At 39.7% G+C, this 124,818-nt stretch overlaps 1 protein-coding gene and 1 long non-coding RNA gene across 4 annotated transcripts; both read left to right on the forward strand.

Moving 5' to 3' along the window:
- The first annotated feature begins 6,818 nt into the window (after nucleotides 1-6,818).
- LOC131226660 (transcription initiation factor TFIID subunit 2) lies at nucleotides 6,819-115,369 on the forward strand. Of its 3 annotated transcripts, none has more exons than XR_009161960.1 (25): nucleotides 6,819-7,054; nucleotides 19,849-20,221; nucleotides 23,521-23,666; nucleotides 23,790-23,856; nucleotides 35,529-35,728; nucleotides 35,879-36,032; nucleotides 57,663-57,747; nucleotides 57,860-57,951; nucleotides 65,783-65,908; nucleotides 65,988-66,041; nucleotides 68,725-68,793; nucleotides 70,002-70,099; nucleotides 70,233-70,580; nucleotides 70,672-70,759; nucleotides 80,385-80,510; nucleotides 80,603-80,659; nucleotides 100,196-100,275; nucleotides 100,418-100,460; nucleotides 100,872-100,958; nucleotides 106,910-106,999; nucleotides 111,279-111,337; nucleotides 111,438-111,528; nucleotides 111,605-111,773; nucleotides 111,855-112,033; nucleotides 113,685-113,825. XR_009161960.1 is itself a non-coding variant. In XM_058222273.1 (25 exons), the coding sequence occupies exons 1-25, from the start codon at nucleotides 6,939-6,941 to the stop codon at nucleotides 114,850-114,852; spliced, it is 4,170 nt and encodes a 1,389-aa protein (XP_058078256.1). In that variant the 5' UTR covers nucleotides 6,830-6,938; the 3' UTR covers nucleotides 114,853-115,369. The 3 variants fall into 3 exon arrangements, 2 of the variants coding, with proteins under 2 accessions (XP_058078257.1, XP_058078256.1); XM_058222273.1 differs by having other exon boundaries at nucleotides 6,830-7,054; nucleotides 111,850-112,033; nucleotides 113,685-115,369; XM_058222274.1 differs by lacking the exon at nucleotides 106,910-106,999 and having other exon boundaries at nucleotides 6,829-7,054; nucleotides 111,850-112,033; nucleotides 113,685-115,369.
- On the forward strand, nucleotides 7,264-13,837 carry LOC131226661 (uncharacterized). The gene is made up of 2 exons (XR_009161961.1): nucleotides 7,264-10,466; nucleotides 13,372-13,837. It is a non-coding gene; the product is annotated as an uncharacterized LOC131226661 (long non-coding RNA).
- Nucleotides 115,370-124,818: the final 9,449 nt, after the last annotated feature.

Below are 124,818 nucleotides of genomic sequence, written 5' to 3' on the forward strand. Positions count from 1 at the left end.
AAGTTGCGCCGGGACGCACAAGTTTCATCAGAGAAGGAGGATCTGATGATGCGAGGTGGGGCTCATGGCACAGGAGTTGAGGGCTTACACGTGCGGATGCCTATAAATACCCCTTTACCCCCTCATTTGAGGGATCAGATGTTCAGGAGGTCAGCCTCTTTGACAGGTATTGAAGACAGAGAGAAGGAAGGAAGGCTACGCTACTCGTAGCAAGTTGCGCGGGTCCACGCAACTCTTGTATGAGTTGCGCGGGTTATCTTTGAGGGCAGTCATTATGCTGAAATTTCTGACAGACGATCAGGCTATTTCTCCCAAGGGATCCTAGCATGGGAAACCCACACAACTCGTCTCCCCTGGAGATTTGATGAAAACGCGCCGGAATGCTGTCAAAATTTACATTTTGATTATATTTGACTTGTATATTTTTCTCTTTATTAAGAGATTCTATCTTGGAATCAAAGGATTAAAAGGATGATAATGAACTCAGAACAAATGAAATTGATGAATATTCTCTTTGTTCTATCTTTATCGATGTTAAATAAGAAATTCTCCAAAATCAAATGCATTTCGTTTCTGGTCGAAATAGGCATCAAAGGCTTGCTCAATGACATCGATCTAGAGTCAGAACTGTCCAACAACAAAATGACATTTGTTCTAATTTTCTCGATGGCATCGAGGACACCTTCAATGACATCGATCTAGAGTCAGAACTGTCCAACAACAAAATGACATTTGTTCTAATTTTCTCGATGGCATCGAGGACACCTTCAATGACATCAAAGGATAACTACGATGGGATAGAAGGACCCATCAATGAAATCAATTGAGAATTATAATTATCCAGTAAAAAATCAAATTTATTTCTGACTTTCTCGATGACATCGACGACACCTTCGATGACATCGAAAGGTAAGTTCGATGACATCGAAGGATCGTTCAATAACATCGAAAATTGTCCCAATATGTCCAACAATAAATCAATATAAATATCTAAATTCATTGGTGGCATCAAGGAAACCTTCAATAACATCGAAGCTATCTTCGATGACATCAAAGGACTTTCGATGACATCAAAAGGCCTTTGATGACATTGACAGGGCCATTTTCTGCCATTTTTTTCTTTTTTTTTTACTGTTGGAGCTTGAACTTTTTATAAAGGGCGATCAGATCTTGGGCATTTTGATGAGTGTTTGGTGCAATAGAAGCTTCGGATATTCTATATTCATATCCTCCATCCCAAGCCTCTATTCCATTGATTTCTAAGCAATCTTCCTTGATATGACAACTCTAATAAGGATTCCAACCTTAACATTGGAGATGTGCTTGAACTCTTTCATTTTTTAAAGATTGGACTTAAGTTATATTGGCATACCATTTTTCAAATCATCTAGAAGACTCATCTAAGTGAATCCCTTAGGAAAAACAACTTCCTACTAATTGTAGGAGATTCAACCAACCTCTCATCACCTTGGACACCTTGGAGGAGCATCATATGAAAGATAGTTGATCTTGGAGTTGAGGCCTTAACAAAGCAACGGCATCATGATCAGGGGAGCATCATTGAGCTGATTGAAGCACGTGAGAGTGACGATCAAGCTACCCAAGAAGGTGCTATAAAATGAGCTTAATCCAACAAGTAAGTTGTCATATTTAGGAGTCAATTGTTACTTTCTTTACTTGTATAAGATTGAGGGTAAGAGTTTGTAAACCCAAACTCGAACTAGGTTCTTGTGTAGGACATTGGCCTTTATATAGGGCTTAAAAATTATAGGTTCTTGTGTAGGACCTTGGCTTGGGAGTAGAGCCTAAATCACCGAGTTCTTGTGTATGACCTTAACTCAAATGTAGAGCCTAAATTTCCAGGTTCTTGTGTAGGACTTTGGCTCTTGCGTAGGGACTTAATCATCGGGTTCTTGTGAAGGACCTTGGCTTTGGAGTATAGCATAAATTTTAGAATCCTTATGTAGAGCTGTAAAGGTTTGAGGTGAACCTAATTTAAAACCTCCGATACACTCATCGGTTGAATGCGTCCATTAGGAGTGGAGTAGGCAAGTAGCCAAACTACTATATATGATTGTGTTTGGGATTGTCATTTGCGCACTTGTCTAATTATGCTTATGTGTTTGAATGCTTAATTATATATGCATGATTAGATGAATGCTTAGTGTTAATAGTTAGCACATCTCATACACGCACAAACACCATCTTGATATAGACTAGTTACTTATTTGCAAATCATTTATAGTATATGTGATTGGATCCTCTATTTGATTGGAAGCCTTATAGTTAAATTATCTTGCTAAGTTTAACTGAAAATTAATTTAAGTTAGGCAATTAAGTTTTTTAAAAGTATAATTTTTAAATAGTTCCTAACACCCCCATTTGGGACATAACCTTCATTCCTTAGCTCCACCAAGCTTTTACAAGCGCAGCCATGATAATTCCATTACATCACAAGCACAATTTCATCATCATTAGGGGTTAACCTTTAATGTAGACTCTCCATTAAATGGGCCCACCATCAATGTTATTGTCTATTATATGGGGCCCACCTTTAATATGCACATTCCATAATGTGGCCACCACTTTTGATGTGGGTCGTCATCACGCGAGGCCCACTTGATGTGGCCATTCATCATTAGGGGGCCTACCTTTGATATGGATCGTAAATTATGCGGGGTCCACCTTTAAGATCCGTCGTCCATCATGTGGCCCTGCCTTGGATGTGGCCCTTCCATCATCAGGGGTTGACCTTTGATGTGGACCATCCATTACGTGGGGTCCAACTTGATGTTCGTCATTCATCATGTGGGGGCCAACTTCAGTATCCATTGTCTATTGTGTGGGCCTCACCTTTAATGTTCATTGTCCATCATATGGAGCCCGCCTTTGATGTAAATTGCTCATCGTGTGGGTCCCACCTTCATTGTGGGTTGTCCATCATGTGCAACTCCCATTGGATGTGGACCATTCATCATTAGGGCCCGACCATTGATGTGGATTGCACATTATGTGAGACCAACCTTGACGTGGGTCATCCATCATGTGGGCCCATCATTAATGTTAATTGTCTATCTTGTGTGGCTCACCTTCAATGTCCACTATCCATTATGTGGAGCCCACCTTTAATGTGAAGTATCCATCCTGTAAGCCTTACATTCGAAGTAGGTTGTTCATTATCATCGGGGCTGACCTTTGATGCGGACCATGTTAATATGGGTAATACATCATGTGGGGCCCACCATTAATGTGGACTATCAAATGTGTGGGCCTCACCATTGATGTGGATTGTCTATCATGTGGGGCCTCTTTTAATATGAACCATCAACCCTTCCGAGGAATGAGAGAGAGAAGTAGAAAAATTAAAAGTTAAAAAACAAGCACTAATAACTCACGAGATATGTAACTTTCATCAGACAAGTTACTTATATAACGCCATTTATGAAACTAATTTGAGTTATAAGAGTAATTTATTAACTTACACAAGTGAGAAAAGTTACTTAAACAGGTGGAGTTCCATCCCAAACGAGCCCTAGGTGATATTTAAATAGACCCTCAGGGGTACTTATCTTGGTTTCTACTTATTTAATAGATAAGTACGTTTTTAAATAACATACTTATTAACGAAAAATTAAAAAAAACATATTTGGTAACCACCATCACATAAGTACTTGTCTCTCAAGTTTGTTCGGTCTACTCTTAATATCTAGTGTTCATCATGTGGGCCCAACCTTTGATGTGGACTGTTAATTATATTGGGCCCACCTTAGCCCTATCTTCAACATGAATTGTCCAACATGTGGGACCTACCTTCTATGTGGACCATCCACCTTATGAGGTCCACCTTCGACATGGGCTATCCATCATACAGGACCCACAATGGAAATGGGCCATTCATCATGTGAGCCCACCTTTATTGTGGACCATCCATCATGCAGTCCTAATTTTGAAGTGTGCCATCCATCAAGCGGGGCCCACCTTGGTTGGGTGTCATTCATCATTAAGAGCTGATCTTCAATATGAACTATCCTAATGTGGGCCCACCTCGATATGGATCATCTGTCATGTGGAGCTCATCTTTAAAATGGATAGTCTATCACATGGCCCCGCTCTCAATGTGGGTCATCCATCATGTGGGGCCCACTTTTGGATATGGGCCATTCATCATTAGGGCCTACCTTTAATGTGGAAAATCCATTACGTGGGCTCACATTTATATGGGTCACCATCGTGTGGGGCCTACCTTTTAACGTGGACCCTCCATGGTATGGGTCCCACCTATGGTGTGTATAGGGAGAGAGAAGTTTACAATTGAAAGACAAGATTTTTTTTAATGTAGATGAGTAACTTTTATTACGTAAATTATTTTTTTAATTGTGCTTATAAAATTAACTTAACTTGAAAAGGTAACTTATTTGCTGGTATCTAAACGGTCTAATGTCCAATAAAATTTCAAAGAAAACTAACTAAATTGTTCAAAAGGTCCTTTAGCTCCTGGTGTTATGTATTTTAAAGAGCGATTTATTTTAGTTTACAAAAAATGTAATAAAAATATATACTTTTTTAACCTGCCTGAACAACCAACCAACCAAATCCGCAAGCCGGGTTCAATACATCGTTTGCACTTTTGAAAGGTACATGGATGTGCATCTTAGCGGTGGTTTTGCGATTGTTGATTTTTCATCCACCGGTGTCCCACTTGCAGAGCAGAATCTTCGGTCAGCACCCAATGGATGGCCCTAATCTCCCGCACATGTACCAATCCTACACGTGCAGATAGCTGCTGCAGACGCGGTTCATTAGTACATCGCCATGCGATGTCTGCCAGAGGACTCTCATAGCATCCTTTAGGCGATGAGTCGTAAAAGTTGGGCCAGATACATCTGCACCATTGATCCAGTGGGCCCCACCAATCTCGTTTACACGAGTCTGGTGGGACAGCCGTGCACGTTTGTTGTGAATCCTCAGCCCATTATTTTGACATCTGCTTCTTTGCACAAGTGTCCCACATGACAAGCCGATCGTGCTTGGTCCATGGCAAAACAAACCCACTAGGCCACTCTAAGCAACGTTCCAGATCTCGCACACAAATCCCCCAAAGGCCCCTCTAGGCAACGTTCCAGATCTCGCACGCGAACTCTCCAAAGGCACGGATGTGCAGGCAACTTGCATAGACCACTCATTTTGGACCCAAATTCAGAATTCCTCCGGGGGCGAGCCGGTGCAGCTCATAATTTTAATGGAATGATAATAAGGCGATCCGCGCGTAAGACTGAAGAGGCATTTAGCGTCACAAATTAAAACATAGGACACATATATAAGATCTGATCCATTCATCACAAACGATGCAATTTGAATATCTAAAGTAATTCCCCATTTCACTTATTAGAAACATTAAAACACATTGCATATAATGGACGGTTAGAAGTAAACGAGTAACACTGTGTCCAAGGAATCAGAAGTGTGCCTTTTTTTTAAGAAGTTTTTCCAAGCTATTTACTAGTAAAAAGACATTGAAAGTGGGCCTCACATGATGAACGACACTGATCTCATACAGGCACCGCGGTTTGGCTAGGTTTCCAAGCAATATCTCTCATCATTCCATTCCTCACGTAGACGCGGATTTCCTGGGAAAGCCTTTCACAGGAAGTTCCTGCCCAAGGATGATAGTCGGGCCTATTGCAATGTACGTGAGAAATCCACTCGGTTCATCTGTTTTTTAAAGATCATTTTAGGAAGGGAGAATATAAATGAGATGTAAAAACCAAATGGGTAATACGAAATGACACGGAAAATTGGGGAAAGAAATTACTACTGTTGAAACATTCTTTGGCTCTACATTGATATTTATATGCTATCCAAAAGTTTATAAGGCCATTTATAAGCCATCCAAACCCTTTATAAAGGGAAGGCTGGTGTACCTCACACGGTTAATATATCTACAATAATGATGTCAGCAAGTTTTGTTAGTCTGATCATAAGGTATGTGTTATATATATTCAAACCGTTTATCCATTTGGTTAGCTCGTCTTAATGCTTGAGACGAAAAATAAGACAGATTTAACTATCAAGTAGACTACGGTGAGAGATTGAACGTCTACCATTGAAACTTTTTTTGGGGTCACGAAAATTTTAGATCAATAGGAAAAGTTTTTTAACTTAATTTAGATCTTTGTGATCTTATGAACATATTAGATGGAAAATAAATGTTATAGCCGGTCCTATGAAATTTTTAACGGTGAAAATTATTATCTCCGCTACTATTTGTGGTGTGGTCCGAATGATCTTCGGATATAATTCAATTTTTGGATAATGCTTTAAAATAATCTCTAAAAATAAATGAAATTTATAGATATAATAAATACATCAGTGTGGGCCATGTAACTTTTATCTCCTTTGAACCGTCCGTACAATCAGAGCTTCGGGGAGCGTCTCGCACGACACGGACATACAACAGTTATATAGCTGGTGTGGCACACCAGCCAATCGGCTTCCTTTATAAGGTCATTCCCAGTGTGATGAAGTGAAAACACAAAAAAGGATAGCCTGATACATAACTTTTGTGGTAATGAGAATGCTTCAACGGTTCTCAATAAATGCCTACTGTTTCCTCTTGTGTAGTCCACTTGAGTGTTGAATAAACCTCATTTATGGCAAACGTATTAAAATGAGATCTCAAAACGGATGTACGGGGTGGATATCTCAAAAACATGTCGGTGGGCCCCAACCAGCATCCTTGTGCAGGAACTTCCTGCGAAGGGTTTGGCAGGAAATCCCCGTGCCCCTCAATCGCCTCACCATTCCAATTCCAAGAGGACTATAAAAAGGGGTTCGCTCCCGCACGCCCTAGGCAAAGTGCAGAAAGCAGTAGATTTTTGGAAAATCAGACGACAGATAAGAGTAGAAAGGAAAACAAACAAGAAAAAGAAAATCCCAAAATGGCGAAGCCTCGGAAGCAGAAGGCCGAGGATCAGAGAGCTGAGAACTCGGGCGCTGTCGTCCGCCATCAGAAGCTCTGCATCTCCGTCGACATGTCTAACCGCCGCATTTACGGGTATTTGAAAAATGCCCTCTCATTCCTCCCTTCTGAATTCTCTGTCCCCTCTCTCTCTATATATATAGAAAAGAAAAAAATGTATTTATATTTATATTTTCTCTCATTGGATTTGTGATTTTCTTTTCTTGTGATTCGATTTTGTGGCGATTGGGCACCCAAACGCACCTTTAGGTTAGATTTCAGAGCATATGGTGTTTTTCTATGCATGCAGACAATGTGTACATGGCATACATGTTACTCAATCCAGACTATCAATACACGGGCCTGTCGCAGATGGGCTGTAGTCTGGGAATCATACTGACAAATGGTCATAACTGCTGATTGGTGGGATATGATGAACAGAATGATAAGTAGGCAACGGCTGAAATTCAGAGGTTTGATGACCCAAGCTAGATTGGGACAGAAAGTAGTTGCAGAAAACATGCTAGAATTTTCAGCAAAAATCACTGCAAAAATTTATTCTCGTGCATTATTCAAGCACACCATCAGCTTTCTCCCCACTGCTGCTACTGAACAATCGTGATGCAAACGTGAAAGGAAAAGCTAATAAATTAATAAGAAAAGAAAGAGATTGTGGGAAAAGACCCAACAATCCTCTAGCCGAATGTTAGAGATCACAAATGCAAGACTGTGAGCAAGCTCAACAGTCTTCTAGTCTAGAACTAGAGACCACTCTCCCTACCTTCAACAGCCACCATAGAGAAAATAAGAGAATTTCATAAAGAGAATATTAATCAGCTTGTCTTATTCCATAGGCCATAGTTCCTATTTATAATCAACCTCACAATCTGTAATAAAAGATATGGAATCTAAAAATCTATGAAAATGGGAAAGCACCTAAATAACAAAGCATTCTAATTAAGAAAATGCCTAAAATAAAAAGATACTTGGATCAGAAAATATGTAAAATTATTCCCTGCCTAAAATGGAGATATGAAAGAAAGAGTAGATTTCCTAATCCAGAGATTAGAAAGAAATGGGAAGTGATATTGGGCTAAAAAAAGGAAGGTGGTTCTTTTCTTGTACACACGTGTGAAGCATGAGATGCGGGCCTTTTCTTCAAATCTTGTTCAATCGGCACGTGTGGCCATTTAGTTGCATCAAATCACTCCCTTAAATCTATGACTGTATCACATTTTCCTATTCCAAAGCATCTACCGTATAAAAACGCAGCAAATTTCTGTTGGACTTTGAAATTTCATGATAGCATGGCATGCGTATATAGGTATGCTTATATATTTAAGGTGAGTTCTGTATTTCCCTTTTGGGATTCAAACACTATCTGAAAGTACTACTTTAATTTTGAATCCCCATTGGTCATAAAAATTTTGGAATCACTTCTCCCAGATGGTTAGAGAATCCCCTCCAAATCCTGCTTGGCTAGGGTTTCCCGCTGAATTATTGTTGAAGTTGAGCTTATACCAACTGATCGAAGGGGCTTCCCAAATGGCAGTGGCTTTCACTGGAAAAGACTTGCAATCAAGCACCTCCTCCCAATTCAACACAAAGAGAGAAGGGTGGATCCCAGAGTGCCTTTAAATTATTCAGTCCACTCCACCATTGCCGACAAAGATTTCTTGAAAACAACATTAGCAGTTTGCATCTTTGTTGGAAAGTCCTGTTTCTTTCTACCGTAAGTTTCAAAAAATCGCTTTAACCGCAAGCTTCCTAACTGCTTTTCTGACTAGCCCTAGGATTTTTAGTTCCGCCAAGCAACCAAATCCCCAATTGAAGCAGGTAATGACCAACTAATCTTGAATCTAGCAGAGACTTCTGACCAACTCTTCGTGAATGCCCAATGCAACAATAAATGTGGAACACTTTTGGCTGTTCCACAGCACATCACACACCTGCTTGGTGTCTAAACAACTCTTGCAGCTGCTTACTAGAAAAAACATGGAAATGTGGCCACATTTGGATATAACAGTTTGATAATAGTTGGATGAGAGGAGAGTCTGTGCACCATTGGTCCGTACTGAATCCTGCTGACACCCCCAACCCTAAACCTTGTGTTCAAGAAGAAATCCATATCTATCTTGGATATTAATCTCCAAATGGCTGAGGCCTTCCTTCCCGTAGTTGCTTTGATGTCCCACTTATTTGCAGCAATCCTGTAATTGTCTTCGATGTTCTTCTCATATTTGAGATGGTTCAACCTCCACCACCATGTAAGCCAATAGAGTGACAATTAGCATCCTGGGCTGCCCTAATGCCCATGCCATCTTATCTCATCGGTTTCCAAACGTTTGTCTGAGTAACTAGGTGGGATTTATGGTAGTCCTCCCTAATATTCTTAAAAAAACTATTTTTTTTGAAGGTTTCGAGTTTGGTTGCCGCTTTTGTGGGGGACAGTAGAACAGGGACAAGGGATATAGTAAGGACTGCTTTGAGAAAGGTGATCCTGCCTCCCGAGGACCACTTAGATTTCCAAATTAGTAACTTACCAGTGCACTACTCGATGATGATGCCCCAAGCTTACAATGGAGGTTTTCTAGGACCCAAGGGAATCCTAAAATTCTTATAGGAAGGATCGTTACCCCGCAACATATTGATGAGTCTATTACTTTGACAATTGCTACCTCTAACTCTCGAGATTATGCTCTTAGAAATATTTATCCTCAGCCCCAAACCCACCTCGAAACATCGTACAATTTCCTTGTAGTCCTGAGCTTCCTTTGGAAACTCGTTGAAAATCAGTGTCATCATCATACCTTATATGTGTCAATGGCTGAGATAACACCATAAATGGGTAACCCCTTAATTGAACCCATGTTGACAACCTGCTCCAACATTATGTTGTTATTGCACAACGATTGTGAAAAGGGATGGAGAGAGAGCGTCCCCTTCATGGAGACGCCTATGACTCGAAGAAACCAATTGGAATGCATTAATCAAAATAAAAAAATAAGTTGAAGAGGCACATGCTCTGAGCTACCTCTCCATTTGGATGTGAAACCCATCCTGCTTAGCAAATGCTTTGGAAAGTGCTTGTTCACGCAGTCATAGGCTTTCTCTTGTTCAATCTTTAGAAGAAATCCTGTATTGCTCTTCTTAAAGATATCTTTTTTTCTTTTTTTTGAAGGCTAATTGAATTTTATTAAAAAATTGCCCAACAATTACTAAGAACAACAAAGAATAAAAAGAAAGAAACAAAAAATGAGAGCAACAGTTAGCCCTGAGAGGGAAAAGACTTTACACCATTGGTCTTGCTGACAATTCTAATACATCCCTTTTGATTTTTGCATCTACAATTTGCGGATGATACTCTTTTATTCTGTGATGCCTCACCGGTCATGGTGGAGAATTTGTGCATCATTGTAAAATGCTTTGAAGTTGTTTCAGGGCTCAAAATCAATCTTGCAAACAACAAGATGTTCGGGGTGCGGATGGAGTCTCAAGAAGTGGAGAGGTTGGTTGAGATTTTTGCTTATGCGGCCAGTGTGCTTCTGGCTACCTTTGTGGGGCTTCCGTTTTGTGTGCGCAAACCTCCAAAGCATTTGTGGGACAAAGTGGTGGAAAGAGTTGAGAGGATGGTGGCAAAATGGAGAAGTAGATCTCTCCCTTGCTGGTCGCATTACCTTGATTAAAGTGGCCTTATCCAATCTTCTTGTGTACTTTATGTCTCTATTCAAATGCCCAATGTCGGTGATTTCAAGAATTGAGAAGCTTAGGCGAGACTTTCTATGGCAAGGTGTGGAGGATAAGCAGAAGTTTCACCTTCTTAAGTGGGAGGAGGTTTGCAAACTGTATAAGGCATGAGGGGTTGGCATCAAGGATCTTAGTTCCATGAACAAGGCATTGCTTAGAAATAGCTTTGGAGATTTGAGGAGGAGGATGGATCCCTTTGGAAAGAGGTTCTCACATGCAAATACGGCCTTTCGAGAGAGGGATGGTGGACTAGAGAATTGTTGCTCTATAGGAACACCTTGTGGAAAGATGTGTCGTCAATCGAAGAGGTCTTCTTGGAAGGAGTTGGGTTCTCTCTAGGCAATGGTGAAAAAATCAGATTTTGGGAGGATGAGTGGGGTGGGTTCGTACGTATTAAAGAACAAATTCCCTTTCATCTTTAATTTGGTGTCGGATCCTTCTATTCATGTGGTAAATTGCTTCTCCGGCATTGGTGGGACAGTGGTTTGGGAACCCCCTTTTAGACACTTTCTCTGTGATGAGGAAGTGGAAGATTACGTTGCCTTCCCAGAACGCATTCACTTATGGCCTATGGTTAGGGTCCCACCCACATCGCTAGTTCCACGGTTGAAGCCAAGTCGTGCTCCAATATGCCAAAACTCAGGTGGACCTTGGACGCATGGGCTCTACGGGCACGACTTCAGTGGATCTAGCTGTGCGACCCCTGATTGTGGGGCCCACTGTGATGTATGTCGCTACCAATCGTGCCTCCCTCTATAAAAAAAGGCCTCTTCAACAAGATCTCCATCACAACTTCCCTCACTCTCCATCACAGCTTCCCTCACTCTCCATCGTAGCCTCCCTCTCTCTCCATCATAGCCTCCTTCACTTTCTGAACCTCCAATTCAACTCCATCAACCATTAATGGCTCCCTTCTATTACTTTCTCAAACTCTCCTTCAACCCCATCAACCATTCCCTCCCTTCTGGTAATTTCTCAAACTCCCCTTTAACTCCATCAACCTTCAACTCCATTCGCGTATTGTCACATATGTGGCATATGCGACCGCACATGCACCTCAATCGTATATGCCATGTACGATCCGCATATGAGTATGCGTGTATGCGTATACACGTCACATTTAACAACATTGCTGTCCATATGTTGTCTCTCTCCCCCTCATCTCTATTTCTATTTTTCGTCTCTCCCTTTTTTCTGTTCTACAAGACTACAACAAGTCTACAAGTACTAGTGGAAGTATGTAACTCTCCCTCTCTCCCTCTCCCCCTCTCCCATCTGTCTCATTTATTCTCTAATCTTTAGTCTTTACTTTTTACTTTTTAGTTTTTATAGGTTATAACAAGAAGAATCAATACACCATGCTTTCTTCCCAATTTTTTCTTTGAAACCCAAATCGAATGACTGAGTTGAAAGTATGGGCACTATTGTAGTACTATGGAAAAGACACACATAGTGTGTGACTTATGCAGATTTGTAAGTGCCAGTGACAATGCTCGGCACAAGCAATACCTTACACATACACCGTGATCAAAAGTAAGAGTATATCCCAACATTACTCCAGAAATCCAAAGGGAAATCACGAGTATATTGATAAATAATCGAGAAAAAATGCGATAGTGTCCTACGTCAAGAGGAATTTATGGAACAAGAAGCACGATGATATAAATATAGTTGATGTAGATGAAGCTAGCTAGACCACCGGCCTCAAAAAAAGCTCGTGGGCATGGGCCAATGGGATAGATGGTGTAGAGCACACCTTGAGGATGTGGTCGACTAAAAGGGTCGAGGTAAATGGCTCGCACAAACAACAATAGAAAACTGATAATAAACAAAATATAGGAAAACCATTATTCAATATATTGCCAAATGGTTTTACCAAGCCGACATTGCTTTCAACACAATTAAAATGAAAAACTTTAAAGTTATGGTTGATGTAATAGGTCAATTTGGAACTGGGCTTAAACCTCCTTCATATCATGAAATGAGGGAGCCGTGCCTTAAAGTCGAGGTTGATTATGTACGATCCTTCATAGCCGAACATAAGGAAGCATGAAAAATATATGGTTATTCACTCATGGCTGACAGATGGATCGATAAATCCGATCCAACTATTATAAATTTTCTGGTTAATTGTCTAGATGGAACATTCTTCTTGAAGTCCATGTATGCATCGGGCTATTATCATACTGGAAATTACTTATTTAATTACTAAATGGTGTAGTTGAGGAAGTAGGAGACGAATATGTTGTCCAGGTAATTACAAATCACGTAGCGTTGTATATAGTTGCTGGTCGTCTTCTTTTGGAGAAGAGACGCTATTTAGAGATGACGAGAAATAAAATCACGAACCATTTTAACTATAGAGAGCGTGATTGCAGGCCCATTTTAGATATTATAGATAGAAGATGGGGTAGCCAAATGTCATCTCCATTATATTCGGCTGCCTACATCCTTAAACTAGCCTGTTTATTAGCTTCCCCCGATCCGGTAGATGCATAGACTACGCATATGGTTGAATTTATTGACAGGTTGGAAAGAATGGTTCCAGATGGAGTACAACAAGATAGGATCTCAGCTCTACTGGACTTTTATATGAGAATGATTCCAGGGTAGGCGAGAAAAGCCTGGTTTTTATGACTCTATTTGCTTTAATGGGCTGGATGCAGGTAATGAGTGGCTTGTAGAGATGGAGGACCCGATCTTCGTTGGCAAGGAACCGACATGGACCCAAGTTGAAGATGTTGCATATGGATCGATACCTAATGAATGTACTTCCACTCGAAGGCGGATGAGGGGTGGTGAGAAGTAGCAGTCAACCGGTGGAAGAGATTGATGAGATAGAAGAAGGATGAGATGATGATCAAGCTGAAGATCAACCAATGAATGTTGATGAAGTATTAGCATGTTCGGATGATGAAGAAGCAAAAAAAGATGAAGTATATGTAAAAGAAGGAGATGACTTTGTTGACGACGACGATGACAACGATGGTGGTGATCAAATGCTACAATGGCAAATGGATCAATGTATATAGCATTTAGTATTATTTTGTCAGTGTATAACTTGTAAATTATTATATTTTCATTTTCTAATTTCTATGATAATAAAAAGATAGCTTGTTGATTGTATTGTTACTTCTTTCTTTTTAACTATATTGTTGAAAGTTGATGACTTGGTGTTTAATTCATTGTTTAATTGTTTTTGTTTCTCTCAAATGTATTTTAAATATGTAAAATTGTAATCTATTAACTTAGGGCTTATTTGGATTCATGGAAAGCAGGGAAAGGAACTAGTGTTTCCCATGAAACTCACTGTCCATTGTTTGTTTAGCCTTTCTTTGTGGGAAACTCTGGGAAACACTATTTCCTACTTCCTATTTTTGTTAGAAAATAATTAAATTATTTTTCCACCTCCACCCCTAAGAAATGCATTTTCCTGTAGCGGAAGGAAAATGTGCTTCCCAAAGGTTAAAGCCCAAATACTCCACCATCCATGTTCAATCGCCTCACAAGTGCCACATTGTGCCAAATGAGACATTGTCTATCTCCGATCAAGCCCCACATGTGCCACCATCCATCTTATCTTGTGCTCCACATGTGTAAAAAGCCCCCAATGTGTTAATGTACCACATGTGTCACCATCTATCTTCTCTTGCGCCCCACGTGCTATTGTGCTACATTTACCACAATTCATGTTACTTGTGCCCCACATGTGCAAAGCACCCCACATTGCAGCAATGTGCCACACGTGCCATTATCCATCTTCAATCCTCCAAATATGCAACGTGCCAATGGTGCTAATGTGCACAAGAGCTGTCATCTAACTTAATGCCCACATGTCAAATGTGCCAATGCGCGTCTTGTGCCATGTGCCACCGTACAACTTTAAGCACCTTACATGTACCATGCGTGTCACAATTCAGCTTCAAGTGCCCACATATACCGTATATGCCACATGTACCGCTGTTCATCTCTAAGCATCCTACGTGTTAGATGTGCTAATCTAGCACATGCTAGTGACCACCTGAGTTTTTTTTTTTTTTTTTCCAAATTTTATTTTATTTTGTCAAACAATAAACTTGAAATTAGATCATAAATTTCTACGAAAATTTTGTTGAAAAACGAGGAAAACAATATTTTCCCACAATTTCCTGGAAATAAAGTTTCTCAAGAAATTCTATTTTCTTTCTCGTTCCTTTCATGAATCCAAACAGTCCCTCTGGAAGGTTCCCCCTAATTTCTTCTTCTTCTTCTTCTTCTTCTTCTTATTATTATTATTATTTACATTTTTAATTTTCTCCATTTTTTAAAATTTGTTGAAAAAAATAAAAAAAATAGGAGAAAAAAAAGGTCACATATCCGATTTAACAACATTGATGGACAATGCATGAACAAATGGTCTACTGTTTCTGTGTCAGCCTTACAGAGAGAGCATATGTTGGGGAGGACCATATCACACCTTTGAAGATTATCCTGCCTTCGTCCGAATCCTGATGTATAATGGCTTAATGGAGAAGATGCTTGAGGGGGTAGCAGCCGAAATCAAGGAGTCTGAAAGATCCGGGGAGGGATAAAAAGGTTTTATCTGATCCAAAAGCCTTGAATTTAGTTGTCTCTTCGTCAGATAGGGCCCTTCTGCTAGGTGGACACCATAACCCCGCACCGCCATCAAAAGAAAAACATGATGCCACTAGGACATTTGTAGAGGGAGTAAGGTGAGCCGGTGATGGAAAATCTGCCTCTAGTGGATTCTCTCTAGTCTATCTATCTTCTCAAAATCAGATTCTAGTGCCATTACCAAGTGGGAATCTCAAACCTGATTTCACCTTAGCAGCGACAAAGGAGATTGCTTTCTCAATGCTGGAAGCTCTATACACCGATGACTTCTTGACCTCCCTCCCCCCTCTTTTAGTCTATACTTAGAGGCTATCATTTCCCTCCATAGCTTCCCCTCTTCAATTCCAAACCTCTATAGCCATTTCCCTAGAAGAGCTATGTTCATGGCTTCTAATTCCCTAATCTCTGCACCTCCATCGGCTAGAGGTTTGCATGCTTCTTCCCATTTAAGTAAGTGGAATTTGAATTTCTCTTCAGCTCCTTGCCATAAAAAGTTCCTTCATAAATTTTCAAGCTTGTACAATATCAATTTCGGACATTTGTATAAGGATATGGAAATGACTTGGCTAGAGATATCATCAACGATTGAGCCAGAAAAGGGCCATCAACAAACCTTCAGCCTCTGTTGAAAGCGCATTAGGAGATGGAAATGACTTGGCTAACCACACAACGAATTCTTGAAGATAACACTTAAACTAGAATTTTGTACAGGCTTCTAATTATGCTGACTGGCCTAAAGTCCTTAATATCCTTTGTATCTCCATTCTTTAGAAAGAGACATGAATGATGATTCAAACCTTTGGAAAGATTTTTGCTGCTGAATAAATCCACGTAAACTTCCACTATATCATCTTTGAGAAATGCCCAACACTAATGATAGGCTAGGGAAAACCATCTGCATGGCTTGCCAAAACGGTTATGCAAGGGCTGTTATGTAATGATAATGGTTGTAATTTTATGTGTTACAGGGACAAAACGACCGTAATGACTGTTATAGAAAAATGAACTGTAACAGCCCCGAAACATTTTGTTTAAAAGCTGCAATGACTGTTACAAGGGTCGTAATGGCCATTACGGCCCGTATCGTAATGGTAATGGCAGTGGCCGTTATGGCCATAATTGTTACTGTTATGGAACGCTTTGATCATCTGGCCTTGGGGCTCTGGCTCCTTTCAAACTCATGATCACCGAGTCGACCTCTTATTGGGAAAAGTCCTTGAGTTGATCTGCCAACTCATGAGAAATTATTTGGCGTAGAAATGCTGATAACAATCAACAATGAGCTACCTTTTAAAGGAAAAAAGTACGAAAGATTAAAACCTTCTATGGTTACTGGCTACTTTGTGGCAGTGTACCTTAGAGTTTCCGTCCCATTCAAAAGATACACTTGGATTTGGACTTCTGTCTTAGTGAACCTCTTCAAGGCCAAAACTTCTAGTTCTGCCCACAACTCTTCTGGTTTGACTTTCCCTTCCCAAGACAGAAGTTGATCTTCCTGAATTCAGATAAGATTGTAAACTAATAGCAAGAGTTCCCTTTGGTCTCTCGAATTTCGCCGAAATTCACCTTGTTCGACGACCTTGGTCTATGACTTAGCATCTTCAGCTTAGAATTGAACTTCTCCCTAATCTTTCGTGAGATATGGAAGGATTGCCACCGAGATTTAACCAACTGGAAGAAAGTAGGAAGCTCCGATCACATATTTTTGAAATGTAACTGCCTTATGTGTCGCAATTCCACCATTAATGAGAGACAAATTGGTCTATGGTTAGGGATGGGCTTTCACCAAGGCCTTGAGATTCGCTTCTAAAAACATCTCATCCCATCTTGCATCTATCAAGAATTTATCAATCTTGCTCGCATGACGCCTGCTTGATCAAGTTTACTTGGCCTCGTGAAGGGCCATATCAATCAGCTCCCATGACCCATCTGTCGGTAAAATCTGCAAAACCCCTCATGCTAGTGGAGATTCGAGAGCTGTTCTTCTGTAAATGCATGCATTTTGTTTTATTTCTACACTATGGATCACTAGATGACTGGATTAAATCTTTTAAAGTTGGCACAAGTACCAAAAAGGTCCATTGCACGTGAATTCAACAAAGGTGTGCTCATGGTATTTTTGAGACACATTTTGCTATAGGCTCCATTGCATGTTTGGATATGATTTCCATGTACGTTATCTGATCCTTTCACCATGTATGCCCCAATAAATATGCCTTGGCACCAAAATCATGATGATCCATTCATCAAGCGGGCCACATGGATGGAAGAGAGATAGACAGTTTGTAAAGCATAACTTATGATTGATATTCAACATCCATGTGTGGCCCCCTTAATGAAGGATTGTCTGGACTTTGGGTCAAAGAATGTTGCTGTTGGCGATCTCCGACATGTGCGTGGAGCTTGAATGTGGTCCATCCATAGGTTGTATGACCCATCCATTTCTTATATAAAAAAGAATTAGTGTGCTTAGAAATAAGGAATCCAAGGTGTGGATATGGAAATTGTAATGATTATTTCTATCTTTATTGAAGAAAGTTTGATTCCAAATTTAGCGGTTTTGTTTGAATATCCAGTAGAAATCCCAAATTCCGTTCGTTAGACAAACTCTTGCTTCTTGTGGGAGCATTTGGTGCAACAGGGATTTGCTTTTTCTCTTGGTAATGGTCAGCATATTAGCTTTTGAGTGGATATCTGGTGTGGTGATAGTGTGCTCCAAGATCTTTTTCCCCAGATTGGCTCGCCTTGCCCCTGATTGTCTCATATTTGTTGTAGATTGTTTCTCTGTGTGTGGTGGTTCCATCATTCGGAATCCTCCTTGTCGGAGGAATATGGTGGACGAGGACATTGCGGAGTTCGTTCAATTACTTGAGTACGTTAAAAATTCAGTCCTTTCAAGTCAAGAATCGAATTCTTAGATTTGGATAGCGCATCAATTAGGCAAGTTTTCTATGCGTTCACTAATCCCCGCTTCCTCTTCGTCAAGCCCCCATCATCCCTTTCACCACTGGTTCTATGGTGCCCCTCCCTAGATGGTGGTGCTTGTTTGGTTAGCGGGAAGGAAGAGAATCCTCACTATAGACAATCCCCGAAGAAGATCCTTGATTTTGTCAAATATTTGCCTGATGTGCATGCAAGATTCGGAATCGATCGATCATCTTTTATCTATTGCCCTTTCGTCAAAAAGATCTAGGATAATTATTTGGGCCTTCTTCATACTCATTGGGTTATGTTGGAATCTGTAGAGGGCCTTCTATGGGTGTGGCATGGTGGAGGAATAGGTAAATCTGGTAAAGCTCGTTTGCGAACTTGTAGCAAGTGATGTTGTTGCTGTCTCTTGTCAATGTTTCTCCTGTTTAATCATTTCCTTTAGGTCTGTTGTTTCTGCAGTCCTCTGATTATCTATAGGAGTGCGCCAACCATTATTAACTATAGGAGTGTGCCAACCATTATTAACTCGTGGTGTGGAAGTCCTGTTTCAGGGTCGGCCTGGGCTGGATATTCCCTGGTTTGGGTGCTGTCACATCTGGCTGAGACCTTTCTATCCTTAGGCTCTTAGAGAGATCTTGAAAGACTCATCTCTGCTGTGATGTCTAATTGCTGCCATCTCCCTTGAATTTCTCTGCAACCCATTGCACTTATAGGCTACTGATTGTCTTGCATCATTCCCCATTACTTTACATCACACTGTTTGATCATAGAACTTCTCAATATGCTCCTCTATGGTGAGACTTCCCTGTCACAATTAGTGGAGATAGTGACCTTCTTGTAGTTTAGAGGCAGGAATCTCTGTTCCTTTCCTGTCTCTGTCTCCTCCCAAATAGTTGTAGGAGGAATTCACCGCCTCATCTTTGCATCCCGCAGCAATATGGAAGGATAAGACATAAACCCTTGTACGTGTGGGTGTATACAAGTGACATAAAATCCTTATACCCCTCAAAAAAAAAAAAGAAAAAAAGAAAAAAAGAAAAAGAAACAAAGAATTTAGCGTCTTTCTTTAAAATTTGATGTTTGGATCTTAAGGTTATTGAGTTGGGTACCTCGTATTCATGGCTAACACTCTTATGTATCCATGCCTAATTAACAAACGTCAAGTTCCAAGTCTTAGATATTTTTCAATGATTGTACAGCTATGATAAATTAACACAATGGTGCTTGTAATTAAAACTAGTCTGTCATTTCTAAGATTGTGATTGGACTAGGATGGCACTTGGCAGTGGGTCGCTTTTTTCGATTGAAAAGGCAAAAGTTCTGCTAGATGAATTGGGCTGATCTATTCACTGCCTAATTGACATCATCATATATTTAGTCGGAGGAGAAGGCTTGTTCTATGAATTTAATCTGCTCGCGTTGCTCCATGATGTTAGTGATATTTGCTTGACTTTGTGTGATTTTGTAGCCTTGTTCACATGTGCATATTCTTTTGGCAGCAACAATTTTAAATGAATAGCATTTATAGTTGCAAGTTGTATTTTGATTTTTGGTTTCCATTTGTCTGACTGACTCTTTTCCTCTCGTGTTTGTTCAAGGTATACTGAACTGAAGGTTGTTGTACCAGAGAGTGGGCGTGTTGGATTGCATGCTGATAATATGACCATCGATTGTATATCTGTAGATGGAGAACCGGCTGACTTTGAATTCTTACCACACTATCAACTCGTTGAGGATGAACAGAAATGGCGTTCCGTATCATGCACTAATTCTGCTGCTGATGCTGCATGCTCGTCATATATCTCTTTTCTAGATAAAGAAGTGGCTCCCAATCTATTCATTTCGTGTTGTGAGTCAGTGAAATCAGCAAGTGACCCACAGCGGCAAGCAAATGGGGAGGACAGTTCACGATACTCATGTGGTGATAGCAAGCAAGCTCATACTGGCAACAATGGACATGCAATGCATGAGGTGATAGTGCTAAGTTGGACCATTTATTTTCTTTCAAGTCCTATAAAAAAAATCTATAGCAAGCTCGCGTAAAGGCAGATTAAAGAGGAAACTCATGATTTACATGAAAACATGGTACACATGCACATCATCCATCCATTCATCAGATGGGGCCTATCCTAAATATCATAATCATCATCTAAGCCTTATTCCAACTAATTGGGGTTGGCTACATGAATCCTTTTCTACCATTCTACTCTATCAAGGGCCATAACTTCAGTTAGACCTTATGTCATCGAGTCTTTTCTTACTATCTCCACTAACGTCCTTTTGAGCCTTCTCCTTGCCCTTTTAAAGCCATCAACCTGTACAAACTCACTTCTTATAACCGGCGCAGTTCTTGTTCCCCATTGCACATGACCAAACCATGTAAGCCTAGTTTCCCTCTTCTTGTTACCTATCAGTGCTACTCCTAAATTCCATTAAATACATTTGTTTCTAGTTTTATGCTTCCTTGTCTTACCACTCATCAATCTCGACATCCTCATTTCAGCTACACTCATCCTATGGACATGTTGGTCCTAAGCCATCCTACAAAAAATTTCCTTCAATTTGGGTGGTACACGACAATCACATAAAACTTCAAAGGTACGTGTCAATTTCTTCCACCCTACCACTCATAAATTATCGACCCAAGATATCGAAGGTGGTAATTTTGGGAAACTTCTTGGTCAACAATCTTTGCCAATTCCTCGTTCCCTCTCCTATTGTTACTAAAAGTCCACATACTCTATTTTAGTTTGACTAATTTTAAATCCTTTGGATTCTAAAGCTCCTTGATATAAATCTAGCTTTGTGTTTACTCCCTCCCATGTCTTGTCAATCAAAACTATGTCATCTGCAGACAACATACACCATGGGATTGCTTCCTGCAAATGCCTCGTTAACTCATCCATACCCAATGTGAAAAGGGTGTAGGCTTAATGTTGACCCTTGGTGCAAGCCTATGGTAATTGGGAACTCACTTGTCCCCCCACTAGTGGCCCTCACATTGTTATTGCGCCCTCATACATATCCTTAATCATGTCAATATCGAAACTCCTTTCTCTCCCAACACCCACAAGATTAACTCCTTAGGGATCGTATCGTAAGCTTTCTCTATGTCAATAAAGACCATATAGAGATCCTCATCTCCCTACATTTCTCCATTAATTGTCTAAGTAGGAAAATAGCTTTTGTGTAGATCACTAGCATGAAACCAAACTGATTTTTTGATACATTAGTCTCATGTCTTCATCTTTGCTCAATCATTCTTTCCCAAAGTTCCATAGTATGGCTCACAAGTTTAATCCCATGATAGTTAGTGCAGCTCTGCACGTCTCCTTTATTCTTATAAATAGGTACCGCGATACTTTTCCTCCATTCATTTGACATTTTTCGTTGATCTTAAAATCTTGTTGAACAACTTTGTCAACCAAAATACCCTAGTATCTCTCGTACACTTCCAAACATCTATTGGTATACCGTTTGGTCCAAGGCCTTGTTTTCATAATTCTCAAAGCTTCTTTCACCTTAGATATCCTAATCCTATGAAAGTATCTTTAGACTCCAACATTTTTTGAGTTTATAATTCCTTCCATCTCTATGTTCTTAGAGTGATTGTTATTTAACAAGTTAAGAAAATGGCTTCTCTACCTTTCATTTATCTCATTGTCTTTGAGCAGTACCCTTTGGTTATTGCTCTTAATGTATATAACATGATCTAGGTCCCGCCTCGTCCTCTCTCTCATTTCTGCAAGTTTTTAGATATCTTTCTCACCTTCTCTTGTCCCCAATCTATTGTAAAGATCATCATAAGCTTTAAGTTTAACCTCACATACTATTTTCTTAGCAATCTTTTTGGTATTTATATATTGTTCAAGACTTTCATTGTTTTTAATTTGATGCAGGACAATTAACCACTTGCTCTAAAAGCTCGAACTGTTAGAGTATGGCGAATTAATCCCTTTATCTCATAGCCCAAGCCCCACATCCCATGGGTTTTAAGACCTCAGCCGAACCCCCTTCGTGGGCCCCAAATCACATGGGCCGCCCACCCCGAGCGTGTCCCCGCATCCCACGGGCTACCCCACTCGAGCCCAGTGTGAAATGCGCATTAATCACCCCTGGTGAGGAGTCTTGAACACGAGACTTCCTCCGTAGGCCGCACCCACCCCGAGTGTGCCCCTGCATCCCACAAGCGACCCCACTCGAGCCCAGTGTGAAAATGTCCTTGCATTAATCACCCCCGGTGAGGAGTCTCGAACCTGAGACCTCCCGCTCTGATACCAATTTGATGCAGGACAATTAACCACTTGCTCTAAAAGCTCGAACTGTTAGAGTATGACGAATTAATCCCTTTATCTCATAGCCCAGGCTCCACATCCCATGGGTTTTAAGATCTCAGCCGAACCCCCTTCGTGGGCCCCAAATCACATGGGCCGCCCACCCCGAGTGTGTCCCCGCATCTTACGGGCTACCCCACTCGAGCCCGGTGTGAAATGCGCACTAATCACCCCTGGTGAGGAGTCTCGAACACGAGACCTCCTCCGTAGGCCGCACCCACCCCGAGTGTGCCCATGCATCCCACAAGCGACCCCACTCGAGCCCAGTGTGAAAATGCCCCTGCATTATAATCCCTTACTAGGCTTTGAAAATGCACGTTTCTTGTTAATAGCTTTTTGTACACCGTTATTCTACCACCAAGTTCCCTATATAATTGGCTTTTCCCTCTAGATACTTCTAAAACATCTTTTCTCACTTTCCTAATGCACTCAACCAACTCATTTCACATAATGTTTACTTCTTCCTTGATGTTCCATTTTCCTTCTTCCATCAATTTATTTCTGAATAACGTTATTTTCTCTCCTTTGAAATAATACCACCTAGTTTTTGGACACCTATTAAAGGCCTAACCTAAATATCTAACCAAAAATTAGGTCAGTCCACTCATTGGGTGGCCATGTCTATAAGAAGAACAGTGGTTAGAAGAAATGATTGCTAGTTTTTATTACGTACGCATTCAACCTACCTGATGAGTGGACCCACATGGGTTTTGGGCTGCTGCATGTTACACTGGGCCCCACCTGATAAATGGCCAAGATCTTGCATCCATGCCACGTTCGCGTATGTGCCAAGAATCTCTTCTTCTATTTACCCGTGGGAGAATCTGTCCAGCATTTCTCAATTTTATACTCAATTCTTCATTTTTTTACGTAATAAGTCGCTGTGAAGGGGTTCACACTTTTGTGGTTTCTCATGTAGGTTGATATTGGGTGCAGAATGTGAAATCGGTTCGCATTGACTATTGGGTAGATAAAGCAGAAACGGGCATTCATTTCAAGGACAACGTGCTACACACTGATAACCAGATAAGGCGTGCACACTGCTGGTTCCCTTGTATTGATAGTAGTTTGCAACGTTGCTGGTAAGATTGATATGGTTACTGTATTTTTATTTACTCATACTCTTTTAGGAGTTCCAATAGTTTTGACTGTTTGAATTGTAAGTTATCTTGAGATTCATGCTTGTAATCACTCTCCTTCTCCAGCTACGATCTGGAATTTACAGTTGATGCTAATCTTGTGGCTGTCAGCAATGGAACCTTACTTTATCAGGTGAGACTTTTCATGGATTGACTTCATTTCTCATGATTTTTTAAAGTGTTCAGCTTCTTGTCCTGTTGTTAACATTTTCTTTACGTAGGATTTAAACCTTTAAAAGCTCTTGGTTAGTAACTGGGATCTGATTGTTGAGAGGGTTCAGAGGATGATTGAAAGCTTGGAGAGTGAATTATATGTTTTCTTGCTAGAGTTACTTTTAACTAAGGAAACCATTGCCAACATTCCTGTGTGCATGACACGCCTCTTTCTGCTATCCTATTGATGCTGAGCTGGTGCTTGGCAGCATAAAATTGGAGGATGTCTTGTGGCTTGTGAAAATAGGTACTTGCCTTAATGCACAGGAGGCTGGGATTTTTCTTTTGTTAAGACTTTGTAATCACTTTGTTTTGGAGTGTAATGGAGAGCAGATTGTGATGGCTTGGTCCTGTGCTCCAAAGACCTGAGATGGTTCTGGTAAGTGGATTGGGGGAATTACAAAATTCCCCATATTGCACCATATATTGACGATATCGTGCGATATGTCGAGATATAGTTGATATATCACAGAATCTCGTCAAAGTCCCATTCTGAAGCTCTGTTGAACCCTTGATACATGCAAGGGCAGCCTGTCTCCATTTTGTATAAATGAACATTTAAAAAGGAGAAGAAAAAACAACTTGTGAAAGCCCATCTCCTTCTTCCTTTCTTGTTCTTTGCTACATCTTCATTTCCCTCTCTCTCTCTCTGCCCTCCACCTTGTCTTTTCAAAATAAAAGAGCTTGCAAGGCTTTGCAACATGTCCATCATATTTAAAGATCCTTTGAGTGTGACAAGATGATACATGGGAACTTAGAAATTGCGCACATGAAATACAATTAGTCAAGTTAAACCATCCAAATTATGGTACCCATTGTAGATGTATCATGAACCAAAACTTAAGCTTATTTGATTATCTGCCTATCAGATCGGTGGACATTTATTGGATGGTTAAAAATGAAAACTATCCAACACTCCTATATCCACAAACAAGTGTCCACCGATCAGAGCTTTGATGTTGTGATTGTGGTGGGATGCACAATCTAGTTAGTTCATTTGAGTTAATATATGCCATGTGTACAATTTCTGAGTGCCTGCATATCAAGCATCATACACAGCCTGAGAATCATATAAGTCATATTTAAAATGGTAGTTGTATTGTATGATAGTCAGGCAACATATGACATGATACACATAAATTTGCACGTGGTGTAGGATACCACGGTTGTGCGCGGAAGCTTGGGGGGGTGATGAGGACTAAATAAAATTTATGCCTATTTAAACACAATTGCTTAATTTAAACTAATGTACAAATTAAACTAAGTAAAACAATTTAACACCAAGGCTTCCAAGCCATTTGTGGTCCAATCACATGGACTACAAGAGATATGACAATTAAGCAAGTAGTCTATAAACATGATAGTGTACGTGTGTGTGTGTAGGATATGCTACCAATCAGATCCTAACATTCATCTAATCACGCAGACATTGTAACGCCTTGAAAATCGGGGGTCGAGTAGGAGCCCAACTCCCGAGTTCCAACACATCACTTATGCAACATAAATAATGATGATTAAATGTTATCCGTATTAGTGCATTAAACATGAGTGAGATTATATCAAATCAACATATCATACTCCAGAGACAGTTAAATTACGCAAGCGGAAGACTGTGATAAGTACATATAAGCATGTAAGTGGTAAGTCCCCAGAGTATCAACATGTCGCTAGGTTAAGTAAATTATATGTATAATTCCCAAAATTACAAAATGATAAAGTGTAATGTCTGCTAATCCATAACCCTGTAGTCTCGGTGACGCAACTCCAGGTCTACATAGACCCATCAGAGAGTTGCAGGTAGGAGAACTCCTCGTCGTCGTAGAAGGCCGGCTCCAGATCGTAAGCTGTATCATCATCTGCAACTACAACAGAGTCTGGTTGGTGTTTTAAAACACTGTCCCAGAGTGGGAGTGAGTGATCAACTCAGTGGAGCTTTAAGGCAAAGGTTAACATGTTATCAATTCAGTCAAGAAGTAATGATGAAGCAATACAACAAGCATTCCTAGGTACTCTGGTTAATGCAAGGATGATATGTGTTAATGATGCATGCCCTCGCCTACACTCCCTTTGCGATATCATCTCACGATCGCGGCATGCACCCCTTCCTTTGTGCTCAACTACAACGCAAAAGGCACATGCAATGCGGTGCATGTACTTGATTAGCCAAGTTCTTACTTAGTCTTATTCATACAGCAGGTTGGGAAGCTAAGGCACCTCCCTTTATATCACTTACCCAAACAATAATCCATCTAGGGCCGTCAATTCTAGTTAATCTCATACAAAAGCAGTTTTAGGTCGCTATGGAGAGGCTCGTCACCTCAGTGCATGCTTAGTTTATACTTGAAGTTACTACGGAAAGGCTCGTCACCTTAACGTAGTCCTAGTGTATACTCAAGGTCACTACGAGAGGCTCGTTACCTAATCGTAGGCCGACAGCTCGAATACAGTGTCCCATACCACCATATTCGGCTCACGAGTTTGATTTGCTCACTGATCACTACGGGGAGGCTCGTCACCCCAGTATAGGTTGACAGCTCGACCACGGTGTCCCATACCACCATGCTCGGCTTATGAGTCTTAGTGGATCATGGTACCAAGGTTAAACGAGTTTTTCACTGGTAAGTTGGTACCTTAGATTTAAGCAGTAGCGTCCATACATGGTGAACATACATTAGGTCAATCGGGTTACTTGACAAGCTCGACTGGTACGAGCGCACGTTGGATTAATCGACATGGAGCATGTAAGCATTCTGCGTGGCCTAACCACTGGTGACAAACAGCGTACGATTCGGATTCATTGAACGTGTCTTGTGTGGCGGAACGACCTCGGCCACTGATTCGGGAATCATTACCGATTGCCTGGACTACATCGTAGCCCCAATCACACTCCAAAACAATTTGCATTCACATGGATAGTCAAAGACAGCATGTGACAACCAATCTAAATATAAACCTCATTTGAGCATTTCATCAAACAAATAGTACACATGTTTTCATACATAGGCATTTCATCCATAAATTATATAGTAGTAAGATAGGTTACCTAAAGGAACCAGTAACTATAGATAAGGGGATTGAGAATCCTATGTCAACATCCTAATTAAATCCATTTCAACAAGCATTTTCTCATTCAGGCATTTTATCAAACACTTAGGCTACATATATTAACATACATGTAATAAATTAGTTATAACCCATATCATAGCAAATCCTTTCACAAAGGAGTTGCCACACATACAATAATCATGTATTATCAATCAATAATCAAGGCAAACACAAATAATAATTCCATATTCAATCAAATATTTGAACAAAACACATAGAATGCATTAAAACAACATAGTTTACATATATGTGTAATATACGGAAACATCGTATCTAAGCACATGTGATAGCAATCAAGTCAGTCATAAATCATTAACTGACATTGAAAGCCTTGAAAACCATAACTTAAACGTTTATAGTCCGCACCTTTCGCCGGTAAACTCATATCGAATTTAGTTCGAACGCTATGCCTTCGTCTACGGTACAACGGCTACCTATGGCATGAAATAGGCTAGCTATTTCACCATTTACTCTATTTGGATACCTAAAACAGGTTAGGGTTAGGATTTCTTACCCAACAATGGAATCGGAATCGCCGGTGAAGCAATACGGGAAAATGCGATTTGATAGGTAGAGTGGTGGGATCAAATCCCAGCAACTATCTCTCACTCTCTCTCACTTCTCCTCACTTTCTCCTTCTCTTTTCTCTCTTCTCTCTCCTAGGGTTTATAGAATTCGTATGGCATGGGAGAGGGGGTTTAAGGGTCTTATATAGGCTCAGAAGCTAGCTCAATGGCCCCAGGACCATGGTATACTTAGGTTATAGCCAAATGGCGGTTGTTTCGAGCCAGTGGAGCTCATCTGGAGGCCCATTACCTGTATACGGTCCGGAGAAAGTTCCCTGACAATGGATCTACGTTGGTCCGGAGAAGGTTCCTTGACAATGGATCTACGTCAGGTTACGTTTTCGGTCCGATCGAATTAGTGGATCGACCGCGGTGGATCTGTTTCAGTTTAATGGACGTCGTCACTCGATCAGGGCCACAAGTACACTGACCTGTGTAGGGAAATTTCCTTGATCCGAGGGTGTAGTTGGGTCAGAATCTAACGGTCCGAAACCTTAAATTTGACCTGCAAGCGAACGGCCCAATTCACTTAAGTTTGAGTTCATTTTCTGAAGATGTTCGCGTTTCTCATACACTTCGCTCCAGGCTCAAGTTGTGCGTTTCTGGATACTATTTGGACTTGATTTCCGAGATGGTTGTCAAGCCCAGTAAGGCGGTCATAACTGTATAGCTTTGCGTTAATCGGACTTTTGACGCGTGGTCTAGGTCCGATACGGAGTTTCGTGATGCTCCCGAGAGCAACTGGGTTTTGAGATTGATCTTACATTTCTAGGTAATGTTGCGTTAGTGATTCTACTGGTTTTGGGCCTTACAAATCGTATAGAAAGCGGTTCAAGCTAATCTAACGATTAATTCGGTTTAGTACTTAATTAATTTTCGTCTGATTTCTAAAGGATTCAGTCCTTGGTGATTTCTTCCTGAGGTGATACTTGGGTCTTTGTACGAATTTTTTCAAGACGTTACATCCATATAATTCATCGGTTCATCACATAAGCGTAATTAAACAAGTGGTCAAAGACAATCCTAAACACAAGCATGTATGGTGGTTCGGTTTCCCTACTCCACTCTCGGCGGACGCACTCAACCCATGAGTGTACCGGATTTCACTATCGGAGGTTTTAAATTAGGTTTACTTCTAACCCTTACAGCCCTACACAAGGATCGCGGTCCTACACAAGAACCTATCTAGCGTACACTCCTGCCAGAGGCTCCCTTAAGAGACTTTAGTTGATTTTTTTATTGGCTAACCAACAACCTCAGTCCTAATCCAAGGACCTACGTTTACTCCCGTCGGAGACTAACACGTACACACCCGTGTTCAGTGGCCTACACAAGGACTTTGATTTAGGTTTTACACAAGAACTAATGTCTTATACAAGAACCTAATTGAATTTGTCAATTTAAACTCTTACACTCAATCCTACACAAGGAAGGAGTGTAGACGGACTCGACACTCGACAACCTTGTTAGATTGAGCCCCGTTGATGCGTCATCTTGGGTTGCTTGATCGATGCTCTCGGATGCTTTAATTAGCTTCTCTTTGCTCTCCTGATGTTGATGCTGGTGCTTTGCCAATGCTTCAGCTCTAAGATCAAACACCTTACATGTAGTACTCCTTGGAGGTGACCAATGTGATAGGTAGAATCTCCTACAACTAATGAGAAGTTGAATTCCTAGGGGATTCTATTTGTTGGACACTCTAGAGGTTGGTAGACACTAGCATTTACCAATAGAAACGGTGTCTAAACTCTAGAGAAGTCTCGAGATCATGATCTTCTTATAGAGGAGCTTGAAATGCTCATTAGAGAAGAATCACAAAGAAGAGAGCATGAATCTCATTTGGATAGAGCCTACGCGGTTTGTTAGGGCTTGGGATGCACTAGTGTTTTTAAAATGCCAATATCCATCGTTTCCACAAAGATCCAGTTGCTAGATTTATAGGAAAAAGACTTTAATAGATCTATAATGGCTAGTATTTGGTCAGGCCGAAATTGGCTTCGATCACACCGAAATAGCCTGTGAAAAGCCATAAAGTTTGCTGGACAAATTTTGGTACCTTTGGTCAGACCGAACATGACCTTCGGTTGTACCAAATCAAGCCGAAGGATTGTCCGATTGGAGCCGAAATATACTGATTTTTCAAGAAGGCTTGCTAACCATTTTTAGTCATTTTCGGTTTGATTGAATTCATTGTTCGGTGGCACCAAGTCTAGCCAAAGCTTGTTCGGTTGCGGCCGAATTTAGAATGACTTTCAAGGCTGTGCTTGCTGTCCTGTTCTTAACACTTTCGGTGGGACCAAATGGGTGTTTGGTGGGACCGAAGGTTGGTGAATTTGTGTAGTTATTCCAGCAACTCAAGACCTCTAAAGCCAATCTAAGGATGTTCAATTTAGGATCCTATAGCTAAGGGATGATCAATAAAAGGTCTACCTATTAGGGTTAAGATCATCTAGAGGTTTAAGTTGGCTTTGAGTCAAGAGTTAGGGTCACCAAGGCATCTCATATATCTATTCTTTGCTCCTTGATGCTCCACGCCATCTTATGTATTCGGTCTTCAGCTTCCAAGGGCTCAACAGACTTCATGACATAGACTCACGCGATTGACAAATAAGGTTTACAAATCAGTGCACTAACAACATACACTCAAAACTTGTACATGTGGCACTTATTAACTTATATTAAACCGATTAAATTATGGATCCACTGTCCAGTCACATATTATCTCTGATTCAGGTAAAATTGTTTGTTAAAATAGGACCGTTTCATATTTTTCATTCTTAACCATCTAATAAATGTACACCAATTTGATTGTCAAATGATGAAATGAGCATAATTTTCGGGTTCTGTTGCGTCTAAACTAGGAAGCATAATTTGGACAGTTTAATTGAATTACTCGTATGCCACTTCTGCAATTTTTAGTAATTTCTAAGTTGTTGTGTATCATTCATCCCAGCCATCAGTGTATCGTAGTTCTCATTTAGAAGTTAAACTGCCACGATAGTTTAGTACCATATAAAAAAATGATTTGCATACTTGTACGGAAATCTAGACTGTCCAAATCGCTCACCCACTAATCCGACAGTCAAATAAATAAATAAGTGTAATTTTTGGTTCATAATGCATCTAAATTTGGACCCATAATTTGGTTGGTTTAATCTGAGTTAGTTGTAAGCTATTTGAATGATATGAACTCATTTTAGATATAATTGCATCACTTTTGTTAGACCCCATATTTTAGGGTCCTATTTAAAGACAACCTTTTATGCATAATAATTATTTTATGTGCTGTTTTGAGTTGTGTGTAATCATGTCGCTTTTAACATCTTAAAAAGAAAAAAAAAACATGTTGCTTTTAGCATCTTTCAAAGAAAAAAGTCATGTCACTTTTAACATCTCCTAAAGTTTCATAGAAAAGTTCCATCATTTCCCCATTGTTTCTTTCGAAATACATGCGATTCCTATATGTTTCCATATCCCAAGGGTGGGATACTTGCATCAATACAGATACTGTGAACATTGCTTATAAGGCATGGTGTAATAAAAAACAGGGATAATTGTAAGCACCTCCTCTGGTTTCTGACAATTGTGTACACCTGTTAGGTCTGGAATATTTAAAGTAGCTTACCTCTTCTAGAGACGTTAGAGGATTATGCACCACATGACAAAATACCGTTATGCATTCATTTTTCCCATGTGTGGGTCCCACCTTCATGTATAAATGCTATCCAACCCATCCAACAGGGTCTCTCTACCACAATATTGGACACTAAATATATCAGACTAATCCAGTAATTGGGTGGCCCACACTCGCCCCTATACCTCCAAATTTATGTGGTGTGCCACCTAATGGTTAGATCAACCTGATTTTTTGGGTTTCCTATTTTAATGTGTAGTGACCATGCTGAATAGGTTAGATGGCACACACTCACTATGGTAAGCCCACACATCTACAATTAGTTACACATGAGATAGGGGTAAAATGGTCAATTTCTTAAAGATAACATTGCTAATAGAATGTGTGGGGAAGTGTGCAATCAATCTGTAAACTGGATGAGTGGTACTTGCAATAATCCAAATTAGAGGGGTGGTGTTTACAACTGTCAGAAGCCAAAGGGAATGTGCTTACATTTATCCCTAAAAACATTTTATCTTAAGCATAAAGTAGAGTTGAACACAAGTGGCAATTGTGGTTGGTGGTTAGAGGCATTTACTTGCCTCAAACGAGTTTGGGAAATCGACTCCTGCCGTTAGCTTTTAACCTTTTATCTCCTCACCAGGCGAGTGACTGCAAGTCGCATTGAGTCAGCCGGGTTAGCTAGCCGAGTTGATGAGTCTTGTTGAATCATGCTTAAGAGAGAGTTTCTTGGTCATATGGATTGAAATCTCACCGAGTTGAGTTGACTTGCCGAGTTTTGAGATGAGTATCTAGGTTTTCGAAGTTCTAAACTGATGAGGACATCACGTCACATCCACCCTTATGTACATATCAGAGGAGGAAGGGGGCCGCTCCGATTTCCCTGTGGCTAGGCGAGTACCCATGATCGTGTTGAAGACCCCATGTGCATATGCGAGCATCTGGAAGACCCCACACTGGGAAGATGCACATTGGCTGCTTTATTGAGTGATCCAAAACGTTAGATCAGAGAGACGCGACGATCGGGCCATTGGATTGCATGGATCACATGATCGGGTTATCGATCGTTGATCGTCCACATCAGTTTTAGACTTTATCATATTTTAGGATTTAGTTTTTGATTATTTTATATTTGGACACATTATGAGTGTTTTAATTGATTTTATTTAGACTAGGGATATTTTCGTTAAAGTTCACAAGACGAAGATTTTTGTAATTTTTGAAACTTTTTTGATCTATAAAAAGAGGAGGGTGTGTGACCTCTCCCTCATTGAATTTCGTGATTAAAAAAAAAGAAGAGAAGCTGTTGCTTTCTTTTCCTATCTTCATGCTATTTGAAGATACTTCCATGTGATTTGGAAGAAAGATTGGTGCGAGGCTAATCTTCATCAACGGAGGTGCGGGGTGTCTCCATCTATCCCCACAACATCTTTTCTTTTTTTTTTTCAATTCAGGTATTTTCTTTAGATTCTTAATTCTCCCATCTTAAATCCTCGTCTTCTCCTAAACCCAACTTTTCCATATCCATCCCCAATCTAAACCCTAACTGACCTAAACCTATCCGCCCATGCCACACGTGTGATCGTACAGCCACAACGCACCTGCGACCGTACGGCCACACGTGTGAAACCCACCTGCCCCTTTTGGTTTCCCACGATCATTATGTCAAAACCCGATTCTTACATCCTCGAAACCCTAACCCTAAACCTAAATTTCCTAAATTTCCTACTTTCCCAAATTACCAAAACCCTAATTTTCACCCTAGGCTGTATTAGGTTTTCTATTTTGAAATAGACTATATCCTATGCTAATTGAATGTCCCTACATCCATTAGATCCTAGTTTCTTTTTATTTTAATGATATTGAGTTACGATGTTGGTAGCTTAGGCTAAGATTATGCTTGGTTTTCTTTTGATTTTCATGATATTTGTGATAATTATAGCGATGTTTGTGTTTTTTTTTTTTTTTTTTAATATTATAAATTAAATATCTAAATTTGGCTATTTGATCTCACACGTTACTCAGTTCATGCATCGATTCTGGGTCATAAACCCTACACACAGCCTTTATCCATACTGAAGCCTTAATTGCAGCTTATATTTAGCCTATATACCTATTCCATAAACTTGCCCAGTTCCCACTCTCAAAATCCAGTCTATAATACAACCTTTTATCTTGAGAAAAACCATACATTTCTCAAGCTGTCATCAAACCAACCCTTAATTATTTCTGATTCTTTACTAAAACCGTAAACCATTCCCTTATCTCAGCCTGATTTCAGTCCGAAATTGAACACCTAAGTTGTTCCAAACATCAGTTTCATGTCAGCCCTTTGCAACCAATTTGCCACTTTTTAGTTCCTAAACCAGTGTTCATCTCAGCCTTTATTGTCGGCCTATCCTCCAAACCTAATTTCGCCCTACCCTTAAAACATATCAAAATGAAAGTGTAGAATCTGCCCATTATCTGCCACACCCAATTCTAGTCCAAAGCAGCTTATAGTTACAGCCCATAGCTTGCTCAGATCCAGTCCAGAGTGTCGGTCTGGAAGTTTATTGCCACAACCCCGTTCTTAAGCATTCTCAATTACTTGTTCTTTTTGAGATGCCTATGGGAGGTGGGTGCTCTTACACTCTGTACTTGCTCGTTTATAGACTCCCATACCTATTATGATCATAAATATCCATATTCTTATCATCACAATCTCATATCTATTATGATCATAAATATCCATATTCTTATCATCACAATCCCTATCTCTTTTCTGAAACTTGTGTATTTTAATGATTCTTACTAACTTTGCTATTGCTCTAATCCTCATCTATCCATGATTATTGACTTGAGGTGTATCAATGTCCTTCCCATCTCTATGGAAGGACACCATAATTTGTCGGGTATTCAGAAATGACGCGTTAGAGTGAGAAACCATGTACAACCATACAGTTGTATCTATTGCCCCAAACGGCTGACATATATGGAGGCATTGGTCTGTTAGTTAGAAGTCTTCATGTTGGTTGACTCCTTTATTTTGGTTAATTTTGTCATTTAGCTTCATAAGCATACGTATGTTGGTAGACAACGATACAACAGTAGACAATACACAACAGTACTCTTGCATGTGGATGTATCAAGATATTCCAATGGTATGACCACCACCACTACCTTTACGATACAGGGTGTAATGGTTGTTATGGGTGTCGTAACGACTGTTCTGGTCTCTCTCTCTCTCTCTCTCTCTCTCTCTCTCTCTCTCTCTCTCTATATATATATATATATATATATATATTAAAAAACCTCAAAAAACCTGTATCGGCCTAGTAACGGACATTTACAGGGCCGTTATGGCCTTTACAGGGGGCATAACAGCCGTTTAAAAGGGCTATAACGGCTTTTACTGGTCATTTTTTCCATAATAGCCGTTATGGCCTTTATGATCCTGTAATGTGTAATGGTTGCCACTGTAACCTTTATGTAATAGCCTTTGCGGCTCCATAACGGCCTTTACAGCACCATCCCACAAGAGGCTGTTCAGTTGATATAATTGATGTTAGATTTGAATTTGGTTTCTTTATTTCAGTTTTCCTCAATTAATTACTCCCTTTTGTTGCAATCCTTGTAGAAGGAGGCCACTAAAAATGGACCAACGTGGTGTAGCTCTAGAAACCTCTCTCTAGAACATTCTATAGGTTGTGGAGAGCTATATACAAGTCTAAGGATGGGATGTATGTAGTGGGCATGGATTATTAAATAGATGAAACTATTTTAGAGTAGTTAATAATTTTATATTGTTTCTTGTGATGGGCCGTGGGCTGTGGGGTATGTCTGGAGCATTCTGTGTATTTTATCCTTTTATTTTCTGTTTATCAATTGTTGCTGATTTGGTAGTTAATTGGGGATCAATTGTCATAGAGAGTTGGTATGCATTTCCTTATTTGATTCAACCATGTTCTAGTTCTTTAAGTTGCTATATCAACCAAGGTTTTCAATAATGATATTGGTGGGTGTATCAGCCGGGCCTAAAAACGATAGATAGGGGACATCAGACTGTATTGGATGATGCAAGGCCATGTAAGCCGAATTTCTTTTATCACAAAAAATCTTGAAAAATTATTGGAAAAATAGGAAAGAAATGTAAAACACTGGAATATCTCAGCTTGACCTGCTGAAAGTAAACCAAATAGGCCCCAATATGTTTGACATTAATCTTTTAACTTATCCTTATTTTTAAAATTGAAGTATATCTCTTGATGGTTGACTGTTCTTTCCTTTATTGGCTGTTTTGTGCAGGTCTTGAGCAAAGACAATCCTCCACGCAAAACATATGTTTATAGATTAAGTGTTCCTGTTACTGCCAGGTGGATATCACTAGCAGTAGCACCATTCGAAATTCTTCCAGATCGCCATAATGGCATTTTATCACATATATGCTTGTCGTCAAGCATTTCAAAGCTTCAAAATACAGTCGGGTTTTTCTATAGTACATTCAGGTTTGCTTCTTGTCTTATGAACATGTTGCTGGAAAGCAATATTTGTATTGTTTGTTTTAGCGTTCTATGCTTGATAACTTATTAATGTTTTTTTTACCCACTAATATTGAAGTTACGATGTTTCATTTTTATTTGTGGTTTTCTCAACAGCCATTATGAGGATTACCTTTCTACTTCATTTCCATTTGGTTCCTACAAACACGTTTTCATTACCCCTGAAATGGCTATTTCCCCTATGAGCTTGGGTGCCTCAATGTGTATCTTCAGTTCTCAAATTTTATTTGATGAGAAGGTTATTGATCAGGTTTGTTCTGTATTAAGTTTGTTGCCCTTTTTTATGAGTCTTCAGTTCATTATTCTTGAAATTTACCTCTTAAACCAAAAGTATATGTGATTTTGGACATGTGACTGCATAGAGCATCTCAACCTATATCTGCATTAAAGCCCGTAAATACATTGTGTTGTTATTATTTTTTCTCAACAATGGATTGAGTTTTGTTTAAAGGCGCTTGATTGGGAATTTTTAGTTGTATTTCTTTTTTAAATTGCATTGGTTAGTCTTGTTTTGTTAGTTCCTTTTTTTTTTTTTTTTGGAAAGTAGTGAAATTTGGTTAGAAGGACTCGAACAAAAGCTAGGCTGTGAAAGAATAAGCCCCAAGCTACAACCCAGATAAAGCAAAAAGATTACAAGCATCCACAACCTTAACATTGGATGCCCAGCCCATCACTTCCATCTTAATCTTCCTCACTACCTTTTCCATAGAGCTGTGCGTAGCTCTTATTATGAAAACGAAGCCTATTCCGCTCCCCCTAAATCATCCATAGCACAACCATTATGACATGCTACCACACCGCCTTCCCTTCTTTCCCTATTCTTCCGCCATGCCAAAGCCGACAAGAGGTCTTCAACATACTTTGACATCTCCCACAAGATGGAAGTACTCCCACACCTTCTGAGTGAAAGGGCAATGGATCAAAAGGTGATCAATTGACCCTGCATTGTCCATGCACATAGCACAAATGTTCGGGAGGATCATGGATCTCTTTCAGAGGTTATATATGGTCAACAATTTTTTCCTACCCCCTATCCACACAAAAGCCACAAGAACTGTGAGTGGAAAGGGTGACTCAACATGACTTCGAAAAAGGACTTTTGAGTCAAGCTATGGAAAGATCGCATAGAGAAGCCACCTGAGCTATGTGCATGCCACACCATGGAGTTCTCTCCCAGGCAGGGGTAACAACCTTGCAGCTGGTCCAGAAGGCTAACGACCTCACCCACTTCTTGTCTGACAAATCCCGCTGGCATGGAGGAGACAAAACCATGGAACCTCATGGAATAATAGTTTGCTAGTATAATCTTTCTTCTCTAGGGAAAGGTGGGCTGATCCTGAAAATCCCTCCTTTGGCAGTTTGCCTCCACGCCATGCATCCTCCCAAAAGCAAATATACCTCCCATCGTTGAGCGAGCAGGAAACCCCCTTACTGAACTTAGGGGATATCAGAGCAACCGCCTTCCATAGATCTGAAGCCCAATGTAATGAAAATCTCTTAACACTCCACCCTCCCTCTTGGATGCCATATTTACTAGCTAGAACATCTCTACACAATTTCTTCTCTTTTTCCAAATCTCCACAACCACTTACCTGATAATATTAGGTCCATGGTTACCCACATCCTGATACCCGCACTACCCTTGGCTGCCATCTTGCGATGAAACTTCTGCTTTTCCTCTACCCCTTTCCACCAAAAATCTTGCCCCAGCTCATCCAATCCATCTAGAATAAACTGAGGGCACCTGAGAAGGGACATAAAATGCAAAAGCATATTGGAGAAGGCAGCTTTGATTAAAGTTACTTGTCCTCCCAATGAAAAATGACGACACTTCCAGCTTGAGAGCTTCCTCTTAATCCTCTCAATGACCGTATTTCATAGATGCTTATCCAGCTTCCCAATACACAAAGGAATGAATGCTTGGATAAGTTGAGGGGGAGGACCTAACACTACACCTAAAAACATCGGCCAGCCTTGACACCTCAACCCTATCCATGCGAATACCTAACATCTCACTTTTAGAAATGTTTAACCGTGACATCACCTTAAAACACCTTTCTATCTTCTGCAAGTTATCCATCATAACTGCATCCGCACCACAAAATAGAATGGTATCATTGGTGTATTGGAGATGACTTATTTGACTACTCACGTTTGCCACCTTAAAATCGCTAGTTAAATAAACCTCTTGACTTTAGTGCAACATTTTGTTAAGAGCTTTTACAACAACCCTGAACAGGAAAGGAGATAGGGGGTCACCTTGCCTAATACCCCACAATGCCTTAGTGAACTATTGACCAAGACGGAAAAGCATCCGTTCGAATACATTCATGAATCCAACCCCTCCATTCCGCTTGTACCCCATCCGTCCCAACATATAATTGAGAAAGTCCTAATCAATGTGGTCATACGTCTTTTCAATATCCAACTTGCTCACTTTACCCCTTTTGGCTTCCTTATGTCTGGAGTCAATGCACTCACGGGCAATGAGAGCATCATCTAGAATATGCCTGCTTCCAACAAAAACACCCAAGTTCTTGGTGATGATTTTAGCAAGGACCACCTGAAATTTCGGAATAAGGAATTTGGTTAATATCTTATTAGGGCCCCCAATGAGACTGATGGGGCTTAAAGTCTTTTAAATTGTCCGCCCCTTTGATCTTCAGAATAATTGTGATGGATGATGTCCCAAGCTCTATCAATAATCAGTTCCTCTCAAAGAATTCTGTAATAAAATTCACCACACCACCCTTCACCACATGCTAAAATACCTGAAAGAAAGCCATGGACAGCCATCCAGACCTGACGCCTTATCCTTGCCCAAAGAATCCACTACTGCTTTGATCTCTTCCTCGGAAATTGGCTTTTCAAGGGACCCCGTTTTTGCATTCGATAGCTAGTTGAAACGTAGGTTATCGAACCCTGGCCACTTCCTGGCCACTTCCAATTTTCACGAGATAGCAGATTCCTATAGCATTGAACAGTTGAATCACTGGCTTGCGATTTCTCCTCGATTCTTTTGCCATCCACTACGAAACTGCCAATCCTGTTGTTTCTTGCCCTTGCACTAGCTAAACTATGAAAGAGCTGCGTGTTTTTTTGTCTCATTTCTTTAACCAAATTGCTCTTGAGGGCTATCTCCACTTAATTTCCTCTTCTTTAATGGGATTTGAATAATTTGAGGATAGCTCAACAATTTTTTTTTTTTACCTGTAGATGACACTCTTCCCCCTCAACATCTAAGGCATGAATTTCCCTTAAGACGTTATCTTACTCAGCTTCTGGATCCTGAAAACCACTTTATTCCATTTGTTTAACTTGCCTTTTAACATTTTGAGCTTTTGATTCAACCTGAACCCAACGTAGCCTTCTAACTTGAAGGATCCCCACCAATCTTCCACTAAACTCACAAAGCCTTCGATTTCCAGCCACATGAACTCAAACTTGAACGGTCTTGGACCATAATTATCCTCTTCCACCTCTAGCATGATCGGGCAATGATCGGAGACAAGCTCAGGTAGACCCCCCTGCTAAACTAGCTGGTATTTCTCCAACCACTGAGGAGACATTAGGAACCTATCAAGTCATGACAAGATATCTTCATCCTACCCATTCGTTCACATGGACATGGCATCCCTCATTGGTAAATCCATTTTATTATTCCAAAAGATCCAATCAACAAAATCCTTCATACTTCATGTGATGCGGCTACCATTTGACTTCTCATGGGTAAACCTTATCACATTAAAATCTCCTCCTACACGGAATCCTCCATCTTTCTCTAACAAAGTTCTGCTCCTCCCACAATTACGTTCTTTGATTAGATCGACATGGACCATGCATGGTGGTAAATAACCATCTAAAACTTGAGGTGGCGTCCCTCAGAGCCGAGACTGAGAACGCTCTGCACCATTAGTCCTCTTTTCCCCACACGTCCCAGTTCCAAGCCACCACCATTCCCCCAGCAACCTCATTCACATCATGAGAAATCAAGTTCTGCTTTTTTACCCCCAAATCGAGTCTAGAATACTCTGATTAAGAGATTGTAACTTATTTTCCTATAGCAAAATTACCTCCACTTCTGCTCTTTGACATATATCCCCGACTTGAGCTCTTTTGAACTTGCACTCCTACCCCTTAACATTCCAACTTATCATTTTCATTGATGAACTGATCTCGACAGACTCTCATCATTAGGAAGGATGATCCCTAAGATTAAGGCCTCCCTTTCGTCTGTTGAAACCACATCTTGATATGCCACCATCAACACCCGATTGTCTTCCTTAACTCTTGCCATTGTCTCAGCTGGTGCAACGTTATCTTGTTGAGTTGCTCTGTTATAGGAACAAGAATATTGTTATTGATCCTTGTACTCAGGGTGAAACAACCTTCCTCTGCTGCTGTGATCCTCGTACTCGGGGCGAAACAACCTTCCTTTGTTGCCGTGATCCTTCATCCAGAGTCATCTCAACCTTCATCTTCCCATCATGCATTGCAACATTCCCCAACCGAGATACACACTTTCCCTTTTGAAGTATAAAAGGAGTTGTGGTCTTCCACACGGGGCTACTAAGAATTTTGAGCACACGTGTGGAAAAAAACTGCCTCTGTCTCACACTTTGGAAATGGCACAAGTGTGAGGGAACCTCATGCCCTTCACATTCCATGTGTCGCTAAATCTGAGGACGCTGCTCCATCTGTCTTCTCACTCTCTCTCTACTCTTAGGGTCTCCTTACCGATGACAACAAAGATGGACTTTGGATCGACCATCACCTTTTTCTTCCTAATGCAAATCCTCACAACACTAATCTCTTTGTTGCCTTCTGTTGTTGGGTCGATAGCTATGACATCCCCCCAAACAAGAGCCTATCATCACAAAAGCTTCTCTAAACCACAGCACCAGTGGAATCCTCCATACCAGAAACCATACTCTTCCCAACCAAAGGAGGACTTCTCTAACCACTTATAGATCTTCCACACTGGTCCGTCAATGAATAGAGCACTCGCCACCACTACCTAATCTAGATTGACCTTGGGTTTGACTGAGATCCATACCTTATTTTCACCTAGTGGCTTGGTAATGGCGTCCTCCTCCATCCCACAACAAACATCAAACCAAGATTTTATCTAAGAAGCCCCCTCCATCGTCAGAGCAACCTTTGAACATTGTAGAACCGATCGAGCGTTTTTCACCAATGTAGGGTCGACTTTGACCTTCGGTCCTCGAATGAACTCTCCTTCCAAATCCTCCTCTTCTACTCCAATCCTTCTCTTCCCCTAGTTTTAGTGCTCCTCCTGAGTAGCAGTGACATCCTTGAAGGACCTCAAACTGTCCTCTTAGTAGAAAAATAAAATAAAAAGAAATCTACTGAATAATGGAGAGGGAGAGGAACGGCCAGGGCAACAAGAGTCATGTTCCCCTCCCCCCTGCACACACGCAGATCTTAGTTTTGAAGGTAATGTTATAATACTCCACATGAGTACACAATACACATACACACGCACACACACAATTACATATATTTTCACACTCCCCCTCAAGCTGGAGCATGTATATTAATCATGCCCAACTTAGATTACATACAATGAAAATGGTAAAGATGAGCATGGATCATTGTTCCCCCTCAAATATAACATTGCAGGATATGGACTGTAGCTTGTACTTCATTCGTTGAATCTTCTCTTCAAGTAGGAGGCTATAGCAAAACTCGACAACAATCGAGTCAATAACTTGTCACTCACATACATATTCTGTCACAAATAAGTGAGTTATTTCGTCGAACACCTTATGTGCGCATGATACTCTTGTCTCACAATATCCCTCTCTCACGTGGCTTCACTCGATTCCCTTGTTGGTGAAACACTTAGAAATTTGTTATTTACATTTAGAGTATTGACATCAAGAAATTGGGATAGGTACCATCATTTACTTTCAAGTTTCAATTGCCATCTTAAGTTCGGTTCATCAGTATGAAACAAAATATATTGTGATAAGGAACAATGTTGTTGATTCGCATATGCGATCGCATATTATTATTATTATTATTTTCAAAAAATTAGAAAGATAAAAAGGGGGAAATTCAAAAAAATGTAAAAAAAGAAAGAAACGTAGGGGAACTTTTCTAAATTAATAGATAACTAATTTTACATATTTAAAATATATTTAAGAGAGATTAAATCAAATAAACAAAATTTTATTTTTAAAAGATCACAATATATATATTGAAGGAAAAAGGAACAACAGAGGGAGCGGGGCTGCTAAGAAAGTGAACCTCCAAAGCTCCAAGAAAAAGAAGATTACAACCCTTTAGGTTATTTACATTAGAAGCACACTCTATCATCAAATATTTAGCTCTACACACCATGATGCAGGACATGAAATTCAAGTATGATGTGCAAGATTTTTCAAGTGTTAGATCACACTAGTTCAGAAACAATTACACAAAATTCTACATCCCACACAAAAGTTCAATCACTCAATCAAGGGGAATCTTATGTGGATCCAGACCTGCACATGCTAGGGCCGGATCAATCAAAATTATAGAGCAAACAAGAATCAAAAGAGGGTAAATTCATCTACACATGCATAAAAATAATTCCCTCAATCCAAGGGATTCAGAAATTTCAATTCGGGGAACCCTAAGGTTGAAGAAAGGACATAAAATTGGGGATTTGAGTAATTTAGGGTTAGGTTTAGGGATTTTGGGTAAGAGAGGAGTGAAAGAGAGGAGAGAGACGAACCAGATAAGTACCGCACTTGTGGACAGCAGTAATGGCCAAGACGCACGTGCGTGTGATCCCGGCCGCATGTGTGTGGGGCCCACTATTCAGAAAAAAGGCCACCTTGGCCTTGGTTGGCCAGGGATGGACTCCAAACCCCCAAATCTCAGTTATATCCGCTGCACGGTTTGTGCGTGGTGCTTCGCCAAAATTTCAGTCCTCCTGCAGGGCCAAATTTTGAAAATCTGCTGTAGAGAGAAAACTGGCTGCAATAGAGGATGAATTTGAAGCGTAGATGATTGCAGGAGAAGTGAAATATGGATGGTAGAAGGTGGGGGCGAATCGGGATAGGTGTGGCTTCGCACCACAGTAATTAGCCATTCGAGGAAGGGAGGGTTTCGCACCCAATTGAATCTCCACAACTCAGGAATTTAGAGGAGCAGAAAAACGTAGAAATTTTATTAATCTTCCATTGAATAAAAAAGACTACAAGGGGTGCCTATTTATAATAAAACCCTGTACCACAAAACTCGTGCCATGTGCGCAACCTATTACTTGACGACGAAGTAATAAAAAATAACAACTAATCAAAACAATCTAAACCGTCCATGATAATCCTAATAACAATAATAAGCAAAACCCAAAGTACTAAATTAATTGGAATAGTGGGTCACGATCATGAGAACCCATGGTGGGATTCACATGACTATCGGGTCCACTCTAATGAACCAAAACACAACCCTTTAATTAAGAGGCCCTCCTTGGATGTTGTCATCGCTCTAGATCGATGGTGGGGCCCTTGTGTACGTGCGTAGGGGGGGCGTGCATGTGCGCGAGATGTCCCCATCAATTCTCCCCACCTGCGAAGGTTTTGCCACTGGCGAAACAAAACTCCTGAACCGCTTCGAGATGAAAGGATCAAGTCTCTAAAGCTCCTCAGCGAGCCACGTATTGTCTGAAGCTGAGTGTGACTTCCACTTGACTAAGAACTTTTGAAACCCGCCGTCCGACGTGGATATTATCTGATGGTCTAGAATATCTTCTATCTCCTCTCTGGGTGTGAGAAGGGTAGTTATGAGAGGTAGAAACTGAGAAGATGGGTTAGGAGTGGGCCATGGATTAAGGGAAAGGTTTGGGGAATTAGGATGGTTAGGTGACAGGCTGAACAATGTATTAATGGTCCCTTGAAATGCAACTAGATCCTCCACATTGAATGTGGAACTAATTCCCATGGAAGGTGGAAGATCTACCACATACGTAGTGAGACCGTTTTGTTTTATAATTTTGAATAGTCCAGTGCTACGTGCGTGTAAGTTACGAACGGCTCCCTGAGTGTATCGCTGGCTTGATGCGGAACATCACAGAGTCCCTTATATTGAATTCTTTGAAACGTTTATGCTGGTCTACAGAAAGTGAGTAATGTTAATTACTAGTCATGATCTTCTGCTTGATTTCTTGATGCCATGAATGAATGTGATGCGCAAAAGACTACAGACTCTGACACCCGATGGGAATGGGATAGTGATATAGGGACAAAATCAATAGGTTTTCTAGGCTTATAACCAGTAACAACTTCAAAAAGATTTAGACCTCTGGACCTATCGACAGAACTATTAAACGCAAACTCGGCTATAGGCAGTATGGTGTCCCACATCCTGGTGTGCTGTATATCCCTCATAGGGGGAAAATTCATCCGGTAGATCATCAGGAAAGATATTACGAAACTCATCCACTACAGGAATGGCCTCAATGGGTAACTCTACACTAGCCTCTAGTGCACTCTCTAGCCACAAGGCCGTACATGTCGTACCACTCAAAAAGGTGGTATATGTCTGCCAATCAATCTTGAAAAATTTTAGGGTACAAGTGGCAAGCAAACGTGGGGGCATCTACTCTTAACCCCTTTGAGAAGTTGCACATCAGGGTCATAATGGTCTTGATGTACCTCACGGGGTGGGTGTACAGGTGCGCATCCATAACTGGTTCCCTGGCTACCTTCATTCCTTGGTCTATCCTCCTGACCACCTTCCTGAGATTGGGCATCTTCCCCAATGGTGGGGTTTGCCTTGACGGAGGTCTCTAGTTGGGTAATGTGCATATCAAGCTACTTAAAGCGTTGGTCCATACATTGTTCCAAGCGCCTACCCAAAGACTCAAACTGTTGGATCAACTCGTTCATTGATTCTTGCAATTGCTCCATGTTTAGTGTAGGGTGCAAGCTAAAACCACGACCTGTACGTGTGGGCATACAATTACTAAATCTAAGGACCTTCTACTACGATTAAATGCTCCTATAAGACTCTATATGGAGAAAATGACACAATACTACTCAATTTCTAGCAACATATCTGTTCAAAAAATCTATCAACAGAAAATCCAGTAAAAAGATGCGGATTTTCTGATAGCAGAAAATTAGCAGCCTATATCAGTAACTATGGACTTGTAAACAACTCTATATGATGTTACTTAATGCATAGTGGACACAAATAAATTAAACCCTAAACATGCAATGCATGACCCTACAAGAACCCTAAGCTCTGATACCAAATTTGATGCCGGACATGAAATTCAAGTATGATTTGCAAGATTTTTCAGGTGTTAGATCATACTAGTTCAGAAACAATTACACAAAATTCTACATCCTACACAAGTTCAAACACTCAATCAAGGGGAATCTTATACGGATTCAGACATACACATGCTAGGGTCGGATCAATCAAAATTATAGACCAAACAAGAATCAAAGGAGGGTAAATTCATTCACACATGCACAAAAATAATTCCCCCAATCCAAGGGATTCAGAAATTTCAATTCGGGGAACCCTAAGGTTGAAGAAAGGGCATAAAATTGGGGATTTGAGTAATTTAGGGTTAGGTTTAGGGATTTTGGGTAAAAGAGGAGTGAAAGAGAGGAGAGAGACGAACCAGAGAAGTACCACACGTGTGGACAACAGTAATGGCCAAGACGCATGTGCGTGTGATCCCGACCGCACGTGTGTGGGGCCTACTATTAAGAAAAAGGCCACCTTGGCCTTGGTCGGCCAGGGATGGACTCCAAACCCCTAAATCTCAGCTCGATCCGATGCACGGTTTGTGCGTGGTGTTCCGCCGAGTTTCAGCCCTCCTGCAGGGCCAGATTTTGGAAATCTGCTGTAGAGAGAAAACTGGGTGTAATAAAGGATGAATTTGAAGCGTAAATGATTGTAGGAGAAGAGAAATATGGATGGTAGAAGGTGGGGGCAAATTGGGATAGGTGTAGCTTCGCACCACGGTAGTCAGTCCTTCGAAGAAGGGAGGGTTTTGCACCCAATTGAATCTCCAAAACTCAGGAATTTAGAGCAGAAAAACGCAGAAATTTTATTAATCTTCCATTGAATAAAAAAGACTACAAGGGTTGTTTATTTATAATAAAACCATATACCCTAAAACTCGTGGCATGTGCGCAACCTATTACTTGGCAATGAAGTAATAAAAAATAACAACTAATCAAAGCAATCTAAACCGTCTATGATACTCCTAATAACAATAATAAGCAAATCCCAATTTCTTCTCGATACTAACCGTCCGAAATTTTATATAGTGACTTGACCGAGAACATACTGGATTTATCAACCCTCCATACTAACCTATCTACACTCAATTGATCTGGCTTGCTTCTGGAGATTTGATCAAGGGGGGCCACATACTCTACAATCTCCCAGTCCTGTAAATTTCTTCTACATTCCAGGTTCCATACCAAATTCCCACCGAGTAAGGAATAGCAACTAGTTAGTAGCTACTGATGTGGCTTGGTTTGGAGTGATGTAGAAAATGTTTGGAAAGTCCTCTTTCAAAGCTACTTCTCCCACCCATGTATCTTCCCAGAATTGAACGTTTTCTCCATTTCCAATATCGAAACCGATGCCTTCGAGGACCTCCTTTTTCATGGATAGCACACCCCTCTAGAGGGCGAAGCCCTATAAGATGAAGAGTCTTTGGTCCACCAACCTCCCTTCGATCTTCCATACTTGCTTTTGACTAACTTGTTCTAGAGACTCCTACTTTTAGTCCCTAATCTCCAGATCCACTTCCCTAAAAGGGCCCGGTTCATTATCTCAAGGTCTTTAATCCTAGCACCTTCTTGAATATGCTTGCACACCTCCTTCCATTCTACCAAATGAAATTTCTTTTTCTCCTCTTTCCTGTGCCATAGAAAATCGCGTCTAGATTTTTCTAGGATAGCCAGAACTGAAATAGGGCGCCTAAATAAAGACATGAAGTATAACGGTAGATTCGATAAAGCCGACTTTATTAGAGTGATACGCCCCCTGAAAGATAAGTATTTGCATTTCCATCTAGCAAGGTATTTCTAGAACCTGTCTATGACCTTGTCCCAAAGAGAATTAGGAGGCTTTCCAATGCACAATGGAAGACCAACAAAGGAGGTCGGGAAAAGGCCTATAGAATAGATAAAGAATTCAACATATTTCATAATGTCTTCCTCCTCCATATTCACCCCATACATCTTGGTTTTAGACATTAACTCTCAGAGTAGAAAATATCGGTGGTGCGATGTAGTTCTTGGGAGGGTTGACTGGGACAAAGAGGGAATGCCTCAATCCAATCCGTGGAGACCAAAAATCTGTCCAATCTGGAAAATATTGGTTTCGCCCGCCCATTAGTCCAAGACATATTTCATAATGTCTTCCTCCTCCATATTCACCCCATACATCTTGGTTTTAGACATTAACTCTCAGAGTAGAAAATATCGGTGGTGCGATGTAGTTCTTGGGAGGGCTGACTGGGACAAAGAGGGAATGCCTCAATCCAATCCGTGGAGACCAAAAATCTGTCCAATCTGGAAAATATTGGTTTCGCCCGCCCATTAGTCCAAGTGAATCTTGAGCTGAGCAGGGGAAGGTCCTCTAGTTCTTGATCATCGATCCAAGAAGAGAAGGTCTGCATTGCTGTAGTGACCTTACTGCCATGGGACTTTTCTTCGGCATATCTCGTAATATTGAAATCTCCAAAGATGCACCAGGGGCCATTGAATTTTTCTCTTGTAGCATTGAGTTTCGCCCAAAACATTTCTACTATCTCCAAGATTAGGACAGTAGATTGAGGTAATGAGGCAGCGAAAGTCAGAGGAGATGTTTTTCAGAATAATCGAAAGAGAGAGAACTCCATTCCAGCGATTCTCGAGGGCCCATATAGACGATTTCCACGCCATTAGAATACCACCAGCACTACCACTAGCATCCAGCGCTACTCATTTTGCATCTTGGGCCTTCCAGAGAGAGCCCATTAGATAATCGGTAAAGTTTTGAACCTTTGTTTCCTGAAAACAAATCACATATGGATTATTTCTCCCTCTAGTATCTTTGAGAAGTCTTCTTTTCTGCTTGGACCCGACTCCTTTAACATTCCAAGAAAGGATCTTCATAGAGAAATTGAACCGCCTCGTTTACCTGCATTCCTTGTTCCCGATTTGAGGCCGATGGGTAAATTGAGACTAGATGTAAGACTGTGGAGTTCCCTGTTGCTGCTCGATCTAGAGGGACGTTGTTTGGGAGATCTTGTTCCTGACAGCGATCGGCCGCGAGTCTCAACACATTGGAAGAGAGCTATATAATCTTCCGGATGGTCCCCAAACGATAGCCCTAAGGACCTTCCTACGTGTCCGATGGCATCTTAGATCCATTTTTTCTTCTGGTTAATGTCGTTCAACTTGGCCCTCTGGAAGTTAGCATCCGCCTTCATCAATTGTGTATTCTCCATCTCTTCTGCTGTTCTTCCCACCTGAACCTGTAAGGGCTCTGCTTTGATAATGCCTTCTTCAATATCCCCCTGAAAGAGAGTGGTTGGAGCTAGCTTTGACATGACGCTTCTCGGTGAGAGGGGAGAGGACAATGGACATCTTGGAGTCCTGATTGTCCGAATTGCAAGATTGGTAATCAAATTCGGAAGGTTCTTCGGCTTCCCACATTAGTGGCATCTTGCCAGTGGCAAGAGGAGGATCCTGGTTAATCCACCATTTTGTGCTAGAGGGCTGAGTAACGTCCGGGCGCATGTCTTGCAGAGGCGGGGTAATCTTCCAGATCACCCGAGATTGAATCAGGAGTGGGGACTCACCTTCGTGAAAGGCTTCCTCCGCGATTGGCACTATTGCTTCTCGAGGGATAGGCAGAGGATTACGATCGGATAGAGGATTGACGCATAAAGAGGTTGAGATTGAGAGATGTTAGGTTCGTTTGGTCCGAGGAAATCAGTTTTGTCTCGATTTCGACTTCCGACCCTACTGAAACTTCTCGAGCCTCCTCCTCGCCTTCGGCAAGTGCTTCGAACCTGCCACGTGTCCCGCTTTTTCGAAGCAGGAACTGACGTTTCGGCTCCTTGAAGATCTCCGCATTATTCTGATGACGAGGTCAAATCTCCTCCGACTGCATGGCTGTGAAGGCATTGAGCTTTGGATCAAGGGGTTGGCACATGTTACGATTTCGGACCACGTGTCTCGCGATCTGGAGGTTCTCTGGCAGTGTGATAGCTGTGAACAACTATATTAATAAGGCTAGGGTTCGAAAGTTGTGGTACTCCTGCGAGACACGAAATACATGCTCCTTCATCACCTTCCATGGCTTCCGACACTGCGATCGGACATGGAATTGCCCCCCTTATCGTCTAGAGGTCGCCCCAACGAGGGATGGGGTCATCTTTCTTTTCCATTTGAACTGGAAGGATATTATCTTGTCTTCAACCCGCACTTGGATGTGGGATGGCAACATCTCTCCCTTTTTCCGCCTCACCCTTGCTCTGATCACACCCAACCCCTCTCCTACCTTCATCTTTGTGTCCAGTTCGATGAACTTCCCTAGTTGGGCTGCGACAGTGAGGAAGAATTCTTCATACCATAGTTCCAGAGGAACCGACCATATAAGGATCCAAACATCTTCCATACCAAAGAGTGAAAATTCGTCCCAGCTCTGCATTTTTAGAACCAGACCTTCTTTGTGCAGCACTCCTACCCAGATTAGAATGTCCGGATTAACTTCGGGGCTCACCTTTATCCAGAGTTTGTTGTATCCAATGGGTTTGATGCTGTATTGCTCTTGCTGAATCCTACAATACTCTTCTAACCAGCTGCTGACTTGGGGAATCGAAGCACCTTCTCTAGTAATCGCTACTAACGAGTTTTGCAATTCTCTTCTTGAACGCTCCAGATGTGCTTCCTTTATGAACACCACCTGGTTTGTGCCTTCTATTGCCTTCTCCGTTTCTCTTCCCTAACCCATCTCCTGTGAATAACCGACACTGTTGGGCAAGCTTGTATTTTCCGTTGCTACCTCCTTAGTTTGGAGTAATGTCACGCCCCAGACTCGGTAATCGGACTCACAAGGAACCCGATGGCTGGTTCTGGCCGCAACAGCCTCCGTAGTACCCCATTCTCGGCTCCTGAGGTAGGTTCCGATCCCGGGATCCTACAAGGAGGATTTCCATAACAATATAATCATTTCAAATACGAGCATATCCAAGATCACAACAAGTATATCTGAGAATAACAAAGACACACATCACAAAATCCACTATGAATTTGAACTTTTATAAATATCCATAAGGTCCAAAAGGACATACATAAGATAGTAGAAGAAGGAAAGGAAAGTCTGCAACACTGGGTCCTCAGGCTCAGCTCTAATCCACGCTCTGCCGCTATACGACACTTGCCTAGGATCACCTGCACGCATCAATCGTGCATAAGCTTATAGAAGCTTAGAGGGTGGTGTAAGTGTGTGACAATGGTGCACAGAAGAATGGTAGGAGGTACAAGAAGAGAAACGTGCTCAATGGGAATATCACTAGCCTTATCATGAATACGATGCAATGAGTACTGGGCGCCATACGAAGGCAATGCATGAAGGTGCTTACACAACCAATGCTAATGCGATGCAAGTAATGACAGTGCTCATATCCAAACCATATGTCAGGTACATTTCCAATCATAAGGAAATCACCAAGGTCCATTACACTACAGAATGACTGCCGCTCTACAGACCCCGCACAGTCAAACGAGTGTAAGAGACCTCACTACCCGCCTGTGGACAGCCAATCACCAGCTAGGCCTGACGGTAGCAGACCCATTTACGAGCTGGTCAGACTCAGCATAGCAATGCCTCCTCACACCAGGCAGGTAAGGCTAGCCCCTATCCAACCGACTACACGACAGTGGGAGTCGAGGCCTAACGGTATAAGACCCTCGTGCACTCATGATTTCCACTCGGTCACGGCGTTGGAGCAGATCCTTGGTACCATGGAAGTTTTGAAAATTTCACCCATGGGCATCCTATGCACCCGGTATGCTCAAGTAATATTTCCGGTGTCCACACATATGACCATCCACGAATGTCCCTGTGGAGGTAAGGTCCTGATGAAGTAAGGGCGGTATAATCATGAAATGCGATGCGAATGCAAGAGTCACGCATATAGATCATGCACAAGCTTCAGGCACTCAATGTGCACAAGGGGAGAAACTCCATCCCTCAATGACCACCATATAATGCAATCAATTCATACAGATGATGCATATGGGTCATAATGATGTGTGCTACTTGTAGAATGTATTCCTTCGTCCTAAGGAGGGACAAGGTCTAGGTACATAGACAAGTACTAAGGAGAAGCGAAGTCCTCTAGTGGGGGCACAATACTTTGGGATAACTCACAAGCCAGGAGAATCATAAAGCCTCAAGGAAGAGACGGGCCTAACAAGGTCCAAGGTGGGCCTTTAACCACCTATAAGGGCCTTATGGTCCTACCTTAGGGCCACCAAGGAGGACATCCAACCTCAACTGGGTCCCAAGAGGTAGCCCGCTGTGCATATAAAATAAGGTTTAAGGCCCAAGCAATACGTGGCCTGATGGGCTATACACGAGCCCAACTCATAGATAGTATGGTGGGCCCTCAAGCAAGGTTTGGGCCCAACCATCATAAGTCCACATTGTGGTGGGCCTCATGGGCGGCCCAGTAGTTCATTCACACGGGCCATTTTGCACTTAACACAGGCGAGTTGAGCTTCACATCCTAACCTAAGTATGGGGTCAATTTAGCGGGCAGCCAAAAGGCCCAATTACTTGCATACTGTAGCCCTTAAACCCATCACAATAGGTAGAAGAGTATAGGCCCAAAGGTCAGTGGGCCTACTAAAAGGATCTAGTCCACAAGGCCTAAGGAATTAGTTAACTAATCACACGCAACATTCCAATAAAACTCAACTTGGGTGGGCCTCAGCTGGGACCTAATCACACCCCAAATGCTGTAGAGAAAGGGTAAGATAACTGATCTAAGTCCTCACATTTGGTGGGCCATGTTGCCCCAATTCATTTATGGGTGGCAACATTGGGCCCATTGCCAAATTCCAGCCACCCAAATTCCTGGGTTGGTTGGAGTCCAACAATAAAAGTATTTCTTAGTATATTTAATCCCTGATGGCCCACACACATCACTGTGGGCCCCACCAGATGAGAGAGGATATGCAACACATATATCAGGTGGGCTAGGCCGTTGGAATGCAGGCCCAGTAGTAGCCTAAGGTAGGGATGTCCCATGTGTAGACAGCTTTATGGGCCCGGGGTATCTGACCCAAGAATCCACCCAATGGGCCCCAATTGAATACCAAAAAAAGGGGATGATGATCAATCCCCTAAGGACCCCACGTGGATGGATGGTGGGATATACAACACATCAAGGTGGGCCCACGAAGCAGGCTGGACGCCCTAGCCTGGGCATCCCTGCCTGGTGGACCACTCCCAGCCGCACCACGGTCCGCTCAAATGTCCGTTGGGTCTGAAATTTTGCAGGGTGACGCTTCCATGGGTGGGCCACACCCCTACAAAATTTCAGGATTTTTGGACATCTAGAAATATTTTAATTAATTTAAATAAAACAATCTGTTCAGAAAATCGGACTGACTTGGACGTCCCAACGTGGTGGGCCAGTCTGGCCCTTGCCACGGTGTGCACAAGGGTCCATTGGCTCCAAAAATTTGTAGGTGGGTCCTACCATGAGTGGGCCACCTCTCTGCAAAATTTCAAGATTTTTGGACAACTAGAAATATTTTAATTCATTTTAAGAAAACAATCTGTCCTGAGATTCTGCCTGTTCTGGACACCACAATATAATGGGCCGGTTCAGCTATTGCCATGGTGTGTACAGGTGTCCATTGGCCCAGAAATTTTGTAGGTGTCCTACTATAGATGGGCCATCCCCCTACAAAATTTTAGAATTTTTGAAGTGGTAGAAGTATTTTATTTAATTCATACAAATTATGGACAGCAAGGTCTAGAAATAATTCCTGCTGAAACAATGCTGCTGCCCCTGACTTGTGCACCCCATTAGAGTGGGCCCAGATCTGCCAAAATTTAGGAAAGTATAGGGTCAACATCCCTTCATTAGTATACAACAAGGTAGGGTCCACAAAGGTGGCCCACTATTTCAGAAACAAGCTGATAGTTATGTTTTTACAACATGCAGAGTGGGACAGTCTAAAAAATCTGGACTGACCAACCTTCTTGGCCCACTCTTTTGGGTGATCAAACAGGGACGGATGAAGGTGAAATTTATCATACTTCTAGGTGGGGTCCGCACCTCCAGAAATAATCTAATAATGGGGGTGAAACATCCCTCAAATCAGTCCATGATCCATGCCAAAAACAACCCAAAAACAGTCCAGATTTTTTTTTTGACAACAAGGTATGTCTGAAAATAACTGAACATAACTACTGAGTAGAGGTGGAAACACCCCACAAAATTTGTGTCATGTTCCACCTTAGTGGGCCCCACAAACATCCAGGCCATACTCCCTTCATAAACTTCATTGCATGTATCCAAAATGGAGCAAATGGGACGCCAATGTCCATAAAATGGACAGCAAGGGGTGTCCACCTAGCTTGGGCGGTCTGGATATTTTAGGGCCACTAAGTGGGCCACACACATCAGGAATCAAGAATAAAATAATGGGAAAATAAAAATCCGGCCACAAGAGAGGGCCTCCGCCACTATTGAGGTCCTCCCTTCATCACCACACACTCATATCATCCATTAAATCACATACAAACTAGATCTAGCACATGCATGGAAATCAATCATACGGTGGGAATGCCTTCTCCCACCAAAATCTATGGTCTAGATGACCCCTACAAGACATGCATCAAAAGAAAATGCCATGATGGTGTCCTTGGAGAATGGCCCCATCCATGGAACATACATGCAAGGAAATGGGCCATTGGCCTCAATCATGGAGACATGAGGGACCTCCATCATCACTTGATGGGTCCCACAAGCTCCTAAGGATGAGATGAAAGAGAGTCTAAGAGCACCTACTTTGCTTGGATCTTCAAGATTCTTGTTGCATTGGACTCCTTAGGCTCCAAGGATCATGGATGAAGGGTCAAGATTGAAAGTAGAGGGTTAGATGAGGAGGGAGATGGAAGGGAAGTTGTTGGAAATTCTAGCAAGGTGGGACGTTTGGGTGTTCTTGCAAGAAGAAGAAGAGAGAGAGATATAGAAGGGTTGTAGGAGTGTTATGATTAGTTTTTAGGAAGAGATGAGTTTTGAGAAGAGAAATTACTCATTACTCATGGGATAAGGTGAAGCATGATTACCTAGAGAAAACAAATCTCATGATGTTCTCTTGAAAAGAGAGACCATCATTTCTAGGCTAGGGGTGGCTTGCATGGGGAATAGTGCATATGGAAAAACGTGCAAGCCAAGTGGGTCCCACTAAAATGCAATCAACGGTCCAAATGAAGTGCGGCCTACAACTTTTGATGGACATGTCGGATTTATGCACGAAACGCGGTGACGAGGCGATCACAATGGCATAGGTCTTGGGCCAATCCGAGTTGGGTCTACATGACCGAACTCAAGGATGACAGCAAACACTATTCAAGGGTTGCGGGTTGCCGGAATTTGATTGGTAGGACCGCGGGACCAAAATAAATGAGATGCATACTCACACACACACATGCGAACTCAGGTCGGGTCTCACAATCCTCCCCACCAACAAAGAAATTTCCTCCTCGAAATTGACAAAACTGGGATAACAAAATGCATAAACATCATCATATGTATACCTCAATCATCAAACACAAGAGAAGACAATGCAAGAAATACAAACAATCAATCATTGAATAAATGGGGATAACGCTCTCTAATCTCGGTCTTGCGTTCCCATGACGCCTCGGCTTTCGAATGATGACCCCATTGCACCTTCACTAAGGGAATGACCTTGGTCCTGAGGAACTGCTCCTTCCGATCAAGAATACGAATCGGCTGCTCAATGTAGGAAGCATCCTCACAGACCTTGAGTGGCTGCCAATCAATCGGGGAATAGTGTCCGACCCACATTTCCGCAACATAGAAACATGGAATACGTCGTGGATCGCGGATAACTCAGGAGGTCAGGCAAGCCTATAGGCCACAACGCCCACGCGCTCGGTAATCTCAAAAGGTCCAATAAATCTCGGGGCGAACTTGCCCTTTACACTAAAGCGAACCACACCCTTCATAGGCGAGACCTTGAGATATACCATGTCCCCGACTGCGAACTCGAGGGGTCGACGCCGACGATCAGCAAAATTCTTCTGCCGGCTCTGAGCTGTGCGCATACTCTGCCTGATAACATTAATAGCCTCTGACGTCTGCCGCACAAGTTCGGGACCTAAGAGACGACGCTCTCCAACCTCGGTCCAACAACTAGGAGATCTAAAGTGCCTCAAAATGAGTCATGCCCATAGTCGCGTGATATCTTTTGTTGTACGCGAACTCGGCGAGGCGCATATGCTCATCTTAACTGCTCACAAAGTTGATCACACAAGCCCTGAGCATATCCTCAAGGATCTGGTTGACCCTTTCGGTCTACCTATCCGTCTGCGGATGATAAGCGGTGCTTAGACGCAAAGTGACCTCCAACACCTGCTGGAAACTCCTCCAAAACTGAGACGTAAATCTGGAGTCTCGGTCTGAAACAATCGAAACTAGGACGCCGTGCTGTCTCACTATCTCCTCAATGAACACCTTTGCGAGCCGGTCCATAGATCAGGAAGCACGCACCGGAATAAAATGAGCCGATTTCGTCAGACGATCGATGATAACCCAGATGGTATCGTGACCGCGTTGGGTCCTCGGCAAACCTGCGATGAAGTCCATCGATTCGTGCTCCCACTTCCACTCTGGAATGCTCAACGGCTGCAAGGGACTAGGGGGTTTCTAATGATCGGCCTTGACACGCTGGCATGTGTCACACTCGGGCACAAAACTCGCAATCTGACACTTCATCCCCTGCTAGAAGTACTGCCTCCTCATATCACGATACATCTTCGTGGAGCCCGGGTGAATAGTAAGTCTCGATCGGTGTGCCTCGGTCATCAGATCACAACGCAACTCTGGCACGTCCGGGACACACAATCGGCCTCTGAGAGTTTTGGAGTGAGAAAATTACAAATGGAGAGAGGTTTGGAAGCCTTTTTATAGGCAAAAAGTTGTTTTTTGCAAAAAATAAAAATAAAAAATTTAATGTGCCATGGCCAATATGCGATCGCATATGTGCCATGATTGCATATGCGATATGCATATGGATATGCACATATGCGGCTGCACATGACAACATGGATAAGGAACATTTGCTGGCCTTTCAGGATTTAAAAAAAAGAAGGAATATTTGCTGCAAATTTGCAATCATTACACCATTATTTATTATTATTATTTTTTTTTTTCTTTTTTCCTTTTCACAATCAAACCATAATATTGGGAAGTCTACAATTGTTGATTTTTATTTTTCCATCGATTATTTGATTGTTTTGAACACTCAAAGACAAATGTAGTTGAAAAATCCCCACTTGGTCACCAACTAATGGCCTTATGTATGAAGTTAGGCTAATCATTTGAAGGCAAACCCTGCAATTTCCAAAAAGTGCTGAATTTTTTTTTGAGAAAGAGACATCGATGTGATCACCATGATTGTAAGAACTCAGAAAGTGGCTGGGTTGAAATCTGTGATTGCCTTCCATTCATGGTTTGGTAAGAAATCTTTCATGTTCAGTGAAATATGATAAAAAAAGGAGCAGGAAGAGGGGAGGAATTATTTCCTTTCGGGGGATTTTATATGATATTGATAGCTATATGACCAGCCATGCTTTATGGAACAGAAAGTTGGGTGGTTGAGGAATGTCATGGTCGTAAGTCGAGAGTAGCTGATATTAGGATTGAGATGGATGGGTGGCGAGATGATGAAGGATAGAATTAGAGATGAATCCACTCGAGGGAACTTAACAGAGTAGATTTAAATGGTTTGGCCATTTGCAATGGAGACTGACCAACTTTTGCTCTGTTTGGGAGTGAGATGGTTAAGTTGAAGTCTCTAAGAGGGTAGAAGGCCCATGAGGACCTGGATGGATATTGTAGGAAAAGATTTGATGAACTATGGGTTTAACTGAGGATATGTTATTGCCTTGACAAAAAAAAAAAAAAAAAGGAGAAGAAGAAAAAAAGAACTGAGGATATGTTCTTGATTGAGTGGAATGGCAGAACAGTATTTGTGTAGTTGACCTCAATTAGTTAGAATAAGTGCTAGATGATAATGGTGACGATCCATCATCATTATGTTGTCCCAGCTATTTGGGTCAGCTTTACAAATTAAAATTCCCATTCAGGGCCATAGCGTTAGTAAGTGATTATTTTTTGTTACTCGTAATGAAATGGGAATACCGTAGTGCAAGAATACTGTTGATTGTGATGCATTTTTATTTGTGGATGTGATGCTTCAGGCTATATGTTTGCCCAATGTATGCATCTCTGCTGGTCTTGTACCACTACTACAGTTGTTGTTTAGCAATGTGACACATTTTCTCTGTTGAATGGCTTACATGTCTTGGATTATAATAGTCTTTATTCTGGTCTTGTTAGGCTTGTAGCACAATTGCTCAGTATTCTTATCCATACATGTAAATTATATTGCTTGGAATGATGAAGCAACGATTTTGGTTTATAATCTGGACATCTTGTCATGCACAATGTATCAGTCCTAATCATGCAACCGCCTTTAAAAATTTAATTCCATGTTCAGTTTTTTGGATTGTCTGCTGGTCGTGATGGCTCTTGGATCCTGTAATGGTAATTTGCTATGTTTTTTCACAGACAATTGATACTAGGATCAAACTTGCATATGCCCTTGCAAGGCAGTGGTTTGGGGTCTTCATAACTGCTGAGGCACCAACTGATGGTAATTTTTTAGTTTAAAAATGTCAGCTTGCATTTTTCTGTTAAGAGTTAAGACTTAGATTTTTGTGAAGAAGTGAATAAAATTTCTTTAGTTCGTATGATTGTGATTGCAGAATGGTTACTGGAAGGTCTTGCTGGTTTTCTTACTGATTCATTTGTTAAACGATTTCTTGGAAATAATGAAGCACGTTATCGTCGTTACAAGGTTTGACCTTTCTTGCTACAACCATGTTTCTGTGATGTTATTTTATGTCACCCTTTGGTAATGATTTCTATTGGACATGGTCATTCTGGTTTGATGTGAGGCTGCCATTCTTGTTGGTGCAATTATATATAACCGAAGACTTCAATGCTGCACATAGGTTTGCATTAGTAAATTGGCAGATCATTTTTGAGAATTTAAATATCTATAAATCCGTAGATTTAATTTCCAAAAAAAAAAAAAAGTTTGATTTAGGGAGATGAAAAGGACCGTCTAGGTATGCTTTATCCATCAGAATAGGGATGATTTAGCCTGAAATGTGTTCTTGTCTGTGACCCCCCTCGAATTATCAATAATTCTCGATGCCACCCAAGTTAAATGGATAGAAGTAGCTTAAGTGTGTTCTTCTATTAAATAATTGGGGGCAGTGTAGCTGTTGCCAGGAAAGCTTGAATTGCATATTTGAATATCGTCATAATGAAATGTTATGCAGGAAGCCGATCCTATCCAAGGCCACATTTCATGTAGTGTGGTTATTAAAATTTGTGGACACGTGTGTGTGTGTGTGTACACACACACACACACACATATATATTCTGTAGAGCTTCAAAATCATAGACAATCTCTCAATATCAACATATTCGGAAAACCAACTTTGGACACACACACACACACATATATATTCTGTAGAGCTTCAAAATCATAGACAATCTCTCAATATCAACATATTTGGAAAACCAACTTTGGATGCTGCTGTCTAATTAATGTTACCTTCAATGAGTAGGTTTCAGGTCATGGATCTTGTCTATGACTCGAAGTTGCATCACCATATAGTAATTTCTGCTTTTATCGAATCAATTTCATTGAGGGCAGCATAGCATTCCATAATAGATCCATATAGTTAGTGATCCACACCATCCACAGGTCTCGTTTTCGAATTTTAGGTCTACAACATGGAAACTGAAGTTCATCCTTGTTAGTGTGCACGCAAAGATTTGTGTACACCTGCAGTGTACCATATGTACAGGATTAAGATTAGTAGGATTAGGAGTTGTGTTTCTAATTAGTTTTAGTCTCTACTTCTGTGGACTCCATTTGTAATAGGAATTGTAATTTAATTATCTATAAATTAAGGATTAAGGGAGAGAGGATGCATCGAGAACATCATACCCTTTTCTTCTTTTCTTCCGTACTCTCTTTCCATCCAACCTTTCATGGTATCAAAGAAACTTTGATGCATTTTTTTTTCCAAATCCTTCTTCTTTCTTCACATTCTCTACAACAAGACCCTAATCCAAAAATCCATTAGATTTTATTCTCTCCCGCTTACAAATCCTACCCTTTCTATCTCATCTGTCTCTATACCAACCAAGGTTGTAGATGCCCTAGGCGACCCTAAATGTAAAGCAACAATGGAAGAAGAGATTACTCTTGAAAAACAAAATGTTTTGGAATTAGTCCATTTTCCTCCTGGCAAACATATCGTACGATGCGAATGGGTTTTTAACATTAAATACAATGCTGATGGTTCAATAGAAAGATACAAAGCACGGTTAGTTGCTAAGGGCTTCACTCAAAACTTTGGTGAGGATTAGGATGAAACCTTTACTCCTGTGGCAAAATTAAACTCTATTTGTTACCTCCTCTCTATCATCGTAAATTGGGATTGGCCTCTATATCAATTGGATATCAAAAATGCTTTTATGCATGATGACCTTCATGAAGAAATTTACATGGCCCTTCCTCTCGGTTTTTGGCCTAAGGGGGAGACTGGCAAAGTTTGTCGTCTTCGAAAAGCTCTGTACAACCTCAAACAGTCTCCTCATGCCTGATTTAAAATGCTTGGCAATACAATTTCCAACATTGGATTTAAATGGAGCACCTTTGATCATTTTGTGTTTGTAAAATACAAGGATGGTAACATGACAATTCTTTTTGTATATGTTGATGGTATTATTTTAACTGGCTCAAGCATAACTGAGATAGACAATGTTAAGAAATTCCTGGCATTGTCATTCGAGATGAAAGATTTGGGGATGTCGAAGTACTTCCTCGGAATTGAAGTAGCCTGCTCAAAACAGGGAATCTTCTTATCCCAACGTAAGTGTGTGCTTGATTTGCTTCTTATCCCAACGAGACAGGATTACTTGGTGCTTGCCCCGTTGACATACCTATTGAGGTAAATCATAAGTTGTATGAGGGACAATCGGATGAAATTGATACTCTAGGCATATATCGTTGTCTAGTGGGTCATCTAATTTTTCTTACCTTTATGCGACCAGACATCTCATATGCTGTTGGAATTGTGAGCCAGTTTATGTAACAACCTCGTCAGCATTATTTTGAAGTGGTTTATTGAATTCTTCGTTACTTAAAAGTTGCACGTGGATGTGGTCTTCTTTACTCAAATCATAGACATTTGAATATTAGCGTGTTCTGCAATGCTGATTGGGCCGGCTCATCCCTTGATCGACTCTCCACTACAGGATATTGCACATTCATAGGGGGGAACCTATTTGCTCAGAAAAGTAAGAAGCAATCCATTGTTGCCTACTCCTCTGTTGAGGTTGAATACCGTGCAATGGCCCATGCAACTTCTGAAATACTGTGGGTAAACACTATTCTTTAAGATAAGAGATTCACGATATCTTCCTCAATTCCAATACATTGTGATAATCAAGTGGTCATCCATATTGCATCCATCTCAGTCTTCCACGAACAGACAAAGCACGTTAAAGTGGACTATCACTTCATTTGAGAAAAATTAATCACCAAGCTTTTACATACACCTTTTGTTTGTTCCGAAGATTAACTAGTAGATGTCTTCACCAAAGCCACATCCATGATGCTCCTTAAGAGCATTTGTGTCAAGCTTAACATGAACGATATCCATGCTCCAGCTTGAGGGGGAGTGTTAGTGTGCACACAAAGATTTGTGTACACCTGCAGTGTGCCATATGTACAGGATTGAGATTAGTCGGATTAGGATTTATGTTTCCTAATTAGTTTTAGTCTCTACTCCTTTGGACTCCAATTGTAATCAAAATTATAATTTAACTATCTATAAAAAGGATTAAGGGAGAGGATGCATCGACAAGATCCTACTATTTTCTTCTTTTCTTCCATACTCTCTATCCATCCAACCTTTTAATCTTAAAGGAAGTGGGGATCATATGTTAATGGTTTTATATTATGTTGCACTTATATGCTAACAATACGTTCTAAACTTTGCAAACACAGGCTTGTCTTGTTAAATATTTTGTCATACATTTCTATTACATGCTGTGAACTCTAGGATTGCCTAAAGGGTTCAAGTTTCAAAAGGAGAGCGTAGTATCTCTTTAGTATGACTGAAAAACTTGATTGTGGAGGATCGGAAGAATTTGAATATTACAAATTTGCAACCCATAAAAATGTCTTATTAAATATTTTATTATGCATTTCTGTTACCTACTATGAACTCTAGAACTGCCTAAAGGGTTCAAGTTTTGAAAGGAGAGCCTAATATCTCTTTAGCATGACTAAAAAACTTAATTGTGGAGCACTGGAAGAATTTGAATACTGTAAATGTGCAGTCCATTAAAAAATGTCTGATGAGTGTAGAATACTTTGAAGCTCGTTTTGTTTGAGAAACATAGGAGTTGGCGTCGTGCATTTCTCAATTCGATGATTGAAATGCCATTAAATGGAGTGTGCCAAGATAGAAGAAGAGAACAATCATGGCATTAGTAAGGATGCTAATGCTTAGTTTGGGGAATATTTTGGGTTGATCTTGCAGAAGAGAAGATGCTAGCTAATTTCAAGCTAGGAGAAACTCAATCATTCATTAAGGGTCAGCAAGAGCAAGTGGCAGACAGTGTTGTCAAATGTGATTGTATAAGCGCTTATGCGATCGCATATGCCATTTAGGGAGCATATATTGCATATGCACACAGGCCCCTTTAGTCGCATACAATTGCTTATTAATGTAGGGGGCATTTTAACAGTGGGCTCAAGTGGGGTGGCTGGTGGGATGCAGGGGCACACTGGGGGTGGGCGGCCCGTGTGAGGTGGGTGATTTGTGTGAGGCAAGACCCATGTGAAGTGGGGCTTGGGCTATGAGATAAATGGATTGATTCACCATGCTCTATCAGTTCGATCTTTTAGAGTAAGTAGTTAGTTGTCTCGTGTCAAAGTTGTATCAAAGCAGGAGGTCTCATGTTCAGAACTCCTCATTGGGGATGATTAATGCATGGGCATTTTCCCACAAGGCTTGATTAGGGTGGCTTGTGTGATGCTGGGGCACACTCGGGGTTGATAGCTCGTGTGAGGCAGACCCCACCCGTGTGAGGCGGGTGGCTCGTGTGATGAGGAACACGTGATGTGGGGCCCACGAGGGGATTCGGCCGATGACCTAACCCATGGGATGTGGGGCCTGGGCTATGATATAAAGGGATTGATTTGCCACGCTTTATTAGTTAATTGTCCCGCATCACTTATGCTATTTGACAACAATGGTGACAAATCATTGAAGCTATGGTACATATAGGCAACTCGATTGGTATCTCAATTGGGGATGATGAAGAGACTTTTCACTCCCTACTCAGGTTTTGGGAAGTGAGAGAGAAATACAATCTTATCAGCACAAGGCTATGGGTTTATAACAGAAGGCAAAAACTTAACTGTGTTGAGGATATCGAGGAAAGTGGATAAAAGAGGTTAAAGATGAAGATATTATCTTGGAATTTGCAGGATATGGGATATGGGATGTCCTCATAAGCGTGCTATTATGAAGGAGGTATGCCGCTTGCATAAAGTTCATGTTTTTTGTAAGAGATCAAATTGCAGACTTCTAACACTTCCCTTCTTCCGTCCTTCCTTTCTAGGAGTGCAAGTTGGATTGGTTGGTTTAGGGCGTGTTTGGTCCGTGGGATTAAATGGTATTGAATTGTATTTGATGGGATTAACACCATTATTGCAGAATGATTGCTTGTCTAGAAATACCATGGTATTTTGGCCATCCAATCCCATGTTTCAAATAAAATTCTTGCCACTGGAAAAACACCGGATTAAGCAAAATCCTGTTTGGCGGACCATGGAATTGTAATTTACGTACCAAATTCACAAATGTATATAACGAGAATGGACATGGATATCGGTCACTTGTACATGTATGTAACAAGAATGTCGGTCACTTGACATGTAAAATTCTTGCTACTGGAAAAACACCGGATTAAGCAAACATCGGATGTCGGTCACTTGTACATGTATATAATGATCATGTGTAAAGGGTGTATATGCATGGTTGACATGGATAAACAAATGCATCAATGTGGGGCCCACATGTGTAGTGGATTTGAAAATCCACGGCAATCCCGCATGAGACCAAATGCAATTCCATCCCACCTAATCCCAACCTTTCCCATCCTCCTTAATCACTTCGTGGAATTTGCACGGGACCAAATGCAATTGCATCCCACCCAATCCCATTTGATACAATGCGTTAAACGCCTCCTTAGGGTTTATGTTGGATCGTCTCAGTTATTTATTTATAGTAAGAGACACTTGGGGGTGAATAATGCAGGGCATTTTCACACCGGGCTTGAGTGGGGTGGCTTGTGTGAAGCAGGGGCACACTTAGGGTGGGTGGGTGGTGTGAGGCCGATGGCTCGTGTGAGGTGTGACCCATGTGAAGTGGGGCCCATGAGGGGGGTTCGGCTGAGGGCCTGACCTGGGCTATGAGATAAAGGGATTGATTCGCCATGCTCTATCAATTTGAGTTCTTAGAGCAAGTGGTTAGTTGTCCTGCATCATTCGTGGACAAAAGAAGTGGTGTGAGAGGGTTAACCAAGTACCTGCGGTTTTCTGATTGGGTTAGTTTTCATGTGCCGATCGACCTTCCAATGGGAGCTAGGCAATTCAATTGACCAATAATTAGGAGAAGTTGATGTTGTTTAGATTAGATTGATTATTGGTTTTGGCAGAGTTGGGAGGAAGGTGTTCCATAACGGTAATGGTGGCCGTAGCGGCCACCACTGTGACGATACGGGTCATTACAACTCTCTCTCTCTAGAAAAATCGTTACGGCTCATTTTTTTCGTTACAGCCATTTTGGCCTTGTAACGCATGATGGTTATGATCGTTATCATTATGTAAAGGCTGTTATGTTACCAATTTGGGATGCCATCAATCAATGTTTCTTAATTGGAAGACTTAGCGAGGTTCTTTTGGGGGATTGTTTCTAGATCATAGTGGACCTTTTTTTTATGTGATGATTATGATCAATGGAGCTTTGGTTGCTAATAAATGCATTGATTTGAGAGATAGGGAGGGGAAACTATGCTTAATATTAATTTTTTGTAGTTAAGTGAAATAACACAACAGATCGGCAACCACTCTCCACAAAAGTTGTCTACCCAATCATCTACTGGACCACACCATTGAAAACAATGGACAACCACCTCAGGCCTCAACTGCAGCGTGGTAGCCCACATCAACCATGCTAGATTGCAAGAGTTGGATACTGTGCTACAAAATAGAAATGAGAAAAACCACCATAGAGAAGTAAATCATGCATTTCCATTCATCATATGGTGCAAACCATAGAAACAATCATGCTTCTGTAGCATGGTGGCCCACATGATGGAGTTGATAGGTTGGATGCCATCCGACAAACACACCATAGCAGGCCCCACGCAACAAACAATTGTACAACAAGCTTATTCTGCAATGTTACACAAAACCAGCAACCAAAAATGCAAAAAAAAAAAGAAGAAAGAAAGAGAAGAACAATTAAAACACACCCTAAATTAATATTAAATCAATCAAAATAAAATAAAATAAAATGAATTAATTGAAATAAATAGTAAGAGACATTGTTCTATTTATCTTTAAATCAACCAAAAAATGCAATCTGGAGCCATATAGCCATACAAACTTGATAGAGAAGGGGCAATCTTGAATTTCTTCTTTGTTTGGGCTCTAATGCTCGTGAAACTTGAGCCTAGGATCTTCTCACATGGCCTATCAATCCCTTAGGTTCATCTCTAATGGTTCTTTGAATTGGGAGAATCGAAATGAGCTTTTTCTTCCTGGGGCCAGAGGGGTACTTGTGCTCGAACAGCGGGGTTTTGAAACCTCTTTCGAAAACCCTTTTTTTTCATAAAGGTTGTTTCATTGTTTGTTTAACACCATTAAAAATGGTAATGACTTTTCAGCTGTACAATTAGATGCCGCTGCACAGATGGCTGGGATTGTCTAGTAGGTTTAAATCTAGAGATATGCTTCATCGACAATAGGACCAACAATTTGGAAGGTCGACAGCTCTACTTTAGTCTCACGTGTGAGGAGGATGAGCCACTGCCATTTTCGAATGCATGATGAAGTAACTAACAAGGAAAGAAAAACCAGAAGAAATGAAAAAAATGTGTTGGGTATGTTACTTACGCTATGTGCTACATCACGCGTAGCATACGCTACAGCCCCATATAGTATACGCTATATGGGATTTGTGCTATTTAGGTGCTTACGTACATTTACATTACGTAGTGTACACTACATAGCTACGTTACAACGCTGTTTAAAACACTTAAATGTATACTATTGTAGAAGATTATTTATTATGTTAGTATTGTCTTGCAAACTTGTATTTTTCTGAAGTTTTGAGTTTTTTCTTCTTTCTTTGAACCTTTGTTAGCCTAACTTAAAAAAGCGAGCACAGAATATTGAATATGTTGCATTTTAACTGTATCAGTTGATTTGTTTCCATGTGAAAATATTCAAACCTTGATTGTAATTTGTATGATCATATATTTATTTTGTAGCTGCATATTGATTCTGTTTTGGCCATTTGCAGGCGAACTGTGCCGTTTGTAAGGCAGATGTTAATGGTGGAACTGCTTTGAGCTCCTCTGCAGCTTCTACTGACTTGTACGGAACTCAATGCATCGGTTTATATGGAAAAATTCGATCATGGAAGGCTGTAAGGGGATCTTATCGTTTGCACCTTTGTTGGATTCCATTGAATATTTCTCATCTTCTTGTACTGTCTTGGATAATAGGTTGCAATTCTTCAAATCTTGGAGAAGCAGATGGGTCCTGAGTCATTTTGTAAAGTGAGAGCTCTAGTGGTCTTCATTTTCTGTATTGATTTTGAATGTTATTTCTCATGATGTGCTTTATTGCTAGTTGCACTCTGGTTTGTGAAAGACTTGATTACTTAATTAATTATTGCATTATGTTGAACAATTTTCTCGCTTTGTATGTTCAATTGTTTAGAGCTATATCATGTGTGGTATTTATCCTTCTTTGCCCTAGTTCAATAGGGACCCTCATGTTATTGTCTACTAGATTTCTTTGTTATGGTTTGTTGTAACCAAATATTTGAGTAGCCACCCACCGCTATTGCTATTCTAACAAGAGAATCTCTAAGTCAATCAATTTTGTTCTGTTTTTGGCTATTATTATTTTGAATTTAATTATACCACCTTTCAATTAGGGCTGTCAGTGGTTGAGGTATTAGATTTTCTGGACCTTTTCTAATTGTGTTAGGGTCTTATCTGGTCTAGATCTCTTTTTTTTTTTTTTTTTTTTTGAGGACGTGGGGTCGGATTCGATTTGGTTTGAGGTGCCCATTGGGTCTTTGGATCTTTGTTTCGAGTCTGGTTTGGGTCGGGCCCACGTCAAACCCATGTCAAATAAGAGCATTCATATAGGTAGACCGCTTGAATGGATGGATTAGATCACACATGTGTGCCATTTTTACACGTGTTAATGTGGTCCTAAAAAGTCAACGTTGATCTTGATGACCATGGGTTCTGTGGGGACATGTTATGCCATAATTAATATATGGGTTTATTCTAAATCGTGCATGTATTCACAAGGTCACCATAGTGGCTCCATATGTGGGAGTTGTTGAGTGTATGCATTAGGATACGGTTGAGGTCCTTATGATCCAACAAGGGATCCACTGATTGCCTAGGAACATTTTTATGGCTTTGATATTGGTGATTGGACTATCCATCAAGTTGTTTTTAGCTGGGCCCGACACTCAAATGGTTTTAAATATTTTGTAAATGTTTTCAACCATTGGTATTTTGTTTTAATTGTATCATCACACTTTATGGATAAATGATGGTTAAGATTGTGTGGTCTACCCATTGGTTGGCATGGGTTTCGGATTGAGGGTGGATGGCTGTGGCCAATGGAGGAATTGGGTCAATTTGGGTGCATGGATAGGTGGGATGACATACTTTTGATGTAGGGCGTACAAAAATCTGTAGCAGTGAAGTGCACCATAATTGGTGCACCACATGTAGCCCCTACTCTTCTTTATATGTAGGTCCTAACCTAGAGAGAGAGAGAAGTGGCATCGGCTCGTCTATATGGCATTGTTTTTAATCTAGGGGATCTTAAGGATAATAAAACCATTGTTTTTGAAAGGTTTTGCTTCCTTGTTTCTGAAATCCTAACAACATGCGAGATGTTGTGGATTGCCAAATCTCAATCAGTTGTTAGAATAATTAAAATATTTGAAGTATATAATGACAGGTAAAATTAACTACAGTCAGTGCAGACCTGACCAAACCTGATTTTAATTAGGTCCAACATGGTGGACCCAGATCTGGTAAGACTCGGTTTTTAACCAGTCTGAAAATGGTGGGCTTGAACCTGGCCCTATTTCTGAATGGGTACAAAATTTGGGCCCAGAACTATTAAAATCGAATCGGGTCTGTCAGGTACATGTTGACAGCCCTAATTTCGATAAATACTATTGCTAAACATATTCTTGTAATCTTTTATCTTATTTTTGAACTGTGAAGCCGTTATTATTATTTTTACTATTTTTATTACTATTTACATACAATCCTACTAGATTTTTTTTAATTGACATTTTCTCTTTATCCTTAGCCTTTTACATTCAAACAATTGCTCACTCAGGTTTACTGTTTGGCCATTGCCAACTGGAGCGACCAATGCTAGGGCACACTTTCTGGCTAAGAATGGGGTGTGCTCAGGCAGCTATCTATAGCGGATGCTTGTTAGTTCTCTGTGTTTTCTGTATTATCTGTTTCAGGCTTTCATCTGTTTCCTTGTTTAGCTTTTCATCTTCTTCATCATCATCATCAACATGATCTTCATCTTCTTCTTCTTCTTCTTCTTCTCCTTCTCCTTCTCCTCCTTTGGTAAGATATTTTCATTCATAAAATAGGGTTATTAACTCGCGTGTACCTATTGGACAGGATGGATTTCATACACAAACAGAAGGTTGAATGTTATTCTCTCTGTGGACCGTTACTTATAGTCCAATCAGTTGGACTTTAGATCTTCACACACACACACACACACACACACACACACACACACACACACACACACACATTCCATTAAAGCCTGCTACATGCTTGTTACCAGGGAAGGATTGGTTTTCCGTTTTGCGTAACCACGTGGTCGACCATTCATGTAGATGATGCTTTATGGTTTTAATGGATTCTTTGTTTCTCAATAAAACATGCTATTTCTTTCTATAACACTAATTCTATAAGCAAGCGGCCATCACCGTGGGTTTGCTCCTCGCGGGTGTGGGTTCGAATCCCCTCCTTGACATTACCTGATACACGTGGTTGTGGGTGATTGTCTGTATCCACAGGGAATAGTCTTGCCTCGGGGGGGGGGTAGACACCCCATGTCTTCAAAAACTGTTTATTGAATGTTCTATTTTTGTTCTATATGGTAATTGCTTATTTAGGGTACCTTCGTGTCTTCTTCTTCTGATTTCTGCCTCTGTTTGAGTTTCAGATTCTGCAGGCAATAATTTCCAGGGCTAAAAACACAACCCGTTCATTAAGAACTCTTAGTACGAAAGAGGTGATTACACCCCAGTTTTGTTCACTCTTCATATTCTTCCATCTGGATATGTGCTCTGTTCCATACTTGATCATATTGAAAGTGTCTGTCTATACACTGTTCCATATTGCATGATCTTTAGATTGCGGTGGTACCTGTTTTGGATGAGTTTATACAATCACTAAAGTTATTCTCTCTCTCTTGATATTTGGTAGCATTTTTGTTCTAGCCATATTATAGTTTTCAAGATTTAAAAATGTTCTAATTATGGGGAAGATATGCCTCGTAGTTGTTTGTTTATTCTTCTGAAATAACTGGATTCATTATATTTAGAATGTATCTAAGTATGTACGATGGATACTGACAAATGATATATTTAAGGCATGACACATAATTATCTGTTTGCACATCGTATAACCAGCTTATATAATATACTATTGATGAATGCAAATATCTGTTGGATGAATGTGGGGAAGTATCATAATTTACGTCAGGAATTACAAGACAAGGATAGAATTAGAAATGAGCACATTAGAGGAAATTAGGAGCAGCACCAATAGGTAACAAGATGAGGGAAAGTAGAATTAGATGGCTTAGTCACGTGCCATGGAGAATAAGCATTGCGCCAGTTAGAAGGGTGAGTCAGTATAAGTTGAAGGCTCTAAAAGGTCAAGGGGGAGGCCCAAAAGGATGTTGGTGGAGGTAGTAAGAAAATACTTGATGACCAATGGTCTATCTGAAAATTTGGCCCTTGATAGGGTGAAAGGGCGAAGAAGGATTCCATGTCTAGGGCCTAGATGATGATGGTGAGAGAACACTGTACATGAATTCATAAAATGGGGTATTAACTGGTCTGGGGCATTACTTTTGTTTCCCAAGTGGTGCACCTGGAGCTTTAGAATGATATTGTTTTAGCTAGGTCTGTAATTATCTTGAAATATTTGTAGATTTGTAATGGTGTTACTAACATCGTTCTCTATAAGAATTAGCAACTACATTCTCGGTGATGATTTTTATTTTTATTTTTGTGAAGTTACATTCTCCATGCTGATGAATGTGCTTTTCACTTATTGCTACATTTTACCAATACCCTCAAATAGCCGAGACATGGATGTGCTGATGATGACTGATAGTTACTGGTTTTATTGATTATTGTTTCAATTTGGTTCTTCAGCGGATAATATAGGGGATAATGTTGTTTATGTTTTCTTTGAAATTATGATATGCAGTTCAGGCATTTTGCTAATAAGGTTGGAAATCTTGAACGTCCATTTCTGAAAGAATTTTTCCCCCGCTGGGTGGGATCTTGTGGATGTCCAGTCCTAAGGTTTGATTCAATGGGCCAAATCATTTCCTTTTTTTACTCACTTAACCTGAGTGTTAGCTGTTAGCCTGTTACTGCTTTTGTCCCGTTGAGTGCTGTTGTTTTGATCTTATTTTTTTCCCTTATGATATTGAAGGATGGGGTTTTCCTACAACAAACGGAGAAATATGATTGAGTTAGCTGTTCTTCGGGGTTGCACTGCAGCAGCAGATTCAACTATATCAGAATCCAATGGTAATCCTGATAAAGAAACCCGAGAAGGTGATGCCGGATGGCCTGGAATGATGAGTATCCGAGTTCATGAACTTGATGGAATGTATGACCATCCAATTTTGCCTATGGCTGGAGAAACTTGCCAAGTGCTTGAAATACAGTGCCACTCGAAGCTTTCTGCAAAACGCATTCAGAAGCATAAGAAGGGCTCGAAACCTGATGGCTCTGATGACAATGTTGATCTTGCTCCTACTCTGGATATGCGTTCTAGGTAAGTTATTATTTGTGGGTCTCTAACATATCTTAACCATGTGTAACTAATTTCTTCTCAACTTAATGGACTATGCCATTTCCCTTTGCAGTGCAGAATCCCCCTTGCTCTGGCTGAGAGTGGACCCGGAAATGGAGTACCTTGCTGAAATTCAGTTTCATCAACCCGTTCAGATGTGGGTAAGAAAGCTTTTTTAAAAAAATTCTTCTTCTTCTTCTCTATTTTACTATCATGGGCTGCTCATGGGAAAACTGCTGCTTCTTAGGTCATAGCACACGTCTATTCTATTTTAGAATGAGTTTTGGAATTCAGAAAATCAATTTTTGTTTCAATTACAAAGTTGGTTACACCTGTCCTTGCAACTGGACTTTTATTACTGCAGTTGGAATATAATCCACAATCGTTTATCTTCTTAGACGTTTTTACTTAAAAAGTTGTAAGCATCTGTAGCTATATTCTCTCTCACAACAACATTATGTGTAGTTTATTATATTCCATATGTTTATTCAATGCTAATGCTCAATGCTCATAAGTCATAGCAATTCCTTTTATGGTAGAAAAAATAATTAAGCATGCCCATCACAATCACTATATATATATATATATATATATATATATATATATATATATATATATATATATATATATATAAGTTTTTTCCTTTTAAATCTGATAGATTCATATCTGAAAGAGGCTGACAATAAGCTCTTTAAAAATTGACTATTTGTTCCTCCATTAGAGGTGTTATGGAAATGTCTACAATCAAGTAAATAGCTCTATGAACGAATGAATCGGATCGAATTGAAAAATGGAAAGATTTGTACAAGTCAATAGTTTCGCAACCACTTTATGGAAAATTGTTATGTAATGTATGTGTATGTGTATATATATGTATGTATATATGGGTAAAGGTTATATGAGGTCGACCTCAACTTTGTTGGCTCCACCATATTGTGTGTTGGACATCCACACCGTGCATTTGGTGGGTCACCTTTTTAGGTTATAGGATGTCCAAAAAATCAGCCATATCACTCAGGTGGGCCACACAATTTGAAATCATGTGAAATCATGCCTAAAACATCCAAAAGCACTTGGTGGGGCCCACATGAGTTTTGGAATGACCTGACATTTGGTGTGACCCCTCATCCAAATGGGACACTCACAATAGATGGGATGGATGCCTACACCACATGTTGGTGGGCCCTATAAACAATCAGAAGGTTTCAATGGGTAGGCATCCATTCTCAACTTTTGTCTATGGCGTGGCCCACCTAAGTCATGGATTGGCCTGATTTTTAGGCAGTGACCTCTCATCCAAATGGGACACTCACAAGGGATGGGTTGGATGTCTGAACCACATCTTCGTGGCTCCTATAAACAATCAGGAAGGTTTCAATGGGTAGACATCCACTATCAACTTTTGTCTATGGTGTGGCCCACCTAAGTCATGATTGGCTTGATTTTTAGGCTTATAGCCCACCATGGAATGTGTATCTAGCTCATAGAACCTTCCCCCCCCAACACACACACACACACACACACACACACACACACACACACACACATATATATCAGTGTTTCAACTAGCGCCTGTAACGTAGCGTGGCTGTAGCGCTATGTAGCGTCCTAAATAGCGTACGGGTCGTAGCATACATTACAACTACGTAGCGCGTAGCGTAAGCTACAATGTATTTTTTTTAAAAATTTTTAATTACTTTTTTCATGTTTTCTTTGTATCTAATGTTGAGGAATGTGATACTTGTATTGTACTTGATACTTTTAACCTATGAGATTTTTTTTTCTTTTCATAATTGTGACTTGTGGCTTCAATTAGACATCATTAATTAAAGCGGTTTGCTTAGAAAGTTGTTGATGTGATAATTATTTCATTTGGCTTATATATGTGGATTGGCTTTTGATAAATGATAACTAATAAATTGTTTGAACTTGCTTATAATTGATCAAATGAATAATCTTTTAGGCATTTTTATATTTTTTTTTCCTTTTTCCCACTATTTATTATATTTGTCCTATTTTTAAATTAAAAAATAGAAGTATCACGCTACGTATTTACGCTACACTCTTTAGAGGGCTGAGCACTACGCATCACGCTACCACTATTTAAAGCACCTGTATGTATGTATGTATGTATGTATGTATGTATGTATGTATGTACGTATGTACGTATGTATGTATGTATGTACGTACGTACGTACGTACGAAATCTTCTCCTAGGAACCGTGTGAGAACTAATTTCATGTGATATGTATATGCAATCTAGGTCCATACAATCCCTTCATTTAGGTTGGATGAAGGGTTGGGCAAAAAATCACATTGTTTTTCAACTCAAGTGGCCCCGGTGGAAATCAAGTGTGGAAATTCCCTCCCACTTTGCGATGGCCGACCTGATTTTTGGATTAGGCTGACTTTTGGGCCCTAGGGGTTTCATGAGGTGACTCATCTAGTCGAGGGTTTGGATTTTGTGGATATATCTTGTGATATGTGTTCTTGCCTTTTCAAATCCCTTGGGTGATGCTGAATTTTGTTGATCTCTTTTTATGGGCTTGTCCACTGGGAAGCTTTCTTGAGCCCTCAGAAATATATTTGGAGACTTCTTTCTTTGGGGGCTTTGTGGTTCATATGGAATGGCCGCAATAGCTGGTGCTTCGATAAGAAGAGCCCCTTTGCTAATGAGATCACCTGTTTAGTTAAATATGCAGTTTCAGAATGGGCCTCTCTTGTAAAGGCAGGCAAGACTGTTGATCTTGAAGTCTTGGTTTTTGTTATAGCATCGTGTTTGTATTCTTTTTCTGCCCTTGGGTGGTTCTCTTAATAAAATTTCTGTTACTAATCTTCTTTTTTTTTTCTTTTTTTTTTTTAAAAAAAAAAAGAAAGAAAGAAAGAAAGAAAGAAAGAAAAAAAGATGTGTTCTGAAAGGGTTCTCACGAGTTCTCATGAGAATTGGTTCCCAGGAGAGAATTTCTCTCGCTCTCACACACAGAGATATATGTGTGTGTGTGTCTTTGCGCGCATGCTCATGTTCACAGGCACACCGTTCGACACGCTTTAGATTTATTTCTACGGAAGCTAATTCCCTATTAGATCCCCAGAGGACGCTTTGGCCAAGCAAGGCGTGTGGTGCGTGCGCACACACACACACTTTAGACATGTTTCTGGAGAAGCTAATTCCCTTGAGGATTCTTTGGCCAAAGAAGGAGAACGTGCATAAATGCACTCACACACTTCAGATTTTTTTTCTAGAGAAGCGGATTACCGACTAATCCCTTGGAGGATGCTTTGGCCAGGAAGGAACACGCATGCTTATAATTGTTTCTAGAGAAGCTATTCCTTAGAGGATGCTTTGGCTAGGAAGGAACACACATGCTTATAATTGTTTCTAGAGAAGCTATTCCTTAGTGGATGCTTTGGCGAAGGAGTGGGCTCACACTTTTAAATTTGTTTCTAGAGAAGCTAATTCTCTACTAATTCCCTAGGAGATGCTCTAGGCAAGGAAATACATGTGTGCGGATACACACATAGTTCAGATTGGTTTCTAGAGAAGTTAATTGCCTAGAGGATGCTTTGGCCAAGGAAGGAGCATATACGCACGTGCGCATGAACAAGGTCCATCCAGGCACACACACAAGGCCCATCTAGGCATGCACACATGCACAAAAGGTCCGTCCATGACCACAGACACTCACAGAAACTCCATCCAGGCACACACAAGGTCCATTCAAGTTTCTTTTAGATTTGTTTCAAGAAAAGCTAATTTCATAGAGGATGCTTTGGCCAAGGAGCTCTGGCCCTTGCTTGTTACTGGAAGAGTGCATACATCGCCTTAATTGGTTGTTGTACGTTTTCTCCTCTTTATTAATGGATAGTTGTACATGTTATCCTCTTCAATTGAATTCCTTTTTTCCATTAAGAAACAGAAAAAAGAATGAGGTTTCCTATCATGCCATTCCATTTGTTTTTCACATCCACTAACTTGATTAATCCTTCACATTTCAAAATTTTAAATTATTCTCCCAATTATAATGTAGCATTTGGATGCTGGGTTTCGGGTTTATGTATTATGCAGTCCTTTTGGCTAGCCTATTACTAAATTGTAATTTGGTTTGAAATGACCAAAGTTACTTGGATCGTGGGTCATTTTGGTACATGGTGTTTTACTTCAATACATGGTATGCTAGGGTTAGGATCATGTGATTTGCTCCAATACATATGCTAAGTGTATGCAATACAGTTTTGAATATGAATTCATGTTGGAATTTAGATATGAAATGATGAATGATATTAATACAAAAGCCATATGCATAGTATTATATTATTTGCGTGCTACTCAATAAATTAAAGTATAAATCTCTACATTGTAAATATAAATTTGCATTACAACTTAAATCAACAGTAAGAATGTCCAACCATAATTTCAGGACACTAAAAATAGTAATCTAGGTTGCAAATTTCCCATAATTCGTATTGGTCGCAATTTGGAATGGAAAACAAAGCTTTTGGTGATTGGGGCGACACTAGCAATGACTACTTGTCAGTTGCACTTGCAAAAAAAAAAAAAAAAAAAATACTATTTGTTTTATCAAATTTCTCTTAACTTAATAAAAAAGAGAAATCAATGGAAAATGCTGAAGTTGTGATCCCTGTAAATTGGTATGCAGGTGTGTCATGGGGTTTTGCCTTCACAAGATTCAAATGCTTGGATGAGGTGGAGAAGGCGGTTGGCGTTTTTGATGGTCTGAAACTCCTTGTGAACTTTGAGAAGGATGCGGTAAATTTGTTTTTGAGAGGGAAATGAAAACAGGACTGGAAGAGTTTAAGGAGACATAAAGTAGGACCAAAACTGGGAAAGAGGTTTGAAAGTGTTTGATGAAGAGAGGGGCAAGTTTGTTGGAGGTAATAAGGGATTAGAGAAGGCCATAGCATGGAAAGAGATGTTGGAAGGCAGACTTAAGAGTTGTGTTTAATGAGATTTTAACATGACCTCAATCAAAACTGTGTGAAATTCATGGTGGAATGCGCCATTGCTTGTTGGTGCAAAGAAACTTGGATTGCCACCTCTCCATATCCACTTTGTAGAGGAAACTGGGGTAGGTACTTCTTTCCATTGAGTCGAGACATTCATTAACAACTAGAATACTGTTCATAATTTGACGGTTGTTGATAAAAGGCCCTTGGAACTGAGAAATCATTGAACTCATCAACCCCTTTTAATGCGTGGGATGGACCTTCTCTAGGAATTTATATATGCTGCCCACCAAACTTATTTGGCTTGAAGGGATTGACACTTCTTTACATTGACTTGACACATTCATTAACAATTAGAATACTATCCATAATCTGGCGGTTTCTGACAAATGCCCCTTGGAACTGAGATATTATTGAACCCATCATCCCCTTTAATGCGTGGCGTGGACTTTATCAAGGAATTTATATATGCCGCCCACCAAACTTTTCTGGCCTGCATATGGAGATTTTTAATTCTTTATCCTTCTTCGGAATTAGGGTTATGAAGATTGCATTGAGGCCCCAATTAATACGACTCTTCATGTGAAATTCATCATGCACATGCCTAATATCATCTTTGACGATGTTCTAACAAGATTTAAAGAAGGCAACCAAAAATCCAACTAACCTGTGGCTCTTATCACTATCCATAGAGAAACACCTCCTTGACCGTCTCTTCCGGAAATGAGCGCTCTTGCTATTCAATGACTTGAGTGGAGATACTTTGGAATGAAATCCCCTCCATGGGTAGCTTGACCATCGTATCTTTTTGAATGAAGGTCATGAAAATAGCACACCCAATGTCTTAAATAGTGAAGAGCGTGTAGTGTAGCATTCACCCCTATGAGGTGTGAGGTGTAGGTTTCATAGTGTGTAACATAAGCTACATGCTACTTATAGACTTTTAATAAATGTTGCACTTGGTTGCACCAATATCATGGCATTTCGCACCAAATTAGACTGATTAATAATGAAATTTAACAAAATTTCATGATATTTGGTGCAATCAAATGCAACCTGGAGTAATAGGAAAGGGCAAAATGATCAAGTATAAAGGTAAAGAAAGAGCAACGAAACTAATGTAACGTTGTGACTTGTAATGTGAGCTAAGTAGCACATAGCATATGCAAATTAATCATGTTGTGTAGGCTTCACGCAACTTAAGCTATTTTCATGAGCTACGTAGCGTTAAGGCTAAGCTATGCTACGTATCATAAGCTACACGCAACATAGCATAGCTATTTAAAACCCTGAACCCACCACCTCTTTGATGTCACCATTGTCTTCAATGATCAAACCATTTACTCAAAGAGATGAGATAGAATTTCTTCTTTTTGATGCTTTCATTAAACATGATTGTAAAATGAGACCTATCCCTCTTTCTAACTAGGTGGACCTCACTTTATAACGCCATGATGCCTCTTTGAGGTAACATAAGCCAAAAAGATGTTGCTTTAGGATGCCATGATGCCTCTCTGAGTCAACACAATTTACCATACCCCGGTACGTCCGTTATTCGAAGGCGATTCGGCTCTGACATCCTACTAGAGTATTCTTTCGAGTCAGTTGAGGAGGTTTGGTCAATGGCTTGAAGCCTTTCTCTCATCCAGATTGCCAGAAACATCCTTGCTCTATACCTTGATCTTCCTTTCAGAAAATGATGTTTCCTATGGAACCGATACATTGCACCACCTTAAGCTACACACTATGATCATGGACACTCTAACTGTTTGAGAAAATTATGATATTTTAGCTGCATTCTCGAAAGGAAAACACATAAAAAACCACTTATTCTTTCTATCTTTCCTATATCTCTCTAATCCAACCGCCTAATGCACTTTGGATTTAAATTTCTTGTAGACGAGTATCTATTTGAATTCAATCAAACGTGAGGCCACACATGCGAGCAAGGGCCTGTATTTAGATTTCATGTGCGATTGTGATGCGTGTGCATGCTAGAATTGTACTCAACTCAATGTTTGATCGAATGCTGGTGACCTTCGTCTCGAAACATATGCATGGGACTGGATTCGAAAATCCAGTTATCGACTCAGCCACCTGTTGTGATCAGCAATCATGCAATTTGCGAAAGGGTAGGGGCTAGTCCTCTTTGATGGATTCTTTTTGCCTTGTAACTTCAGGACTTTTCTTTTTACAATTTTGGCACTCACGATCAACTTGGGGATGACGATCCTTTTGTTGCCTAATTGTGGATTGAGCTTTGTAGCGGGGGGAGCCATGATGTGCGGGATGGTCGTTTGTTCGCTGCTCGATCGAAAATCGAGCCTTGTGGCACGATGACCGATAGGGGGGGTGGATCTTTGATGATTTGTTCGTTGCTCGGTTAGAACCAGGCCCCATGGTGAGATGGCCGGCAGAATCACCTAGCACGTAGCAGGAAAGCCACGTAGCCTTTTGTTTGAAATTGAGGGATCTTTCTTGCGATTTAACAGGATGCCGTAGATGAAGAGTGGAAAGATAAACTAAGAATTAAAACAGAGGTCCCATGTTATGAGCAGCGATGGGGGAATAAACTAAAATAAAGTAAAAAGATAAATTTCTATGGTGGACGGATAAATAAAGCTAGGTTTGATTGTAATGGCATGTGGCTTGAAGCTCTTCGTGGAGTGCTGTTTATATATAGGCTTATGGGAGGTGGTGGCTTTGTGTAGTCCTCAGCATCGTGAAGGATTTGGGCGATTGGCTTTGGAAATCTCCTTAATTCTTCGATGTCAGAGTAACCTATCGCACATGACCACATGTACAAGAGATATATTCTTGCTTCTTCGGATCACGCGTCGACTGAACTCCTCTCATCTCTGGACTTCCACATTGAATATTTGTTGTGGTCCTTACATCACTTGGCTTTAGCATTGGTAGAGAATTTCTTTTGGCAAGATTCTAGCATTTTAAACTTAAACAGAGATATGCTTTGGTATGATTTGGCATTTAATGCTGAGAGAGAGAGAGAGAGAGAGAGAGAGAGAGAGAGAGAGAGAGGCTCTTATTTTCTGCAGAGAGTAATTTCAATAGAATTCTAGCATTTAATGCTCTCATATGCACGTCTCTAACTCCCCTTAAAGTTGAGCTACACCACACATGGCACAACTGCCACGTGGCATCTTCCAGATCATTTGATCTGGCCGCGCCAGATCAGGTGTAAATAATGATGGAGGTCATGAGTAGGATTTCACCATTATTAAGCACGTAGTGCCTTCACGTGGCAGCATCGCATTGGCCCATGTAAGTGTGCAAAAAACAGGTGTAAACAATATCTATCTTCCTTTTTCTCACAAAGTTGCAGGCTATGAGTCACATTCAGGTTCTACTGATCTCCCTCATATTCCAAGGTAGGATCTTCATTTGGAAACCTCCCCCCCCCCCCCCCTTTACATTACCTTTAAAATTGTAATTTACCAAGGATTCCAAATCCGATGTCTCAGTTTGGTTGCCTTTGCCTTTACTATTGTTGACTAGAGTGGTGCCTTTATAAGTTTCCACAATTTTAGAGCCCCTTTGACCATGGAATGTGAGCCGCCAAGTGTACACTGTTCTATTACCGCATTCTCCTCATGATTATTTCCGTCTCTCGAATTTTCTGTGACAGATTTCATATTGTTTTCTCCAACTTACTGTACTCTGAATCCTTCCGCTGGTGCTTTACCTCTTGATGGACCTCTGCTTCCTCATGGTCTTCATTCCCATTGAATATACATATATGGGTTTGGATCCCATTCGAAAGATCCATTGCAGATGTCAATTTAGCTACCTCCTTCCACCACAGTCAGTGAAATCCTCCCTTGATCGAAATGTTCCTCAACTCCTTTATGTCTTCTCCCTGATAATTTTTTATTACCTCCATTTTGTCTCAAGATGCACCCAACTCATGATGAGTGTGCACAAGGAGAATTGGGATAGCCAGTGTCATCATTGCACCTTCTTTAAAGCTTCCATGTCTTGTGAGAGAATTGATATGCATTTCCAGGTGTGCCACTTTGGACGTAATCAGTAGACCTCTTCTACCTGCCTCTCATCAATGAATACAATTGCCATGTCACCATCTTCCTTAGGTGGATTTACCATCTCTGATTGAAAGGGTCCAGCGAAAGCCAGTGATTGAGCTCATCATTTTTCCTTTATCATTGAATGAACCAGAATCACAATCAGCCATTCTCTTTTGTCTGATAACAACTTCAGCATCTTTATCCTTCCCTTTTGGATGCTTGATGAGATTTTCTTCCGTTATCACGACTCTGAAAATTTCTCCCAGAATCTTTAGCTCAACTCTGTGAAAGTTCTATTGAAGTTCTTCACGAACTTGGATTCGTCGTCATTCTGTGATGTAAGCTTTCTGCTACTATGCCTATGTTTTTGTTTTCCCTAATACCTGGCTTCACTTGCTCGCTATTTATTTACTTTCTCCTTGTCAGCACCTACTATGAAACAAGTTCTTCTGCTCCTTACTCCTATAATAAAGCTGCACCTCTTCTACTTTTTGTAACCTTGATGTACTGTCTCTGTATGACGGTGATCGTATCTGTGGTAGTTTCATGAACCATGTACCTTATATTAGTGTGATTTTCATTATTAGGTTTTGGCTACGAATACTTGAATGCTTACTTGAAACCTGTTTCCATGTAGGCTCTGCATGTATTTGATGTTTGTTAGATCTGTGTTGTACTTTCTGATTGGATTTAGTTTTGTTTGCTGCTAGCAAAAGATCATATCTTCCACTTATCTTATATTGACATGTTTCCGACACATTGTACTTTTTTGTATCAGATAAATCAATTAGAGAAGGACAAGGATGTTGTTGCTCAGGCACAGGCAATTGCAATACTAGAGACTTTACCGCATCATTCATTTTCAGTTGTTAATGCCCTAAATAATTTCCTCACTGACTCAAAGGTATTTGTTGTTCGTCAAGAGTACACCAGCAATTTATTTCAGTTCATTCTGTGAACATGAATCTGTTTCTACATTTTTCTTCTGCTGTTTAGGCATTTTGGAGAGTCAGAATTGAAGCTGCTTTGGCATTGGCACATACAGCTTCTGAGGTATTCCTATCGTTTAAGCTGATTTTATTTTATTTTTTATTTTTTTAATTTATGAACTTTTAACAAGGTGACATTTTACAAACCCTGTATGACACACCCTGTAAATCATCCTGCACAGATTTTCCTCTAAATCAAGCCACCAATGACACATGTTACACACAAGTGTCAAATTATTTTGCAAACTATCCACGAGGACTTTTGATTCACTATCAAGTTCAACATTCATGAAACCACTGCTATTACTTGTAGCACACCACTTAGAACTTTAGCTTCCACCACTGTGTTTGTTACAGTACCATAGTAGTGATTGAATGCAAATGTCATTTTCCTTGGCGATCCCTACATACACCTTCACCTTCACCTTCACCTTCACCACTGTGTTTTTCCCTTTGTTCCCCTATAGCATTCTTCAATCTAGTCAAGCTACCACTAATGCTGATCGATGATAAAGTGAGATTTTCCCAATATGACCATTCATATTTCATACCTTAAAAAAAATAAAATAAAATAAAATAAAATAAAATTTCATACCTTGCATGCATCATTCCTCCTATCTCTTGCAGTCACTGAACATTCTGGATTTTCAGGGTTGGGTTCATCCTCTTCCCTTCAAACCTACTTGTGCTTCTACCTAACTAAAATAAAACATAAAAAAGCAGACTGGGGAACCGTTCAGCTCCTTCAACTGGGAGGGTTTCTTCACCAACCTAATCCATTGTTATAACCTTTGGATTGGGACTGATTTTCAACATACAGGTACTTGAAAGACCTTGGTAGAGTGGTCCGTACAGATCATTATAATTCTCGTGATCAAAGTAAAAAAAGGAATAGAAAAGCGATCCACCTCCACTGCAGCTTTTTCATTCTGTGGTGCTGCTGTTGGCTGTCAAAGACTCCCTAACTCCACTCTGGTTCCTCTCTTTCTGGATACCAGTTCCAGCAGGTTGTTGAGTCGTTCCAGAGGTTAAGCTTCGTACCAATCGCTGGTCCATGGCTTGGTGACTCTACCTTATTGAACTGGAGCTGTAGCCCCCATTCCTTGTATGCTGGGTCATTGAAGAATCTAAATTTTCTGCTACATTAACATTACCAGCAGAGACAGACTGCTCCTGCAATTGTGTTCCAAATTGGGTATTCAGCTAGCACTATATCCTCTTGCCTGTCACGTGGGTACACTGTTGCTGCTGTAACCAAGCTTTGTGCAATTGGGTGACCCTGCATCTGTCTCCTTGCCACTGATATATGTAAACCTGTAAGACCAGCTGCTGTTGCAGTCCCATAACCATCTTGGAGACCTGCTGAATGCAAACATCACTGTTCTCCCTTGCTGTAGTATCTGCTTCCTTGCTGACCTTTCCGTAGCTGTTGGTTTCCTCTGCTGGGTTTGCATTTTCACTGCATTGGTTGCGAATACATCAAGAAATGAAGCACATTCTGCTCTTTGAATTAAACTGTCAATTGGATTGGCATTATGTATTAGTTTCCAAATGAAGATTGATATTTTGGTTCAGAGTTTGCTGTGCCATATCCCAACTGCCTGGTCTTTTCTGCTTTATTTGCTAGGTATCAGATTTCATCCTGAGTTTACTGAGAAATCTGTTGATGACGAATGCTCCCAGATTTGCCTATCCACCCTGTCTGACAGCATCGCCTCACTACTAATGACTTGCTGCATCTTTGAGCCTGATTGAAACACCATTGCACCATTCAATTGTAGCATTTCCTGTTTGGTTGTAATAACCAGTGTTCGAAGTATTGGTATCATTTTATAAGTTTCATTGTCTAGGGATACGGAAACAATATCGATATCGCCGATAATATCGCTGATAACCGGAAATGCGGGGGAACATAGGAAAAATGGTGGAATTTTTAGCGAAACTTCAGGAGATGCTAAAATGTACACATTTGCATATTTAGAAATATATATTAAAAAAGAAAAATGTAAAAAGATTGCATACATAACAAGTTTCCATTTAATGGGGCCTTGAAAGCATGTATTGTTGTACAAAATCCATCCAACCATCCCCTCCAGCGTATTTAACCATCCAACCTTCCATCCAAACATCCATTGATATTGCAAAATATCAACAACACGTGATATTTCACCAAGAAATCATCAACAATTGGAAAGAAAATGAAAGATTGTGGTCTCAATATCTCTCATGTTTATCAATGACAAATTGAACACTACATACACTCATGTGCCCATGAAAAAAAATTGAAATAATTTTTTTTTAAATAAACAAAAATTTGATGTTAATACGTTGGCAATATTATTGAAATATCGTCAATGCACTTATGATACAAGCATTACCTAGAATTTACATAGTCGAAAATATTGGCAATACATTGGCGATATTGATGCACTGGCAATGCAAGCAACACCTAGAATTTACATAGTTGAAAATATTGACGATTACAGTAGCTCTATTGATACATTGGCAATACTTAGCAATACATTTCTAATACCTGGAATTTCTGATGCTACCAGCGTTATCAGTAACGCTACCAGCGTTATCGGTAACGCTACCAGTGTTATCGGTATCGCTGAGCTGGAGATAAAGATAATATTGGAGATCTTTCGATAATATATGTGAGGTGCAATACTTTTAAACAAAGGGAAACAATGGATCCACTCCGTATTCATTAAAGCTTGATTCAACCTGGACCATATATTACTTGCCTGTCTAATTGTTGCACTAAGTGCATGCACACCCCACATATCTAGCATCGATTAGACCCCATCCTGAAATTCATTCATGGCACTATTATCCGGATCCTTACCACCAATTTTCTCTGCTGAATAAAATCACCACATTCCACCCATGGTCCTGTCACACAACTACCCAAACAATGATGCTCTTCTCATAGTTCTCTTCTTTCAATTCTGTCACATTTTGCATAGACCGCCGACACTGTAGCTTTCACTTCACTATTCTTGAATTGAACTTTCAAAGATAAGCACTGCTGTGACACCACACATAGTTAGGGCTAACTTCAACAAAATCCTTATGAAGCATAAAATATTCTAATGCCTGACAGTAAGAACATTGCTGAGTCCTTGGGCATTCCACACGATCGCATAAATTATCCGGTAAACAACCAAAAGTTACCACCTGGTGCAGTGACCTCAATTTTCTATCACCCCAAGGAAGAATTTCTTGGTTATCACTCCTTGGCTCACATGTGCTCCATCATCTGATTCACTGGCTTACTGAACAGTCCTCTAATCTGTATTTCCACCTGCAACCCTGTTGTAGACCACTATGCTGATTCCCTTCATAACTGCTTATTCTCCAATACCGGAGCATCCTGATGTCTTTCCATTTCTGCCCTGTTTGGTACTGCTCGCCACTGTGGGCTCAGATCTTCGTCTTGTAGTCTCCATGGGAGAGCCTTTGGCACTCTTGCTTTACAGATCTAGACAAAGACCTGATGAAATAGTTGCTGACTTGGATGTTAGTTGCTGTCCGTGGCCAATTCTGAACAGCCTTTTGCTTCTGATGTAACATTGTTTGTCTCTTGATTTCCTGGCCATGCGTGATGTTTCACATACTCTCCGTCATTCGCATCTTGTCCTGACCTGCCCACATTTATGCTTTCGAAAGACTGCCTGGTTCTACTCTTTCCCCTTCTCAGCCCCTGCTGCCCGGTGGTTTCATCCTCTGCTACACATTGATCTGAACACGCATCCATTTTACTCGCGCACCGCCCTTCTGCTCACCCTTTATACAAACACCCTCCACTACGACTGTTTCTTCAGACACCTTTTCACAAAACACTCATTTTGTAGTGTGTATTGCAGCCATATACTTCAACTGTAATTTTGTTATAACCAGCATGCTTCTTGGTGACATTTGTGATCTTGGATTTGTGGAGTGGTAATTCAAAGTTTTCCAATGGTACCCAGTCATCTGATAACGGCCTGTATCTTTATGAAAATGATGGTGTTCCCTACATCATGAAGTTGGTTTCTTATGATGTACATCAAATAAAAACTTATGATGTACACCCTCTGTTGACTTTACTTGCGCCTTTTAGACTTATGCCTTAGTAGAGTGGGAATGATCTTGGTGAAAGGTCCACATGCAATCGTGGATCAAGTGTTTCTTAACATTTCCTTGTGAACTTGATGAGGGATCTGTGTATGTATGTGGGGTTGCATGTGTATGGGGTGGCTTTTGTTAATTGCATCGAATGTTTTCGACAATAGACAAGAGCCTAGATAACCCTTCACCTGGATTATGATGACTTGATTGATTTTGGCGTAATTTTGATGGTAAAACAGTGTTGCATGGCTTAATAATAGATAATTAGGAACAATATCTCAAATTCTTTCAAATATGCCAGATTTCTATCAGAAAAAAAAAAAAAAAAAAAAAAAAATTTACAACGGCAAATAGCTTTATATGGTTTCTACTAGTATCCAAACAACTCCTAGTCCTAGCCATAGATTGGCCCAACCTCGACCGGTGTAGAACTAAACCTCGACCGGTGTAGAACTATGGGGTTTGACCAGAGATGCAAGTAGAATAAGATATCATAGAGACCCACTTCCTTGATGGTCACTGTGTGGTACAACTTAGTTATTAAATTAATGAAATATCGACACCTGAATCGCAAAGAAGTGGACAAGAATTACACTCACAAGAATATTTGAGCCGAGCAGGAGAAATGATTTTATTGATACCAGTCTTCTTACAGACTCTTAAGTGAATCTCTAGTGAGAATTCTCTCAACTAAGAGATTTCAAATCAATCATAGTTGACTTAAAACCATTCTAATCTACTTGAGATGGTAAAAGGCTAATAATGGTAAAAACAAATATAAAAAGCAATCCTAATGTGTTCCCCACTTACGTGAGTTCGATTCCCCTCCCTAGGATTACCCGATGCATGTGGTTTACGGTTGGTCGCGTGCATCCACAGGGGACACCCTAATATCATAAACAAAAAAGCAATCCTAATAATTTCTCTAAATCAGCCCCATACCTTCAATCACATCTCCCTTATAGTTTCATTCACATCTTTAAATCAACCCCCATATATTCCAAACATAGTAAATTGCAATCCTTGATTTAGGCCCTTAAATCTATAAATAAACAATAAAAAAATCAGCACATGTTGGGGCCTTATTGTGGGCCGTGGGCCTACATCATTCCTTCCGGGTTGGAAAGAATTCGAGTTTGACAAGTTGGATGCTTCATACAAATCGTATAAGTTTGGATCAATTCTTTTCAATTCGTCGCCCGTGATCTATGTACATTTAGTATAGGATTTGTTCTTCTATTTTACCAAGTATTGATGTATTGGCCCCGCCAGGTGTTAATAGTCTTCATTCACGACACTTATTCAACTTCTTCCTTTTTTTGGGAACTATTTATTTAATATCAATAATGCCTTCATCTTGCATACCAAACACCTTACCATGGTACTCGAACAAAACCGCCAAGTCGGTGAGATATCAAGTCATCTGGCAACTCAATCTCATAGGCATTTACTCCCAGCTTCCTTTTGACTCGGCATGGACAAATCTTTTTTGACCTGAGCTGAGCTTATTGTAAGATTCCCTCAGAAATCTTTATTTGAGATAAACCATAACCGAGTCAAAAGTGTTACTTTCTCTAATTTTGTTCGTCATTTGAGTTTGCAGTTCTTGCATGTGCTTGGTGAAAGCATCAACATCTTCACTCACTTGAGCTTGTACTGGTAAGATAATGGTACTAAGTCAAGTACATGATATTGACGTCTCCCATTTACAATTTCTAATGGGGATTTTCTAGTGATACGATTTACTGAGCTGTTATATGCAAATTCTGCATGGGGTAGAGATAAGTTCCATTGAGATATGTTATTGTCTACGATACTCCTCAAGAAGTTATCAAGGCTCTTGTTCTTAGGTTTGGTTGTCTTGTTTGACGATGATAAGCATCAGAGAATTGCAGCTTAGTCTCCAACTGCTTCCATAAAGTACATTAGAAGTGACCCACAAACTTCGAATCATGGTTAGAAACCTCGTGAAGTCACACAATTTCTATGAAAAATATGTTGGCGATATGCATAGCGTCCATCATCCTTTTTTATGGAATGAAGTAAGCCAGCTTCGAAACATGGTCCACCACAATAAAATAAAATAAAATCGAAGCTGCTCCCTTATGAGTCTTAGGAAGACTCTAAATGAAGTCCATAAAAATCTTCACCCATGGTACGACTGGAATAGGAAGCAATGTATAAAGGCCGTTGTTTTGCACATGACCTTTGGAGACATGGCATGATTGATAGTTTGATCGAGTACCAAGACGGGGTTGCCAGACCCAACAGGAAATAGTAGCCTTATTTGAAGCAATACCCTTATTGAATGGGGTGGGAAATCAGTATCACACACAATACGAGTCCCAATCCATTGTGTGCTAGCGTGCATATGTTTTTCAGTTGGGTCCTACTCATAAAGTAGTGATGAGTTGCCGTTGATATCATGCTACGACCCGTTCAACGTCACAATTCATACAAGCCAATAATATGAGTTCTCTACCATGGCCAATGTTCTCTTCTAAAGTGTCCATTCAGTCCTCCGTGTAGCTCAAATAGGATCTTTTCTCGCAACGATCCTTTGAGAATGCATAAGCGATAACCCTTGAATAGATGTCCATTGTCACGTCCCACAATTCGGATACAGAGTGTGCACCCTCAGACCCGAGTTACGGTCCATGACTTGTGCACTGAATGTACTTAAATCAATGAGTTACTTCGTTTGACTAGAGGAAAAGAATCATATGCATTGTAAGTTTTCATTCTATCCGCTATTCACATACATCAACCATTAGAAGAATTCACAAACATTTAGCCCATATGTCTTTAATTTTCACAAAGTACTGATCACTATACTACAACCCACCCATTTGGGGCTTTATTAAATTGTTAGTCAACCAATTACTGCAAAACATTCCCAAGTATAAGTTTCTCAACTAAAATAATATTCAAAGCATATCCAAGTAATATAACATCAGTTCCATTCCAACGAGCTACTGATTCAGTGCATTCAATTCATCTTCTTCAAGATATGGTCATTTCCCTTGTGGATCATCCACTAGTTCAACCTCTTGTTTTGAAAACTGAGTAGCTATTTCACCTTCGATAATATCTGTATGGATTTTCCATCAATACAACGTCACCCGGCCAGGCCTAGTGATTAAACCCATCATGGTTCATGCGTGTTGTAATTAAAATAATAAATGCATGGATGTTATACAATGCGTTGTGAATGTATCAAGTGGGTAGATCCGTCCACTTGCTTGACTTTGATTCCATCAACCCGCATCTCCCCTCTTGGGGTAGGCTTCCATGCATTGTGGTCATCTAGGGATGGTCCCCTAGGTCACCTGGTACCTTAGGTGCCGACATATCTTCCAAGGTGTTTCCCTAGGAATTAGCGTGGGAGCGCTATGCATGATATGATGATATGAGAATGATCGATGCATCATTTTCACAATGCGTCAGCATTTTCAATAATATAATTTTAACTTGAACAAATTTCAGTAAAGTAATCAATACAAGTGGATACACTCAACACAACAATCAAGCAAGTACTTTAATTATAACGGAGAGGAAACATATTGGGATCACTCACCTGTGCTTGGGTGATGTGAACTTCGAGATGTTACCCCAAATTCAATCAACGAATAATCTCCTAAATACATAGCACAACCAAATAAGCAACTCGTATGATCAACCAACTTTTGGTTTATCATGTCCCCATCTACAATTCATAGGGAAATATCACCACCGGACTTGAATTCCTTTTCTTTCGCCCTTAATGTATAGCTTGTGGGTGGTTACCCTTCAATGTGGGGCCCGCTTGACTAAACCAAACTAATCTGATCATTCCAACATTTAGGATGATCGAGAGTCATTAGTACTTTACATTGCATAATTAAATTATCAACTTTCCAAATCAAACGGAATATTTCAGTAGATTGTCGATCGATCGAGATTGACCAATGATCCCATCAATTGAAGCCTAATACGATCGATCGAAATTAATTCGAATTAACTCTCTGGACACTTTTTGTTCATTTCGATCGATCGAAATTGTCCCATTGATTGATCGATATACTCTTATTAAGCTCGGTTTATGACGATCTGATTTCACAAGTTTGGGTTTTTCCTTTATTCTTAGATACACAGGTTATTTGCTTCTTTGGATCAGATCCAAACCGTCCATCGACTTCCTCTTGATCGATTTAAGGAATGGCCAATGAATTGTCCAGTTCTGAACCATCTAAGATCCATATTTCTTCGAATATCATATTAACGACAATCATTCTTATGATCATTGTGACCCAACAGATGATTAGATCCATCCACTATTTTGGATAGCAGTATAGATTTATCCCAAAATTTATATGAATGGTGGGGATCAGATTTGACACATCCGATCATCAACTTAGAATCAAATATATAAATTGATATCGACAATTAGATCTGATTAAGGTGGCCCAACCGATGGTTAGATCAATCTGGAAATTAGGGCCCATGTATATTTTGGCCTTAGGGGTCACATGATCTGTACAGGTCTAAGCTGACACATTCAAACTACCTCACATCAATTTCTACGACGAGATTTCGCATAAGGTTTGAGTCTTTTCATCGTGAGATTCCGTAAAATGATGCAATGAACGTGTGGCCGATCCATCTCTTTCATTGCATAGATCCGATGAAAATAGATTGAATGCACAAAAAGAAATAAAAAACGAATCATAAACTTACCGGATCTAGCTATCCAACGTTCTCTCTCTCTCTGTTTGGTTTTCTGGGAATTTCTACTAGTATTATGGACATGATGAATAGGGTTGTTAAATGCTTCCAAAATCGTAGATATAGAAGGGGTTGCAGCAACAGTTGCGTGCGACAACTGGAGTTGCACTCGAGTTCGAGACAACGTAGAGTACAAGATCATTTGCAGCATAAGTATGGAAGTCCCGTGATTGGTCGAATGAAGTCGTTTGGTAAGTCTGGGATTCAATTATGACCATAGAAAGCAATTTTGGACACAACAAAATGGTCTCTGATCGAATGGCTGCTAGTGGGTTTTCGGCAAGAATTAAGAGTGCAATCATGTTGAATTTCTGATCAGTGAGTTTTTCGTTGAACAGATGGTTGGGGAAAGTTCTTATGGGTCCCACGAAATTTGTGGATAAGAAGAACTGGAAGTTGGGATTGTTTTTGCCAGTGGTTTTCGAAATAGAAAGTTGCAGTTGAAAATACACTGTTTACGCTGAAGGTGGAGAAAGAAGTGGAGAATGTAGTTCTTTGATTGGTTGACGGCTGTGGAAAGGTTCTTGTGCATTGAGGAGTGTTGGAAGAAGGTCGGAACTTGGAGATTTAATGGCTAAGATTAGAGGGAGGGCTTGACACAGATTGAGAATGTAAGAACGTGTGCGGCATTGCTGTTACTTAAAATGGAAGGAGTCCTGATAACTACAAGTTTTCTGGGTTATGGCTAGTAGTTGGGGTCCACTGCAAAATATGGAAGGAAGATCTACGCCTTTCATTGGTTTCCTTAGGGCTGAGATGGAAATATGGAAGGAAGATCTACGCCTTTCATTGGTTTCCTTAGGGCTGAGATGGGTAAGAGAGCAAAAAGGGGTCCAATTGCAGGTTCAAGATGGCCCATACAGGAAGTTTCTGGGCAAGAGATTTAGACGGCCATAGTATCACAAGTTTGTTACAGGCAATGTTTTAAGTATCGACGATATCAGCCGATATATCCCACGATATATCTTGTATCCCACAAGAGCAATACGAAACACAAGTAGTGTGATATATCCCACATGTTCAATCCGGTGAACATTTTCAATTTCCGATCCTTTTTTTTTTTTCTGTTAATCATGTTAAATCAGTATCAAATTGTTACAAATCCATGATTTTTCATGTTTCGCATGAAAAATCATGGATTGGGAGCTTCGATTTCGAGATTTGGAGGAGATTGGCGGAGTTACGGAAAATTGAAAAAAAATAAAGATTTTCCAATTTCTCGCAAATCGGTTGCAATCTTTATGTCCAAACATAAAATCAAACATGTAACCTGATCTAGTGATTCTTCTTTTACTTTTGAATGCATTGCTTGTGTTTCCACATGTCTTCTTACATTTATAAATTATATAAATAGACTTTGAATATCTTGCATCAATTCAATTAGACAATGCATAGATTAGGATCCCATACAAAGAAAACCTATTATGTGCACTTGTTTTTTGTAATGTTTTGATTTATAAGTGTATTTATGTCTTTTTTAACAATCACTGAAGTTTCATTGAAAAATTCAACCAATTTCGCAATGTTTCCTCATGTCTCTAACAACAACAATACATTTTACATGATACAATTGATATATCCGATGCGATAACCGATATGTATCTATATCCCAAGTGTGCGATGCATAACGTGATACCGATATTTCGAACACTGGTTACAGGCAATCGTGGATATTTGGGAATCCTAGGTGATTTGGAATTAGATTCGAAGTGATTCAGATGGCTAGGATTATATCAGGATTCCAGGGTTTTCAAAGCTATTATATGTACTGAGCGCAAAGAGAACTAAACACAATCTCTCGCCGATTCCGTTTATACGCACTGAATGGCTGGGCTCGTCTAGCTCGGACGGTTAGGATTAAATAAGAATCCTCTTTTAGTTTTACAACAATCTTGTGTTTGAGTAGGAAAGATCCCAGAAAACGACAACGGGGTTTGAAACTCAAGCTCGCGCGAAATCTGGGTTTCCGACTCTAGTTACCTGTGCACATGTATAACAGTCAGATCATGTGGGGTCCACGCTGATCAACTGGAAAATCCACTTTGTTAATTCAACTTCCAGATCTTGTACGAGACTAAAAATGGAGTTTATCTAGTAATCAGGTGTGTCGCACAATTTGAAATTGGCTTGAACCTGCCAACCATTGGAGCTTTCCCTGTGGCCAGACTTGATGATTGGTTTGGATCCTCTTAGTGGGTCCCATTGTGATGAAAGGGGTGATGTGTTTGGTGGGTCAGGGATCCACTTCCGTTCCATAACTGAAGGAGGTTGAGATGTGATATTCACAATGTGTGACAACACGGTGCTGTTAACTTTTTTTTTTATAAAAGTATGTAATACAATATATTATATTTGGATATCCTGGTACAGAGACCAAAAGTCTCTCATCCTTTATTTTTAAGGAAGATTTCAAATGCCCATAACCCTCATTCAAATCGTCTGTTCTCGGCGGAACTTCACCATGACCTGCCATTTTGCGTGCTCTATCAACGGACTAAGTTTGAGCCTTGATCTCACCAAGATGGCCAAGATGCCTTTTTAATGGCTCACACATATCTATAATTCACAATAATGTATGTTAATATCCTATGTGAAAACTAACTGGTAGTTTTGATGTACACTGTATGATCTTTCGAATGAATAGTTTATTTCGATATTTAGATGGCCCGTTTGGCGGATACAAACACAATAGACGGTCAGATGAAAGGCTAAAATTAAAGTTATTGGATGGCTAAGATATTAATCATGTATACAGGTTATTGTAGGGTCAATTTCGTAAACGGATACGTACAAGTTTTTTTTTTTTTTTTTTTTTTGGGATGTGGTCTATGTTAGGAACGTACGTTGTTAGATTCCAGGGACTTGTTCATGTATGCAACTTATCTAGATCATAGTTTTGACAGTAGGTTAAGCATTGTCATAGGTGACGAACACGATGAATGAATCAAAATCTCAATTCGATATGCGTACGAGCGGATATGGAGGTTAAGTAGTTAGTTTACTATAATCGGGTGATCCAAAATCAAGGTGAATGGTCAAATATCTGCATATGATGGTGATAGGTTATATCAATGATTGATTTTGATGAATGGGTGAGAATACTATGGTATTTGATGGTTCGTCTTAAGAATCACCAGTTGGGTGGCTTGGTTTATGGATGAAGAGTACTCCTTATGGTTTAAATTCAAGCTAGATTAGAGATGAAAGGTTAAAATCGACTGATCTACATACGTATGATTGAATAAATGCTACCGTACACACTCATGTACGGGTAAACAAGCACCGAAAATCGCAGGTTGTTACATCCATCATGTGGGATGAATTCACACTTTTAAATCTCAATCATTCACACACACCTGTCAAGTACTTTGTCAAAAATGGGGTTCTCTTTGTATTGTTCTTTTAATTCATTGAATTCGACGACCTCCACTACTAGAGTTCCTAGTATAACCACCCTCAACATATATCGTTTTTTATGAATTCCAACTTTTTGATGCAAAAGGAAAGTATATTTTCGTAGGAAAGCCATCCAGTTCCCATGACGAGAACCTTTTGAGACTTGTGATTTCTCAATGTCTCATGGTCGGAATATAGAATGAATTCCTGATGAATCGGGTAATGTCTCCAATGTCATACTGCTTGGACCATTGCATAAAACTCGAGATCATATGCAGCGAAGTACTTCTGTGTATCATTAAGCTTCTCGTTTGGGAAAGTGCTTAGCTTTTCTTATTTACTCAACACTATGCCAATGCCAACATTTGAAGCATCGCTTTTCACTTCAAAGATTTTATTGAAATCCATAAGAGAATTGAAGCCTCCGTCGTCTTTTTTTTTTTTAATGTCACTAGAACTTTGATATGCCGCTTTAGTCCATTCAAGTTGCCCTGCATGCAATTGGTGATAGGTGTAATGATGGTGCAGAAATTTTGGATAAATCTTCAGTAAAATGTCTCTTAAGTCGTGGAAAGAACAAACCTCAAAAATTCATGGGGTGGGCCGCTCTACGATGGCCTTGATTTTCTCCTGATCAACCTTAACCCCTCCTACAAACACAACATACCCAAAAAACATAATACTATTGACAAGGACTATTTTTTGAAGTTAACCAATAGTGACTCACTCCCTAGAAAATCAAATATTTGTCGGAAATGATCAAGGTGAACAAATGAACGAGGACTAAAAATATGAATATCATCAAAATAGGCAACTAGGGGTGCACATTTAATCGTTGGAACCGTGTAACCGGACCAGAACAGTTGGATCAGTCCGGTTTGGTCCAGTTCCAAGGTGTTAACGGTTGGGTTCCGGTTCCCAAATTTTCCGAACCGTTGATTACGGATTGGTTCCGGTTTAGGGTCCTGTAGAACCGAACCGAACCGTTGATCCGAACCGTTAACCGAGCCATATATCCAAAACGTAGAACTGATCCATGACAGGAACCGTCGATCCGAAGTATTTAAAAGCCAAAAAAAAACCCTTAGTTGCCTAAGCACTTTAACGCCCTGCTCTCTCTCGCGCCGCACTCCCCGACCTCTGCCCTCTCTCTCGCCACACTCCCTCTGCCCTCTCTCTCTCTCTCTCTCTCTCTCTCTCTTAATTCTTACTCTTCTTCATTTCAGTATCCCACGCTTTGCTCATCATCTCAAAACCAGCTTCTTTCAGAATCCATCTCCAAAACCCTAAAACTGCAGCCTTTAGATCCATCTTCCCACCTTCATTTCTCCAAAGAATCCAAGAAAATCTCCATTTCTATCCATGGCCCCTACTACTCCTGCAAAACCAATTCCAAGCCATGGAACCACACCTAAAACCCCCTAATCCAAACAACGCCCTCATCTCACTGGCATTAAAAGCACACACCCATCTCCAAACCCGACATTCGCTGTTAAAGAAAACCCATCGACAGATCACCCTGTCGAAGTCATTGGCCGGATCCGCGACTACCCTGATCAGAAAGACAAGCCCCGTTAGGCATTAAAGATCTCCTCTAATGGACGGATGGTTCGGGTCCGGACAGATATTGGGTATAGGGATTTTAGCCTAGATAGGGTCTTTGTTTCGGAGGATTAAGATCTGCGAGCCGTGAAGTGGTGGAATGTTTGCCAGAGAATGAAGGGAAAGGTACATCACAATCTCTATTCTTTTCTTCTTCTATTCTTTTTCTTCTCTTTCTTCATCTTTTTGTTTTTTTCCAAATCAACTAACTGGGCTAGATTTTTAAAAGCCCAGAACCGTGGAACTGATCCGGAATCGAACCGTTTTTCACGGTCGGCCAGTTCCGATTCGGTTCTAAGGTGCTAACGGTCCGGTTCCAGTTCCAAATTTTGTAAAACCGTTAGGAACGGTTCGGTTCCGGTTTCACCCCAAAACTGGACCGAACCGACTCGTGTGCACCCCTATAGGCAACTAAAAACTTTCCCATAAAGGGATAGAGTACCTTTGTCATCAACCTTATGAAAGTGCTCGGGGCATTTGAATAGCTGAATGGCATGACGAGCTACTCGTGCAACTTGTCTTGAGTCTTAAATGTGGGTTTCCATTTTTCCTTGGGCCGAATTTCTGTTTAATGATTGATATCCGCTTGTTTGGTCGATCTTTAAAAGGCCTTTTCTTCATGCAGTATGTCCAACATATCGTCCAAATGAGGAATAGGAAACCGGCACTTGATAGTATTCAGTTGATTGCATGACTGTCCACGCACATCTTCCAACATCCATCTTTCGTATGGGTTAATAATGCATAAACAACACATGGCAATATGCTTTCTTGAATTGAACTCTTCTATAGCAACTCAAGGAACCTGTCGTGGAGCTTGACATGTTCAATTGCACTCATCGCAAGTGTGTAAAATTCGGTAAAATTCAAATCTAGTACTAAATCAATGTGGTGTTGAATGTTCCTCATAGGAGGAAGTCCTACTCGGAGTTCTTTGGTTACAAAGTCTTCATATTCATGAAAGAGTTCTTGGATGGGAGGCAGAACGTATGCTTGCTTCATGCCTTCTTTAGAAATTGAGACATAAATAATGCCAGACTCCTTGCTTTCCTCTTTTAACTTCTGCACACTGAATTATTTTTTTCCTTCTTAATCATTTTGAGAGTTGGAAGATGTTTCATTGGGTGCAACGTGATATTAACACCATATTTGACAAAGGAATAGGTGTTGGCCTGAGTCAAAATGCACCATATTTCAGTCCCACAACCATGGTCTACCAAAAAAAGAAAAAAGTGGTATGCATCCATCATGACCACATTATGCCACACCCCATTCTTGTACTTAGATTGAATAGAGAAGGAAACCAAGCACTCGGGGTTAATAGAAACTTCTTCAGCTTTCTTGAATCAATTAATTTGATATGGTCGCAAAAGCTTTTGTTGTTTGAATTCTAATTTATCCACCATTTCTTGTGAAACAATGTTTTCACTGCTCCTTCCCTCCTATTAAAATTGTGCACAACCATATCCCCTCATTAGCCACCCGAGGCATTGATAGCATATTCCGTTGGATAACCAACGACTCCCCCTATCACCACTCACACTTGCTACATCTTCCCCAACATGTACCTTATCCTCAAATGCATGTTCTTCATATTCTTTGTCCACTTCTACTTTCATTTGTATTCGGTTGGGAGTGTCTTCAATATATTCTTCTTCCTCAACCAAATTCACTTTAATTGTGGCTTGATGTTTAGGATAGTGAAAAGAATGATATCTAGGTTGCCCATATTTAAAGCACATGAAAGTTGTTGCTTTGTCCCATTTTGGGTGCCCTAGCCCCTTGTCCATAACCATCTCCTCTCGGGTTGTGGCTCGGCTTTATTGTTGACCATTGGCCCATTATCCCTCGGCCTATGGGAGGCCTTTTGGTTGCCTTAGGTGGGAAGTTACCATGCTTCCCTATTGTTGATGATGGCCTTCATGGTGCACTAAATCATCACCTAAGTCTCCAATTAATTATCTATTTGGGTTTCAACATAAGTTTATATGCATTGAACATTTTAAATATATATTTGAAAGCCAATTCATTTATGATATATGGGCAAAAACAACCAAGATTTCTTGAAGTCTTTTAGTCTTCATACTTATGAAACCTTGTTCGTGATGCCAATGTATGTAACTCCTCAATATATTCATTTACCAACTTGTTCCCTTATTGTAGATTGTGAGCTCTTTGATAGAGGCCGTGAGCATAAGTCGCGGGTAGGAACTTCCTTTTTAACTTCTTTTTTGATATTTTCTTAGGAATTTATTTTCTCGTTACATTGATAGTTTTTTTTTGGCTTTGAGATCATTCCACCATGCTAACGTGTGATTGGAAAACTTCAAAGCTATTAACTGCTCCTTACGATTATCTGCGATTTCCTTGTACTCGAATATCTTTTCCACCTTGCTTAGCCAATTGATGAAGTCATCAACATGTACTTGACCATGAAATTCCAGAATGCCTAACTTTATTTTGGATTATTTGTCACGTTCCAATAATCGAAGTATTCGATTGTTTGTGTCTTCAACTTCGTAGCCACGTTCATGTGATTTGAAATTGGTGGGAACTTTCCCATACGTAGCCACGTGCTCCAACTTCGGTCTTCGGATTTCCTCTATGTTGGAGTTCTCCCGGTTGATTAGTCAGATTACCTACCGTACGGGTAAGTTGATCTACTCGCTTTGTGACTACACAGATCAATTGAGCTGCTTGCGGGAACTCTTCCTATGTCACTGCTTTCGATGCCATTAGGAGATGCCGTAGAATCAAAAATTCCCAAAGAGTACCTCTAGCCTGATACCAAAATGGGGGAGTTCACCTCCCCTCAAGCGAATCTCTAATGAGAATTCCCCCAAGTAAGGAATTGATTTCAAATCAATCAGAGTTAATTTCAAATCAGTCTAACCTACCTAAGATAGTGAAAACCTAATAATGGTAAAAGCAAATATAGAAAATAATCGTATTTACATCTCTAAATCAGCCTTATATCTTCAATCACATCGCCCTCGAATTTTCAATCACATCTTTAATTCAGCCACATATCTTCTAGAAATAGTAAATTGCAACCCTTGATTTAGGTCCCCAACTCTATAAATAAATAGTAAAAAAAAAAATCAGCACATTTGTGCCCTATGATGGGCTGCGGGCTTGCATCACTCTAGCACATTTGGATGAAGCCTCGTGAGAATTCTCGATATTATAATAAGTGATCCACCAATTCAATGTTTCGGAGGCATAAGATATTGACATTCATTAGATCATACTTCTTTCCCTCAACTGGTTAATGGTAAGAACTTTTTCCTTCTGATTAGCCAAACATTCGTGATCACCCTAGGAGGGATAAATCCCCACATGATGTCAAGGCTCTGATTGCTGATTGGTTTTCCCAGATGACATGGAGTAAGACAATTTTGCAAAGAAACACCCAGCACTTTCTAGATTTTTGTAACACTACACCTACTCAAGTTATCCAAGCGTTTGATGAATTCATCAATTTCTTTGTCACTAAGTCCCTCCTGAAAATTGATGTCTTCACAATTTGATCACCAGAATGGTAATAGATGTGAGAAATCGTTCTCTTTGTCACGAGCTACCCATGAAGATTTGACATAAAGAATTGTGGTATAAAATCCCAAAAGAGTTGTCGGTTGGACTTGCGGGGTCCACACTTCAACCAGTCTGTTGTTTGTGGCCATTCAATTGTTCTTGTGGGCCGCACAAGTCAATTGGCCATTGAGCTAGTCCGAAACACTCATTAGGACCGTTAATAAGGTCCTGATCTTTCATCAACTAAATCTGGTCCCTGATAAGGTCCTGATCATCAACTAAGCTTGGACCCCCTAATAAGGTCTTTATCTTTTGTCAGCTCATTTTGGACCCCTGATGTGGTCCTGAACTTCAATATGGATGGTTGGATCTTGAAATTAGACAATTGGGTGGACCTGATCTTTAATCGATCAGCCATGCTTCCACTAGTGGGCTCCCAATGGATGATTGGACGATCTTTCAATTTGTTGAAAATTCAAGGTACCGTAACAACCCTGGTGAACTTAATTAATTAGTCCCTCCCCTACTCATGAGAGACACAATTATCATATCATTAACATTGGCCAAGGAAGAAAAGTGAGGCAGAAAAAATCCTACCATTTCATTCTTTCAAATAACCTTCTTAATAGTTGGGGGAAGCTTTTTACTCAAAATTACCTTTAGAATGGAAATGATCAATGATGAGGACATCACGTCATGTACACCCTTACGTATGTATCAAAGGAGGCGGGCCACGCCGATTTCCCTATGGCTAGGCGAGTACCCGTGATCGTGTTGAAGACCCTATGTACATGTGCGAGCATCTGGAAGACCCCACACTGGGAAGATGCACATGGGCTGCTTTATGGAGTGATCCAGACCGTTGGATCAGAAGGACGCAACAATCGGGCCATTGATCGTCCACATCAGTTTTAGATTTTATCATATTTTAGGATTTAGTTTGTGATTATTTTATATTTGGACATATTATGAGTGTCTTAGTTGATATTATTTTGACTACAGCTATTTTTGTTAAAATTCACAAGATAGGGGGATTTTTGTGAAACTTCTTGGATCTATAAAAAGAAGGGGGTGTGTGACCACTCCAATTGAATTTTGTGATTAAAAAAAGAAGAAAGAAAAGCTCTTATTTTCTTCTCCCATCTTCATGCAATTTGAAGATACTTCCATGCGATTTGGAAGGAAGATTGGTGCGAGGTTAATCTTCATCAACGAAGGTTCGAGGTCTCCATCTATCCCCACACCTTCTCTTTTCTTCCCCATCCAGGTAGTTTCTTCAGATTCTTAATTCTCTCATCCCAAATCTTCGTCTTCTCCCAAACCCAACTTTCCCATACCCATCCATAATCCAAACCCTAACCGACATAAACCCATCCTCTCACAACACACATGTGAATCACACCCACCCCTTTTGGTTTCCCACCATCATTATATTAAAACCCCTTTCTTCCATCCCCGAAACCCTAACCCTAAACCTAAAATTCCTGATTTTCCTACTTTCCTAAAATTACCCAAACCTTAATTTTCACCCTAGATTGTATTAGGTTTCCTATTTTGAAATAGATTATACCCTATGCTAATTGGATGTCCCTACATCCATTAGATCCTAGTTTCTTTTTTATTTAATGTTCTGTTACGATGTTGGTAGCTTAGGTCAGGATTATGCATGATTTTCTTTTAATTTTCATGATATTTGTAATGAATATAACGACGTTTTTGTTTTTTTGTTAAATATCTTAATTCGGTTATTTGATCTCACATGTTACTTAGTTCATGCATCGGTCCTGTATCAGTTAGCCACTGAACCCTTCAACTGATCATAAAATTTGGAAGAATCAATGCTGCATGAAGGCTGAAGGAGGGTCCATTTTTTACTTGCCTTGTGATGAATGAAATTGTAGTCAGACTTTGCTTCCTTACTTCACATGAAAATTGATGTTTCCCATTCATGTACGAGATATCTGGGTGTGACCTATTGTAATACAAATGAATAATATAATCTGTGCGACAAATAACTTCGAAAAGAAACCAACAATACAAGTTATTTCTTTAACAATTCTATAGCATAAGAGTTAGTCCCCTTTCTTTTTCGAATGGGAATGCATGTTTTTGATATACCACCTTGCCAATTTAATTTCAGGCCTTCGTACATGGTCCCACTATTTATTTTCTCTAAATTGTTGTCGAGCAGGAAACTGATTATGCTGGTTTACTCCATCTAATAAAGTTCTACAAAAGTCGAAGATTTGATGCAACCATTGGAATGCCTAGGTGAAGTTCTTCACTTGTTTTGCAGTTGGCACTTGGTCATGCTGGCTGCTTGTATATTTGTGATACTAGTACACTCCAACTGTAAATTATTTGTTGGCTTTACTTGTTTCACCTACTTTTATTCCTTTTCTTTCCTTGCCAGGCCAAATGACTTCCATGATTTTTCTGAGTACTTTGTTCTTGAGGTAATGCAGTGAGGTAGGATTAAGTAGTGTGTGTGCTATGTAGCCTTGCTAATTTCATTGCATTGCTGCAGTACAGCATCTTTATGCATTTGAGAAGTGATTTTACTCTCAGCATGTTCAACAAGATCTTAAATTTAGGGAAAAGATTCTTGTAGCTCACTGAGGAAATCCTTTGTATCCTCGTTCTTGGAATAATGAGACATGCGAAATTTGAGTCCCTACTGTTTTTCATTAGTTCATTTTACTGGGGATCCTACTTATTCAGATTTGACCTCTACACTGTTAAAGTAACCCTCATGATATTAGATGGACCTATTTAGTTATCATAGTTTTGTTTATTGCCAATTTGGAGACAACTAAGACAACTCGATTTTAGGATGGAATTTCTGATTTTTCTCTTTTCTTCAATAGGCTATTCCACATGCAATTGCAATGGTTAGAGCAACGGACCAGAAAAGTCCAAGAGATGCAGTTGAATTTGTTTCAGAACTGTTAAAGGTAAATTGTTTGGACATAGTAATTTGATGTTCACTTATTGTCTTTCTTTTTCTATATTGTGCACCATCAACCGGTTGCAACTTTTGCAAGTTCATAAAAGAGTTGCCTTCTTAATTTGTTTGTCTTTTACATATTTTGAGTCGTAATGCAGACCGGTAGGTAGTGGGCCAGTCTGGGTTGCGATTTTCTGTAGATCAAGATTCAAGTTTGTAGTAAAGCAACCACAATAGATGAAGCGAAGAATGTCGAAAGGATTTCCACCAGCCCACTACTTGTCAGTTCTACCATAGGCAAGATCTGAATAAGCCCAGTCACGTCTACTGCAAGCAACCCATACCCAAACATGCTATAACCCATGAAAAACTCCATAGCTGATTTTTAATTTCAAAGATAACATATTGGGTTGTTACAAACATGGGGGTCTTTAAATCGACCTTTTACAACTAGAAGAAAGCCCTAATATAATAGGAAATAACCAAATGTCATTGAATCCCATCAAAACCATATAAGCTTACATGGGTCAGAATTTTGATTGGTTAGCTAGCACGACATTATGTTTACATCAATTCCACCCAATGTTTTAAATATCAAAGATATCGGCCGATATATCCCACAATATATCTTGTATCCCACCTATGTGATACGAAACACACAAGTAGTGCTGATATATTCCACATATTCGATCTCATGAGCATCTTCAATTTCCGATCCCTTTTTTTTTTTTTTTTTTGTTGAAATTATGTCAAGTCAGTGTCAAATGGTTACAAATCCATTGGTTCTTCATGTTTGCATGAAAAATCATGGACTTGAGCTTTGATTTTGATATCCATTGGTTCTTCATGTTCTCCATGTTTTTTTTTTTTTCAAAATTTTCCTTCAACCAATTGTCAATTGTGACTAATTTCAAAGTATTTAAGAGTATTTGATGAAATGATCATCACATGCACCCTAATTTTAAAATTTGAGCGTAGATGGTCCGATTTGGGGAAAATTGGGGAAATTCAAATATTTCCTAATTTCTCCCAAATTGCTTGCAATGTTGCACTCCAAACATGAAATCAAGCATGTATGAGGGTTGATCTATTGATTTGTCGAGTCCTTGTCAATTTTTGGAAATTAAAAATATTTTAAATTAAAATTAATAAAAAAATATATTTTTTTCAACATTTCCCTTCAACCAGCTGTCAATTGAGACTAATTTTGAAGTATTCAATTTGATTAAATGATCATCACATACAATCTAATTGTTATGTATTCAATTTGAATATAGTTGCATTAGTTTAGTCAGATAGCGCATATTTTAGGACCGCATATGCACTTATCCATATGCAAATCACATATGCGATCATGGCATATGCAATCACATATATGGCATATGCGATCGCATATTGGCCATGGCACCTTGAATTTTTTATTTTTATTTTTCTTGCAAAAAAACAACATTTTGCCTATAATAAGGCTTCCAAATCTCCTCCATTTGCAATATTCTCACTTCAACACTCTCTTACTCTCTCTCTTACATTTCTTAATTACAAGTGGTCTCTCTCTCTCTCTCTCTCTCTCTTGGAAGTTGGAGGATCAAGATTCAAGTACTTTCAAATTTCAAGGAAGATAGCTTGTTGATTTTCTACAATAATAAATAAATAGCTTGTTGATTTTGTTGTTACTTCATGTTAACTATATTGTTAAATGTCGATGACTTGATGTTTAATTCATTGTTTAATTGATTTTATCTCTCTCAAATGTATTTTAAATATGTAAAATTAGTTATCTATTAACTTAGAAAAGTTTTTCTTAGTTTCTTATATTTGTTTACATTTTTTTGAATTTTCCCTTTATATATATATATATTAATTTTTCAAATAAATAAATAAATATGTGGCAGCATATGCGATTGTGTGATCGCACATGATCGCATATGCGATTCGACAACATTGCTTAGGACCCTATAGAAAGGACACTATTATGTGCACTTTTTCTTTGAGATATTATGATTTAAAAGTGCGAATTAAGGTTTTTTTTTTTTAACAATCCTTGAAGTTTCATTGAAAAATTCAACAAAATTTCCCGATGTTTTCCCATGTTTCCCAAAAAGTGCGATAAATTACCCAATACAAACGATATATCCCATGCGATAACCAATACATATTTGTATCCTAAGGATGTGATATGTAACACGATACCAATATTTCAAACACTAATTCCACCTAGTGTTGGAAAGAACTTGTACTTGAGTTGAAGATGGTAGTATCAATCTCTTGCACATGTTGGATTGTAGGCTCTGATGATTGGAACATTGATCATGGCTTCACTTGTTTCTCTTAAACAACTTCTTATTGTTGCGATGTCACCTATGTTGTGGCTGGCCACTAACTTTGTGGGTTCTGATAGTTATTAGAATAAGTCCTTCACGACCAACTCTAGAATTTTTTTTTCTTAATTCACCAATATTACTATGGTACTTTCCGCCACTTTGCCTTCCATTGTGATCTATGGCTCGTCCATTGTGTCACCCTTAGATTCCTTCGTATATCTATCATCCATTGATCAATTCAATGAGGGATTTGTCTTAGATCGCAACATGTTCAGATATATCTTTGTCTATATCTTTTGATCCTACCAATTTAGATCCACCCTATCTTTGTAGGATATCTTTGTAGGTTTGGAGGCCTTCTTCAATGTTTTTGTGAATTTATCAAGATCTTCCTTGAGTTTATCTGAAACTTTCATGATTCTTCTCGTATCCACACGTCTTTATTGCACTTATTTGGTCCCTCAGATGGATTTTGTTAATGGAGTGCTTTTGGTTGGTCTACAAGTGGTCACATTCTTTCATAGCAATATGATGATCATGAACATGGATTGATATATAAACCATAAAAATTATGGGTGTGGATTTGGGTGATAAGGACGATGCAGGGCAAAGGGTGGTCATATGTTGGATGGGTACAAAAAGTGTGAGTGTCTACCTTGTTGACATATTCGTAATGTAACACGGGCTAGAAAGTACTGATTGGGTGCATATTGGTTGGAATGTATTTTAGTGTAGGCGTGAGTAGCGTTCTTGGCGTCACCGAAATTATCGATAATATTGGCCGATATTATATGTATTGCATGTCAGTGTTATAGATATCGGGTGTAATCATAGTCTTCGATATCAGTATCGCATTGGCCAGTATGGTTGTTTCGTATCTATATCGGCCTAATGCGTTATGCGATACGGGATCGAATGAGCCCAGCCTTTAAAAAATTAGTGTATCAGCTCTGAATTGTAGTATTCATATAAAAAGGGATTCAAGGTGGGATTCAAATCGTTTTGCTTCATATTCAACTCAAATTGTATATCGTAAATCGTAGGATTCTGCAACATTGTAGAAAACAACAACAGTGCCCTTGAACCCCTTCGTAGCCATATAAGCTGGTTGTAAAATGGAAATTAGTCATTCAAATGCTATAGGATTTGCATGATCTTGGGCTTGTTTGCTAACTCAATAGGCTTTCAAACAGGGCCAATTGTGGGTTGTTTTGACATCGTGATAAACAAAAAGTGGCCCACTAAGAAGGTGACAGAAATGCCATGGAAAACTTGTTGATTAGTCATGATCACTCTAATTAAAATAAATAAATCCTATGACGTTGAAGATCATTCAAATGCTCCCATGAGCTCCACACTGTAACCTGACTGTTGGTCTTATCAAATTTATCATCAGATTATGGATCTAGTCTAGATCATCATCAATACAATATGGATGGTTGGATTGGTCAGATCTTTGATCAGCCATCTTGCACGGCCCTTTGGTAGCATTAACTTGAATTTGATTTCTCCTTAATCATTTCGAAAGTTTTTATCTGATCAATGCATTTTCTTTTTTATCTTCCATTTTGTATCCATTGACTTACTAATGAATAATGATACTTATATGAGAGCCCATTCACTTTTAACTCTAGGAAAACTGTTTTGTATGATACAGCGGTCTCATATCTTTGCATATCAACCATGGCTGATGCGGATGCGAGATACAGGGGTGAAACGTACAGATTAAAATAGTACACAATATGGGGGTGAAATGGCCAGATTAGAAAATTGGTGGTCGATATGTTCCATATCTGCATCTATATGGACTGTGTACAAAAAAATTATTTTGGGATCTTTCCTATTTTTCCCTTTGTTTTCATCCATTTTCTTCATTCATAGCATATAGGAAGGCTAATTTCAACATGATGCAAGCCCATTTTTGAGATCAAAACACAAGATTTGAGCATGATTAAACAAATCTAAGTGGCGTGGTCCATATCAACAATCAAAAGCCAACATTAGATAAATTTATAATAATCATCACTAAAATTTAGGATTTCTAATTCGCTAGTGCTTTTTAATGCCAAGGTCAAATACCAAAAAAAATTAAAAAAAAATAATAAATAAAATCAGTTTTCAACAGTTTAGGCTGACAGATAGCATTCTTACGATAGAATGGTCAAATCTTAGTTCCAGGATCCTCTTAACAAGGTGCTGTTCCTGCTTCAAATCTTAGTTTAGTCTGACAGCAGTCTTACTATAGAATGGTCAAATCTTGGTTGCAGGATCCTCCTTAACCAGGTGCTGTTCCCACTTCAAATCTTATTTTAGGATCACAGAATGGTCAAATCTTAGTTGCAACATCCTCCTAACCAGGTGCTGTTCCTGCTTCAAATCACACCTTGGATCCGCACTCCCAATCCCACTTTCTAGCCTTTTATGCTTGATAGCATTTTGAAACAGAAGCTTCCCTGCTTCTGCACCCGAATTTGTTTCTGCTTCGCGTCATTCCTGCAACTATAGGTCCGAAATACCATTGAATACTGTTAACCAATGGAAAGAAAGTTAGTTTCGTCGGATTTCCGTTTTCCCCCTTCCTTCTGGAACTTTCCATATTCTTTTGGGAAACAAAATGTGTCCATTACGGGCTTCATTGGCCCACTGTTATCTCACCCTGAAGCCATTATTCAGAACCTTGGTGCTAAGCAGTGTTTTAAATATCGACGGTATCGACAGATATATCCCACGATATTGTATCCCACATGTGCAATATGAAACGAACAAGTAGTGGGATATATCCCACATGTTCGATCCGGTGAGCATTTTTTATTTTCGTTCCCTTTTTTTTTTTGTAAATCATTTAAAATCAATGTCGAATTGTTACAAATCCATGTTTTTTCATGTTTTGCATGAAAAATCATGAATTAGGAGCTTCGATTTTGAGATTTTGAGGACCGAGTTGTGGAAAATTGGAAAAAATTAAAATTTCCCAATTTCTTGCAAATCGGTTGCAATCTTTGTCTCCAAACATAAAATCAAACATGTATGTAACCTGATTTAGTGATTCTTCTTTCACTTTTGAATGTATTGCTTGTGTTTCCACACGTCTTCTTACATTTATAAATTATATGAATAAACTTTGAATATACTCGCATTAATTCAGTTAGACAACGCATAGATTAGGACCCCTTACAAATAAAACCTATTATGTGCACTTGTTTTTTGTAATGTTTTGATTTGTAAGTGTGTATTGATGTCTTTTTTAACAATCACTGGAATTTCATTGAAAAATTCGACCAATTTCCAATGTTTCCCCATGTTTCCAACAACAACGATACATTACGCGATACAACCGATATATCCCATGCGATAACCGATATGTATCTGTATCCTAAGGGTGTGATACGTAACACGATACCGATATTTCGAACACTGGTGCTAAGTAACATGTGAGGTTTATAATTCCATGTTCCACTAAGAGGGACTTCATTTTTCTAATGTTTGCCGTTTTAGCTAGCCGTTTTTTTTTTTTTTTTTTAAATTTTATTTTTAGAATATAAATTAGAATGCCCTTTATTTCTTATGGATGTTGTTATGCACTGTATTTATTTTCTGTTTATATTCATGAGGATTTGATTTATTAATTGGCTTTCAGTATAACGATAACAATGGGAATCCTTACTCTGATGTCTACTGGCTTGCTGCATTGGTCCAGTCCATTGGGGAACTTGAATTTGGACAGCAGGTTCGCATAAATTATCCTTTTCAATATGTATGGAGGCATTCCTTATATTTTTGAATTCTATTGTCAAAGTATTCCTGTTTCCAAGCCTCAGACACCTGTTGACAATCCAATAGGTCAATAATTAAAAGTTTAGTATTGTCATATTTTATTAGACTGTTGCACCTGTGTTTTTGCATGGCAATTTATTATGCCATTTTAGGATGAACATATGCTGCTTCTTTTTGCTCGCTTGTTATTGATTTCTATATTTATTTCAGTTTCTTGCATAGGAACGATTATATTGGTCGACACATAAGGGAATCGGTCACCCCCATAATGCATTATGGGGGTGAGTCCTTATGAAGACATAGGCCATATCGGCATTGTTACAGGGTCGATACTGCCATTTACTGGCTTGCAAGACCATAAAGGGCCCATTTTGAAAATTTTTGTTTTCAAAATCTCTCGTTTTCCACCTCATTCTTCATCAACTATGAAGAAAGCTTAGAACAAATTTTAGACTAGATCTAGGCCTGTTTTGAGAATCAAAGGACAATTTCAATGGGATTCAATGAATGGAATTGGAGTGGACCATTTCGCAAAATATTGGAAGAGGGGGGGGTAGGCCATCACTCATTTTTTCCAGGTTCCATCTTCTTTTTGTTGTATTTATATGCAAACAGCCCTAAACCCCCAAATCATGCTTGACATCTATTAAATTAGGGTCCATTTGGTTGACAACAAGTCAATCTGACAATGCATTTCCAGGTTCCATCGCCCTTTTGTTGTATTTATATGCAAACGACCCTAATCCACCAAATCATGCTTGACATCTATTTGATTAGGGTCTGTTTGGTTGACAACAAGTCATGCTTACACTACTTGATATACAACACCAAGAAAAGGGGGGGTTGTTACTGGGCCATATCAATCGATGCACCAGTTGATATTGTTATGTCCATGCACATGTGTGGGTGCATGTGTGCGTGAATGTGTGGGTGCATATGCATGTGTGTGTTTGTTATGACTAACATTTGCAAAACGTAAAATAATGGCTTGCATGAGAAATAGGGCTCATGAGCAAGGTGTTCCAAAACGGTAACGGTGGTTGTAACGGCCACCACCGTTACCGTTATGATACGGGCCGTAATGGCCGTTACGGCCCCCGTTTCGGCCTTTACTGTCATTTTTTATTTTTTAAAAAATTTGTTACTGGACCATTACAGCTTGCTTTTCTGTAACGGCCGTTACGGCCATTTGGACCCTGTAACGCATAACGGTTATGACCATTACCGTTACATAACCGATTTTGAATACCTTGCTCAGGAGTGGAACCTTCAATGCTGGCTTTGGAGTATTTTCTCTTTGCTTTTATAATATTAGTGAGTTCTTTATCTATTTTCATTATTTATTTATAGATGTTAAACTGTAGACTTTATTTTGCTACTGTTATTTTGGTAGTTACAAGTGTTACTTTAATGGTGTTATTCAATGGTTAAGGCTTTGATTTCATGTATTAGTTTAGTAGTTGTAGGCTTTAACCCACGTAATATGACCCATTGCATCCAAACCTGAATTGCTTTAGGGTTGAATATTCAATACCTCTGGTTTGGTTTGGGTTAGGTAGCTTGGGTTTGGTCATGCCTCAGGGTGACTCTTGAGGTTAGGCTTGGGTTAACCTCAAAAGTTAAAACCTAACCCGACACTCCCCAGTTGCACCTCTAGTCTCATGATATTGGGGCATCTGAAGATCTTGGACTCGCGAGGAACAAGATTTTTAGGCTAGAATCTGTGGAACTCATGATGCTCGAAGTGGGCCTAAGCTTGATTGTAGAGATGTACACAAGGCTGTTGATTGTGCAAGACATGGTTTAAAACCTCAATTTTGGTCTGAAATTGCTCAGGTCTAAAACAAAGTTTTATTTTAAAAAAATGATACAGCTTGTTACAAACTGAGCAAGTTGCTGAACTGATATCATAAAATAATAAAAAGTATTTTAAAGAAATTAATAAAGATGCCTAAAGTTTAAAAGAAAAAAAATATTTTGGTCCTTTTTGTGTTTGTGTGTACTTTGAACCTTGTGTACATGTGTGTGCATGCACGTGCGCGCACGCGTGTGTGAGTTGAGGTGAGACTCACTTCCTGTTGTGGCTGCCATTTCTTTTCTAGTTTCATTTGATTTTTTTTAAAATAAATTCTTGCATCTTTAAAAAAAAAAAAAAAAAAGAAAAAAAAAAAAAGAAAAAGAAAAAAAAAAGACCCTGTTTGTCGTTGCTCCTCGGAAGTGCAGAGTTTTTTCTCAAGAAACAATCATCTAGAATTGTTTGTTCAGAATTAGGTATATGGAAAACTGCATGTTTGGCAAACATACATAAGAAAAAACATTTATTTTTATTCTTTTTGTAGAAAATTGCATTTTCTGTAAAATCATGCATGCGGTACATGATTCCATTTATCCCAAATATCTTAAGAGTGGTGATCATTTAGTAAGTTCTAGAAATAGTTTCTCAGACTTTCATTGTTCTCAGTATCCTTACCAATACCCTTCAGTCATCACTCTTGTTCATCTAACATGATCTAAAACTCTACACTTCCTCTCTCTTACTTTTTGCAAGTGTGAAGACTTCTCACTGTCTCGTCCACAATGGATTGTATAGATCAACATTATGCCTTTAGAAGGTCGATATTTCGTGAGTGGAGAGATTGAGAGGGATGTTACTCTTAGAATTAGAGCTAGGTGATTGAAGTGGAGATGTGCCTATGGAATTATATATGATCACTGCATGCGAATCAAGTTGAAGGGGAGAGATTGTAGGTAGCTATATTATCAAGCATGCTTTATGGGACAATATTGGGCAGTCAAGGAACGACATGTTCATAGGATGAGCTTTGCTGAAGTGAGGATGTTGAGATGGATTAGTGGAAAGATGAGAAACGACAATAGTAGAAATGTTTATGAATGTGATCGAAGGAAATCAGTAGCACCACCAATAGGTAATGAGACGGGGAGAGATGGTGTAGCCATATGCAACAGAGAAAAATTTTGCACCAGTTAAGAGTGAGTTGAATAAGGTCCAAAAGGATGTGTGTAGAGATACTAAGAAAAGATTTTGATGACCCATGGTTTAATTGAGGATATGGTCTTTGGTAGTGGAGTGGGAGAACAAGATTCATGTAGCCAACCCAATTAGTTAGGATAAGGTATAGACGATGACGAAAAAATAGTTTTGACCATATGTTAGAAGCCAAATCCAAGAAATAATATGTTTACAACATGATAAGTTACAGAGAAAAACTTGGAAACTATGGAGTGGGGGGTACAACTTTGGGCATACGTATTGGTCCCAGTTGACCGAAATTGATATGACCTGGACAAAACTGAGTCATATCCAATGATTTTTCAAACCATTTGAAGTTGACTACTACAGTATTGTAGTTGCTTTGGTAGAAGGTGAAATCAGGTGCCTTAGAGGTGAAAGTGTTTCCTTAAATGTGATTAAGGGAGAAGTGAATGGGTAGCGAGTAATTTGTAGATAGCTGTCTTGGGACGCCATAACTTCTTAGGCCTCTTAGCTAATGACGGAATCTCTATAAAAACTATAACAATGCTTGTCATTGATCACTCCAATCCACTCTACTCTCTTAATGGATCCTTGTATATTCCTTCTTTCTAATAAGATTGTGGCAACTTCACAGAAGAATTGTTATTGATTAGAAAGATAAAAATATTCAGAGAATTTAATGTTTATAAGCCATGCCGATTTGGCATCTCTTGGATCATGTAAGTGGGTCTTTCAGTTTCTTGGGGCCTTTTCAATACTCATTATCAATTTAAATTGGGGTGAACATAGGCTTCCAAGTTCCAATATAAGTGTCTTCAAACAGTAGATGAACTGGAAAGTTTTTCTTATCTTGTTCTTGACTAAGTGTTCGCAGTTATGTTACAAGCCTGGGGTCTATTTATATTGGCTTAGGTGAACATGCAACTCCCTTTTCTATGTATTTTTCTTTATGAATGAAGTTATAATTCTCTGCCTAATTGAGGAAAAAGTGCAGAAATGTTGACAATGCGTAGGAGTCTTTGCAAAATAAAATAAAATAAATAAAGCAATAAGAAAATAAAAATAAAAATAAAAGGAATCATGGCTTTAGTGGATGTGTAACTGCTATTTATTGTTCTGATAGATTAATATTTGAATTGCAAACATGTCCTCCATATTTTAAGATGACGTTGGCAAGCTAAGCTTTTTTTTTTTTTTTTTTTTAATCATTTTCCTTTCTTTTTGGATCAATTAACAGAGTATTCAGCTTTTATCATCACTTCTCAAACGCATTGATCGGCTACTGCAATTTGATAGGTGCATTTATCTTTGCCAATATACTTGGGAATGAGGCTATGTTTCTCATTTGTCCTCTTTAGCAAACTTGGCCTCATGTATACTATGGCTTTTATGTCAGGCTAATGCCCAGCTATAACGGGATCTTGACAATCAGCTGCATCCGCGCTCTCACGCAGATTGCATTGAAGTTTTCAGCCTCCTTAGCACTTGTAAGCAAGCTTCCCAAAAATGACAAGCCATGCTCTGTTGAGATATTTTCATTCATCGCGTATGCTATTGCTGCAGGATCGTGTATTTGATCTTATTAAACCATTCCGCAATTTTGAGACGGCTCTTTGGCAAGTTCGAATTGAAGCAAGTAGAGCACTTCTTGATCTTGAGTTCAACTGCAAAGGCATTGATGAAGCATTGTCTCTTTTCATGATCTTCATAGAGGAAGAGCCGTCTTTACGAGGTTTGATTGATACTGCCCACATCCTCATCCCTGATCTTTAGGACCACTTTTTTGAGCATGTGCACTTTGATTACAGGACAGGTGAAGTTGGCGGTGCACATGATGCACTTGTGCCAAATAAGAAGTGGCTCCAGAGCTGGTGATCCTATAAATAGCTCCACGCTTGTGGCCTTGCTTTGTCTGCTTGAAAGCCGCAAATCCTTCAACAATGTCGTCCTTCGGCATCACTTGTTCTGTATTCTACAAATTCTTGCGGGGAGGTGAGAATGCATCTTGCTTGGTGAAGATCTGTGTATTGATTCATGATGTTACCCTTGATCTTTTGTGAAATGACTAAATGTCCCGCTTTCATTAATGGAAATATCATTTATCTCTACATGATCAAGATGCAGTTGATTGTATAGTTGACAATAGTATGTCCTGATTAGCTGGGTTTGAACTTGTTGCTTCATCAGTCAGTGTTTTGTGTTCCAACCTTTCAATCACAATCAAACCCAGCTTACCTCAGAGCAAAAGGAAAAAGAATAAAGACAATTTCTCTATTTCTGCAATTAAACTGCTCTCCTAAAGTTGAAATCTGTCCAGTTTGTACACTTCAAAAAGTTTTGATACTTATTTTACTTGTGAATATTTCAGTTTGCTTGTACATATTTGGATGTCTTCGCCTGTGATCATCATAATTGGGAAATTATTAAGCAGACAAATTAAGTTGATTTAGCACATGGATGACTGCTTATGATTAGTTATGTGAATTACTTTAAAACTAAAAGCTTCCAATTTGCTTCATTTAGTTTGAAAATCATTTCCAAATCACATGCAAACCTGCCCACACGAACCCACAAAAGAGCTTCCAATTTACTCCATTTAGTTTGAACATTATTTCCAAACCACACATGCAAAAGCTTCCAATTTGCTTCATTTAGTTTGGACATCATTTCCAAACTACAGTGCTACACATGCATGCACGCAGGCACCATTATCTCCAAACTACACGCACACACACGATGTCTTTTCCAAACCATGCATGCACGCATGCACGAATTGTATGTCTTACCTACAACTAGTTGGAGAGAAGGGATGTAGCACATGTAAAATCTCTAGAGTCTACAGTTGCTTTCTGAAATGAGGGAGTGGTATCATTATTAATATTTTAGAAAAGAAAAGAAGCTTATGTTGAGAATTTCTGAAATGTGGGAGTATTTTTACGAGAAAATAATATTTTAGAAAAGGAAACAAGCACATTGTGAGTGGATTCTTTTTTTTTTTTCAGGTGTATAAAATGGTTGAATCTGATGGTCATCATAATTAGGAACTTATTAAGCTGACATTGAGTCGTTTGAACATTATTTCCAACACGCGCACACATAGCACACAACACGCACACATCTACACAGACACTCATGCATGCCCACACCATCATTTCCAAACTACTCTCACACACAAATGCACATAACATCATTTCCAAACATGGTCTCTCCTACAACTAGTTGGGAGAGAGCACAAGAAAAATCTCTACAGTCCACAGCTGCGCTCTGAAATGAGGGAGTGGTATTATTATTAATACCTTAGAAAAGAAAACATGCATATCGTGAGAATTTCTGAAATGAGGGAGTAGTTCTTTTACAAGAAATAATATTTTAGAAAAGAAAAAAATCACATGGTGAGGAGATTCTTTTTTTTTTTGGGTGTATTAAATGGTTGGATCTGACAAGATTCAGCTGGGAGAAGAATCCTAGTGTGCCTTCCAAGAACCATGTACAAGTTGTAATCAGATTCTTTTGACACACAGTAGTTTATTTATAAGAGAGTTGATATGACATGTTTTCTCCATCACTAAAATTTAAAGTTCCTTTTTCTTTTTTCATCTTGTAACCATTATTGAAGCTAAAGACCGCATTATCTCATTCTCAGGCCTCCAACACTATATGGTATCCCAAGAATCAAAGTACAGCCCACCATCGATGTAGAACATCAAGCCGTCAATGTAGAACATCCCTCTGTCAATGCAGGACATCCTGCCGTCAATGCCGAGCATCCCACTGTAAATGCTGATGCTTGCAGCGAACCTGGCAGCGAACCACTTGAAGCCGAGGCAAAACCTGCCCCATTGAAGCTAAAGCTATCCAAAACTCAGGAACCTCTTGTGGAAGCACCCCCTTCAAACATCTTGCCTGACTATTTACCAGTCCCAGATCCTCCTAAGGAAGCGGACACTGTTTCTAATGGATCTGAACGGAGGGTTGCCATTGTGAAGATCAGGGTCAAGCCGCAACCAGCAACATCCGGTAGAGCAGATAATGTCGATAATGCAGTGGACAACTCTAGAGGTGCTCATAATGAAACTGAAGTGGGACCCAGCAGTTCTGTGTCTGTTGATGCGCCACCGAGGGTAACAAATGAGCTGGTGAGCACCAGCCATCAAAATCTTGAAGAAGCCAACTCTCACGACCATGGTTCTCGGATGACTGCGAGCATTGGCAGTGCGAAATTCTTCAATGACGATGAGGCCGGCAAAGAACTGCAGTGCACTGCTGACTCAAGGAAAGGTGGCCTGGCTGACGATCAGTTGTGGCCGAGCATCAAGTCTATTAATACTGGAGAGGCGGAACTGCAGAAGTATGCATCTGTTCAATCTCTTTCAGTTGGTAAGCGGGACGATGATGGAGCGTCACTGGCCAAGGAAGATTGGAAAGGAAAGAAAGAGAAAAAGGAGAAGAAGAGGGAAAAGAAAAGGAAGCGGGAAGGGAAAGCGGGGGAAAAGAGTCACCAGGACGATCCCGAGTACTTGGAGCGGAAGCGTTTGAAAAAGGAGAAGAGGCAACGCGAGAAAGAGATGGGGAAGTTGAAGAGTGGAGAACAAAGAGTGTTTTCAGCAGATTTGCAGAATTTGGCAAGGACAGTCGAACCACAAGTGAAGGCAACTACATCGGTGGGGCCGAGGAAATTGGAAGAGACGGTCGAGTCCAAAATGTCAATGGGTGGTGGGGAAACCGGACTTGGGGCTACTGAGGCTACGAAGGGAAGTTCAGTACATAAGCTTCGAATCAAATTGAAGAGTCGGACTATCAGCAATTTGTAAAGGTGATAGAAGATGCCTTGTATGATTAGACTAGAATGAAATTTTAGTCCCCATTTAGTGGAAATTACATGAGTTGGATTTCATAGTGGGAGGCCTTCCCAGCTGATGTTTTGTATGTTAGGGAAATGACGGAAAACTCCTGAAAGAAATTATAAGGGGTTTCAGCCAAGGAGCGCCCGTGAGGAGTTTTGATCTGATCCAGTACAAATTCATCAGGTTGAAATTTATACGTGGGGGCCCAAGTGGCCCAACTATGATCAAAGTGCTGTTGTATAGGCAGGTTCCACTAGATTGTACAATTTAAGATGATCATAGACCTGGTAGATATGGGTGGCAAGTTCAATTTCACTCATACTGTCCATTTCGTATGCCAATGAACATCCAATCATGGTTATTTTCTTGGTAGTTGCTCCCCAACTCAGCTGTAGGACTTGTACTGGATAATGGTCTGAGAAATTGTTCATTTTGTTGCAGTGCAACTAGGAGATAGGCCTTGCATTGGCCAATTTTGATGTCAGCCCGATGAGTCTCACTGCAGACTAAACATGGCAGGAAAGAAAAAAACACTCAGATTGAACATCCTACCCATCCAATTCTTGGCATCTCAGTTCAATGCAGGCTGTTGCTGTATTATTTACTGTCTGGTTAAAAGCCATGAAGGGTTGATGTCACCTTGGAGGTGTTTGGAGCAGTCCATTTTTGTTAGGCTTCACGACACCAAGACAGTTTGGATGTTTAAATCTTGGCTCCACCTTTGTAGACTACTCTGAGGCTCTTCGATCGTATGGTTCCCATTTGATATTTTTCTTTAAAAACTGACGTTGCTGCTTGGTACATCCAAAGTTTTTTTATGTGATGCCATTATGAAATGCAAAACTAATTAGTTCTTGTTGATCAGAGCGGCTTGCTTACCCATGCTCGTCAAAATAAGAACATCTAAGATGAGGTTTTGGCACCCGGGTGTTCTGGGGATGAGCCTTTCCTAGTGCTTCTCAGGCTTAGGCGACTGATTGTTTGGACTGTTGAAGCGTTGGTAACTCAACAATCGTATTCCACCCATTCATGACAATGCAATGAGATTCGTGCCATTCATCAGGTCTGAAGGAAGATATCCTTGGTTCCTCACCAAGTCGACCTCATAGCTCTGCGGGTCCCACTGTGGTGTGATGGAAATTCACACTATGCATTTGGTAGGTCCTCTTTGGGTTGGGGGATATGTCAAAAATCAGCTGTGTCCGAACTGGGGTGGGCCATACCATCCTGCATTATGAAAAAATCATGCCTAAAACATCTAAAAGCATTTGATGGAGTCCCCTTGAGATTTTGAATGGTTAAAATTTGGCGTGATCGCACGTCGAATTGGGAAACATAGTGAAGTGGTGAATGTCAAAACCACATCCCAACAGGCCGTGGGCATCCATTCTCAACTATTGTCTGTGGTGTGGCCCATCAATGTCATGGATTTGTCCGATTTTTTTGCCCATAGATTACCATGGAATGTTGTCTCTGATTAATGGGCGGTTGTATAATATAGAGAGAAATGCTCCCGCATCGCGGATTTCATTCCAAGGCTTTCGTGCGCAGAAAAGTTAAGTAGGGCCCCACCTTATTGTTTGTGAGGAATCACCCTGTCCATCTGTTTTTCAAGCTCATTTTAGAAAATGCAACAAAAGATAAGGAAAATTGAAAACTTAAATCGGCCACACCTGATGAAAGAGTGGGGAATGAAATGCCGACTATTGAAACCCTCATAAGCTCTTGTTTGTATGCCATTCAAACTGTTTATAAAGTCATTCCAAGGGGGATGAATTGAGAAAAAAATATATATGTACAAAAATTGTGGCCGTATGAATGTTTCAACCATGGTCATTTAATCCCCGTTGTTTCCTCTCACGTGGGCCACTTGAGTTTTGGATCCACCTCACAAAACGGGTGGACGGAGTGAATTTATCATAAATATTATGGTAGCCCACCTCATTGGCAACATAGGTGTGTCGCATGGTGATGTTTGTTAGAAATCTACCATGTCAATCCGTTTTGTGCGCTAATTTTAGGACTGGATCCTAGACTTTAAAACAACGGGAATTGAAAAGTTACCGTTGAAACATTCGTATGGCCACAAAAGTCTTATATCAATATAATTTTTTCGTGTTTTTAGTTCATCCCAGTGGGAATGACCTTATATGCGGTGTGGATGACATATAAGCATCAAGGTGGAGAGGTTTCAACGTCTTTCCCTAATTTTCCATATCGTATGGCCGACTTGAGTTTTGGATCCGGCTCAATTTTTATTGCATATCCTAAAACGAGCTTGCATAATGGACGGACGGGATGAGTTTTTAACAAATATCATGGTGGCCCCACATAAGTTTCCAGCACAGGAACTTCCCGTGAAAGCCTTTGGCAGGAAATCCGCTCCCGGCGAGGACAGGTACTACACCACAATGACTGGCTAGAGACGGATAGTCCTGTCAGGTGTTCTGTGGGGTTGCCACCGTAATAAAAGTGTTTTATCCCATCCGTCTGTCCATTTTGAAAGACCATTTTAGGGCATAAGTCTGAAACAGAGATGGATCTAAGGTTGGTGTGGATTACACCACAAGCAGTGCTGACAATGACCCCACCATTGAAACCTCTGGGCCCACCTTGATATTCATTTAATATCCAACCTGTTTCATAAGGTCACATGGACCTGGATGAAAGGAAAACATAAATATCAGCATGATAAAATGAAAGTCTATGCGGAAGAGTGAGCCCTCAAGATCTAACGGTCTACACGATCCGGAACCTCTACAAAGCCAAAGATGAACGGTCCAGATCTAGTGGTCCGCCTAACCACTACTGGAGCAAATGGGTCTAATCACCCCTCTGATTTTATGATATAGATGGCCTCGGATTATGATCTATGGCTTAGATCGTCCCAAGGATAAGCTAAACGGACGAATTTCAATATGCCACTTTCCTCTTTTTACTCTCGTTATTATTTAATGTATATTTCACAAGAGAGCCTCATCCTATTTGTAGAAAATGATGGGGAGTTTGGATGAGACCAAAAATTATCCGATCTTATCCCTATCTCCTCATAGAAATCCTCATTCAAAATTGAATTTGAAATCCAACTTCTAACGAAAGAGGCCTAACCTCATGGGACCCACCCACTAGTGATTACCCACCAGTGGACCCCATTGGCCTATATCCAACATCTCCCATTCAATAACTTTATGGGATAGGTTTTTTTTTTTAAAAAAAGTCCATTTAACTTGCCTAACAACAATCAAAACCAAATATCGTGATCAAAATAATCAGAGGCGTGAGACCAGATAGATCATCGAAATCTTCTCGCAAGTGTTTAAGTACTAAGTGACCACCTAACTAGTACTCAATAATGCAAGCTTTGCAATGCCTGTCCTAGTCCGCATGAATACACCGAATGGAGTTAACTCCCGATCTGGAATGCTCGGCCAACATACGCACTTATCTAACTTATCGAGTTATTCTAAAAACTCTATTTTCACAAACTTCAACTAAAATTAATTTAAAGCAATACTTATATATTTACTTTTAAGAAAGAATATCGTTTGCAAAAGTTTAATAAAAAACTCGATAATGTCGGCGGATAAGTTTTCAAGTGTGTATTTATAGTTCTAGAAACCTAGTATAGCTGTCATAAGATCTTCCCCACGCAGATGTGTAATTTGGAATCAATCAAGCTGCTTTCCTACTGTAACTGAGTTTGACCAATCAAGGACCTTTCGTCATAGTACACTAAAGTATCGACACTCAATCTCATCCTCCTATACCTAAGAGGAGGGTAGTTAAGGACATAAATAGTAACCTACGGGACTGGCTACTCGCACGTTGTAATGATTAGATCGAATCAAAACAATTTGTAAGTAAAAGGTCCCAGCACATGGCTACAATCCACATCGTAAAGTAGACAATACTAGGTGTATGTCGGGTCTACAATACGCAGGTCATTCTACATGAGGTATGACTCATCTCATAACTTCACAACCTGGCTATTAATTCAAACCATAACATTTATCACATGAAAAGTAATGGTGTGATTATGTTATTTGACTTGATCAATCTCATCTTTAATCTTTTAAAATTGCAGGTGGATACGACTCACTCATATCATCATCCTTTATTATTCACAATAAAGAAAAGTCCATACCTCAGTGTATGAACATCGCCTCAAATGTACTTCTTTTGTATAAGTACTCAATACTGAATAAATAAAATGTGTTATTCATTAATGAAAGATCAAAAGTACTAGATACAAGAATATCACTCAAGCTTTCCTCAATCCCATCTGCCTGACGTGAACCTGAAATAGATTTCTTGTTATAGGTTTCGTCATGGGATCAGCCATTATCTCCTTAGTAGAAATGTAGCTGAGAGAGACCTTCTTATCTCTCACTTGATCACGGACGTAATGATACTCGATCTCAATGTACTTAGATTTCTGGTGGTGTTTAGAGTTCTTTGCCAAGTCAGTAGCAGAAGTATTGCCTATCTTCAGCAATATAGGCTGACGAACGCTCGGTACTACACTCAGACCTAGTAAAAATCTGCGAATCTATACATACTCCTGAATTGCAGCACAACATGTAATGTACTCGGCCTCCATAGATAAAAGAGTTGTGGATGTCTGTTTCTTACTTGACCATGAGATAGTTTTCCCTCCGAGTAAGAAGACATATCCTGAAGTAGACTTTCCCTCATCGGCGTCATTACCCCAAGCAGCATCAGAATATCCTTTGATCTCGAGGCTCGTGCCTTTATAACACAATATTAAGTCTTTCGTTTCTCTAAGATAGCGGAATATATGTTTGACGGCTTGCTAATGAGACTGTCCCGGGTTACTCTGATAACAGCTGACTATGCTAATTGCATAGCTAATATCCAGTCTAATGCAAAGCATAACATACATTAAGCTCTCTACTGCGCTGGCATAAGGTACTGAGGACATGGCCAATTTCTTGGCTTCATTCTAGGGACACAATTTTCTGTCTAACTTGGTAGCTTTATTCATAGGGGTTTCAACAGCTTTTGAATTTTCCATCTTAAATAGCTCTAAGATTTTTTATATGTAGGTGGCTTGATATAATCTTAAAAATTTCTTAGGGCGATCCCTTACGATTTTTACCCCAAGAATAAAATTGGCTTCACTAGGATATTTCATTTCAAAGTTCGAGAATAGCCAATCTTTAATCAGTATCAACAATTGCATTCATTATCAACTAACAAGATATCGTTTACATATAGAAATAGTATCATAAAAGATCTTGGAGACCGTTTCATGTATATACAATGATCTTCTTCACTCATTGTAAATTCAAAAGTAGTGATGACTAAGTGGAACCTCATATACCACTGTCTTGAAGATTGCTTCACCCCATAAATAGATTTCAACAATTTGTAGACTTTCTTTGGATGTTTTTTGTCTACATAACCCATAGGTTGTTGCATGTATATTTCTTCATCTAAGTCACCATTTAAGATTGTAGTCTTTACATCCATCTGATATAATTCTAAGTTTAAACTTACGACAATGGACAAAATCATGCGGATCGAGGAGAACTTTACAACATGTGAAAAAGTCTTCTCGTAATTAATGCTTTTTTTCTATGTAAAACCTTTAGCAACTAATCATACTTTGTACGTATCCACTGTACCATCTGCCTTTCTTTTAATCTTGAGTACCCATTTATTACCTATCACTTTGCAATTGGAAGACATATCTACAAGTTCTCAGACTTTATTCTTATCCATGGAAGTAATCTCTTCGTCCATAGTAGTCACCCAATAGGTCGAGTTAGAAGATAATAATGCATCCTGATAAGAATCAGGTTCATCATTATCAACCGCAATATAAGAGAATGACTGCCCCTCAATATCGAAGTATCCTCAGGGAATCAATCTTCTTTCGCTTCGCATAACTCAAGAGCCTACTGAGATGTTCTCCCACTGTCCTGATGAACCGTACGATTATCATCATTTTGAGAAGCAGAACTCTCACTCTCCTAAGATACATCAGGTATTTCAAAAAAATTTATTGGAACCTTTTGCTTCATTTGGCTGGGGTATCTATCTTAGACGAAGGTCACGTACTGAGATTCTATCTCAATCCATCGTCCATGATCATCATAAACTAGAACGTATCCCTTTGAATGCATGGGGTACCTTATGAACATGCATTCAATGTTTTACTATCAAGTTTACCTCTATGCCGAGCAAGTAGCAAAACATATACCAAAGATCCCCAAGGGCATAGGTTGGCTAGAGAAGGAATCTTCCCATGCAACATCTCATATGGGGTCTCAGGAATAGATTTGGATGAGATTTTAGTAAGAACGTAGACGGCTATTAGCAGTGCGTCTCCTAGAAATGTAGTAGAGAGATTGGCTTGTGCCATCATCGATCTAACCATGTCCAATAGTGTCATATTCCTTTTCTCTGTAACACCATTTTGTTGTGAAATGTAAGCCATTGTGTACTGCCGAATAATGCCAACGTTTTCACAATATGATTTAAATGTTTCAAATGTATACTCGCCACCTCTGTCAGATTGAAGGATTTTAATCCTTTTCTCATGTTGATTTTCCACCTCAGCTTTTATTTAAGAAAATAATCAAAAGCCTCAGATTTGTGTGAAATGAGGTACACATATCCATAGTGCGAGTAATTGTCAATGAAAGTGACAAAATATTGACATCCATTTCTAACATGTACATTGAAGGGTCCACAGATATTTGAATATATTATTTCTAGTGGGCCCTTGGACCTAGCCACTTTAGGAAATGATTTCTTTAAAGTCTTCCCGAACACACAATGTTCACAAAATGACAAATCAACTTTTGATAAGGAATCTAATAGACCAGAACGTATTAGTCTTGTCATACAATCCTTTCCGACGTGACCTAATCTCGCATTCCATTTTAGAGATTCAAATACTACAGTTTCAATCGACATAGTAGATAAAACAAGAGATGCATTATCACTATATATGTCCAGAATAAATAAATCTAAAATTAAATTTCCTTATGCAAAAATGAGGTTATTTAGTCTTAAAGAAACTCGTGACCTGAAAAAATGAATATCGAAACCATCAAATAATAACCTAGAAACAAAAATTAAATTTCAACGCATGCCCGGTGCATAAAGAGTATCACGAAGGATTATTATTCGCCCTAGCGCGTATAGAGATGGTAAACGTCAATCTCTAGTACGTTTTCAACAACACTATTTTCCATATACACCTTGTAACTTCCCGTGACTACAGGTCAGAATTTCTTGAGTCATGGACGACTTCGTGTCACTTGTTTTATTGCGCCTGAATCCAAAATCTACTCGTTAGATATAGTATCAATAGAAAAGATTTCAGAACAAATGCTTATATACAAAGTATTTAGTGACTTAGGAATTACCGTCTTTTTATGGGCATACTATCGTGCATAATGGCGCCGGAGTTTCCGCAAATGAAACAAATTATGTTAACATTTTTCTACCTCTTATTTCCATTCCTCTTCTTGAGATTTGGAAGAGGTGTTACGGACTTCTTTTCTTAGTCATTCTTTTTCGCTTTCTTTCGAGTTTTATACCGTTTCTTGTTTGCTTTCTGCTTTTGAGTCTCTGTTGCAAAGGCCTTAGCCGAATCTGGTTGAATTACATTCATCTCAACCTTTCGTACCAAATGGCCACAAAAAATTCTGAACATAGTGATAGAATCAGTATGTTCAGAATTCCTTTGATTGGGGCCCAAGATTCGGGTAAAGAACGGTGCATTGCTATTATCTTTTGATTTTCAGTCAATTTGCATCTAACATTTCTAAGAGCACCTATCATCTACTCCATCTTACGGATATGATCTTTGATGGGGCAACTAACTGGCATCCTGTATTCCTGGAATTTTAATTCCATTGCCCAAAATTTTACATCTGACTTTTTCTCATAGGCATTTGTCAGTGCTTCCCAAATTCCTTTAGCTATGTCATGAACTTCGTACATCGGTATGAGTTCTTTATGCATTGTGCTAATTAGGACATTACGAGTAGAACGATTCTGTTTACGCTACTTATTGTAGCAGTTCATTGCAACCCTATGTTCTCCTAAATTTCCGTTCATAGTCAATATAGGTTCCTCTTGAACCATGCGATATGTTGTCCTCGTCTAGAAGGCTTCGCACCGTGTGGGACCAGTTTTCATTGTTGTTACCGTTAAATTATTGACCTTTGAGTTGTTTAGCAATGAATGCATTGGTGACTATCTCTACATTGCATCAAGTATCTCTGCTTAGCTATGATATAAGGTATTGACACTAATTATCAACATTTCTACGTGTTATTTAAAATTTTAAATTATAAAAGTAGTCAACACACATTAACGAGATATGAAAGTCTATATACCTGAATGGGCAGTGTAAATCAATTAAGTTCTCTTTTTAAGATGAATTTGATGCTTTTATAAGAATATATTTGTATAATATGCAACCTTCCATTACAGGTTGCATGCATCATTTAGTGGAGGAGAATTAACTCCCACTCAGGTTATACATAATATATAGCGAGCATTCTATCACTAAGTTTTATATTTTCTAATGAAAAATAGGCTTAGATTTAATCACATCAAGCCTAATTATATCACACATATAAACATTATCATTATTTTTTAAAATTAAGTGCTTAGATATAAAGAGAGTTCTATCATCATCATTGTTGACGATCACTGATGGTCTCTTGATTAATAGTGAATAGAATAATATAAAGGAAATTACATTCACATGCATGTATACGTATATGTAATAATCAAGAAACACATGAGATATACATTTTGCTTATCTAACTCTAAAAATGTGTAGCTCACTTTAAATGATTACATTCATAATACTAATATATCATAATAATAAAAATATTTGTTTATATATTATTTATTTTAATACATACATTGATCTTTATCATTTTAAGAAATCTTAACCGTTAATCATTAAAACGAATCGTGCTATAGGTAGATCTTGCTCAAAACTACAAGTTACTTCCTATTACTTGGTTTAAATCAACCCACAAATGGCTGATTAAAAACCCTTAATAAGATATACTTAATCTTTAAAGAAAGTGAATTAGACTTTTGATACGACCCATTTGAATTCATATATTAATGCGAGGTCCATATGAGCTTTCCAACTACTCACGGATTGCTTATCATGCTTCATTTATTTTTTTACACAAAAGGCATGATCAAATAGTTTTATAAAAATGCTACTACATAAATAAATGGTCCAAGTCCAGATACAAGCCCACCTGTCTAAGGAGGCTTTAGACAACAATTATTGGGATAAAATTGTTATCTATAAATTTCACTTAATGAGATTTCAGGCTTTCAATAGTTATGGAATAATTTGTGATAATTTATCTACAGTAGTAACTGCATACCCCAATCCTTATTATTCAAAACATAGAGCCTAAAAATATCACCAAAAAATGAATCTTAATTACTAATTATTTAACTTTTGGTCATCTATATCATACCCATCAATTTGATAATTAGTGGGTCTTTATAGACATGCCGAGTACACTACCTCAATAATTGACACGTTAATTGTGGTCACATGGCATATGCTAATTCACTCCCTTAAAGGCATGTGTAAGGGTTCGTGCCACCACATTAATAATGGAATGGATATTGCTGAAAGAAGATCCATTAAACATATCTTTGACTACGAGTAGGATTTTCATAAGTATCAAACCCATAGTGTTAATGTAACAACCTAGTTTTTTTTTTCAATGAGTGGGAAATAGATTCCATCATTTTCTTTGGCATGGTCGACTTGAGCTTTAGATCGGCCTCATTCTTGGGCCAATGCCATAATATGGGTAGACAAAATGGATGGACAGAGTGTATTTATCATACCCTTATTGTGGGGCCCATCGTATTTAAAAAAAAGAAGGAAAACAATGTAGTGAC

The sequence above is a fragment of the Magnolia sinica genome, chromosome 15 (genome assembly GCF_029962835.1).
Source record: "Magnolia sinica isolate HGM2019 chromosome 15, MsV1, whole genome shotgun sequence".
NCBI classification, from domain to species: domain Eukaryota; kingdom Viridiplantae; phylum Streptophyta; class Magnoliopsida; order Magnoliales; family Magnoliaceae; genus Magnolia; species Magnolia sinica.

What these genes read in the sequence shown, in the direction of transcription:
- LOC131226660 (XM_058222273.1), top strand. Translation starts at nt 6,939, where the DNA reads ATGGCGAAGCCTCGGAAGCAGAAGGCCGAGGATCAGAGAGCTGAGAAC. An exon ending in ATGGACATGCAATGCATGAG is followed by an intron (nt 20,222 to 23,520) that starts GTGATAGTGCTA and finishes TATTGGGTGCAG; the next exon opens with AATGTGAAATCGGTTCGCAT. An exon ending in CGGCTACTGCAATTTGATAG is followed by an intron (nt 111,338 to 111,437) that starts GTGCATTTATCT and finishes CTTTTATGTCAG; the next exon opens with GCTAATGCCCAGCTATAACG.